Below are 144,179 nucleotides of genomic sequence, written 5' to 3'. Positions count from 1 at the left end.
CTTGATAATTGCTCCTTGCAGATGGTGTGTGATGTGTACTTCAAAAATCTACAGGAAACTGCGAGGCTGAAACTGCCCATGGGGAGATGTTTGTTTGGGAAGTGACTCTGCGCCCTCTAGTGGCGGATGAAAGGGGAGCGTCTCCTATGGGCCAGATGTGGACCACAGCGGAGAGAGCCCGGCTGGGGTTGTCTTAAATCCTATGCGAGAAATCCCGCGGCCTGGCGGGGCCAGGACATCTCAGCAGAAGGAGACGGGAACTGTTCTCCGAGAATCGGAGACCCGGGAGGTAGTTTTGCTCGAGTCTAAGAGAATGGCTGTTGAGAGATGCCTAGTCAGATGGGGAGGGCTCTGAAGGACCCACAAATAACCCCACAGAACCCGTGTGAGCAGGTGGTGTAGGGGACGGGAATGGAGAATAAAACGTTTTTGTTGTTGTTGAGGAAGATTCGCTCTGAGCCAACATCCACTGCCAATCTTGCTCTTTTTGTATGCGAGCCACTGCCACCGCATGGTCGTTGACAAACAAATGGTGTAGGTCCGCGCCCAGGAACTGAACCTCAAGTGGAGCCCGCTGAGGTTAACCACTAGGCCACCCCGGCTGGCCTAAGAACAAAACTTTTCTTATTGCACCCCGTGAGTCTTGATTCTTCTAAATAATGACTCTTTTTTTTTTTTGCTCACTGTAAACGGAAAATTAAATAAGATCATTAAGATTTTTCAGAAAAAAATCATATTCTGAAAAGTTTTTTAATTTCTGAAAGAATGTAAATCCTATTTAACACCCTTTGAACCATATAGAAATTGTTTGTTCACATTTTTGTGCACACTTTCATAGATCCTTTTCCTTTCTTCAGTGGGAAACAGCTCAAGTGTTTCTAATTATAATAGTAATTTATGCTCACTGTAAAAAAATTTACCAAGTACAGAAAAGCCTACATAAAAAATAAAAATCACCTATAATCCCAAGAATCAGTGTTAAATACTGGTAACATCTTGGAACATGTTCTTTCAGACTTCCAAATTCATAATTCTCAGAGTTGGAAAAATATGCTTGGAGATAATGTACACTGGTGTCCCTCTGAAGGAAAGAAGTACCCCTACAGCATCCTGGGTTACAGTGCTGTTGGGCAGCCTCTGTCTGAACACTTCCTGTGACTGCAAGTTCATTATCTCACAATTGCTTCCACACAGGCAGGTGGACTTTGGGCTCAGTCCTTCTCTGTTCAAACTACGGCTCTGCCATTCACTACTTGCGACCTTGGGTAAGCTATTTAACCTCCCCAGCCCTCATTTCTCTCATCTGTAAAATGGGGGTAATAATAGCAGATACTTTATCAGTTTTTGGAGCATGTAATGAGATGATAAACATAATTAGCACCGTGGTCTGGCATACAGTAAACTCTCAATAAATGCTGGCTTTTATAACACTTCTAAGCTGTTGTCCTCGGTCTGCCTTCTGGACTTCTACAAGATAAATTCAACCCCTCTTCCATGTGAGGCCTTCAAGTACCTGAAGATTTCCCTCACGCTGTTTTGTGTCTCCTCTGGATGTCCACAGATTTGTCAGTGTTCTTAAAACACAGCTCCTTGAGTGGGACCCGGTAACCAAGACACATGCTGAGCACTGAAAAGCATGTTGAATTGTTAAGTTCCTCCCATGTTCTGGACACCACTTCTCACCATAGAGTCCTATTGATCTGTTTCCTAGGAACTGCTCCCATCCATTTCTTTCTCTTTTGCAACTGTTCTTGAAATCATATGCAACACTTTACACCCATCTCTATTCATTTGCATTGTTAGACTTAGTCCACTCTTGTTGTGGAACATGATTCTGTCATAAAATGAGATGATAATTCCTTCCCACTCTGTGCTACCTACAACTTTGTGATCACTCCTTCCTTTTCTTTCTTTTTTATTGAGATATAATTGGCATATAACACTACATGAGTTTCAGGTGTATAACATAATGATTCAATATTTACGGATATTGCAAAATGATCACCACAATAAATCTAGTTAACATCCATCGTCATACATAATTATACATTTTTTTTCTTGTGATGAAAACTTTTAAGATCTACTCTCCTAGCAGCTTTCAAATATACAATAGAGTATTTAGTCACTATGCTATGTATTATATCCCCGAGACTCATTTATTTTATAACCCTTTGACCACCTCCACCCATTTCGCTCACCTCCCATCCCCTGCCTCTGGTTCAAAAGGAAGTTTGAACCTTTTGACCCCCTTCATTCATTTCGCCCATCTCCCACCCTCCACCTCTGGCAACCACCAATCTGTTCTTTGTATTTATGAGTTTGGTTTTTGTTTTTGTTGTTTTTAGATTCCACATATAAGTGAGATTATACAGGATTTGTCTTTCTCTGTCTGACTTATTTCACTTAGCATAATGCCCTCAAGGTCCACCCATGTTATTGCAAATGGCAAGATTTCATTCTTTTTTACGGCTGAATCATATTCCATTGTATACATATGCCACGTTTTCTTTATCCATTTCTCCATCAATGGACACTTCCATGTCTTGGCTATTGTAAATAATGCTGCAATGAACATGGGGGTGCATATACCTTTTCGAATTAGTGTTTTTGTTTCCTTTGGATAAATACCCACAAGTGCAATTGCTGGATCATATGGTAGTTCTATTTTTAATTTTTTGAGGAACCTCTTGAACTGTTTTCCACAGTGGGTGCACCATACTCCTTCCTTTCCTTAGTGTCATGAATGGATTCTTTTTTCTTTTTTTTTTTTGAGGAAGATCAGCCCTGAGCTAACATCTGCCAATCCTCCTCTTTTTGCTGAGGAAGACTGGCCCTGGGCTAACATCTGTGCCCATCTTCCTCCACTTTATATGGGACGCTGCCACAGCATGGCTTGACAAGCAGTGTGTCGGTGTGCGCCCGGGATCCGAACTGGCGAACCCTGGGCCGCCGTAGCGGAGTGCGCACACTTAACTGCTTGCACCACCGGGCCGGCCCCAAGAATGGATTCTTTAACAACCTGTTAGATAACTTTCCCAGGATTTGAGGATAAGCTTACAGGTTTTAAATTTCTGGACTCTTCCTCCTCTTAAAAAAAAAAATTAAGAGTATCTGCCTCCATTAAGGCATTATTTCAAACCTCCATTTCAAACTTCTCTGATTATCCAGAGATTATTATTACATGTTTGGCAACCACCAGTAAACTCTTCCAGTACTCTGGGGTGATATTTCTCAGGGACTGATCATTTGGACTTTAAAGCGTAGCTTTCTGACCTCCATCCTCATATTCCAGGGCTTCCAATTCTATTAACAAATCTACCTGCATTCTCCAAGATAAAGACATGAGACAAAATATATATGATATATTTCATTCATGGTTTCCTTATTTAATCATATTTATATTTAGGTGTGAAGAAGCCATTTTATATGTCATATTGTTAGCATATCATGTTTTTAAAAGTATACAGTGGCTTGCTTAAGAGATGGCTTAACAAGTGTAATATGATCATGGTGATAATGACAATAACGATGATGAATTCATGAGAAATATTAAATTGCAACAGTTTAGCTTGCCAGCTTTCTTTTCTCTAGAGCTCCACCCACTTGTTCCTCATGATCTATCTAGCAATAAAAATTTTAAAAATATAACTTTTTGTCCACTGAATAACAAACTAATTTTGCAGAAACTAGATTTAGTAGTCTTAACTGAGCTTGTCTGTACTTCTATAATTTTAGCTTCTAGAAATTAGTGTCATTCTTTTGTGGGGGAAGAGGGAGACTCCCCCTCTGCCCTTTCCCTTAAGGTTCTTATGGCTGGCCAAATAATTAACAAGACAGGTTAGCAGGAGAAAATAATACCAAGTTTAATAACCTGTATACATGGGAGAAACCAGGGACACTGCGTTTCTCAACACAATAGCAGAAATTCTTGTCTTAAATACCATGTGCAGCTAAGGACAAAGGACAATGTTGGGGGTGGGGGGAGTCAGTTACAGGAGATTACCACTAAAGCACACTAAACAGGAGTAAGGTTATTATGCAGATTTAAGGCCTCACTTTCCACATTGATAAGTTTCTAGAAATGAGGTCATCCCCCCTCCTCCCAATACAGAGAGGGAGATACCTTTACAAATAGAGATTTCCCTTATAAATGTCAATGTTTGTCTGGCAACTCCTCACAGGGCCACCCAGAGCATGTGGCCAGAGACAGAACTTCTGATAAGATGGGCTTGTTGGTGCCTTTTCTATTGTAACATCTATTTTACATTATATTACAGCCATCAGATAGAAGATCTGTTCCAAGAAGGAGTTACTATGTCAAATTCTTTAGGCAGTTAGTGGGGGAGTTCAAATGTTCTCAGAGAAAACAATCAAGGTAAAGAGACATATTTCAGGATGGCCAAATCTTGATCTCCCACACTCTCAATTGCATGGATTCGAATTTTCATAATATATCTTGTCTCCTTAATTAAATTAATCTTTAAATATATTCTCAACATTTCCTTATACAAATTCTAATCTATACATTGAAAACAATTAATGTGGACCATCCTTTCTACCTACTCCCTTACGAGAAAAGGAGTATCTCTCTGTTGATTGCATCAATTAGAGTGTAATAAAGCATACTGAATTTCTCAGATCCTACAATGTGTTGATTATAACAGATTGTAAAGGAAAATAATGCATTAAATATATACATTGATTTCCAGTTCATTCTGTCTTTGTGTGCTACCTTACTAAGTTATTTATTTATTTTTTTTGTGAGGAAGATCGGCCCTGAGCTAACATCTGCCAGTCCTCCTCTTTTGCTGAGGAAGACTGGCCCTGGGCTAACATCCGTGCCCATCTTCCTCCACTTTATATGGGACGCCGCCACAGCATGGTTTGACAAGCGGTGCGTCTGTGCGCGCCTGCGATCTGAATGCGGGCCACTGCAGCAGAGCGTGCGCCCTTAACTGCTTGCGCCACCGGGCCGGCCCCTTTACTAACTTATTCTGTGCCACAGATCCTATGGCAGAAAATGCCACTCTCAGCTCTTGAGTTTATATGGTACAGGTACAAGCCACACAAATAGACTAAACCACTCTCTCTCTTCTTTTTCTCCTCCTCCTTTCTCTCTCTCTCTCTCTCTCTCTGTCTCTGTCTCTGTCTCATTCTCTCAGTTCAAATTGTCAACAGGAGACTCTGGCAGGCCCCATTTAAGTGCCCACCCAGTCCAATGATCAACGATGATGCCAGAAGACCCCTTGTGAATTGTGAGGGGTAGCCTGGTAGGGACATTTAACTTGGGAATGGGGCAGACATTCCAGAAACTGTCTGTTATGAGAGCAAAGTGACCTGCACTTTCTTGATGCTCAATATTTTTAATTGAACTGGACCAAGAATAGAACTTTCAAGATTTTAACTAATAATTCCTGCAATGATCTAATTTCGGGGTCAATGTCTTATTGGACAGTTACATAATAGAGATACCAAATAACCAACATTTAGTGCACTTTTACTCATGTCATCATTTTCCCACTCACCATCCCAAGCTGTAACTAAATACTAACACAATGATAGGTGAAAGTCCACGTGTTTTCTCAAAAAAAAAAAAATACCCAGAATTTTGTATGAACAAAAGTAAATTTCTTAGTTCTTGGAAAAGAACAAAAGCCTCAGAGTTTGTTAGGAAACTTGCAAGATTCTTGGCATTCAAATTGCTTTTGTAAAGCAATACTAGGATGAGCCAAGCATAATTGAATCAGGAACATATGGATTAAATTCTCCCTTAAATACACATGGGTATAAAAATGAAGGGGAAGAGAACTTGCCAAATGTGTTACCAAAACAAAACACTTTCAAAATAACTTGAGACGGTCAACAGACCCCAAACACAGCTGTGTTCTCTTATGTCTAAAAATGCATTTTCCCTTCGACGTCTTGATATGGTAATTTAATTTTTGTTGAGTGTCTACAGCACATTAGGCACCTTAGAGAGCTCACCAAGTCTGAAGTAAGGGCTTCTTATTTGCAAACATAGACTCTTAATGAAATGATTAGCATAATTCTCTTCCTGGTTTTCCACATCTATTTGAATAATTGCTTTTTAAATCCTTGTAGCGATAGGCATCGTTGTCAGTCTTGTTTCTGCAATGGATTTTGATGGCCTTAACCCACTCAATGGGAGTCCACTTCTTGGAGAAGGTAACTTTGATTTGGTTTTGACTAGAGAAGTGGTGGATGGTGAGAGAGGCACGCCATGTTAAGAGACAGCCCCCCCGGAAAGAGGAAGAACCAACATCAGTTCTTAGAGACACTGAATTTGCTGTGCTGTTTCTTGCTGTGGCGTGGTGATCTGAGCTTAGTTTATTAGTGTTTCCCTTTTCTTTAACTTTTACTAAGCCTGGAGTTTTCTCAGTTACTCTGGTAACTTTATGAGGTTGAGAATTTTTCCACCATTTCCACACTTGCCTTGTAACACAGTGAATTATAATTTGGGTCATATCATACCTGAGAATTATGTAGCTCTTCTGAGCTTCACATTGGCAATATGTAGCCCACCCAGGCTGAGATTAGCCTTGTTAAAGCAGCCTTCTGGAAGGGGAGTTGCTTACCTTATTTTACTCACTGTGGTCACCAGATTCCTGACGGCAACCAGTAGTCAGGATCTGTCCGGGTCAGACAAATTTCAATAATAATATCTCAGGGTATTCATTAACTCTAGGATTTATAAAGGCAACAAAAGATAGGTTGATCATAACTTATTCTTACATTAAATCATGTAATAACAAGTGATATAATTTCTACTAGACAGGAAACCAGCTGCAATTTCCATATCTAACTGTTTCCAGCAGGCAGTGGGACTATGACATAAATTTCCGTTCTGCCTCACTAGGAGCCGCTGGAAACCCTTAGACAGTATGGCTAAGAGAACAGTTTTTCCTCTAGACCAAAATCCTTTGCCTGAACTTAGAAAAATCTAAGTTCAGCTGATGCTTGTCTGAATGTTCCTTAGTGAATCTGTGCGGGGGGTCTTACTGCCTATGCCATTTCTCAAAAACTGCAGTTGACATGGACTTTATCGGTGATATTCCAATGCTGTCCCAAGAACACTGCTCCCTGTAAAACACTCTACCAAAATGCATTTAAATACTCATCTTACTCTGGGACAGTTTTCTCTTTCCATTGGAGAGGTCCTATCCTCTGGTTGTTTAGAATCTGACTGCTCTGTTTCTGCACAGCCTGCTCTACTCTGCTGGGTTCTGCCCCTCCTAGAGCAATGAAAATTGTGATTACAGGAAGAGTAACTTCTTGAACCGAAAGTAGATTTTTTTCCTGCCTCAACCTTCTCCTTGCTCTACTTTTCACCCTGTGGGGAAGTTCAACTCAATAAATATTTATGAGGTGCCTGTTAGGTCCCAGGCACTGGGCTAGGTGCCAGAGATATAAAGAGGAACAATACATGGTCCCTGCCTTCCAGAAGCATATGACATAAGGGGGAAATTAGAAATGTACAATCAGTACAATGGAGTAGAGGTATGCGGTAGATGCGATGGGCGCACAGAGGAAGGGCACCCAGCCCCCAGTGGGTGGGATGGGTGGGGAGGGAGGGAGTCTTCTAGAGGGAGGTATATAAGTTCTCCTATGGCTGCTGTAACAAATAACCACAAACTTGGTAGCTTAAAGTGATACACATTTATTCTCTTAAAGTTCTGAAGGTCAGAAGTCTGAAACAGCTTTCACTGACTGAAACCAAGGTGTCAGGATGGTATTCCTGGCCTTTGCCAGATTCTAGAGTGGCGCTCTTTGCCTCATGGACCCTGCCTCCATCTCCAGGGACCATCACAGCATCTTCAAATCTCTCACTGCTCCGTCCTCACATCATCTTTTCTCCTGGGGAGTAAAATCTTCTTCTACTTCCCTTTCATGTGATTGCATTTAGTGACCACCCAAATAATCCAGCGTAACCTCCCTATCTCAAGACCCATAACTTAATCACATCTGCAAAGCCTTAGGGCCTGGATGTCTTTGGGGGCCATATTCAGCCTACCACAGGAGGTAATATAAGGAAGCTGGGAAAGAGTATTTCTGACAGAAGGAACAGCATAAGAGGGCGCAGTGGCATGACGCAGCACAGAGTGTGTGGGAACCATTAGTAGTTTAGTATTATTGGAGCATCAAATGTGAGGCAGGTAATGTGTAGGCAGGAGAGAGGGGCCAGCTTGCAGAGAATGACATGTGCCATGCTAAGTCATCTTGGTTTTATTTTGTAGGTTCTAAGGAGTCTTTGAAGGTTTTTAAGTAGGGCAATGATGTGGTCAGGTTAGCAATTTAGAGAGATCATTCTGGAGGATAGATTAAGGCAAGTAGATATATGAGTGAGAGATAATGCGAGTCTGAAATAGGATAGGGATAGGGATGAGAAGATTTACTGAAAAAGAAAGTTCTCCAGGTAAAATCAATAGAAATAGTCACTAATTGGATGGTGCGGTAAGGGAGAGAGAGGAATCTGAGATAATCCCAAGCTTTTTGCCTGGGTAGAGAGTGGCACCATTAAATATGATAAACACAAGAGGAAAAACTCTGTCTAAGCAAGAGAATATTGGCATTTGGTTTGAATTTGTAACATGTGAAGATAACCTGCCAGCGGGATTGGCTTAATGGGCTTATGACCTACGCTCAGGGTCCCACACTTAGAGAAGCCTCATGCTTGTTTCATGCTCTGTTGTCGCCATCTTGAGTGTCTTAATCATTTTTAAATAAGGGGCATCATATTTTTATTTTGCATTGGGTCCTGAAAATTATTTAGTCAGTTCTGCCTGTGGGCTAAGAACTCAGGGTTAGAGCCACTGTCTTCAGGGAAAGTTTTGACCATGGGTTTCCTCAGGCAGAAATGTGGATTCACAGCATTTCCTGGGTAGCACTATCAGCCACACTTATTCCCAGTTAACCACTTTAAGCTGGAAAGTTTGCGCTGTAACAGAAAGTCATATATCCTAAAATAAAGGGCTCTTGAATCAAAACTCAATCGATATAAAAGGCCCTGATTTAGGCTCTCTCTTCTCCACCAGCCTCAGCTCTGAGGATCACGGAAGTTAAATACTGGAGCCTGAAGGCTTTCATGTCAGTAAATTTGGTGAACAGAAGAGCTAATTCTCGGGGAGTCTGTTAATTCCTCTGGACTAAACAAATACTTACGATACCTGCCTAGATGACAGTAGAGCAGAAGCTAACCTTCAGAGGAGAAGAGACCTAGATTGACTTTGGTGTGAACTGGAAAGCTCCTAGAGTTAGGGGAAGTGGTACTTCCCCCTTCTTTCCTTCCACCCTAGCTGCTGGTCTCCTCAGTCCTCCTTACCACGTTCCCTAGTTGGGTGGATCCAGTTTATCTTCCTTTGCAAAGTCAGGCTCTTCCACATTCTCAGAGTAAGTCCTAGCGTATGAGATGCCCCTGCCTTAAAAGGTAGCTGCCTAAATATCTTGCCCCGTTATTGCTTTACCTAGATACCAAAATCGTTTCAGCCTCTTCATTCTGGCTTCCAGATCTCAGGTTCCTGGTTTTAGTTATGATTCCACCTTAATTGGTTTTCTGGACTTAATCCTTTGACTTCTGGACGTGCTCTAGCCCGCTGCACTTTGATGCTCCACTTTGTGGTTTGAGTTAGATGACACTAAGGGGTCAGACACAGACCCATGAGACAGCAGAACGTTCATGTGGTCACCACATTTCAGGTCTCACCTACAGCCTTCCAGGTCCAGAAACTCTATTTTGAGAGTGAACTCAATCTCAAAATTTACAGATGCATAAACAAGAAAGACAACTTATTTAAACATGAGGGGCATGAGAAAGAAGTAACCAATTCCTTTCTAGAGATAGAAATTCTGGCATCATCTGATTCCTTTTGGATATCAAGATATGTAGGACACTAAATTATTTTTAAGAAAGTTGTTTAGAGCAACGAGAGAGAGATTTTCTTTTCTTTTTTTTTTTTTTTGGTGAGGAAGATTGCTCCTGAGCTAACATGTGTTGCCAATCTTCCTCTTTTTGCTTGAGGAAGATTGTCCCTGAGCTAACATCTGTACCAACCTTCCTCTATTTTTTTTTTGTACGTGGGATGCCACCACAGCATGGCCTGATGAGCGGTATGTAGGTCCGCACCTGGGATCCGAACCCACAAACCCTGTGCTGCCAAAGCAGAGCACGCAAACTTAACCACTATGCCACCGGGCCGGCCCTGAGAGAGATTTTCTTGAGGGATAATTTATAGGGGACGTGGCGAAGCTAAAGATCTACCCTTGAACCATATAAGTGTAACTAAAAGTGCGCATCTGCCAGATTCAGGAACTTTCTTCCCTGGATGGTTAGCAGAAACAGTGCAGTGGGTTCCCTAAACCAGTTAGTTTTCCTCTTAGACACATAGGAAAGCTACTTCTCCCACAGTCTTTGCATTTAGGGGGAGCCATGTGACTGGTTCTGGCTAATGGGACAGAAGCAAGAGTGATGTGTGCCACTTCCAAGCCCGGCCCCTAAACCTCCCACTCCCACACTGGCTCTCTCTTCCCATGTCATCCTCTGATGGGATGCAGAGATCCTGTGGTGGAACCACTGTCGGCAAGCCTGGCTTTATGACTGACTATATGCGGACCCACCCCTCACTCTTAATGGACTCTCAAAGTGAGAAGAAAATAAAGCTTGGCTGTGTTTAGTCACTGAGATTTCAAAGTTGTTTGTTATGCAGTTAACCTATCTTCACTAATAAAGAAAATATCAAATAAACTCCAACATTTACCTTTGGGGATCCCCTGTGAAGATTGTAAAAACAATTTCCATTTTATGAATATGCTCTTGTTTTAGATAAAGGAAAATGCAATTGAATCACTTTACACTTTAGCCAGTTTTCCATTTATTTACTACTAATACAGTTGATTAAGATGAAGCTTGTGCTTATTGAGACTACTCTCTAGTCACTCACTGGGAACCTCTGCTCTGGAATCAACTCAGCAATCTGGCCTCTGGAGAATGGGCCAGTTCTCCAGAAAGCTGATCTTATCTAGTAAATGTTTCCATTTTTTTTCAAAATTAAAAAAAATTTTTAAATAACTTCTTTTTGAAATTAAATACAATACATATTTTTTAAGAAATAGAAAATACAAAAACTTCAAAGAAAATAAAAATCATTCATAACTCCACAACCCAACATTTTAGTGATATTCTTTCTCCTTCTATATACATATATGCATATCAATGGATATATTTACAGTCTTGCATTGCTTAACGACAGGGATACGTTCTGAGAAATGCCTTGTTAGGCAATTTTGTTTTGTGTGTGAACATCATAGAATGTACTTACAGAAACCTAGACAGTATTAGTCTGTTATACACCTAGGCTATATGGTACTAATCTTATGTGACCACTGTTGTATATGTGGTGTGTTGTTGACTGAAACGTCATTATGTGGTGTGTGACTGCATATATATATTACATATTTGTACATATATACATATGCACACATATAGTGACTGTGTATTGTGTGTGTGTGTGTATAGTTTTTTTTTTCAAATAAAATGTGTTCTTACTACTCTTTTATAACCTGTTTCCCCACTACTACTACCTTGAACGTTGCATTGTGGATATGTGGATATCTTCCCTTATAGTGAACATAGCTCTATATCATACTTTTTCAAGGCTGAATAATATTTTATTATATGTCTCTGTCATTTATTGAAAAATTTAGTATTTATGGCATAAAAACAGACACATAGATCAATGGAACACAAATGGAGAGCCCAGAAATAAAACCACACATATACAGTCAGTTAATTTATGACAAAGGAGCCAAGAATATACAACAGGGAAAGGACAGTCTCTTCCATAAATGATGTTGGGAAAACTGGACAGCCACATGCAAAAGAATGAAACTGGACCACTATCTCACACCCAAAAATTAACTCAAAATGGATGAAAGACTTGAATGAAGACCTGAAACCATAAAACTCCTAGAAGAACACACAGGTGGTAAGCTCCTGGGCATTGGTCTTGGTGATGATATTTTGGATCTGACACCAAAAGGAAAGGCAACAGAAGCAAAATAAACAAGTGGGACTACATCAAAGTAAAAAGTTTCTGCACAGCAAAGGAAATCATCAACAAAATGGAAAGGCAACCTACGGAATGGGAGAAAATATTTGCAAATCATGTATCTGATAAGGGGTTAATATCCAAAATATATAAAGAACTCATACAACTCAATAGCAAAAAAAAAAACAAATAATCCAATTAAGAAATGGGCAGAGGATCTTAAGAGACATATGTCCAAAGAAGACATACAGATGGCCAACAGGTACATGAAAAGATGCTCAACATCATTAATTACTAGGGAAATGCAAATCAAAACCACAATGAGATATCACCTCACACCTGTTAGAATGGCCATTATCAAAAAGACAAAAAGCAACAAGTGTTGGTGAGGACATGGAGAAAAGGGAACCCTTGTATACTGTTGGAGGGAATGTAAATTGGTGCAGCCACTATGGAAAACAGTATGGAGGTTCCTCTAAAAATTAAAAACAGAACTACTAGGTGATCTAGCAATTCCACTTCTAGGTATTTATACAAAGAAAATGAAAACACTAACTCAAAAAGATATATGCACCCCCATGTTCATTGCAGCATAGTTACAATAGCCAAAATATGAAAACAACCTAAGTTTCCATCGATGAATGAAAGGATAAAGAAAATGTGGTATATATATAGAATGGAATATTATTAAGCCATAAAAAAGAATGAAATCTTGTCATATGCGACAACATGGATGGACTTTGAGGACGTTCTGCTAAGTGAAATAAGTCTGACAGAGAAAGACAAATACTGTATGATTTCACTTATATATGGAATCTAAAAACAACAAAAACAAAAACCCAGCTCACAGATGCAGAGAACAGACTGGTGGTTGCCAGAGGCAGGGAGTTGGGGGTGGGTAAAATGGGTAAAGGAGGTCAAAAGGTACTAATTTCCAGTCATAAAATAAGTCATGGGGATGTAATGTACAGCACAGTGACTATAGTTAGTAATACTGTATCATATATTTGAAAGTTGCTAAGAGAGTAGGTCTTAAAAGCTCTCATCATAAGAAAAAAAATTTTTGTAACTATGTATGGTGATGGGCGTTAACTAGACTTATTGTGTGATCATTTTGCAATATGTACAAACATGGAATCACTATGCTGTGTATCTGAAACTAATACAATGTCATATGTCAATGATGTCAATTAAAAAAAAGAAGCTTGCAATAAATAAATCAATAAATAACACCAAAAAACAGTCCCCAAAACCAATTTAACATTTACACTGTGTTTTTGGTTTGTTTGTTTTTGTTTTGCTATTACAAGAAGCACCTTATACATTCATCTTTGCATAACTGTGGAATTATCTTCTAGTGATAAATTCCTAAAAGTAAGAATGATGTATCAAGGGATATGCTCACTTTATATTTTGATAGATATTGCCAAACTACCTTACAAAAATGTAACAATCTGTAGTGTCACCAATATTTTACAGTATGTTGCTTTTACCATATATTTGCCAACAATAGGTTTTTATCAAAAGTATTTATCATGACAAATCTGATAAGGGAAATGCTATCCTGACTTCATTTGCACTTCTTTGATCTTTAGGGAGATTGAACATATTCTCATATTTTTGTTGGTAAATTTCCTATTCATGTCCTTTGCCCATATTTCTCTTGGTCTGTGTATCTTATTAGCTTGAAAGAGCTCTTTGTACAGAAGAGAGAGCAACCCTTTGTCTCTCATATCTGTTGCAGATATTTTTTAACTTTGTGGGGTTTTTTCCATATTAAAGATGTTATGCAGACAAATATATCTATCGTTTTTCTTGGGCTTCTGGATATCATATAATGCTTTCCACCTCAACTCTGTATTTTCTTCTCATTTTTTTTGTTTTCATGTTTTTACATATAATTTAATTTCTTGGAAGTTTATTCTGGTATAAAGTAAGGATATTAGCTTGGTTTTCCCCAGAAATCATCATTAATTAATGTTATTACCATTTATTGAGTGTTTACTTGGGCCAGGTGCTGTTTTAAGTGCTTCGAATGAAACAGTTCATTCAATCCTCATAACAACCCTATGAGAGAGCAATTATTATTATCTCCATCTTTGATACAAGGAAACTGAGGCAAAATGAGGTTAGTAACCGGCTCTCTTCTAGTAAGAGTAGAGGCCTGATCAAGTCTATATCCAGGGCTCTCTTGGTCTTAATCCCCCCACATCATTCCACCTCTCTAGTGCCAAAGCCAGTTTTCATAAAAATATATACATATCATTCTTTTTCTGATTACAACAGTAATATATTTCAATTATAGAAAATCCAGAAAATAATAAAAAAGCACAAAGACAAAAACTAAAATCATCTTTAATCTCATTACCTGAGATAACCAGTATTAACTTTGGGTGCATTGCACGTCCTTATGGATGTTTTCTTTCATTTGTTTCTATAGATTTTTTCCCCCAGTTTTATTGCAATACAATTGATATACTTCACTGTATAAGTTTAAGGAGCACAGTACAATGGTTTGACTTACATATACTGTATTGAGAAATGATTACTGCAATTAGTTTAGTCAGCATCCATCATCTTATATAGATACAATAAAAAGAAAAATCAAAAAAAGAAAAAAAATTTTTCCCTGCAATGAGAACCCTGCGCATTTACTCTCTTAACAACTTGCATATATATCATACAGCACTACTGACTATAGTCATCATGTTGCACATTCCTTATGGTTCTGGAACACACATGTGTCCATGTATCTACTTAACCATTTATGCTTAATGCTTTATTATGAACATTTCCCCAAACATTGCGTTCATCTATAATATTTATGTTATAAACTATAACTTATAAACTTATAGATTATTGTTATAAATTGTAACTCAAACCAGTGTCTAAAGGTTAGGCATTAAGGTTTTTTCTTTTTAAATTTCTGTTTATAACACTGTGATGAGCACAAATACCCTTGCAGGTACGTTCTTGCACATACATCCCTGATTATGTTCAAAGGTTGAGATTGCTCAACCTAGGGCGAATCTTCCCCTGGCAAAAAAAGACTCCAGATTGTTGACTTCAGTTTGGATGACCCATTTCTTTGGGAAAAAAAAAAAAAAAAGAATCATGCCCAGAAATTGGGGCTTGGATACTAACGTCTTCTGAATACGATATTCCAATAGTAGTAAGGAAGGTTTTTCCTGGTTACGTTGATGGGGAGAAGGAAATGAATTCGGGCAAAAACTAGGAGTCATGGGGGCCTGTGGATTCTGAAAAGTAGAAGATAACAGAGGTGTGAAGACTCTAAGAGGTGGACTGATGGAAATTATGGGGTCTGCTTTGTGGAGGTAAAAAGAGAAAGAAAAAAAAAGATTATGGAGAAATTTCTCTGGGAGAGTTCAAATGGATGGCTAGGTTATATTTACCTGAATCCAAAAGGTTGGATCTTGGACTAAAAGGGAAGAGGAAAGGCTGAATCACTGAGAGAGGTCAAGATCAGAGCAGGAACAGTAACTGGGGGGCTCCCATGCCTAATAGGTTGCACTTACAGGAGAATCTCAAATTTCCTCACACAGCTGGCCAGGGTCTTCATAATTTGGTCCCTGGTTGATTTCCCTCTCATCTCACTGCACTTCAATTGCATCTACGTTTTCAAAGGCTTCCAAATACAACATGTGGTCATGCCTCATTGTCTTTGCATAATTCATTCTCCTGCCTAAAATGCTCTTCCTGTGCTGGCTGTCTGAACATCTAAGCATCCGTCAGGAGTTAACCAAAATATCACTGCCCCTGATACGCCTCCGTGACTGCACCTCCCTCCAGGCATTCTCCTTCTGCTGTGCTTTTGAAATACTGGGTGTGTGGGTCGGTTAATATTTATCACTCTTTATTACATTCTTTCTTTGATATGAGCTCCTCAATGACAGGGAGCACATACTCTTTGAGTATCCAGCCTCTGATATAACACCTGGAAAGCAGTGGGTGTCAATATATTCCCAATAAATGAAGAGGGGAAGGGAACAGGAAGATTCCAGAAGAAAAAGGAGAATATTTTGTGACATGATTTGAGGAAAATTATGATACATACCTTTGAGTTAATTTTCTTTTCCTCTTATTCAAAGTGGTGATAGAAAGAAGTGACTTAAGAAGATTGGCTAACTGGGTGACTCCTGGCTTTGGGAGGGAGGATAGCTCCATTGCTGGCACCTGTGGTACCAACAGCACTGAGAGTCTGGGCATGGCTTCCCTGTGAATACCTTGCCTGAATGCCACAGGCTTTCCCTCCCCAACAAAGGCAGACAGAGTGGACTTCCCAGGAGCAGACCAGCTTGCACATTCCTGAGAAGCAGCCTTGGCATGTAGTGACTAACTCTAGATATAAATCAGTGGTTCTCAACCCGAGGAGATTTTGCTCCTTCCCCCAAGAGATATATGGAAATGTCTGGAGATATTTTTGGTTGTCATAACTAGTGTGTGTGAGGGGTGCACTGACTTCTAGTGGGTAGAGGCCAGGGATGCTGCTAAAAATCGTACAAGGCACAGGACAGCCCCCCACAACAAAGAATTATCTGACCCCAAATGTTAATAATGCTGAGGTTGACAAACCCTGTTATAAATAATGATGTCATGGGAGAGGTTACTAATTCTTAGAAACATCATGCCTGAAACACTCAGCTCTAAAGCAGTGCACCCAGTGACTTGGGATCGAAACACCCTGAAGCATATTTCAGCATCCTCAGGGGATTCTGGGTAGGTGACACTACCACTCCACCATGGCCATAACTGCCCACTGCCCCATTCCCTGTCATTTGGGAGCCTTGCCTTATACTCCACTGAGGAATGATGGGCCATCAAGCCCAGTTTCTCTCAGCTTTCTTCCCCTTTTCCTCCCAGTTTACCTGCAACAGCACCTGCTCCTCCCTCTGCATCCTCAGTCTCCATGGCTACAATCTCCACCTTGAACTAGAGCCCATCCTCTCTGGACTTCACCAAGATCTCGCTCCACCAGTCCTCTCCTCTCTTTATGTTCAACCTCTTCAGAATCTTTGGCTCTTTCCTTTAGTCTATAAATATACATCAGACTCTGCATCCTTTAAAAAAATGAAAGTTTTCTTTATCCAACCCCTCGCAAGTTTTTACCTTCTGTTCTTCCATCCTTTAGTGACCTAATTTATTTCATTTATCTGAATACATATTCTCACTGTAAAAAATTTCCAAAAATGTGAATAAAACTCATATGCCTCTGATTCCCCCATACTAACTAGCAACAAAATAAGCACTAGCAATCAGTTTGGTGTTTCCTTCTAGACCTCTGTCTATATATTTATTCAGCTATATAATATATATTTGCTTTGTGAGGGTTTATCCTCCCACAAATGGCATTATTCTGTGCAGACTGTTCCACAACTGTTTTGTTTTGTTTTTTTCCCATAGATTGACTGTTGTTATCTCAGCACCATCTCCATCCCTTTCTATGCTCTTCCCTGCATTACGGGGGCTGGAAATGAAAAGTACTACCTAATAAAATATTTCTGTTACTGATTTTATAAGTCATGTCATTACTAAATTATGTTAATAACATGTAACTCTAACATACGTACTCTGAAAAAAATCACCACATACATCAATTCGCCTTCTTTTTCCCATATGCACACTTCCTGTTAACTGAATTCTGTCAAAGACACAGAAGGTATTATCCTCCTGCCTCATCAGTACTATATTACTTAGACAGTGGATTCAGCCCCACTATCCACTCCCCCCTGATGAATTTGCAAAGCTTGACAACCTACTGAAAGTCTCAAAAAGAAATGAGTGTGTAGGTGGGACCAGTGGTGGTAAATTCTACGTTGTGGGACATTTTCCTTCTTTTTTATCAGAGGCTTAAATGAACTTCAGAGTTCCTCACATATCCAATCCTCGGCTCAAATCCTTCCCATAGATTCCTATCGCAGAATAAAAGGAAAGTCATTCCAACGGCCTTCAAGGCTCTAGGTAACCTGGCCTCCATGACCCTCCCAGACCTCAGTGCCTACAACTCTCTTCCCTACCCATTCCATTCCTGCCACACATGAATCCTGCCACCCCTCATTAGTCTGAAAATGGAGATCCAACGTCAAATTAATAAATCACAGAGCACTACGATTCTCTTTGTATTGGACAAACTAATGTCCAAATGATAGTAAATGAGTCTTAAATGAGAATTATGAACAAATTATTTGTGAAAATGTTCAAAGTAAACTATAAATAGCAGTGGGAAGATTAAATCAAATACAGTTTTGCTAAAACTTATCACATTTGTCCCAAATTATGATTTAATGAAAAGTAGAAGTCTTTAAGGAGCTGAGAGGTCATAAGAATCCATGACTTGAGACTGTTTCCGAACTTAATTCAAATTGACATGAATAAAAATAAAATTATGTCAACTAAAAATGTATAAAAAGCTACTGAAGGAAAAGTACTGAGATAGAGCATCTACACTTTTGTTCATCTGGGAAATGTGGAATTAACCATAAAGGTAATCCACTTAACTGAATCTTAATTTCAAAATGCTCATTTCAGGGGGGTCAGCCCGGTGGCGTAGTGGATGGGTTTGTGCCTCTGCTTTGGCAGCCGGGGGTTTGCGGGTTCGGATCCTGGGCACAGACCTACACACACATCAAGCCATGCTGTGATGGCGTACCACATATAAAGTGGAGGAGGACTGGCACAGATGTTAGCTCAGGGCCAATCTTCCTCACCAAAAAACAAAAAACAAAAAATACTCATTTCAGGTGTGAGTATTTCATTTATCTGCTTCATTGTGGTATTAAAATGTGGAGACATACAGATTAAAATGATTATTTTAGCAGTGTAAGACTAAATTATTAATATCAATCTATATCTATTAATTTATAAGTTAACCTCAAATTTTCATAGGTGACACAATGTCTTTACTCAAAGTAAAGCACTTCTCTAGTCTAATTTTTATTTGCTGGATACAAGGTATGCTTTTAAGCTGATTTATAGTCTATATATTTTTTATATTCAGCTAGATTCTACTTTTAGCCACAATCAAATATTACTTTGAATTTTCTTTCAAGAAGTTTGAAAAATACTGATCTTTCTGGATACTTACTTCTCTTTCTGCTTTCTCATTTTCATACTGATACATTCTTTCTTTTAAGTGATTACATTCCTCCATAATCTCCTGCATGAGAACTTGTTTTTCACTTTTGGCTTGAAGTCTTTTGACAACATCCTGAAGCGAGTCTTGGATATTAATTACTGTCTTTTCTTTACTATCAGCTTTGTTGAGAGCATCATCCAGTTGATGTCGAAGCAATGTATTTTCACTTTGTGGTTGAGAGAATCTCTCCTCTAAGGATTCCTGCTTTCTGATGTATTTATTCAGTTTACCTTTTTCACTTTCATACATGTGTTCAATTTCCTTCTTTTGACACTGTGTTTGGCTTAGGTCTCTTTGTACACCTTCTAAAACCAAAGTCTTCTCTCCAAGAGCATCTTTTGTGTGATGGAGCTCAATTTCTAGGCTATCGACTTAACTTTCAGCTTTAGAAATTTGTTGAGAAAGAATCTTATTATCATCTTTTAGGTTAGATACAACAGAATTCATTTTGTCTTTTAAACGAAACCATTCATCTCTTGCTCTCTAGAAAGCAAATTCTAGGTCTTTGTTTGATGTCTGACTTTGATCATGATCATGGATAGCAGTAGCCAGTATAGAAGGGTATTATAACTGTGGGCCCTCCAGAACCGGTTCAACTGACCCCATCTCTTACCAACAGAGTGATTAAGAATTGCCTTTCAAACTAGAAAGCTTCTGCACAGCAAAGGAAACCATCAACAAAACGAAAAGACAACCTAACAATTGGGAGAAGATATTTGCAAACCATACATCTGATAAGGGCTTAATCTCCAAAATATATAAAGAACTCATGCATCTCAACAACAAAAAAACTACCAACCCAATTAAAAAATGGGCAAAAGACCTGAACAGACATTTCTCCAAAGAAGATATACAGATGGCCAACGGGCACATGAAAAGATGTTCAAAATCACTAACTATCAGGGAAATGCAAATCAAAACTACAATCAGATATCACCTCACGCCCGTCAGAATGGCTATAATTAACAAGACAGGAAACAACATGTGTTGGAGAGGATGTGGAGAGAAGGGAACTCTCATACACTGCTGGTGGGAGTGCAAACTGGTGCAGCCACTATGGAAAACAGTATGGAGATTCCTCAAAAAATCAAGGATAGAACTACCATATGATCCAGCTATTCCACTGTTGGGTATTTATCCAAAGAACTTGAAAACACCAATTTGCAAAGGTACATGCACCCCTGTGTTCATTGCAGCCTTATTCACGATAACTAAGACTTGGAAGCACACTAAGTGCCCATCAAGGGATGAATGGATAAAGAAGCTGTGGTATATATACACAATGGAATACTTTTCAGCCATAAGAAACAATGAAATCCAGGCATTTGTGACAACATGGATGGACATTGAGGGTATAATGCAAAGTGAAATAAGTCAGAGGGAGAAGGTCAAATACCGTATGATTTCCTTCATTAAGTAGTAGATAATAACAACAATAAAGAAACACATAGGGACAGAGATTGGATTGGTGGTTACCAGAGGGGAAGGGGGGAGGGAGGAGGGTGAATGGGATAATTCAGTACATGTGTGGTGATGGGTTGTAATTGGTATTTTGGTGGTGAACATGATGTAGTCCATGCAGAAATTGAAGTACAATGATGTACACCTGAAATTTTTACAATGTTATAAACCAATGTTACTGCAATAAACAAAAAATTTATATATATAAAAAAAAAAAAGAATTGCCTTTCAGAAAATCTGCAAAGTCATGTAGCCAGAGCATGCACAAAAGAAGAAATCTTAATCTGAAATAACCTGAAATGACTCCTTCCCACGGAACCCAAGGACCGAGACACGACTGGAAGTTGAAAGTCAGACTCTTATCAGAAGCGAGGGGGTCCCTCATTCAGGAAGATCCAGTGTTAAAATTCTTTCCCCACCTCACTAAAAATGTTTAGAACGCTGTCATAAATGTTTAAAACCTTACCACAAATGCTTGAAACCTACCAATCAAAACCTGCCCCGCCAGTTTTCTGTGTGCCAGCCTGTTCTCCTTAACTTCTTAGATTTTGCCCCAAATCCTGAATTGGGGAGACAGATTTGAGGGGACACATCCCCTGTTCTTCCTGCAGATCAAAGTCACAGAATAAAGCTGATCTCTTTTTCCAAAGGCTGATGCTGTAATTAATTGGCTGTTTACATGCATTGGGGAAGAGAACCCCAATTTTGTGAGGTAACAGTATAATTCAACTTCTGTCTCCAGTCTTTCTTTGTTTTGTTTTTCATTCTCCACTTTAGAGTTTACACCATATTCTCAGCTGTCAGAACATTAAGCTGTCCACTATATTGGAATATTGTTTTTGTTAATGTTTCCTCATTCAGTTTTATTGTCTTTTGAAGATCATCATTCTTTTCTTTTGCATTTGCAATTTCCTCATAATATTTCTCTTCCTTTTCCTGGTTCTGGTTTCTTCCTGTGTCTATTTCCAGTCTTAGCATGGCAATTTCATCCTGCAACATGTGGTTTTCATGCAACAGATCTTTTTCTTTCTCACGACTATCAGAAACCTAAGTAAAACAAAGGAGACTTGTAGCTAGCATTCAATAAAATGGCAAATCATGATTTCCTCCGAAATTAAAGAATAGACCTATATGTTTATACAATAAAAAGGTTGCAGTAAGTGGATGTCTCACTGGAAAAAAAAAAGTTGGGTCCAAACCTCAAATGTTATATAAGCATAAATTCCCAAAAGTTCAAAAATTTAATTGAAGACAATGAACCCATGAAAGTAAAAAGGAAACCATGAGAGAATTTTTAAGAATCTCAGAATGGGAAAGGGATTTCTCTGAATTACAAGAAACCCAGAAGACATAAAAGATTCATAAATCTGACGACATTAAAAATTGAGTTTACAGTCTGATATCTAACCTATACGGCTACCCCACCGTAAAAGCCTGAGTTCTGCATACATATGGACAGATTAAATTTCCTAAAATTCTTTTCTCTTGAGAATATTCTATAGATATTCTACTTTTCTAACATTTTTATAGTCAGTCATAAAAACTACAGCTACTGACAACTGATAAATTTGGACATTATACCAAGCATTTCTACATCCATCAGTGAACTCACTGAGTTGTCACCGTTCTGGCACGGAGAGATTAACAATATGAGCAAGATGCCCAATTTCCCCAGGCTTCGGACTCTACTGCTAGTGCTCTTGTGCCAACCACAGCTACTCTCTAGTGGAAATACATACATATAAAAGAAGCCTTATATTTCAGAACACTATGGTACATAAGGTCAAATTGATAGAGCTCTTAGAAATCATGAGATTACTCGCTGCTGCAATCACTTTTATTTCCTCTTCATCATGTTTAAAATAGCAATAAATGTGAAATAGGGGAAAAATACAGTTAACTATTTTACAAGAAATAAAATATTTATCAATAAATTATCACTAAGTATATATTATAGCATATCATTGTTTTGAAAATCTCCTTATACTGAAATAGAATAGTACTTGGAACAAATTGTTACTTTTCTCCAAAGGAGGAGAATGACATCTAAAATATGGTCTCTGAACTGGCTACACTCTTCCTCCTTACTGTCAGTGGGAGTGATAAATGAACCTCTGCATTAATACATCAAGGGGGTGAAATCACTGCCCAAAACTGGAGTATCTTAATAGCAATAGTTTTGAAATTATAGAAAGCTCATTAATTCCCGTGGAACATATTAAAAGCCTCTTCTTTGGATGAGGCCATCGTTAATATCGCTTGACTGTTACAGACAAATGGATTTGAATTAAGAATATTACTTTATTGAATGGATCAAAAATGCCCCCTGCCCCCAACATATATATGCTTTAAAAATCCTCTATACTTTCCATGATTTGTTTTTTGTTTTTATTGGTGAGGAAGACTGGCCCTGAGCTAACATCTGTTGCCAATCTTCCTCTTTTTGCTTAAGGAGGATTGGTCCTGAGCTAACATCCCTGCCAATCTCCCTCTGTTTGTATGTGGGATGCCACCACAGCATGTCTTGATGAGCAGTGTGTAAGTCCGCGCCCTGGATCGGAACCCTTGAACCCTGGGCTGCCGAAGTGGAGCACGTGAATTTAACCACTACACTACCAGGCTGGCCCCAGGTGTTGGTTTTTTAAATATATACACACACAAATACACACACAAACATATTTGAAAATGATTAAAGAAAATACCTCAGTATTCATTTTCTTATAGCCATTTCTATCCTCTTTTGTTTGCAAAGGTAATTGGTCCGAATTCCATCCGGTAATATCCCGGCATTCTGTTCTCGAGCGAGGTGCCTCTGAGTGTCGTTTCGCTCTTCTACAACCTAGAGACACATTTCATTAAGTGTTTGGTCTCATACCACTAAAAAAGTCAAAAGCTTAAAGAGCAGAGCCTTAAAAAAAACCCTTAAGGGCCGGCCCCGTGGCTTAGCGGTTAAGTGCGTGCGCTCCGATGCGGGCTGCCGGGGTTCGGATCCGGGCGCACACCGACGCACTGCTTCTCGGGCCTCATGGCCGCGTCCCACATACAGCGGCTGGAAGAATGTGCAACTATGACTTACAACTGTCGCTTGGGGCTTTAGGGGAAAAAAAAAAAAAAAAAAAAAACGTTAAAAGGAAGTAGCCTTTTTAATAAGCACAACGATCTTTACTCTGCACGAATAACTCAAATTTTAATTTAAATGACAGCTAAATTTGTCATAGAGTAAAAATACAGGTAGATATAGTATTGTAAAATAAAATCTCTTTACAAAACATTCAACTAGTTCCATCACAGTCTCAAGGCAAGTTAGCCTGTATTTTAATGTAACAAAGCCAAAATTAATATTTATGTTAATGATTAAGCTCAATTTATATTCCATTCTTCCATTCAGAAAACACATATAGAGCATCTATTGGATGCCAAGAATTGCAAAAAATTAATAATTTTAGCTATAAATGTCATAGTTCATATTTAGGGTGAGATAACATTTTTAGTTGGTTTTAAACCCAAATAATATATACTAAATCAAAGGGATATTATAAATAATATTGATGAAATAATGTTAGAAGTATGAAATTTTTACCAAAGATTAATTTACATGATTCAAATTATTTCTTCCAGTCCTCAATTCCATGTCTAGTGTTCTAGGAGCGAGTTCAAGTTGTTGTTTCATTTCAACTTCTTTACTATATTGCTCTTCTTTTCTTCTTAACTGTTCCCTAATTTTTTCGTATAACTTATCAGTATCTCTTCCCTTCCCTTCTTCTTGTTTTAAGGTAAATCTGCAGTTAAATATGCTTATCTTAAAATCTGTTTTGTTAGAAAATAAAAAGTTAATTTTATGATCTAGTTCTACACATGTTGGTTTATTATGCTAATGAAATTTCCATGTTCCCCCATTTTTTTCCTTTCTAGGTCTCATGTTCTTAATTTCTCACTTCAGTCTCTTCCACAAGATATATATATTGAAAGGTGGCAATGAAAAAACCTTCTGCTGCTTAGTTTTAGACAATAGTGACTCTGGTAAATATTGCATGAAAGAAATTTTGAAATTATTCAGGAAAGTTAGAGTTGAAAATTCCCCTTTTTTCCACAGAGTCATAATTACTCCTCCATTAGGACAGATCATTTAGTTACTAATTAAAAAGAGAACTTTTTGTTTACAAACAAGCTCATGAGTTCACTAGAAAGAAAATCCCAGCTTCACACACGCTACAGCTCCCCCGACACATGGTCACAGCGTCAGAGGCGTCTGCAGGCGCCGGTCACCCAAGACGAGGCCAGAGAGGCCGCTATCCGGGGCCCTGCACTTTCTGTTCCTTCTTTGCAAGACTTTCAACTTGTTGATTATTATCTACTTTATAAATCATTTTAAAATCCCTTTTGGAACAAGACAGGATCCATACTAATTAAGTAAATAATAAAGAGTAATATGTGTTTTCAGCATGGACCTTTGAATTATTTTTATCCATGTGTGAGAGAGATTTTGAATAAACTAATCAGTAATCACTTTCCATTTTACCTTTTATTCCATGCATAGCTGAAGAATATTTATTTATTTTGTGAGGAAGATCGGCCCTGAGCTAACATCTGCCAATCCTCCTACTCATTTTTTGCTGAGGAAGACTGGCCCTGGGCTAACATCCATGCCCATCTTCCTTCACTTTATACGGAACGCCGCCACAGCATGGCCTGACAAGCGGTGCATCCCTGTGCGCCCAGGATCCGAACCGGTGAACCCCGGGCCGCCGCAGTGGAGCGCGTGCACTTAACCACTTGCGCCACCGGGCCGGCCCCCAGGTGAAGAATAAAATGGCATTAATTTTTAAATTTTTCTGTCTTGAGAAAAACGGTCATTTCACATTCTGGTGGGAATGTAAATTAATATAAACTTTCTTGAGAGCAATTAGAAATATGGATCAAAGACCTTTTTTAAAAGTTCTTACACTTTAACCAAATAATACTATACTGAAGAATTTATTAAAAGTAAATAATCAGAAATGTGGAAACAGATTTACATAAAAGATATTCCTTGCAGCATTAATTACAATACAGAAAAATGAAAAACAATTGAAATTTAATTTGTTAAATAAATAATGAGGTTTCTAAATGGTGGACTTCTATATGGTCATTAAAATGATGATTTGGAAGGATATGAATTAAATTATTAGAAGTAGTCACTGTTAAGAACTTGCTATATTACTTACAAGAATTTCATACGCCACAATACTAAAGAAGTTTTCTCCCGTATAAAATCCCAGAAGGGATTGTAATTTAGCAATTACAAAACTTCTCCTACATTTACTGTAGTATAAAAGTAAAAGTTCAAATATTTCTTTAAAATCAATATGGTCAATACCTCAAAATGCAGACTTCTCGTTCCCATTCCACTTTTTGATGCTCTGAGATTTCATTTCTTTTGTTTCTGACAGCTCCTTTTGTAGTCCACTAACTTTATTTTCCATTTAAAAAATTTTTCCTTTAAGTAATTCATGGTGATTTTTTTTTAAGTTCTGTTAATCTTCCATATGAAAGAACTGCATCATAGATCTTCAATAGGCTAACAGAATCTGCAGCAGGGAGGAAAAAAAACAGAAATAAAATACAGGTATTTTTTTGTGTGTAAAGGACTGTGTATTTTCACATTCCCTCATTCATACATTGAATAAATATACATTGAGTACCTACAACCCAGAAGACATTATACTAAGCTGTAGCTGTACAGACAAAATAGATAAGATCCTTGACTCTTGTTTAGCTTAAAGTCTAGTGGAAGAGAGAGACAAATAAAACATTAATTATAAATTCAGATAGATACTATAAGAAAACAGAGTTTAATGATCACATAACAGAACTTGGTCTAGACTGGGCCCAGGGAACACATCCCTGAGGAAGAGATGGCTACACTGAGAAATGAAGGATGAGCAGGAAGCAATTCAGCACAGGAGGAAGAAGAGCATTCTAGACAGCCTACAGCATGTGCTGAGCTTCTACTGCAATCTGCTTCTAGCCAAGATGGAGTGACAGGTTCTGATTTACCTTCCTACCTGAAACAAGCAAAAAACAAACCAGACAAAATACATTAAAAAGTGATTTTGAAGACAAAGGACTTCAGGCATGAAGGAGAATGATCCCTGAAAACAGATGAAGTTAGCCTAACCAACACCCAGCTCACTGCCTTGAGAGAATGGCCAGGCCACAACACAGGGAGAAGGGACTGAGGTGGAGCCCACCAGACTCCCTGAGCTGAGGTGATGAAGCTGAGAGTCTGGTGAGACCAAGGCCAATAGAGATCACAGGACAGAACACTGGGCAGTAGAGAGCGGAACAGAGAAGGAACCCTGGAGATCTGCAGAGGGCCCCCTGGGTGTTCAGCAGAGTAGTGCACAGTGCACACAGGTGAGGAAACCACCAGGGACCAGGGGGAAAGACCATCTGAAAAGGGTAGAGGAAATAGTGCCTGGTGCTCACACAGCACCAGGAATGGTGGCTATTCCCATTAGCCAGGCTGGAAAGACTCATAATTCACAGGACAATGACTAGAATAGTCAGAAAGGTCATGCCTTGGTAGTGGGGAATAATTAGCCATAGGCTGAGCACTGCTCTGGATGCACCTAATAAATCATAAGAGCAAGACCAGAAAGGATTAACTGTTATATTACAAAAACCAAAATCCAAGTTTTGCCTTTTATTTGTCCATATATGACTCTGCTTATATAAGTATCTAAAAGCACTGCTAATCTAATTACAGTTCTTCATCACTTTACTGTCTATCACTTGCCCCTTAGATTATCTCTTTTATTTGATATACGAATATAGCTGACTATGAAATGAAGTTCAAATCAAGAGGTAAAAGATATATGTTTAGCTACAGTTACTTTTGGTTAAGAGCATAAAGAAATAAAGAATTTCTATTTCCTGGAGACAATTTCAAAAACTCTAATGAATAATGTGATAAAACACTGCAAACCACAGGTCCTGTTATCTTTCTCTCTTAAAGCTTCCATAGTTTTGGGCACAAAGTTCCTTCCACAGCTGTGAGCCATGAATACTTTGGTGATCCTTCCTAACTCCTGCTCTTGACTAATGGGCCCCATCCTATGTTACATCCACGACCCCAGGGAAAAGGTAGGCAGCAACTACAGAAACTGGTTCTCATCTATCCCTGTATCCCAGCAGGATTCAGGGATTTTTCTAAGCACCCTCACAGTCAAGTCAAGAAACCCCTTCCTAATACTCTGCCTGCCTAAGCCAAGAAATCAGCTGGCAGCAAGAACAACGTTAAAAGGAAAGGCAAATGTGCAGACTAGAAGAGCAACAGTAATAATAATACTATAATAACAACGATAGTAACAAAAATTTTACTCTCTTGAATACTTACTATGGACCAAGTACTTTACTTAGATTATTTCATTTGATCCTCCAAAGTGAGATAAGGAGTTGTTCCTCACACTTCCTGAGAGAAAATAGCAATTTAGAGAAATAAAGTAAATACCATAGTCACTCAGTGGCAGGATAGCGTTTGATCCTAGTCTACTCTTAACCACCAAGCCTCAGGGCTCCTCTCAGGAAGGAGGTAGTATAGCATAAAAAATCATAAAATAGAAGCAGATTTTTAGTCCAAGCTCAAAAACTTTTTTCTCAATCTTGATTTCTTTTTTTATCCTACAGCCCTTATATGAAATAAAGAAAAAAGAAGACTGAAGAATTAGTAAATGAATTAAGTTTATACAAGTACAGCTTCAAATCAAACCTACGTCACAAAACTACTCAAACTTGCTCTCTTGTTCCTGGGCTTTTACAGCTTACAGTGATTTGAAAAATCTCTTCTTCCATCAATACAAAACAAGTATTCTGATAATCCTCTAACATTCCTTGTTTAAGTATCATCCCAAAAGAAACTCATGAAGCTGACATCCCTTTCAAACAAATTGCCCACTTATTGTAATACAGATCATCACAAAACTCAAATAAGAAAATATACAGACATTCTATAAAACAAGGGACCATGACTGTGTGGGAGATCAAGATTTGGCCATCCTAAAATACATCCCTTTACCTTGATTGTTTTCTCTGAGGGACATTTGACCTCCCCCACTAACTGCCTAAAATATTTGACATGGTGGCTCCTTCCTGGAACAGATCTATCATGATGGCTGTAAAGATAATGTAGGATAAATGTTACAATAGGAAAGGCACCAACAAGCCCATCTTATCGGAAGTTCTGTCTCTCTGGCCACATTCTCTGGATGGCCCTGCAAGGAGTTGCCAGACAAACATTTACTTTTATAAGGGAAATCTCCATTTGTAAAGGTATCTCCCTCTCTGTTTTGGGAAGAGGGGGGAATGGCCTCATTTCTAGAGGCTTATCAATGTAGAAGGTGAGGCCTTAAATCTGCATAATAACCTTACTCTTGTTTACTGTGCTTTAGTGGTAATCTCCTGTAACTGACTCTCCCCACCCCCAACATCCTCCTTTGTCGTTGGCTGAACATGGTATTTAAGACGAGAATTTCTGCTATTGTGTTGAGAAACGCAGCGTCCCTGCTTTCTCCCATGTATACATGTTATTAAAGTTGGTATTATTTTCTCCTGCTAACCTGTCTTGTTAATTATTTGGCCAGCCATAAGAACCTTAAGGAAAAGGGCAGAGGGGGATTCTCCCTCTTCCCCGGACAACTGTTTCTTCAATGTATTCTCAGAGATTAGTATTTTACTTGGAATCTAATGAACGTTTGTCACCTAAAATTAAAAAAAAAAAGAAACCCACAACACTGACTATTCTATTTTATTTTATTTTTATAATTTATTTATTTTTTCCCCCAAAACCCCAGCAGATAGTTGTATGTCATAGCTGCACATCCTTCTAGTTGCTGTATGTGGGACGCGGCCTCAGCATGGCCGGAGAAGCGGTGCGTCAGTGCGTGCCCGGGATCCGAACCCGGGCCGCCAGCAGCGGAGCGCGCGCACTTAACCACTAAGCCACGGGGCCGGCCCAACACTGACTATTCTAAATGCTATGTAGTATGCTGTATTAGATCCTGGAACAGAAAATGGACCCTAGTGGAAAAACTAGTATTTGGTGAAATTAGATTTTATTTTGTAAAATCTAAATAAAGTCTATAGTTTAAAGTATTGTACCAATGTTAATTCTTAGTTTTGATAAATGTACCATGGTTCTGTAAGTAGTCAGCAGTAGGAGAAGCCAGATGAAGAGTATATAGGAACTCTTTGTACTACCTTTACAACTTTTCTGTAAATCTAAAATTTTTCCAATAAGAAAAGTTACCAAAAAAAAAAAAGAAAACAACTCAGGAAAGAACCTGGCACATAGTAAATGTTAGTCAACGGTACCTATTAGAATTATTAATAGTATTAAAATGGCTTATTTTAATTGGAACAAAAAATATATTAACTTACCATATTTATTTTCAAAGAAGGATTGAGCAGAGACATGAGATGTATGCCAGTGGGAAGAAATGTTTTTGCCTTTACAAAATCCAGGAAGTTGGATCCATCTGTCTAATTTTTAATTCAGATAATTCAAGGTCCCTTAACCTTCAGTACAGGCTACTGAAGTATTATCAAGGTATTTAAAGAGTACTCATCACTTGAAACAATGTGGATTTCAAAAATCTAACAAATGCATTGATTTCCTTTTTCTTTAACATTTAAAAAATAAGTTGGTGCAAATATTTTTATAGTTCTAGTTTTACCGACGTCAGTCACAGGAGGTTTGACAAAGGTTAAAAAATCATATTGCCAATGGTATCACCAGTCCGTGGAGCTTTAAAGCTTCCTTCAGCCCCTAATGCCCATGAACAAAAGCCCATTTGACAAAGAAAGGGTGTGATCTGTGACCGCAGGACATCTCACTCCTCGGGCCTCACTGCTGAGATCCTTCTTTGAACTGAGAGGTTCTATAATTACCCACATCTAACTTCTAATAAATTAGAAGGGAAATTGAACAAAGTCAAAATGTGCGAAAACCAGGCAAGAAGAGGCACTCACCTTGTAACAGGTCTAAACATACTAAAATTGGGTAGGGGTGAGTTATCTTCCTGTTCACATGAACTGATAGGAATACACTAAAGACCAGTAACAATTACAAGCCCCAAACAGCTAAAACTTCAAGTAAGGAGAGCAAAAATAAACAGAATGAGTAATGTATCAACTTCTTACAATGGATGTAAAGTTAGATCCAGGGATTACACAGCTCTGGATTGACATTCAGGGTCTCTCATTTACTAGCTTTGTGAGAAGTCATTCATATTCTTAGAATCCATCTCCTCATTAGTAAAGTGACTAGGAAATATGCCCTGCCTATTTCACAACGAGATAGAATGAGTTAACAGAAGAGATCACGCCTTGCTCATCTACTTATCCTAACATACGCAGTAAGAAAGTTAAAGGCATGATGAAATAAAATACTTAAAAGTGCTTTTTTTTTTTTAAATTTTTTGTTTATTGCAGTAACATTGGTTTATGACATTGTAAAAATTTCAGGTGTACATCATTGTACTTCTATTTCTGCATAGATTACATCATGTTCACCACCAAAATACTAATTACAACTGTAGGATCCCAAAAAGGAAACCCCAACTCCAGTCTCGGGAAGGCGCGGACCCACAGACACAGAAGACCGAGCTTGATGCAAACGCAAGAGGTAAGAGTTTTATTAAGCGGAGCTCCGGGCCGACACGTGTCTCTCGCAGGAGACAGAGGAGTCGACCCCGAACCTTAAAGGGCAAGCTCTTTTATAGGATTGAAGCATAAAGCGGGAAAAAGGTTGTACGGTCTTACATGATTGGCTAATTTAAAACATTTAAACAGTTACATTTTATGGCGCGAATTGCTATGGCGAAGCGTATCAGGTTACACACAGCGTCCCCATCTGGACCCCCTCCACCCCGACCCTCCCCAACTTATCCCTCTGGAGCACTCTCTTGTTCTCAATTCTTCCCCGAACAGTTTAGGGTGGGTCTTTCATGAATAGAGTCAGTCAGGATTGATAAACGTTCCCTCCTATACCAGGAATCCTTAGGGCGTGGAGGTGCCTGTCTCTAAGGTAGTAACTTTTAAATTTTTAATATAATTTACTTCCTTCACAACCCATCACCACACACATGTACCGAATTATCCCTTTCACCCTCCTCCCTCCCCCCTTCCCCTAAAAGTGCTTTTTAAACTTCTAAAAACTATACAGTTTAAGGCGTATTATTATAATGGAAACAAAAGGACTATAGTATTCAAGAGCTACTTTTCAAAAGTTATTTTTAAAATGAAAAACCGAAAAGTCTATTTACAATACATAGACTTCAAAAGGGAAATGCAAATTCTTAACTAAGAAAGAAAATTATTCTCCTTACTGATTGGGTATCAGGTCCTAGGAACATACAGAGAAATAAGGCACATAAAAGCATAGTAATTGTCATACAACATGGTAACTGCTATTACAGAGACATAAAAACAAGTGGTGAGAGAACACAGAACACAGGGCAACCAATTTCCTAAGTAGAATGAGGCTTCATTGAAGTAACAGCTAATTAGCAAAATGCTGGGGGAAGGCTTGGGGAAGAGGGCACACAAAAAGTCATCGAAGGGCCTGGAATGTTTGAGATGTACTAAAAAGTTTAGTGACGGAAGAAGGGACTAGAAAGATGGGCTATGGCCAAATTGTGAAGAGCCTTGTTTGAATTTAATTCTACAGGTAATATGATTAGTTTTGTTTTACAGAAAGAAAATATGAGATAAAGAAGATAAACCGGATGAGAGAAGGCTGATGGAAGAAGAGAAAAATGATATGAGCCTGACCTAAGCCCTGACTAAGAAGGATGGAAATGACAAATCATAGATAACAGACACTTGAAGAAGCCAGTAGAGTAGAGAGATGGAGAGGGAGCAGGGTTCTGATAGATGTGCTGGTTATCAATTGTCTCTTAGCTCCTCTTCATCCCTCTTGTTCCTATGAACATGGATGTGGGCCCTTTATAATAGTCTTCCTTTGCCAGCGGGCACGATGTTAAGCTTCGTCAGTAGAGGGCGCCCGAGAGACACTGCGGGGAAAGAGGTTTTGCTCCTGGTTCTAGTGTGCTCACTCAGCAGGCTCCTGTCTGCAGCACCCAGGGTTTCTCCAGCATCTGGCTCCTGCCACGTGTGCAGCTTCTCCAAAGCCTGGCTCCTGCCGTGCACAGTGGCCAGCAGTACCCAGCAGCTTCCTGTGGCACCACTCCTTCACTGGGCAGCTCTGTAGCAGTTTTTCCAGGAAGACACATCCCCATGAACAGCTTTCCCTGGTACCCTAGATTTCCATCAAGTTCAGCTGGCGTGGCACCAGTGACTTCTCTGCCATTCAGTGAGCCAAGGCCATGCCCTCACCAACAAGGTCAGGACCTCAGCCTGGGGGTGGAGAACTCGTCCTGGGATGCTCTATTTCAGTACTAGGAGGATTAGCTGCTCCTGACATCTGCTAGTCTTAGATGAATTTTAAAGGTTTCTTTACTTATTACTAGCCAGTCCCTAGTTATTCCAATTCCCTGTAAAAATAGGGTTTTTAAAATATTAAACTAGAAAATTATACTGATTTTATATACTAAACTTTCACTGTTGAAATGACTATGTGGTTTCTCTCTCCTGTTTGGACCCAGACTGGTAAAGAGGGGCTGAAACCACTGGAAGATCAAACACACTGGAATGTGGGGGAGGAGCTCAGTTGTGGACGTCTTAATTTTGAGGTCCCTGGAGCCTACCACAGGGGTATTTTAACAAGCCACTAGATAAATTACTTTAAAACTTTAGAGAAACTTTAGGTTAGAGATATATTTGAGAGTTATCAGAATATAAATATATAGAGATGTTACGTGAAGACATGATAATGGGTAACATAACCTGGGAGACTGTGCATAATGAAAATTAGAGTAAGGATAAATACACAGTACACCCAATATTTAAGAGGTTGGCAATAAAAAGGGCCAGCAAAACAGAAAGAGAAAACAATCATCATCCTTGAAGCAGTTTAAGAGAGTATTTTGGGGCTGGCCCGGTGGTGCAAGCGGTTAAGTGCCCACGCTCCGCTGCGGCGGCCCAGCGTTCGCTGGTTCGGATCCCGGGCACGCACCGACGCACCGCTTGGCAAGCCATGCTGTGGCGGCGTCCCATATAAAGTGGAGGAAGATGGGCATGGATGTTAGGCCAGGGCCAGTCTTCCTCAGCAAAAAAAGAGGAGGATGGGCAGATGTTAGCACAGGGCTGATCTTCCTCACAAAAAAAAAAAAAAAAGAGTATTTTGAAAGTAGTGGATGTTCAGCAAGATTAAACGCTAAGGAAAAGCTGAAAAAGATGTGGATTTTTAAAAAGGCTTATATTTAGTACTAAGGAAGTCAACAAAATATAGCAAAATAAGTCTGTATAGCCAAACTATGATGGGATGTAGTGTAAATAAAAGTTTTGCAACTACAGTTATAAGTTCAAAGTACTTTTCCAAGAAGTCTGAAAGCAAAGGGAAAAGAAGTCAGTAGCTTGAAAGAAGTTAAAGGAGGGATTTTTGCTTGCATTGTGGAGTGAAGATTTGGATGAGCAAGACTTTATGAAAGCAAAGTCACCACACAACAAAGGAGGTGAGAGTAGAGACAGGTAGGATGCTCAGGGAGAATGAAATGTTTGTGAAGCAATAACGAGCACTCAGTGAAGACAAGTAATGAGGGTATATCAGAAGTTAAGAACACCAGTTCTGTATTTGAGACCATTAGTCTCAAGCTCAACACTGGCTTCTAGAGTTGAGCTACTTTTCAAGCCCCAAAAATGTCCTTCACTACTGACCTAGCAATTTCACTTGACGAAACAAAGATTTAGCAACACAGAGAGTAAAAATGGTGCTGTTTATAGCAACAAAAAATTGGAAATAATGTCCAATAACGGGACATCATACAATGAACACTTTGAAGTCCTTAGAAATATAGAAAATGTAAGACATAAGTTCATAAGACTATTAAATGAAAAAAGCAGAAACTAAATCAGCATATATAGCATGATCCAATTATTGTAAAACATAAAAGCACAAGAGAAAAAAAAGAGACATGAAATATAAACACAAAAAGGTAACAGCATTGGGGGCTGGCCCCGTTGCGTAGTGGTTAAGTTCACATTCCCTTTCGGTGGCCCAGGCTTTAGGCTTCAGATCCTGGGCATGGGCCTACACACTGCTCATCAAGCCATGTTGTGGTGGCATCCCACATAAAAAGTAGAGGAAGACCGGCACAGACGTTAGCTCAATGACAATCTTCCTCAAGCAAAAAGAGGAAGATTGGCAACAGATGTTAGCTCAGGGCCAATCTTTCTCACCAAAAAAAAAAAAAAAAAAAGTTAACAGCATTATCCCTGGGGAATAGAATCACAGGTAAATTTTATTTTTTCCCCTTACATAACATATCCCAAAATTTCTAAAATGAACATAATTTTGCTGCATGTAGCAATTTTGATGCATGTAGTATTTTCATGAGGAAAGCTCTCTTGGACTATAATTTGGGAGAAGAGTGTAACAACAGTAGAAAGACAATGGATTGCCTACAGAAAGAGGCAATAGGAACGGGGCAGACAGTATAAATGGAAAGTATGAAAAGGACAGAGACAAACTTTTCATCTAATTAAAATTTTATCCTAAGACTGACCCCACAACCCCCCAAAGTGAACTCTTTTCCAACTCCACTGTCCTTTGCCAAAGCCCCTGATATCAGGACTAAGCACATAAGCTATTTATGGGCTGAAGAGGCTTTTGAGAAAGTTAACTACAGATTATAAAGTTTTCTATGAAAAATGTCTTCTGAGCTACAAGCAACGATGTTATTAATGAAGCATCTGAACACAAAGGATCCTAGGTAGGGAATTCTCTTTACTCTAGGCAACACTGATTTTATAATTCTCTGAACGCTGAAAGCACAGTTTCATAGCTCAGACATTTCACTCTCAGGTTCCTCTGCGCTAATCGTTCAATTACAGTGACAGCTCCTATGAGGCAGGAGACGATAACTTCTTCCTGGTCTATCTTCCCTGAGACTTGGGAGGCAGTTTTGGTCAGTTAACTGTGGGTTCACTGCTACTGCTGGAGGAACACAAAAGAGCATCTAAGTGGCATCACAGGAGTAGTAATCCAAAATTGAATACCAAATATACTGCCACATGAAAATTTTTATAGATTAAATGTTAAAGAATAAAACAAAGTAACTTTTCTAGCTGGAATTAGACATCTTTAATTATAAAGGAGATTAAACTGAAGACAGAAATCACCTTGTTCCAAATGCCTAAACACAGAAAGATATTTCACACGTCTACAATGTACTGAATCAAAGAGGCTTTCTCACACAGCCAGGGGAAAAGCTATGACCCCATTGCTGGGAGCCTCAGGCTCAGGAAGCACATCTCCACGTTGGCTTTCAGAAACCGATGCACTGACAGAAAGAGACGCGTGTTTTGGTGACTGGAAGGCATGGATGAGATGACTGAGGAACTGTAACCTAGAAGAAGATAAAAATTGAAACTAAGTAGTGTGTTTTCTAAAGTAAAAACAGAAAAGAATCCTGTTATTGTCAGGATTGGGGTTTCGTAAAAAGTTAAACATATACTGTGCATCAAAACTCTGTATTAAAACTGTGACAGGAAGACGTCAGCTGTGAGAGAAACACTGCTCACGGGCAGCAAAGGGCGGCTGCTCGGTTAGAGCAAGTGCCGACGGCCCCAGGGTTAGAGGCCGGGGAGGCACCTGCCAGCGCGCAGAGACTCGAGAACGCGAAGCCGCCAAACGCCTCTGAACACAGACGAGAAAAAGCGCTCAACGAGGGGAGTCCCCCAACTCCAGGCACACCCCAACCTCCTACACAACGGGAGCTTGGAGCCCGCCCACCGGAAGTGAAGCCGGAGGAAACGCCCCGCCGGAGGCGTGGGTGACGTAAGCGCGCCGACGCAGGTGCCGTTCTTCCGGCGATGGGTGGTGCTGGGGCGGAGGCGGGGCGGAGGCGGGGCGGAGGCGCGGCGGAGGCGCGGCGGAGGCGGGGCGTGGGGCTGGTGGGGGCTCTGGTGTGTAGGTGCGTTCAGACCGAGGGGAGTGAGAGGCTCGAACGAGGGACCCCTCGGTGGGGCCTCGCGCGGCGCTGTGTGACGGGCAGCTGAGCGGCCGGTGGAGGCTTCTCGGGCAGCCAGTGCCCCCGCCGCGCGGCCTCAGCGGGCTTCTCCTCGGTTCCCCGCAGCCAGCGCCGCGGGGGTCCTGGCCCAGGGGCACCTGCTGCCGAGGGACCCGCGCCGCCAGGTGCTCACGATGGGGCTGGTCTTCGCTAATCTGTGGAGCCTCGTCTGTAACCGGGGTGAGGAGGACGGGGCTGCGCGACGGCTCGAATCCGAGCCAGAGGGCCTGGGCACCGAGGGGACAGCCGGAGGCAGGGCTCTCCGTGGACACCGCCGTTCTGAGACGCGGAGGAGGGCTGTGTCCGGGGGTCGGGTGGAAACTGAGCACTTTAGGCCGGGAGAGGGTGCAGGGGAGACGTGATGTGGGGGGAAATGGGGAGTCTGGGAGGAGGCATTTGGTGGCCCAGGATCCAAACCACGAATTTTTAGATTTTAGCGAAGCCAAGCGGAAAGCACCTAATGATACCTGAACTCAAAAAGTTTTAAAAATGTTACATATATAGTGTTTTATCAGCTAACATAGGAAACATTTCCCTCAGACTCCATCTGTTTGTTCATTAGCTCTGTTCTGTTGCCATAAATGTATTTATTGAATATAGAAACAGTAGTCATAGGCTGGTAATTGTAGTAGTCAGATGGCCGGCCCCGGTGGCCTGGTGGTGAAGTTCGGCGCGCTCCGCTTCGGCGCCCCGGGTTCGGTTCCCAGGCGCGGAAAAGAGGAAGATTGGCAACAACTGTTAGCTCAGAGCGAATCTTCCTGCGCAAAAAAACCCCCCCAAAAAACAGTAGTCATAATGTATATATTTTTGATATAAAATATTCACATCATTGGGAAACCGTATTTCAATTAAAGTTACTTTTATAAAATATTTCTGATAAACTTTCCATCACAGTAAGATGTTGCTGATCACCAGCCCCATCCTTTCCTACGTGAAATTTCATTCCAATTAATAACTTTGGAATATTCTTGAAGTTTAGCTGGTATTTATCTTACTTGCTGCTACCATTAATCCCTTTCAAGGAGTCCTGCTAACGGATTCCATTTTTTAAATTTTGTACCTGGATTATTAGTTTCTCACTTTACTGTGAAACATGTTAATCCAAATCAGAGTATTCCTTAAAAAACTATTTTGCAAGATTTGATGAAAGAGCGACTATACGTGACAACTGTACAGCGGGCATATGTGTAAACTGTGTACTAAATTTGTAAATGAAGAAATAATCCCAAAGACAATGGGATATTTACTGACTTGTGGAATGTAAAATTATAGTCTTTTCACACAGCAAAGGCTTCATCGTAACCTGCTCAGTTGTAGAATCATGATTTTTGTAGTCAACCTAGAAAATGCTGGAAATTTTCTTAATAGTTCTATGGTTTTTTTTTTTTTTTATCAAACCCCTTTCAGTTTTTCCTATGCTCTTTCTCTAATGCTCCTTTAAGTTACTGTTACAAAAAGGTCCTGCTAAATGTAGGATGTTTTAGTCATATTGTACTTTAGGACAATGCCACATTTTTAACGTAGTCTGTTATGCATTCCTGTTAAACAAACATTCACTGTCAGCTACACTGAAATGTTCAGCCAGCTTGGTTTAAAGTCATTTGTATAAAACAGAGCTGGCTTCTGCACTATTTATTATTAGTGGTATTAATTGCCATTTTAGGAATGATTCTCATAGTTGAGAATATGTTAAATATTCAGCAGCAGCTCACACTTGTGGAGCATCTTTCTAAGGGGCAGTGCCAGTCACTGATGTTACTTAGTGATCTTCCCATTGTGTCTGTACATCTGAGCACTAGGGGTCCATAGAGAGAGAGAAATGCCTAACCCAACCTCAGGGAAGGGCGTTCAAGAAAGGCTTCTTCAGAGAAGAGGCCTTCTAAAGATCTGACCTGATCCAAGAGCCCTTGCAATCTTGATAAATATGACAAATACTTAGAAGAAATGCCCAATGGAAACCTATGAGAGAAAAAAAAGAAACTATGAGGTAATTGTTTCCAGTTATCCACTTTATATGCCCAAGGCTCAGGAATTTTTGGGTCATTTGAATGAAAGTTAACAAAACAGTTAGATATATTTAATACTACACGAGACAACCTTTAAACTGTGGCTGGGTTTTGGGTGTTTTAATACACCTTATCTAGACAGCAGGTAGGATGAAGCAAGCCTAAGGTTATAAGTAATTTTCTTAAAAAGCTGCCACTTATATCAGCCACTATAGGGAGATGTTTGGTCACTTTTGCGGTTTGGGTGGTGGTCTTGTTTTTATCTGATTTCAGATTTGATTATGAAGTGGTCTTGTCTTGATCTATCGTCATCACAGTTGCTTTGTCTGATGTTGGTGTTCTGTGAGGTTGTTTATGTTCAACAGGAGAACAGCAAGGCCCAGCTGTAAGTGCCCGGCCAGTTCCCAGCTGTCAGAAGCTGGTTTTCTCTTTCTCACCAATCACATCTCTAATGACTTGTATAATATGTGTTCCAATAAATGATAAAAGGTACCCAAATTGTGGAATATGCTCATATTTTTAATCTGCAGAGTGAAGATAATATTCATTTTAGTTTTAGTTTAAAATCATGAAAAGAAAGTAAACATAGTGAAGGTGGACTATCATTTAGAAGAGGTCCAGGCTCAGATCTGAAAGAGGGTTGATTTACCAGATGGTAAGAAGAAAAAGTCGGGTAGGCACTCGGCTCAGTTACGGCACGTGGCGAATGTTATACTTCCCATTCCCTGAGTTCTTAAGGAACTACTACTTAGGAACTCAGGAATGGAAAACATTTTTTATAGCCAAGTTAAATATTGCTAATTTTATTCCTTTTGTTAGATTCACTGATTTTAACATAAAAATGTCTTGCATTCTTTACAAATTAAAACACAAGACCCAAATGAAAATTCCAGACATCTATAGGCATCTCCTTTACTTTATACTCTGCTAACTCCATAAAGAAAAGATCACTTTAGAAACACAAAATATAATCTCATAACACCCCCCTGACTACTTCGTCTGTGAAGTAGAGTCCCCTGACCTGGTGAAACAGCTGGTAGCCTTTTCTGTTTCTTTAACAACCATGCCATCAATCACTTGGCCTGACAACGGTTAGGTTAAAGAAAACCCCCACAGAGCAAATGTTTGGAATTTTTATTGCTAAGGCTCCTTCTATGTGCTTTTGCATTTTACAAATTTACAATAAAAAAACCTATACAATTCTTATTTACCAGCCAAATCATGTCTTCTATTCTGGCATCTCTGAGGGAATCCGGGTCAGGGTCCTGTAGTGGCACAACAGATGGATCAAATCGCTGTGGCTGTTTCAATTGTTCAAGTAATAGGCCAGCGCCCATCATTCCTCTTCTTTAATCTGTGGTTCCTGTTTCAAGAAAACAAATAAGTATGGACAAACATCCTATAATTAGTGTGCCTGTGTACAATTTAAAAGACAAATTGAGTTGTAACTACCATAAATTCCAAAAATAGAAAAATGAGTAAATACCTTTTATTTTCGTGGAATGTACATGCTGTTTTTCTGGGTAGTAAAGTGGGAAAGCAGTAATACGTGGTCACCTGATAAGTGAGTACCTGTTATGGCCTATTTGCTTATCAAGTACTGTGGCTTTGCAAAAGGCCTGAGCTTCATAGTTAGAAACACATGGATTCAAATTGTAGTTCTGCCATATTTCAGCTGTGTGACGTTAAGCAAGTAACTTTACCTGTCTCCACATTGATAAAATACTCATTTAAAATACTCATTTCTAAGGCTTAAATAAATAAGGTGGTATCGTGCCTGGCACATAGTGGGCACTCAATAAGTGGAACATTATTATCAATAACAGCAACAGATTAAAATACAGCTGTATTTATCAGACTCTTCAAAACTGATAGAGTTCCTTAGGCATGTAAAGATGCCTCTCTCTGACCTATACCAATTGGATGATAAAAGTTGTCTCTTGTTGTTGTTTTTAAATATACTAGAACAAATATTAGGGATAAATAAGGCTGCATCAGTTAGTTTAGAGGAACACAGAATCATCTGGCCTTGAGTAAATACTTGCAAGCCACTACTACAAAAGATCCATAATCCTAACTTAAGTCATCATTTCACAGACAAATATTTCTATATTACTGAAGATATATTTTCTTAGGTATATGCCTGAAAACCTGTCATTTATTAACCTGTAGGGAAAAAAAAATTCCATCTCTTCTAGGTATATATTGAGTGTATGTGTATATACACACACATTAAATTGGAGTGAACTCTGAAGTCTTCCTTTCAGCTACAGTGTAATTATCTGAACTTCTGAGTCTAGAAACACCTTTATTTATACATTCCAATTACCTACTAGAATTCTGTGCAGGAAGTTACTGAAGTTAGATGTTCAATGTATCTGAATGAATGTGAGCTTTATTACAGATTTAAGCTTAATCTCAAACATCATGGGTTAAAAACCTACTCATAAGTATAGTTTTAATAAAAACCATAACAGAAAGACAGTACTAGGTAAAGTACAAGAAAGCCTTTTAAATGTTACAGATTTTATATAAGAAATCATAAGAAGTGATAATCCTGAACAATTTTTCCCCCTTGGCTAGTCTTTTTTTTTTTTTTTTTGTGAGGAAGATCAGCCCTGAGCTAACATCTGATGCCAATCCTCCTCTTTTTTCCTGAGGAGGATTGGCCCTGAGCTAACATGCGTGCCCATCTTCCTCTATATGGGACGCCGTCACAGCATGGCTCGGCAAGCATTGTGTCGGTGCGCACCCAGGATCCGAACCGGCAAACGCGGGGCCACCGCAGCGGGGCGCGCGCACTTAACTGCTCGCACCACTGGGCCGGCCCCTGGCTAGTCTTTTGATATGCCAGTTATTAAAGCCTGTTTGGGCTTCGATATGACATGAGAAAAAAATGCTCAATATTTTCCATATCAGAAGAATATAGGACTGGGAGGGAAAAAAGCTTTTTTGGAAACAAAGTTCTGAGTAACTTGAACAAGAACCGCAAGTGAAAGAAACATGTAACAAAAATACCCTGTAGCTCTGTGGCATTTTACCCTAATGGCAAGGAATGAACAAGAGACAAGCTTTGTCAGGAAGTCAGAATTCTCTATGGACAGTCAAAATGGATCTAATTAGAGAAACATTCTTGTTTACTGCAGTATTTGTTTCAGAAGTTTTACTCAACATATTTCTTCATATAACACCCTGTGTTTATCACTGCACTTAAGTTCTGTGATGTATCAGATTACACAGAGAAAACTAAAAGTATTCTTACCTGGGCCTGAAGCTGAAGGTCAGGAAACGTGAGGGCCCAGGCAACTTGTTCTTCATTTTCCAATGTGATGGTGCGTGTAATATAAACCAGCATGCCCCCGGCTTCAGCAGCTTCACTGCCTAAAGAAAAATGTGACAAACTGTGTATCACAAGACCAAATAAACTTTTTTTCTTTTTTTGGTGAGGAAGATTAGCCCTGAGCTAACATCTGTTGCCAATCCTCCTCTCTTTGCTGAGGAAGCTTGGCCCTGGGCTAACATCCGTGCCCATCTTCCCCTACTTTATATGTGGGACGCTGCCACAGCATGGCCTCATAAGCAGTACATGGGTCCACGCCCAGGATTTGAACCTGCAAACTCAGGGCCGCTAAGGTGGAGTGCACACACCTAACCACTATGCCACCAGGCTGGCCCCCCAAATAAACATTTTAAGGGATTTTATATTTATATGATATAGTTATCTATATGATACTTTTCAAGTGTTTGGGATAAATAAAATGATGTTCTTATGACCAGAATTCTTTATCTAATTATTCCAGACTGGATGCATTTCATTATCTTGGAGCTGTTATAGTTCATTTGGACCAAGACTTTCCCAACTACCATCATTCAGTTTCACGGCTTTAGATACCATTTTTTATGCTGAAAACTCACAAATTTACATTTTTAGGCCAGACTTCTTTCTGAATTCCCCACTCATATATTCAAGTGCCTTTTCAATATTTCTACTATCAAATTTGACACATCCCAAACTGAACTCCTGTCTTCCCTCTGAAACCTATTGGAGTATGTCCATCCTTCCAGATGCTCAGGCCCCAAACCTTTGATTGTCCTTTATGCCTCTCTCTCAAGTCCCCATCCGTCAGCAAATCCTCTTGGCCCTTCAAACTATATCCAGTATTTTGTACTGCTCACCACTTCCACTGCTGGCATTCTGGTCCAAGCCTCTTTATCTTTTGCCTGGATTATTGCAACTGTCTCCTACTTAGTCTGCTTGCTTCCCCCCGCACCCTCCCACAATCTGTTCTCAATATGGCAGCCAGAGCAGTACTTTTTTTTTTTTTGAGCAAGATCAGCCCTGAGCTAACATCCAATGCCAATCCTCCTCTTTTTGCGAAGGAAGATTGGCCCTGGGCTAACATCTGTGCCCATCTTCCTCTACTTTATATGGGATTCAGCCACAGCATGGCTTGACAAGCGGTGCACCGGTGTGCGCCCGGGATCCAAACCTGCGAACCCTAGGCCACCAAAGCGGAGCGTGTGCACAAACCGCTGCGCCACTGGGCCGGCCCCAGAGCAGTACTTTTAAGACTTGTCACTTCTCAGCTCAAAACCCTTCCAGTGTCCTCCGTGATCACTTGGAGTCAAAGCCCAAGTCCTTCCAGGGGCTTTCAAGGCCCTACACAAAGCAGGCCCCTGGCTGCCTGCCTGACCTCACCTCGCACACCGTGCTCACTCTGCTTTAGCAACTCCAGCCTCTGCTCTTCTGGAACACGCATGGCACACTCCCACCTCCGGATCTTTGCCCCAGCTTGGAAAGTTCTAATTCTCTGCATTGCTTGCTCCTTCACAGTTTTCTTATCTTTGATTCTATGTCACCTTTCCAGCAATGCCCTCTCTGGCCATCTCATGTAAAATTGCACCTCTTCTGATCCAGCGCTCCTGTCCCCCGTTCCTTTCTTTCGTTTCCTCCACAAGATTAGTGCCTTGAATATACGAAATACCTTCCTCATCTATTTGTTTACTTTCCTGCCCAATTAGAATAGAAACCCCATGAATAGGGCAGGAGTTGTTCACTTTTTCACTACAGTGTTGTCAGCACCCAGAACAGTGTATTACATACAGCAGGTGCTCAGTGAATAATTGTCCAGTAACTCAATGAATCAAGAAATAAGGTGTTACACAAGAATGAATTTGTCCCAAATAACTAAATTTTATCTTTTCAAACTCCCGCATTTTATTTTTAAAATTTTAATGAAAAATCTCTAATATAGATACATAAAATGTATACTTGTGCTTTTTTTTTTTAATAATTTTTTTTTAATTTATTTATTTTTTTCCCCCAAAGCCCCAGTAGATAGTTGTATGTCATAGTTGCACATCCTTCTAGTTGCTGTATGTGGGACGCGGCCTCAGCATGGCTGGAGAAGCCGGGTCCGAACCCGGGCCGCCAGCAGCGGAGAGCACGCACTTAACCGCTAAGCCACGGGGCCGGCCCAACTTGTGCTTTTTTAACCAGAGTATGCTGATCAAAATTTAAACTTTGTTACTGTGAGCCAACTATTGTTTTCAGCACTTTATGTGGATTTTCTCAATGAATCCTTATAACAACCTTGGGTATGGTTACTATCTCCCATTAGGTAGAGTTATTATCCCTGTTTCTCAGATATAGAAACCAGTGTACCTAAAGTCCCTTCTGTAGAGGACCCATGGCTCCACATCAAGATGTGTCTGCTTCTGAAGTCCATGGTCTCCATCAGTTTCTCTGTGTGCCACATGCGTGCTGGCTGTATTCTCAGTTCTCTGTCACATGCTGTCAGCTGTTCTTTATCATTGATATCAATGCATCTACTCCTAAGTATTCTTTTTTAATTTGTTTTTTGCTATGACCTAAAAAGAACAAAAAGCCAGGTGTCGTAAAACAGTGTCTTAATCTTACCCTCAAGTCAAAGTCAAGTTTCAGCTATAAGTAAAGCTTCTTTTTTGCTGCTTGCTATTTTATCTTCCAAGATGTGTTCTTTGAAGACTTGGTAGAAGAAGAAAAGTTAAATAATCCACTACCAGTGCCACCTTTGTGTACGAAAGGAGACACCAGGAGAGACGAATATAAATGTACTCAAGGAAACTTTACAGATTGAATAACTACAGTGTATCCGTTATTGCTGTAGCCTATGAATTTATAATTAGAGGCCTGAGAGAAATTAATGGAGTAATCTTTGATCAAATGCTGTCTATATTCTTTGAAATCCACTGAACCATTTTTGCAAGACTGAGAGAAATCCTCAAATGTTCTGTCTGGGCTTCTTCTGAAACGTAGTGGTGACCAGTTAAATTTGCACAGTTTTTATGGTTCTTTTATATCCTACACTGGACACTGTCACTTCCCATTTTTATTAATGTGTTTGCCTCTATTGGACGTCCCACTTTTAATTTGCAATTGAAGATGATCCAGGAACGCTATTTAAAAAGAGTAATTTATTTTATTTTATTATTATTATTTTTTTATAATTTTATTTATTTCTTTTTTCCCCAAAGCCCCAGTACATAGTTGTATGTCATAGTTGCACATCCTTCTAGTTGCTGTATGTGGGACGTGGCCTCAGCGTGGCCGGAGAAGCGGTGTGTCGGTGCGCGCCCGGGATCCGAACCCGGGCCGCCAGCAGCGGAGCGCGCGCACTTAACCGCTAAGCCACCAGGCCGGCCCTAGAGTAATTTATTTCATATTCAATTCTTTACATCAGTGACTATATGTTAATAATGCAGTGACTTTTTAAAGATAAAGGAGAATGTCTGAAACTTGTTAAATGTCTCAGTGAAGAAATTCTGTTATTGCCTGTAATGAAAGAGTGAGTCAACATAAAGGAAAGCTCCTTATATTTAAAACTAGGTCTTCTCTGTCTTTTCTTATGTGGTAAAATATGCATAATATAAATTTACCATTTTAACCATTTTTAAATGTACAGTTCAGTGGCATTAAATACATTCACATCGTCTTGCAATCATCATCATTATCCATCTCCAGAACTTTTTCATCATCCCAAGCTGAAACTCTGTACCCATTAAACAATAACTCCCCATTCTCCCCTCCCTCTAGTATTTGGTAAGCTATATTCTACTTTCTGTCTCTATGGATTTGCCTATTCTAGTTACCTCATATAAATGGAATTATGCAATATTTGTCCTTTTGAGTCTGGCTTATAACACTTAGCATAATCTTTTCAAAGTTCATCTATGTTGTAGCAGGTATCAGATTTTCGTTTCGTTTCATTTGTAAGGCTGAATCCAATGCCGTTTTATGTATATTCCACATTTTCCTTATCCATTCATTTGTTGATGAACACTGGGTTGTTTCTACATTTTAGTTATTGTGAATAATGCTGCTATGAACACTGCTTTCAGTCTTTTAAACATCTAACAGGGAAGGTCAACGTTCTTTCACAGCAAAGTATCATCACATACTATAGTAAAGAGTTTTAGCTGTATTGCTTGATATGATGTCACTTCCGTCAAAGTCCAAGAACAAGCAATGTTTGGTCTCTGTCCCATTCCACTGCAGGGTGCATCAAGAAGAATTTAGTCAAAAGGTTCCGGTAAGAATGGAGGTTCTCCTATAAAGAGAATTATAAACATATTTGCTATCTGCCCTATTGGTCTAGAATAGAAAACTCCTGGGATAGAAGCAGTTACAAGGAGTTTGAAATCATAATCTGGAATAAAAAGTAAAGAAAAACAATTTCTTCCTGATTTATATTTAATATAGATCTGACTTTGTAAAAAGGTTAAAAATGTGATTATTATAGTTGATGATTATTCTGTTGATGTAGTGCAAACCAAGGCCTAATCAAGCGAGACCCTGTATCCTCAATGTCAGAAACTACAGTTCATCAGAGCTAGGACCCAGAATTAATTCTAGTCATTCTGACAGCTGACACTTCTCTTAGTAATCCCTACTGCAGACAGCCTCAGAAAAAGAGGCACCTGTTAGGTTATAGTCAGACATACTGGTTCTGTGATTCCTCAGTCTCTTTGCTTCTGTGTCCATGAGCAAGGCTGTGTGCTAGAATGAGTCAATAATCCCCTGTGTGGAGGCACAAGTACTCCCAGTGCCTGTTCCCTCTGGCTCAGCACAGAGAGAGTAGGAAAAACACCCAGCTCCTGGTTTCTCTGATAGGGGCTCCACTGCATATCTGATGTCCTGACTTTCCCAGCTGCTGCCTCAAGGTTGGGCTTCCAATGAGCCTCCATCGGGGAGCTAAAGGGGCAAGAAATTAGTAGTCCTCCAGGAGCATGAACAGGCATAGGGGCGTTTCCTATGCCTTTGTGACAATGATGGGTCTTAGCACACCATCAACTACTGGGAGCTACTAAGAACAAGAAGGTGACTTGGACAATCACAAAAAGTTGAGAGACAACCAGGAGTCGAGGCTGGGCTGATTGACAAGCTTCATCTCCTACACAAGACCAGTCTGTCAAGCCTGGAAGAGGTGGCTGTTTTATCTAATATGCAGAAACCAACACAGACAGTGAAGGAAAAATGAAGAAAGAGAGGAATATGTTCCCAACAAAAAAACAAGATAATCTCCAGAAATAGATCTTAGTGAAATAAAGATAAGTGATTTACATGATAGAGAGTTCAAAATAATCATCATGAAGATGCTTGCTGATGTCAGAAGATTAAAGCATGAACAAAATGAGAGTGTAATCAAAGAGACAAAAAAGTACCAAACAGAAATCACAGAGCTGAAGAATTCATACTGAACTGAAAAATTCAATATAGAGGTTCAACAGCAGACCAGTTCAAGCAGAAGAAAGGACTAGTGAACTCAAAAGACAGGGCAATGGAATTCATCCAATCAGAGAAGCAAACAAGAGAAAAGACTGAGAAAGAGTGATGATAGCTTAAGGGACGTATAGCACACCATCAAGCAGAGCAAAACCTATGGGATGGAGCAAAAGTAGTTCTAAGTGGGAAGTTTATAATGAAAGCCAAGGAGAGACTGAGGAAGTGTTCCAGACTGAAGGAGACTAAGAGACGTGACAACTAAGTGCAATCCATGGATCTGAACAGGATCTTTTGCTATAAAGGACACCATAGACAAGTGGTAAAACTTGAAAAGAATATGAGGATTAAATGACAGAATGCATTGGTGTTAATTTTCTGATTGTGTAGGTTGTGTGGTAGTTATGTAGAATGTACTAACTTGTAAGAAATAAACACTAAAGGAATCAGGGATGACAGCATAATGTCAGCAGTTTACTCTCAAATGGTTCAGGGGAAAAAAGTTCTTTACTAAAACTTGGAACTTTTCTCTAATTTATGACTGTTTCCAAAAAGTAAATTAAAAATAAATAAGTAAACAGAAAAGGAGAACAGTCGTAGGCAAATCTTATTTCTCCATGAGGAAAGATCTGTGAATCAGTGTTTAAAATTAAAATTATATAGAATATGGGGCCAGCCCAGTGGCACAAGTGGTTAAGTGCTCCCGCTCCGCTGCAGCGGCCCAGGGTTTGCCAGTTCAGATCCCAGGCGTGCACCGACGCACCACTTGGCAAGCCATGTTGTGGCGACGTCCCATATAAAGTGGAGGAAGATGGGCATGGATGTTAGCCCAGGGCCAGTCTTCCTCAGCAAAAAAAAAGAGGAGGATTGGCAGATGTTAGCACAGGGCTGATCTTCCTCACACAAAAAAATTAAAAAATAAAATAAATAAATAAAATTATATAGAATGTTTAATGGCACTGTAACAATTGTAACACATCCAAACACTGACAATAGCCACAGCAGCAGTTTATCAAATGATGTCTGTCTAAATCTTTAGGTCCATATATAGTGATAAAAATTGAAAAATACAAAAAAGCTATCAGTTAATACCACTAAAGTGTTAACGACAAGTTGGTTATTTGGATGCTGTTTAAACAGCTGGTATGTGGGTAGTTTGAGTACGTAAAACTCAGTAGTGCTGGTTTTCTTCACCAAATCTGCTTAAAAGTTAGTTAGAGGCCAAGAAACATAGTTTAAAATATATAAATTTTCATATATACATATGATACAAAAATACTTTAATGAAGATTTTCAGTAATGAGAAACAAAATGTTATATCAACAGCCTAGTAAATAAATTTTTACTATTTAAAGATCCCGTAATTTTTCTTCAAAACCTGGACATATTCTTGTGATATTTTCAAAACTAGGTCTTGATTTAGATTTGACTCATCAGTAGATTCTAGAGGAGAAGCTCTATAGGGTCCAGATTCAAATTCAGCAGCAGCTGGAAAGAAAAAGAATTACAGTCTTTATCTAAAATACTTTATAGTGGGGCCGGCCCCGTGGCTTAGCGGTTAAGTGCGCGCGCTCCGCTGCTGGCGACCTGGGTTCGGATCCCGGGCGTGCACTGACGCACTGCTTCTCTGGCCATGCTGAGGCCGTGTCCCGCATACAGCAACTAGAAGGATGTGCAGCTATGACATACAACTATCTACTGGGGCTTTGGGGGAAAAATAAATAAAATCTTTAAAAAAAAAAGAAATAGTCTTTAACTTTAAAAAAAAAAAATAAATAAAAAAAAAATAAAATAAAATACTTTATAGTTAACTAAGTATAAGTTGGTAAAAAAAAAAGTTGAGACCTTTATAAGTGTTAAGAAAAATGAAAAATGTCTACATATGACTACACTACAAAATACAAGATGACTATGAACTATAATTTCCCCAGGGCTGCACAGTGAATTAATTGCTATTGTGGCTAAGTTTCAGAACTTCTTGTTTTCTCATTCTTCACTTCTTCTTCAACAACCATGTGCTCAGGTACTGTAACAAGCACTGGAATTACGAGATGAGGATGACACAGTCCACCCCTCAGCAATCGTACACTATAAACTGAAAACAGACAGACAGCCAATTTCCATACAGCCTCCTATATCCCATGACAAGGATGAAATGGGGCACTATTGGAACACACAGAAGGGACATCCCAGGTTTGTGTCAGTGTTGTCAGCTTTTTGGTGGAGGTGATTTGTAAGTTGATACCTGAAGGACAAGGAAAAAGTGTGCCAGATAGAGGGAAGAAGCATACGCAGAGATTGGAGGGAGGAAGAACACTGTGGAATGGTAAGTTGTCTAGTTTGGTGAGATGCTACAGCAAAGCGGCAGAGGAGGGTAAGTAGCAAGAGGTAAGGCTGAATAATTTGGCAAGAACCAAATTGATTTGGGTGTTTTTCTTCCATGCTGAGGAATTTGGAATTTTTCCTGAGGGCGAAAGGTAAGCCATTGACACAGTCAATGACTGGAGAGTTAAATGTCACCCGTCAAGTGACAGCTGCATGAACTGTCTTTGCTTGACTAAGTGTTACTAGATGAGTCTGGTTTATTTGGCCTTATAGCTCTTCCAGAAATGTCAGAAGTTGATGAAGCCCATGTTTTCTAAGAATAGTGTCAGTGTGCAGGTTGACAGTTCCATAGGGATGGCAGAGGTGAAGGAAGGGTATAGCCAGAAATAAAAAGAGATATGTTGACTTACTGAGATTTTTAAAAAGCTGTGAAACATGATGAATAAATGAGGAATGAGTATATTCTTCATTATGAATGTTGATACTTTCACGTTTTTCATTAGCTATGTATAAGAAAAAATATTTAACATAGTATCTATTATCCAAACAAGGGAAAGGGATACCATTTACTATTGACAATTTATTTCAGAAATCATTGATTACTAAAGTTAGTTTATAAATTTTGGCAACCTACCTTCTTCTAGTTCTGTAATTACATTTTTTTCCAACTCCTGGTGCATCTGAAATAAATCAAATATTATTTATAATGTTTAAGTTAAACAAAAGACATTATCATGGGAATGATATATAGCTTATGAAATGTGGCCTTTAAATAACACTTTGAGAGACTAGACCTAACTTGGAGATTGGTTAAATAGAAAAATAATCACATGAATAAAATAAAATAAATTCCTACTTATCATAATTTTAGATAATAGAGAACATATATATGTAATGCTATTTAGGTTAATCTGAGAAAAAGTACAATTAATATTGGTGCACAGAATATACATAACTTCAGAAGGGTGATGTTTGATCATAACATAACAGAACTTGGTCTAGAATGGGCCCAGGGAAGACTTCCCTGAGGAAGTGATGGATACACTGAGAAATGAAGGATGGGCAGGAAGCAGTTCAGCACAGGAGGAAGAAGAGCATTCTAGACAGCCTATAGCATGTGCCGAGGCTCTATTGCAATCTCCTTCTAGCCAAGATGGAGTCACAGGTTCTGATTTACCTTCCTACCTGAAACAAGGAAAAACAAAACAGACAAAATACATTAAAAAGTGATTTTGAAGACAAAGGACTTCAGGCAATGAAGGACAATGATCCCTGAAAACAGATGAAGTTAGCCTAACGAACGCCCAGCTCACTGCCTTGAGAGAATGGCCAGGCCACAACACAGGGAGAAGGGACTGAGGTGGGGCCCACCAGACTCCCCGAGCTGAGGTGACGAAGCTGAGAGTCTGCCGACACCAAGGCCAATAGAGATCACAGGTCAGAACACTGGGCAGTAGAGAGCAGAACAGAGAAAGAGCACTACAGATCTGCAGAGGGCCCCCTGGGTGTTCAGCAGAGTAGTGCACAGTGCACACAGGTGAGGAAACCACCAGGGACCAGGGGGAAAGACCATCTGAAAAGGGTAGAGGAAATAGCGCCTGGTGCTCACACAGCACCAGGAATGGTGGCTATTCCCATTAGCCAGGCTGGAAAGACTCATAATTCACAGGACAATGACTAGAATAGTCAGAAAGGTTGTGCCTTAGTGGTGGGGAATAATTAGCCATAGGCTGAGCACTGCTCTGGATGCACCTAACAGATCATAAGAGCAAGACCAGAAAGGATCAAATTGTTTATAAGTAACTTAACTGTATCCCCAAACAAAGCTCAAAGAAATACATAGAGGCATGGAAGCTATTTTTAAAAAAACAAATAGCACTTATAGAGATGCAAATGATAATGTCAGAGATGAAAAATACACTGGATGGGAATAAAGGCATATTAGTTATCACAAAATAAAAGGTTAGTAAGTTTGACATCAGTAAACTGTGAGAAAATTTTAAATGGCTAATACACAATTCCCCAAAGAGGCAAGGGAGAAAGAGAGAAGAAAATATTTGAAGAAAAAATGGCCAAAAACATTCTAAACTTAATGAAAACTATAATCCCACACACCCGGGAAGAATCCTGTTAGGAGAGAAGAAATGGAAGTAAACTACTGTAATTTTCTTATACTATATATGATGTGGTATAATATTACTTGAAGGTGACTGTGATAATTTAAAGTCATATCCTATAAACACTAAAGCAACCACTAAATAGCAAAACAGAGGCATTATAGCTAATAGACCAAAAAAATAAATAAAACTAAATCATAAAAATTACTTGAATCTAAAAGAAGGCAGCAAAAGAAGAAAAGAGGAACAAAGACAAGACAAGACAAATAGAAATCAAACAGTACCATGACAGATTCAAACCTACTATATCAATAATCATATTAAATGAAAATAGTCTAGAAAAATATTCAAATATTTGGAAACTAAATAATGCATATCCAAATAACCCCTGGGCCACAGAGGTAGTGAAAAGAGAAATTAGAAAGTATTTTGAACTGAATGAAAATGAAAACATATCAGAATCTGTGGAATGCTGCTACAGTAGTGCTGACATGGAAATTTATAGCACTGAATTCTGCATTATAAAAGAAGAAAGATCTCAATTCACTGACCTTGGCTTCCACCTTAAGAAACTAGAAAAACAAGAGCAAATTAAACCCAAAGCAAGCAGAAAAAGGAAATAATAAACATCAAAGATGACATAAGAAAACAGAAAAACAATAGGGAAAAGTCAGTGAAACCAAATGCTTTCAGGAGATCATTAAAAGTGATAAATCTCTAGCCAGGCTGATAAGGAAAAAAAGAGAGAAGGCAAAAATTACCAATATCAGAAATGATTAATGTGACATTACCAAAGATTCTACAGATATTGAAATAATAACAGAGTAATATTAGGAACTTTATGTAAATAAATTTACAACTCAGGTGAAATGGGTAAATTCTCTGAAATACAGAAATTACCAAAGCTTAGTCAAGAATGACAGATAAGGGAGCTGGCCCCATGGCTTGGCGGTTAAGTGCGCGCGCTCCCCTACTGGCAGCCTGGGTTCAGATCCCGGGCGCGCACCGACGCACAGCTTCTCCGGCCATGCTGAGGCTGTGTCCCACATACAGCAACTAGAAGGATGTGCAACTATGACATACAAATATCTACTGGGGGGTTTTGGGGGGGAAAAAAAAAGGAGGAGGATTGGCAATGGATGTTAGCTCAGAGCCGGTCTTCCTCAGCAAAAAGCGGAGGATTAGCACGGATGTTAGCTCAGGGCTGATCTTCCTCACACACACACACACACACACAAAAGAATGACAGATAAGCTAAATAGCCCTATATCTATAAAAGAAACTAAAGTCCTAGTTAAAAATCTTCCACAAAGAAAATTCCAGGCCCAAATGGCTACACTAGTGAATTCTACCAAACATTTTAGAAAGACATAATACCAATTCTACACAAACTCTCCCCCAAAAATGAAGGGGAGAAATATGTCCCAACTCTAAGGCTAGCATTACCCTGAAACCAAAACCAGACAAAGATATTACAAGAAAGAAAACTACATCATGAGCATGGAGGTAAAAACTCTAAACAAAACATTAGCAATCAAATACAACCACATATTAAAAGGATAATTCATCATGACCAAATGAGGTTTATCCCAGGAATGCAGAGTTGTTTTAACATTCAAAAATCAAGTATTATATTAGCAAACTAAAAAAGAAAAACCATACAATCATATCAATAGATTAAAAAACAGCACTTGACAGAATTCAATATCTGTTCCTGAAAAAAACTTTCAGCAAACTAGGAATACGAGGGAACTTCTTGAATATGATGAAGACGATCTATGACCACTCTACAGCTAACATGCTATGTAATGGATGCTTTCCCCACAAGATCAGGAACAAGACAGGAATGACTTCTTTTACTCCTTCTATTCAGCACTACACTAGGGGTTCTAGCCAGTGCAATCAAGCAAGATAAAGAAACAAAAGGCATCCAGATGGGAAAGGCATCCAGATGTCTTATTAGCAGACAGCATGATCACATAAAAAGAGGCAGCAAAACTCCATGCTGTGGACCAGTTGCTTGTTTTGATAAATAAAATTTTACCAAAATACAGCCACGTCCATTAATTTATCTATTGTCTATAGCTACTGTCACGGTACAATGGCAGAGCTGATGAGTTGTGACAGAGAATGTATTGGCCACAAGTCGTAAATATTTACTATCTTTAGTAAGATAGTAGTTTAAGAAAGAAAAAATTTGACAACTTTTGGTCGTGTAGAAAATCTGATGGAATCTACAAAAAAGCTACTAGGATTATGAGTTCAGCAAGATTGGAGGATACAGAATCAATATACAAAAATCAACTGTATTTCTATATATTAGCAATGAACAATCAGAAATTAAAATTTAAAATATACTATTTATAAATGCATTGAAAAATAAGAAACATGAGTACTTTCATAAAATCTGGAAAAACCTATACACTAAAAACTACAAAATATTACTGAGAAAATTAAAGAAGATCTATATCAATGGAGAGTTCAGGGGTTGAAAATTCAATATTGTTAAGAAGTCAATTCTCCCCAAACTAATCTGTAGATTCAACATAATCCACACCTAATTTCTAGAAGACCATCAGACTTTTTTTTTTAAAGAAATTGACAAGTTGATTCTAAAATTCATGTGGAAATGCAAAGGATCTAGAATAGCAAAATAACCCTGAAAAAGAAAATTGAAAATTGCAGGACTAACACCACTGGATTTCAAGTATGATTATAAACTTATAGTAAGTAAAACAGCATGACATTGGTGTAAAGATGGTCAAATAGATCGATGGGAAAGAACAGAGTACAGAAATAAACCCATATGTACATGGTCAACTGATTTTGACAAAGGCACAATGCCATGAAGTGGAGAAAATACAGCCTTTTTGATAAATGGTGCTGAAACAATTGGATATCCATATGCAAAAGAATAAACTTGGATAGGTTTATCATATGTAAAGTATAATGCATCATATGTAAAAAAGAACACAAAATGGATCAGCTCTAAATGTAAGACCTAAAACTATAAAACTTCTAAAAGAAAGCATAGAAGAAAATCTTTGAGCTTGTGTTAGGCAAAGATTTCTTAGAGGTGAACACCAGAAGCAAAATCCATAAAAGAACAAATGGATAAATTAAGCTTCATCAAAAAGGAAAACTTCTCTTCCAAAGACATTGTTAAGAGAACGAAAAGACAAGCCACAGACTGGGAAAAAATCCTTGCACAAAATATAGCTGATAAAGGAATTGTATGTGGAATACATAAAGAATTCTCAAAATCCAACAAAGAAGATTCTAAAACAAACACCTAATTTTTAAAATGGGAAAAGAATCAGACAGACAATTCAAAGAAGATAGATGGCAGATAAGCACATGAAAAGATGATCAACATTATTAGTTATCAGCAAAACGCATATTACAACCATAATGATATATATCCTGCACACCCATCAGAATAACTAAGATTTAAAAAACTGACAATACTAAGTGTTCGTGAAGATGTGGAGAAGTTGGAACTCCCATACACTGCCGGTGATGGAAATGATAAAACTACTTCAGAAAACAATTTGGCAGTTTCTTTTTTTTTTTTTGTGAGGAAGATCAGCCCTGAGCTAATATCCATGCTAATCCTCCTCTTTTTGCTGAGGAAGACCAGCTCTGAGCTAACATCTATTGCCAATCCTCCTCCTTTTTGTTTTCCCCCAAAGCCCTAGTAGATAGTTGTACGTCATAGTTGCACATCCTTCTAGTTGTTGTATGTGGGACGCGGCCTCAGCACGGCCGGAGAAGCGGTGCGTCGGTGCGCGCCCAGGATCCGAACCCAGGCCACCGGTAGCGGAGCCCACGCACTTAACCACTAAGCCATGGGGCCAGCCCGGCAGTTTCTTAATAAGGAAATATAAAGGAGCATGAGGAGACATTTAGGGGAGATGGATGTGTTAACCATCTGGATTGTGGAAATGGTTTCATGTGTGTATATACAGTCATGTTTTCCTGCAGGACCTGGTCCCGGAAGTGAAGCTGTTGGGATAAAGGGATGACATATTTGATATTTTCAAACATGCTGCTCAATTACCCTTCCAAAAAGATTTACCAATTCATCCACCAACAGTGTATGAGAATGCCTTTTTCCTCCCATTTGCCAACTCTGGGTGTTATTTTTTTAATAAAATATTTATCATTACGACTGCAAAAAATGACATCTGATTGTTAATTTGCATTTTCCTGATTGCCAGGCAAGAGTGAATATCCCTAGTAAAAATATAAAACTTCTAAATGATGACTATTAGCTCAAATTAGAATTTGTTGCAAAGGAAAATGACAATTACCTACTTTTAAACCCTGCCATAGGCTTACCTATGAGAATCTTCCCTCTCCGTAACAGGGAATTGCTGGTTATCAGTTTTTCCACTCCTTGTTGAGTTAATCCACCCTCAGCAGCAGCGGCAGCATCTGTGTTTTCTGATGCTTCCATTTCACTGCTTCTCTGCTGCGGCTTTTCTTCGTCAACCTTTCATGAAAGTTTGATAAGAGGGATAATTACTCCTTTATTCATTAAAAAGAACTCTTCTTGTTTTCATTAATGTTATCATTTGACTGCTAGTTTAATTGTCATGATTTTAATCAATAAAAATATTTTTGTGCTTACTTTTTGTTTTATCATTACAGGTCATTGACATTTTTGTAAATTCTGTTTAATTTCTGTTTGAGGAAAAGTAGCAGAATCTTCCAAAATTTCAAAAATTGCTACAAATGTATACATTTGTGTTTCTGCATAAAACATCAATTCAAGATGTTACAAAAAGGCTCCTTTTTAAAATGTAATCTTAAAAGGAAAAGTTTTAAATTGTAGAAGAGAAATACTTATCTGATTATAGAATTATGAAGCATTTTTAACCACCAATATGATGTAAGAAAGAAATATAAAACCCTATTTTAAAATTCACATGGTTTTCTCATTCCCCTGTGAACAGCAAACTAATAGCTCTAATTTCCTATCTACACTATACAGGACGATAGTTAAAGATCAGAGAAAGGATCTAGTATTAAAAAATTAATAAAACTATGATTTTCCAAGTTGAAGATGTAAAAGTCTTCAAATACATCCCAATATTCATGTGCAGAAAGAAGAAAGGGACCACAGCTTCAAGTCCCCAGGATCTCTGAGTTTGGGATGTGAAAGAATTCACATGTGAGGTATATCAATGATGAATAGTAAAGGTCATAAAATTTCCTGAGACTAATGTGAAATATACCCCTTGCTGGAGATATTTTAAAAAGTAAAAAATCATCATCCAGAAATAATTCTGTACACTCTCTTGGCAATTTTTCCTTCCTTATGATTCTAGAATAACAAGTATATTAGGAAAAAAATCATAAATTGTGATTTCATTCATTTAATGTACACATATATGTCCATTACATGCAGATATTATTAGGAAAAGATAAATCAGAATAAATACGTCAGAAAAATAATTTCTACTTTTTTTTCTTTGAGTATGGCAACTTAAAATTTAATGGATAGAGATTAAGAACTTCATTTACATAATAACAAATTTTAATTTTCATTGATAAAAGACTAAATAAAATGTTCATTTCCTCTCTCTATTCTTAAAAAGATTTAAAACACCTACCAAGATTATACCAAACAGTAAGATATGTTAGTTAAGTAAGTTAAGTACATACCAAACAGTAAGTTAGAAACCACAAGAAACAAAAGGACCAGAAATTCAGTTCATAATAAATTTGGTAAGGCCTAAAACAGATTTCACTTTGCATTATCTACGAAAACAGCTTTTGCTAGATTAAATATGAGATATCACTTTACTAAACTTAAAGGTAAGAATAAAGAAAAAAAGAAGCAACTTCAAATTAAAACTTTGATACCACCCCCCAAAAAATAGTAAAGAATAAATTTTCTTTCAATTCTTCATAAAAATCAGCTATAAGTCATTCAGAAGAGTCTAAGCATTTTTTTCATGACCTGGCTTTGTATTCTTAATTTACCCTTAAAAGAATTTCTACCATATCTTATAATACAGGGAATTCCTGCTCTCACTTCACTCTGCTATTTCCGTGGTGTTTTTATAATAATCTCTCTCGTCTTGACTCTCTTATTCAATCTTTATATTCATCTTGCCTGTCTGAAATGAATTCTTCCCCTTCATCTCCCTCTTCATCTTCATATTCGTCTAGCTGTTCTTTCCAGTTGCTTTCTAATTCTTTCCTTCCATAATGACGTACCTGAGAATTTTTACTCCCACCAACCTTTATAATCTCAATCCTGTACATATATCTCTCTTGTTATTACATTTGTTTTCTACTATGATCATGATGACTTCCATTTCTTTCTAAGACCCTTTCATCATTATAAGGATCAGGGGATGGTATGTGGAAAAGCATGGGAAAAAAGTTTAAAAAATAAAAACTTACCTATGTAAGACCAAGGACTGCTAAAGATTTCAGAGACACATAATACAAATGGCATCTACATATAATGTATATGTATATGTGTTATGCAAATGTAGAATACAAATGGCAGAATGAAAGTCAGAGTTGAAGAAACAAGTGCATTATAAAGATAAAATTATGATAATTTAATGAAAATAGAAAATGAAGCTGCCTACGAAAATTAGTATCCTAAAACACTTTACGTTATTTAACCAACTCTAGACATGTTAATTTTCATACATACTTGACTTCTGATCTGACCTAATTTCTTCTTTAAATCCTGTGTCTCTTCTTGTAAACTAGTACAATATCGTGCTGTAACCTCCAGTGAAGCTTCTGACATGGATTGCTTCTTTAGGGTATCAGCCAGTTCTTGTTGAAGTTGTCTCACAACTACCTAAGAAGACATTTCTGTTGCTGATTTTATAAGTCACGTCATTATTAAATTATGTTAATAATATATAACTCTAACATATGTACTCTGAAAAATATCACCACATACATCAATTTGCCTTCTTTTCCTCATATGGTCACTTCCCGTTAACTGAATTTGGTCAACGACACAGAAGGTGTCATCTTCCTGCCTCATCAGTATTATGTTACTTAGACAGTGGATTCAGTCCCACTATCCACTCCCCCCTGATGAATCTGCAAAGCTTGACAACCTACTGAAAGTCTCAAAAAGAAATGAGTGTGTAGGTGGGACCAGTGGTAAATTCTACATTGTGGAACAGTTTCCCTCTTTTTCATCAGAGGCTTAAATGAACTTCAGAGTTGCTCGTATGTTCAATCCTCTGCTCAAATCCTTCCCATAGATTCCTACCTCAGAATAAAAGGGAAGTCATTCCAATGGCCTTCAAGGCTCGAGGTAACCTGGCCTCCACCTCCCTCCCTGGCATCAGCACCTGCAAATCTCTCTCCTGCACACTCCATTCCTGCCACACATGAATCCTACCACCTCTCATTAGTCTGAAAATGGAGATCCAATGCCAAATTAATAGATCACAGAGCACTACACTTCTCTTTGTATTGGGCAAACTGATGTCCAAATGATAGTAATTGAGCCTTGGAATGAGAATTATGAGGAAATTATTTGTGAAAATGTTCAAAGTAAATTATAAATAGCAGTAGGAAGATTAAATCAAATATAGTTTTGCTAAAACTCACATTTGTCCCAAATTATGATTTAATGAAAAGTAGATGCCTTGAAAGAGTTGAGAGGTCATAAGAATATGTGATTTGAAAGTGAAATATTTCCAAATTTAATTCAAATTGACATGAATAAAAATAAAATTATACCAACTAAAAATATATAAAAAGCTATCGAAGGAAAAGTACTGAACTGCAGCATCTACACTTCAGTTCATCTGGGAAATCTGGAATCAACTGTCAAGGTAATTCACTTAATTGAATCCTAACTTCAAAACACTTATTTTAGGTATGAGCATTTCATTCATCTGCTTCATCATGGTATTAAAATGTGGTGACATACAGGGCCAGCCCCGTGGCTTGGCGGTTAAGTGCATGCTCCACTGCTGGCGGCCTGGGTTCGGATTCGGGGCGCGCACCGACGCACCGCTTCTCCAGCCACGCTGAGGCCGAGTCCCACATACAGCAACTAGAAGGATGTGCAGCTATGACATACAACTATCTACTGGGCCTTTGGGGGAAAATAAAAAAAAAAAAATGTGATGACATACAGATTAAAATGATTATTTTACCAGTGTAAGACTAAATTACTAATATCAGTCTGTATCTATTAATGAATTACAACTTAACCTCTTAAAATTTCATAGGCGACACAATGTTTTTACTCAAAGTAAAACACCTCTCTAGTCTAATTTTTATTTGCTGGATACAAGGTATGCTTCTAAGCTGATTTATAGTCTATATATTTTTTATATTCAACTAGATTCCACATTTAGCCATAATCAAACATTACTTTGGATTTTCTTTCAGGAAGTTTGAAAAATATTGACCTTTCAGGATACTTACTGCTATTTCTGCTTTCTCATTTTCATACTGATACATTCTTTCTTTTAAATGATTACATTCATCCATTATCTCCTGCATAAGATCTTGTTTTTCACTTTTGGCTTGAAGGTTTTTGACAATATCCTGAAACTGGTCTTGGATACTAATCACTGTCTTGTCTCTGCTATCAGCTTTGTTGTGAGCATCATCCAGTTGCTGTCGAAGCAACATATTTTCACTTTGTGTTTGAGATAATCTCTCCTCTAAGGATTCCTTCTTTCCGATGTATTTATGCACTTTACCTTGTTCACTTTGATACGTGTGTTCAATTTCCTTCTTTTAACACTGTGTTTGGTTTCGGTCGCTTTGTACACCTTCTAAAACCAGTTTTTTTTTTTGTCTGAGAACATCTCTTGTTTGATGGATCTCAATTTCTATGCTATTTACTTTCAGCTTTAGAAAGTTGTTGAGAAAGAATCTCATTATTATCTTTTAGGTTAGACACATCAGAATTCGTGCTGTCCTATAAATGAAACCACTCATCTCTTGCTCTCTGGAAAGCAAGTTGTAGGTCTTTTTTTGATGTCTGGCTTTGATCATGATCGTGGATAGCAGTAGCCAGTCTGGAATGGTATGAGTCAACTTCTGTCTCCAGTCTGTCTGTCTTTGGTTTTTCATTCTCCGATTTAGAGTTTACACTGTATTCTAGGCTGTCAGAATATTATTAAGCTGCCCACTATACTGGAATATTGTATTTATTAAATATTGTATTAATATTTTTGTAAATATTATTGTATTTATTAAATATTGTTTAATGTTTCCTCATTCAGTTTTATTGCTTTTGAAGATCATCATTCTTTTCTTTTACACTTTCAATGTCCTCAAATATTTCTCTTCCTTTTCCTGGTTCTGATTTCTTATTGTGTCTATTTCCAGCCTCAGCATTGCAATTTCATCCTGCAACATGTGGTTTTTATGCAACAGATCTTCTTTTCCACGACTATGACAAACCTAAGTAACACAAAGGAGACTTGTAGCTAGCATTAAATAAAATGAAAAATCATGATTTCCTCTGAAATTAAAAAATAACCTATATGTTTATACGATAAAAAAGTTGCAATAAGTGGGTATCCAACTGGAAAAAAATAAAGTTGTATCCAAACCTCAAACATTATAGAAGCATAAATTCCCCAAAGTTCAAAAATATAACTGAAGATAATGAATCCATGAAAGTAAAAAAGAAACCATGAACGAATTTTTAAGAATCTCAGCATGGGCAAGGCCTTTCTCTGAATTACAACAAACCCAGAAGGCATAAAATAAAAGATTAAATAAAATCTGAATACATTAAAAATTGAGTTTATAGTCTGAGATCTAACCTATACAGCTACCCCCCAGTAAGAGCCTTAGCTCTGCATACATTTGGACAGATTAAATTTCCTAAAATACTTTTTGCTTGAGACTATTCCATAGATAGTCTACTTTTCTGACATTTTTATAGTCACTTATAAGAATTACATCTACTGATACCTGATAAATCTAGGCTCTGTACTAAGCACTTCTACAGATACACACTCTTAACAGAATGATTTAGAAAACACAGTGGAATCCCTTTGCAATATGGATTTTGAGAAAGAGAATTTAAATTTCTAAATTTCTACAATTTCTAACATTCTTTTAGTCCAAATACAGAACCAAGGATAGAAATGGAGAAAAAACTCTCTCCTAACAACTATGTCATACCAAAATAAAAAGTGTCCAACAAAAAACAAAACTATATGATACATGCTGTATAGTTTTGGAAATGAAAGGCACCAGGGGGGTTCTGTGATTATTACAATAAGTACCTGGATCCATTAAAGATTTCCTTTAGGCGTGAGTGTTATAAACACCATGTTAGTACGATTTAAAAGTCACAGTGAAAATCCTCATCCCTGACCACATCTCCTATTTCCTCCACTGTGGGAAAGCTTCTCCCATTGTAATCTTCCTGTCTCTATATATCTTCCAGCCCGTTCTCTCCTTCAGCCTCCACCTTCAGGATTTACCAAAGTAAAAACAACTCAGCTAGTCATAGTTCTATAAAATGGTCTGCTCTGACCAACTTTCCATTACAAACATAAACGATGATAGGTAGACTCTGCTAAATTTTAAGAGTAAATACTACACAAAACTCAACTCAGAGCAGGAAAATTAATTTCACGAGAGAGCACTTTACCTTGGTGTCAAAATCTGTCTTCATCATCCAATGTAGGCCATGAATCATCGACACCAGATTTGTTGGAAAGCCTTTAGAGCAAAAATGTACAACAAAAACAAGTGAGTTCATTGCTTTTAAAAAAACAAGAACAATAAATAGAGTGAAAGGTTGGCTATCTATATATTAAACGAAGTTTCTTGATATAATTAAAATTTGGCCTCTGTTTTAACAAAGCTTTTAGTTATCTATTCCTGCCTCCACCTCTGCCCATCTATGAAATACCCAATGAAAGACTCAATCTAAGTTCCCTTAACAAAGAGTGACAGCCAATATAAGGGCAGAGCTTGAGAATAACTGGTTTTCACCAAAAGTCCTGCAGGCTGAACTGAAAATCCAATTGATCGCTGACATAACTTTTCCTACCTGAATGAGAACAAACCTCATGACCTAAAACAAGGCAGAACAATAGACTGTCCCTTCTCCATTGTCTGCCCCTGGTTCAAAGACTGATCTGGGTCAGTCAAAAATGGCAGTCTTGGCTCTTCAGCATGGAAAGCACTTATTATGGCAACTCTATTCCTTCCCTTTACCCAATAACAGTACAGGGAGTTCCCTGAAATGTTTGAGTTAAATGTATAAAATCAAAGAACTAATTTAAATGTTGTTAGTGGGAATACTATTCTTACAGAGATTAAAACATTAAATATTATAAAGTCCAATTAGTTTTTCTATACAGGTCCTCCTCATTTAGGTCCACATAAACCAGCAAGCCGTTAAAAACCTTCACAGGCACCCAGATGCCCAAGGAGGGAGACTGTTGTAAACACAGAGTCCTGGCAGTGGTGCCTCTATGTCCCTGTACTGTCTACATATCTTTCTTCCTATGGCTTCCCACTCCCAGATCACTCTTCTGCAGGGCTCCATGACAGTCCTCCATCTTTAAATCTTCAGACTCTGAAGGCACAGACTCCTGAAACAAGGATGGGCTCAAATGACCAAAGTAGGAGCTATCTATTTCCCTGCTCCTGGAAAACAAACTAAATGGAGTCTCAGTCGTCTGCTCCCAACATAGGCACGTTACGGACTACCCAACTGAAGCCCCATTACTGATCTGACAGCCAGTCCTACCCCTGCCCTACCCTACGTGGACATGAAAAGGACATCAGGGAACTGGGAAAAGAAGTGGAGATGAGGAGACACCTGCCTTGGGCCATAGATCTATGTAGCTCAGCAATCTCCAGTCCCCTAGGACTCAAGGGGATTGAAGCCACCCTCTGTAAGTTGGGGTGGAGGTAGATAACACCACATTCCTATTTGCTATAAAAAGGATCTTCCCAGTGACTCAAGTTATTTTAATATCTTTCAATAGAAACCTTGACCTTTGCTAGTTCTTCCAATTAAACAAACAAAAAAGCAACCTGTTCAGAATTCCCTTGAATCCTCTTCCCAGACAACTCCCAACATTCTGTGTCCATCATTCCATAATTTATCTTTATCTAACTTGTTCTAAACCTCAATATTCTGATCTCTTTTCTCTTATCTGATCTCTAGTCTCTTTACTGAATCCTTTATTCCTTTCCCAACCCAGTGTTTTTCCTCTTGAAACTTGGCCTCCCCTGCTAATTCCATTTTTATCCTCTTCCATTGCATTCGTTAGAACCACTCCCTGCCTTTCTATTATTAAAACACTCACCTACAGGATGATAAAAAAGGAAGAGTACTGGGCTTAGAAACCTAAATTTAAATCTCATTTCTGCCACTTACTATGTTCAAATAAATTACTATAATCTCCTTGAGTTTCAAATTCTCCATGTGAACAACCACTTAGCCAGGACGTTAAACATGGGTGTAGTACTAGAGGGTGTTTTGATTAAGGAATCTCTAAGATTCCTTAAAATCCTGAAATTCTATGTGCTTTTGATTCTGTCTACAGAAAAATGGAGAATACTGGCAGAAGTGGAAAAAATAATAGAATGAAAGAAACATTAAGAAAAGCAAAGAAGAAGGTAAAAAAGTCAAGAAAAGATTATAGAAAAGTAATGAAAGAAGAAAAAAGATTCTTGGAAAAAAGAAAAAACTTCACACAACTAGGCAAGGGTACTAGCCTGAAGGGAAAACCAGACTGGAAACTCAGTAACTACAGAAGTCAATTAGAAATATCTTCTAAATAGACACTGAATTTAAGTAACATAATGTGGTCTACATGTAGATATTCTTCACTTACAGAAAAATAATTCAACTCAAGAAGAGTAGATACCATTATACCTAAGACTTGCCTGATTAGGTCTTGCTTATGTGAAACCTATGGTTCTGCGGCCATAGCTTACCTCTGATGGTAAAAACAAGGTACTAGTTACTACAACGAGTGTCAAATATATTAGGAAAAACACTTGGACTAAGCGAGTTTCTTAGGGAAAGTCTAAATCAGAGTTAACACATGACTAAGTCTGACTTTCTGGGTTGATCTGACTGGGATCTGTATCTTGATCCCGGTGCTGCACAGGTACCTATCAATCTATGCTGAGGGACAAGAGAATGGATTTGGGAGCCAGGCAGGCTAATGGGTCAGCCCCTTGTTAACTATGGAATCATGGGTCAATTAATCAGCCTCCCTGAACCACAGTTGCCTAATTAATGAAAATTAGGCTATAACAGCACAGCTACATTGCAAAGCTGTTGTGATGACTCTATGAGACATCAAATGTCAAGCACGTGACACAGTGTCTAGCCCAGAGTAGAACACTCAATAAATGCTAGTTGCTTTTCTCTGCATTTCCCTAGTTAACATATAATTTTTAAAAGTCCATAAAATCCTATCTGCTTCAAGAGTCTTCTTCAGACCTCTCATCCATTATTAAAGAAAAAAGTAAAATATATTTTAAATCAACAATACTTTAAATCAACCAAGGAAACAAAAGCTTCCTTTCTCTCCCAGTCTCTTACGTGGTTTCCTTCCATCCATCCTCTATATGAGGGGTCAGCAAATGACAGCCCACAGGCCAAACCCAACCTGCCACCTGTTTTGTAAATCAAGTGTTACTGGGGCACAGTCACGCCTATTCACTTATGTGTTGTCATGAATGCTATCATACTGCAATGGCAGCATTGAGTAGATATGACACAGACCACATGGCCTAAAATATTCACTCTCTGGCTCTTTGCAGAAAAAGCTTGCTGATGCGTACTTCATCCCATAACCAGAGCGCCCTAATGCTCAAATCTAATCTTGTTACTCTTCTGCTCAAAATTCTCCAGTGAATCCCTGCAGCAAATACAGCTGGCTCCGTCCCCAATAGCCATTCCTTATTCTTCATTTTTGTTGGAGAACCACAACTTTTATTAGGATATTTATTGTCCCAATACACAAAGAAGGTGGCCTCTCCCCAGCTCAAAGAGAAATGATTATTATAAGTTAATCACAGTACTTACATTTCCTTTACCAGTGACCCGTTTAGAATGAGCACGTGATGTATCCCAGTCAGTAAAATGTTAGGGAAGTCTACTGCAAGCTTCTGAGTTTTCCTCCTGTTTAAATGAATCATGTAAAGAAAAGCAGCTCCTCCAGCCTTTGGATGTTGTCGTATGGAAATATGACGCTTGGCTAATTAGGAGACCAGGAAAGGAGACACAAAACACTGCCAACCTCACAGCTGAAAGGGACAACAACTGGGATCCTGACGACAACTCTGAACCACCAAAGCAATCCTAGTTCCTATTATGTTAGTCACTGTTAGTTAGGTCACCTATTATTTGCAGCTAAAAGCATTCTAACTGATAAATTTCCCAAGGCGTACAGGATAAGATCTACTCCTTTCTCCACTACGAAAAAGGCTTTCATGAGCTTGCGCCTCTTCCCAACCATTCCCACAGCACACTTTCTGCACCAGCAAAATTGAACTGCTCATCAATCCTGCAGAGTTCACTCGTACATCTTAGCCTTTGCACTGCTGTTCCTTCTGCCAACCATGTAATCTGGATAGGTGTTCCTCCTGCCAAACATCGTCCCTCTGCCTCTTTACCTAGCAATTAAATCCTACCCACTTTTTAAAAATTCGAATTCCTCAGCATGGACTTAAAGTGTCTGGCACATATTAATCACCAACAAAACATAATAAATAATGACAATTATGAGCTCCTCGTGGGCTCTGGCACATAGTAAGTACTAAATAAAGTGTAATAAATAATAAAAGTTACAATGATAATAACAAGCTCCTAGAGGGCGGGGACTGTGTTTTCAAAATGTTTGTATTCTGCAACATCAGAATAATGCTTAGTACTTAAAAGACACGTGATAGTTATTTGTGAAGTGGAAGAATTAATAAGTGAATAAAAATGTTTTCTTTAAGAATTCTGTTTTAAAAAAACAAAAATTAACAAGGAACAACTCTATTCTATGATGAGCACCTTCAAGACCAAACCCTGTCTGTTCCATCTTTGTGTCTCCTGTAACTGGCAAAACCAAGTTCTACAGAAGTTCTTGTATAAAGGCCTACCGAGTTCAAGGTGTCCTCATACAGCTCAGAGTGTACCGGGCGCTGGGTGCCACATCCAGGGAGCACAGCAGCGTGTTTGTTACTGTGAAACATTTTTGTACTTCTATTATAATTTGTGGAGTCCAGAGTTGGGCTATTTGAATATTTATTATGATAATCTTTTGATTAATGGTAACAGAACATCTTGTTCTAACAAAATTACAGTGTCATGACAATTACCCAATAAATGGAAGAAAACATCTTGTTCTAATAAAGTCAACACATCTCAATCTGTTTTGACTTATAGGAGTGAAGTTGATAATAGAGAGACCTAGTCGGTATAACACTATGTAAAATAACCTCTGCTTCTCAACGAGGCATTACTTTTCTGACTTCTGTACTATGAGTAGGTATCTTTAAAAAATTTCTCTTGTTGGTGTTGCTGCACACTGGCTAAGTTTTGCAGTTCTTATTCTTTGCCATTTATTTATAGTACCAAGAAGGCATCGTTGAGTTCCCGGTTTTAAAGATAGTTACTTTTTTAGTGAGATAAATCGCCATGTAATAACTGATAATCATTTCCTAAATGTAATCCATTTGTTGTAAAAATTAAATAAAAGATTCGTTTTTTAACAAGTCCAATTTTTTATAATCTGATTATAGAGAAAACATACAACACACTAACTTAAAAATCTTTTTTTTAGGGCCGGCCCCGTGGCTTAGCAGTTGAGTGTGTGCGCTCCTCTGCTGGCGGCCCCGGTTCGGATCCCGGGCGTGCACTGACGCACCGCTTCTCCGGCCATGCTGAGGCCGCGTCCCACATACAGCAACTAGAAGGATGTGCAGCCATGACATACAACTATCTACTGGGGCTTTGGGGAAAAAATAAATAAACAAAATTATAAAAAAAAAAAAAAAATCTTTTTTTTATTTACACAAAGGTATCATATAAGATTTTAGGGGCCATGATTAAATAATTGAATTTCTTTTCAGATAATACTGCCTCAGATTTTAAATTATCTACAATTAACTTCTTAAATAATTCTGAATACTGGACTGTTAAAAAAGAAACTAAGAAAAAATACACATGTAATTTACACATTGGACTTTTTCATTGCTCTTTCACTATGAAAACTTCCTTACTCTTCCTTTCTTTATCTGTGGTAGAACCACCCAGAGTAATTCACTATCAGAAGTCTTACCTGGATTGCTATTTTGAGAAATATTTTTGGTCTCTTTTCTGCTTTATATTCAGAAATTAGTTGGTGATTGCTATGTATAAAAAAGTAATAAATAATATTACTATTTTAACGCTGATATGAAAAACATTTACCAAATATATTAAATCCTTAGAGTATTTCAGACAGTATCAGAACTATAATGATCCCATATACTTCAAATTTGTAAGTTATACACATTTTTTATTAAGCACGTAATTAAAGAAGAAAAAAAGTAAGGGGAAGCAGTCCTGAATTGAGGGCAGTATAGCTCAGTAAAGTAACTAGAGTTTTCTTCACGTAACGGAAAGTGTCTTAAAGTCAGAAGAAGTTCTAGCTCCATAACCAACAGCTGTTTGTTCCTGACAAGCCACTTCTTTTTGCCTCAAAGACTTTATAAAACAGGGCTCTTATTGCCATATTTCACAAGGTTAGCAGGAGGATTTAACGAGATAATATACTAAAAAAAATGCTCGTAGAAATAGTGAAACAGTGGAATGATTTGTTCTCGAACTTTATTGCTGGAATTATGTGGGAATTCCAAATAAAAACTAATGTGTGGGGGCCGGCCCGGTGGTGTAGTGGTTAAGTGCTCGGGCTCTGCTTCGGCGGCCCGGGGTTCGCAGCTTCAGATCCGGGCCGGGCACCGACGCACAACTTGTCAAGCCATGCTGTGGCGGCGTCCCATATAAAGTAGAGGAAGATGGGCACAGATGTTAGCCCAGGGCCAATCTTCCTCGGCAAAAAGAGGAGGATTGGCATCAGATGTTAACTCAGGGCTGGTCTTCCTCACAAAAGAAAAACAACTAAAAATACCAATGTGTGTTTTTTCATGGGTTCTAACATTCAAATGTTGCAGTTTTCAGATGTTAATTTTGGTTATTAGCTGTTCTTACTTTGTGGTTTGTAATTCAGGACATCTCAGCTATTATATAATTCGTAACTAAATTTATTTATAAGTATATGACCTAGTGAAATTAGATAACATAATTGTCCTCTATTGTAGTTAATCATACCAAGGGCAGAAAACTCATAAAAGTCAAGACCTGGCTTGGACTACAACTATTCCTTCTTTACCTACTCAAACTCTGAACCAGCATCTTTATTAGAATGATGCTTAATCTCCATGATCATCTGCAATTGACTTAGAAGACATAACCCTACTTTTATATACATGGATACTGATGACTCACAGATGGGGTTTAGCTCTCCTAATGCCAACTAACCTACTTTAGATTCTGAGTTTTCTGTTCAACAGCTTCCTTGCGAGGCAGAATCTTAAAATACTTTGCAAGTTGAGGTAGATATAAGTCACTTGGGAGATTTTCATTATTATGGAAAACAGACCACTTGAGGGGCCAACCTTAATTATAGGATCTCTGGCAAGTTGGCACCCACTACTCTGGGAAGGACAATATAGGACCTTCCATGAGCTAAGAAAGGGTGCTCCACCTCTCGAGCCAGCTCTGATGGCCTAGCAGTTAAAGATCAGCGTGTTCTGCTTTGGTGGCCCAGGTTCAGTTCCTGGGCACGGAACCACATCACTCGTCTGTCAGTAGCCATATTGTGGCAGTGGCTCATGTGGAAGAACTAGAAGGACTTACAACTAGAATATACAACTATGTACTGGGGCTTTGGGGAGGAAATAAAGGGGGGTGCTCATCAGGATATAAAGCAGTCTTGGGGTTCAGATCTGGTAACAAAGGAGAAAGGAAAGTCTGATTTCTTCTTGCAGCATTACCTGAACTTCTCTGACAGCTTAGAATGGTCCCAACTAACATCTGCTAGCAGAAAAGTCAAACAAGAGCCTCCTAGGGTAACTCATCCTGAAGGTCTGGGCTAAGATGTGGGCTGCACATAGGGTTTTTGAGTGTGGGGGGAAGGGTGTGTGTGGCTAAACTCAAGAGGCCCAGTTGCCAGAACACAGTGCTGGTGCTTTGGTACAGTGGCTGAGCATACAAGCATATGCATTTTAACTAAAAAAAAAGTTGTAACTTTGGAGTCTAAGTGTGTATCACCATGAAGACTGAAGGATCTCGATCAGCAAGGACGCCCTGGGAGCAAAGGTCAATCATGACCAGACCTGCAGGACCAGTTTCAATAGCAACACTGCAGCAATAGAATCAAGGGAAACAATAGAATGATTAGAATGTCCTTTTTCCCCCTCCATCTGACTCGTGAAAGAGGATTGTCTTCCTTGGCCTTAGGGAACCCCTTAGGTTCTTGGAAAATTCAGGGAGGAGAGTGTAGGAGATAGCCTCCAGGAAAAAGTAGAGTATTTTCTGCTAAACTGAACATTTCAAGACCCAAATAACAAGTTAGAAAAATCACAGATGTGACACAATCTGTACCACATGCATAGGGGTTATACTTGGAATGAAATGAATTAACATTAGGATCCCTGAGGATAAAAGTCTTCAAAGTCCTGAGATCTAGAATCCCATTGCTACTTCTAAGTAGTGTAGCCTTTTGCTTGGTTTCTGGCTGACAATGTGGACTAACTCATTGCCATTCCAAAACTGCCTGAAGCTGACTATGAAATCACACCTGTTACATAAGAAGGAACAGTTAAATTATTTTCAACTTCATTATTTTAATCCATCATTGACGGAAACGTCGTTATGCAGCATGACTGTATAATTGTAAGTCAGTCCTCTTCTTATTAATTTAATCTTTCTGACTTGAATGATTGTTACCACTCTAGAACAATACCTAGATTTAAAAAAAAGAAGAGAGAATGAACTACTGTACCGTTTCATCTCATGAACTGCATGTGTATTTGCTTCTTTCTTTACTAAAAATGCCATTTCCTCTTTGTTTTCACTCACAGCAAGTAGAAGTGGTGTGAGGTCAGCCTTTAGAACAGCAGGAACAATGTATAATTTACAAAATGACAGATTTCTAAACTGAATTTGAAAACTTATAAAAGATCCTCTGAACTTAAACATCTGCTGTAGAGAGTACAGACAAAACAGCCCCTTCCTCCTCGCCCCGCTGTGCTGTCACACGCTGCTCCTTCTCTTTAAAACGCCCTCCTCCACCTCTTCCCCAGATTAACTGCACGGTCATTCTCCCAAACTCACTTCCAATTTTCACTGGTTCCAAGAATCTTTGCTTCTATCACAGTATTCATCACGCACACTGTAGTTATCTTATTGATCCCCATCTAAACCAAGAGCTTCCTGAGGGCCAGGGCTACTCTTTAGCTCTCTATCTCCAAACTCTAAAACATAGCGGTGAATGCTTTAAGTATTTTTATTGAATTAATAACCTAAATGATTACCTCTGGAGCAGTGTTTCTTAAATTATCTTCCACAGAATATGTACTTTACCAGAAGTTAAGTGCCTCAATAGAAAGATTCCATGATTGTCTATGTTAGAGAAATATTACAAAACTATGCATTATATATCTGGTACTAAAGAAATCTGTTTAAATTTGCTTACTCCCTGTTTGACGATACTTTTTTGTGGCAACATTAACATTTGAGAAATTAGTTTCAGGGATAAGTTTTGAGAGCTTTCCAATAAGGGTGAAGGTTTTCTCCAGGTGTGCAAATGTGCTCGACTCTCTTCTGTCAACGCTGTCAGGAGCCCAGATGTCAACAGCAGGCCCTCCTGCTCACCACGGGCCACTGAGGACATGGGACCTGAAGGAAGAGAGGCTTCAGATGAACTGTGACTGCTTACACTACATGGTCTACGGGCTTTCTCCTATTATGACAGATTTTTACTTAGCTGTTAGAAAGCTCAATGTGAAATTTTATTCTCAATTATAAATGATAACCCTGGGACCCTATTGCATATCTACTTTTTAAATCTGTTTTTATTCTGATTTCCATTTTAATTGCTACTTAAAGTTATTTTATATTTTAGGCAAAATATAAATCAGAAATAAAAATATAATGGCTCATCAATAAAAAGTCTAATACTGATCTATATGGGTTATTTTTAGCATAATGAAAGCTAATAAATCACTTGTATTTTTCAGGAACAATGCTGAGAAGAAAGGTAATATTGTCTACAATATGCATAACCAATCCAACTATAGCCACGATTATACACATAAGGCTTATAGACATTCTGATGGGAATATGATTATTTATAGCACATGAGAAGAAAAAGTTTTTTAAAAAAACAACATAAATTCTAACTTGGAAAATTCAATCTTATTCTTAAGAGATTAATATAAAATATGAAATATATATATTATAAACTAATATAGGTTGTCTTGAAAATGTTGAAATCTTTATTAAAATATACTATACGACAGGACTTGGAAACTCATATGGTTATGGAGGCAGAGTAGGTGAACCGAGTCAGGTGGGGACAGCAGCAAACTGGAGAACAGGGGCCTCGTATAAGAGGGGCAGTCTCTGCACAGCCTCCCAGGCAGCAGTATGGGCTCCGGGGCACCAGATGCGGTTCTTGAGGAGAAGCTTGAAATCCAGATTTCTGCATGCGTCTCCTCAATTTCAAATGTTGACTCAATTTCCGGAGGCAAACTAAATGTATCCAGGGGCCATATTTAGTCTGTAGCCCACTCGTGTTTTAGTATTTGCCGTGTTTCCAAATGGTTGTGTATAAAGCAAATATTTGTAGGGAAAAATCTTTCCTTTCTCTAGTATCATTTGTTTTACGAAATATTGAGCCCCAACAAGCAATAAAAGTTGCTATTAAGACGCATAACACCCACCTCGAGAATTTTTCCAATACTTACTACAACTACAATCTATTTGTATTTAATTCTCCCAGATTATTGATCAAATGGATCATTAGTTCACAGGACAGCTGAAACTAAATTATGAAAACAATTCCCACCTGTACTGTTACTAACTTCATGGTTTTTGATGTTTAAACATGCCTTCCTGTTACGGCAGGGCTCCATGAACGTAACAGACATGCTGAGACAGCCTATCACACAGCTTCAGGAAAAGAAGGCTCAGGATTTACCATTTCTGCAATCAGGAAAACCCTGCTTGTAATAAACATGTTGACCTCATGCCCTGAATGACAATAAAGATGCAAAATCCTTAAAGAATAGGACTCTACTTATTAAGACAACCTATAAAAAAATTTCTAAAGACTCTCTGAGTGCCAGTGAATGACTAATGGATGGCAGGAAAAAGGTGGTATTCTTTTTTTTTTTTTTTTTGATCAGCCCTGAGCTAACATCCATGCCAATCCTCCTCTTTTCGCTGAGGAAGACTGGCCGTGGGCTAACATCCGTGCCTATCTTCCTCTACTTTATATGGGACGCCGCCACAGCATGGCCTGACAAGCGGTAAGTTGGTGCGTAACAGGGATCTGGACCCGGGGCCACCAGAATCGGAGGGCACGCACTTAACCGCTACGCCACAGGGCCGGCCCCAAAAGGTGTTATTCTTTAAGCCAATAGATATCACCGATAATTTTCCTTTTAACTTCTCAAACACAGAGGTAGAGACAGATGAAAGTCAGGCTAATATTGTTGGAAAGGAGAGAATGGAAGGAAGCAGCACCCATCAAACTCCAACTCTTCTAGAGATTTCTTAGGTTTCTGAGATCTGTGAATTTATATATTGCACTTATCCATTCAGTAGTTCTTAACTAGGAGTTGTATCAGAATCTCACGGAAATATTTCTAAATAGACATGTCCAGGCCTTGTTAGATTTACTCAATCAAAAAATCAGGGGAAAGCCTGGCCTGTCCATGTTTTTAAACTTCCTGGGTGATTCTGATTCATCAGCACAATTCAAGCTGAGAACTCGTGCAACAGACAATCCCCAGTCTCATCTCTCACCTACGTGGCAAATTCCCTCCATCGTTTGAGGATTTGGCACAAAAAGAAAAGCGTTAAGAGAGAAGAATCACTTACCAAAACTGCATTTAATCTTCCTGGGTAGGGCCAGAACAGGGACTAGTAAACTCAAAATGCAACTTGATTTCCTTATTTATAAACTCCTTACTTCCCAGCAAGACATTCTAGATTTGAGAGCAGAGTTTAGACTCCTGTCTAAGTGGCTGTTTCTGCCAGAATCAGATAATATGTCAGTTAATTATCCGTTCTTCCCTCTTGTTTCCCACTTCCTCACCACCTGTTCACTGCCAATCTGGTTTCCTCCGAGTCCTCCTAAGATTGATCTGCAGGCAAGGTTACAACTCATGCATTCTTTCCCAAACTAAGAATTATTATCCCTGAAAATTGAAGAGCACTTTGCCTAAGCATATAAACTGAAGAAAACAAATGAAAACAAAAAACCTCTTCTCATTATTTCCCCTCTTTTGCCAAATTTCCATATTGGCCTGCAGATTTGTGACGGCTCTCGCCTTTTCCCGTTTTCCCCTCTCAAGCCTTGGCCGATGAGAGATAAGTCATGTGGACCGATTTCTGGGACCCCTCTCCCTGGTCTAACAGGTAAATCGAGCAAGCAAACTGCACAGGCTCTAAGTCAGTACAATAGAAATCCACGCAGGACCGTGAAGCAGCAGTACCGTGAAGCAGCCAGGCTGGCCGTGTCCAGCCTGTGTCAAGACGACCGTGCAACCCACATCTCGGGACTGAAGGTGCGGCTGGGCAGATCCACAGCAGGGAGAGATAAAGGGATACCTCGCTCTCACGCTTCCCAGCTGCATTTCTTAGAGATTGAGGGAGTAATTAACGACCCTGGTCCTTGCCTCCCTCCACACATAGAAAACATCAGCATCTCTGAACCTGTTTGATGTACAACCAAGGAATTCTTGTTTGTTACCTTCAATGTATAATCTAGAAAAAAGCCCAGATGTTCTCTAGCCCTTTTTATTTAACACATATGAAATCTAGTTATTCAACACTCTGTTGAACTGTTTTCCTGGGGTTTGAACTCCTCCATGCTGATTATTAAATACACTCCTTCACTAATATCACCTAGACTCTTTATTTCAGTTGACAAATGCATTATGGGGAAAGAGGACTAAAATAACAAAACAACGAAGAATTTTTTTGAGCCAGCCCTGATGGCCTAGTGGTTAAAGTTAGGCACTCTCCACTTTGGCAGCCCAGGTTTGGTTGCTGGTCATGGAACCACACCACTCCGAACCACATCACTTGCAAACACATCACTTGTCTGTCAGTAGCCATGCTGTGGTGGCGGCTCACAGAGAAGAACTAGAACTTACAACTAGAATATACAACTACGTAGTAGGGCTTTGGGGAGGAAAAAAAAAAAGAGGAAGATTGACAACAGATGTTAGCTCAGGGCAAATCTCTCCCAGCAAAAAAAAAAAAAAAAAAAAGAATTTTTTTAAAAAGTAATTCTTACTTTGATTTTCAAGAAACTTTAAGCCAAAGGAAACAAAGGATTCAAATGAATAGGGATATCTCATTTTATTAAATATTTAGATTTATGGACTGTATAAAAATCATATATTTCCAACAATTAATTTTGTATTCAATGCTATTATAAATTTTCAAAAAGGCAAGTAAAGGTTATCTTTTACAATTTCCTACCTTCAGAAATGCTTTTGTTTGAAAGAAGGGAGAGAAAGCATCAATTGAGATTAGGTCCTAGTATTTTCATTTTAAATTTCTCAATTTGCTCAGACCGGGCAAAATGAAGTTTTTTTTTTTTTTTATTGTGAGGAAGATTAGCCCTGAGCTAACATCCATTGTCAATCCTCCTCTTTTTGCTGAGGAAGACTGGCCCTGGGCTAAAATCCACGCCCATCTTCCTCTACTTTATATGGGACGCCGCCACAGCATGGCTTGGTAAGTGGTGCATAGGTCTGTGGCCGGGATCCGAACTTGCAAACCCTGGGCCACCGTGGCCCAGGGCGCAAACTTAACCACTACACTACTGGGCCCCATGACATGAAGTTTTTAAGGATGAAAGGGTGCTGAAAGAGAGGAGAATATCCCCACTACATTATAGGTATTCAGGGTATCTTTGATGAATAAATGGATTGAAAGAATGGATACAGTTGGAGAACTCAATATTTTTAAAGAAAACTTTTATAACGTAAAGCAATATTTCTGCAATAGTAATCATTTATATTTGCTATCTTTGATTTTTTATTTTCATAAGAGGGATACGACTAAAATTCTATAAACTTTACAATAGTAGTAATCATCACTTATATTTACTATTTTTTTATTTTCATAAAGACACAGCTAAAAATAAAAGGATTAATCTATAAACATTTACATATCATATGCATATGTAATAAAGCTACATATAATAAAAAACATATGCATATAATTAAATATATACATAATAAAATCTACAAGCACAGATTAAAAGATTCCCTTTACTCCTGAAGAGACTAAAAGTTATTAGAAAAATACCAATCCTCAAAAAAGTAAAAAAAAATAGAAAGTGAGAAATTATTTTCATCTGTGCAAGATTCACATTCCTGCACTTCCCCAGGATTATTTCACTAATAATAAACTTTTACTAGGATTTTTATAAGCGTTCATTGTAGAAATCACAGATGTAAAAAAAAGGAAAGAAAAATTCATTTATAATACAAATGCTCAGAAATAACAAATTTTATCACATTTTATACATATTTTTGGCTAACAGAAGACCATACTCTGTTTGTGTGTATGTATAATCAAACTGATTTTTTTCTCTCACTTAATGATCTACCAGAGTACATCTCTGCATGTTAACATCTGTATCTATGCTGCCTTCAACCCCTACATAGTCTTCTGGCCTATGGATGCAAGGCAATTTATTCCTAAAATCCATTATATGAGTTCTTGTTAATACTTTGCTATTGTAAACAATGCCGAGAAAAACTCATTGTATGTTATATATCTCTATTTCCTTTTTTTTTTTAAAAGATTTTATTTATTTATTTTTTTTCCCCAAAGCCCCAGTAGATAGTTGTATGTCATAGTTGCACATCCTTCTAGTTGCTGTATGTGGGACACGGCCTCAGCATGGCCGGAGAAGCGGTGCGTCCCTGCGCGCCCGGATCCGAACCTGGGCCGCCAGCAGCGGAGCGCTCGCACTTAACTGCTAAGCCACAGGGCCAGCTCTATATTTCTATTTCCTAAAGATAGTTTACTATAAATAGAATTGATAGGTAAAGGGAATATATATTTTTTAAAATGTGGTACATATCACCAAATTGCCTGTTTGAAAATTCAAAAGCAACTTAAACTTTAAGCAACTGTATAAGTACCCTTGCTCCTCGCCCTCACAACCTTTGTATATAGAAAATGGTATTTCATTCCTCCTTTAAATGAAATTCCTTTTCTTACCAGGAACACTAACTATTATTTCCTACGTCCGTTGGTCACTTGTAGACATGAAAAAAAGTACTTGGCCCAATTTCAAATTAGATGGTTTTTATTCTTTTTGATTTCAAAGAACTCTGTAAAACGAAGGTATATTTTTCAACTGATATAAATATGTTGTAAATATTTTGCAGGTACATTGTCTTTTATTTTATTAATATTATTTTCTGATACACAGAGGGTTGTAATGTTTTATGTTGAAAAATCAAACTTAAGAATTCTTGCTTTTAAAGTCATTCTTAGGAAGGTCTTTGTCAACATAAAAAATGTATGAATAGGCATTTGTGTTTTCTTCTAGTACTTTTCTCGTTTTGTATATTTAACATTTTTAATCTATATTCCATCTGGAACTTATTTTCTGAGATAAAAATCTAGCTAGTTTTCTCCAAATAGTTAGCAACTCTTTCTCCAGCATTTATGAATAATTCATCTTTTCCTACTAATATGAAATGTCACCAATATCAAGTTCTAAAGTCTTACATATATGTATTTGGCTGTTTGGACATTTTATATTCTGTTCCATTTATTTATCTGTCTTTTCAGCTGTTAGTAAACAAGTAATATGTGAAAATTTACAGCACACTGGGTATCTAGAAGGGCAAATCTCTGTCTACTATAGAAAATTTTTCTTTCTTTTTTTTTTTTTTGTGAGGAAGATCAGCCCTGAGCTAACATCCGTGCTAATCCTCCTCTTTTTGCTGAGGAAGACCAGCTCTGAGCTAACATCTATTGCCAATCCTTCCTCCTTTTTTTCCCCCCCAAAGCCCCAGTAGATAGTTGTATGTCATAGTTGCACATCCTGCCAGTTGCTGTATGTGGGATGCTGCCTCAGCATGGCCGGAGAAGCAGTGCATCAGTGCCCTCTGGGATCTGAACCCAGGCCGCCAGTATCGGAGTGCGAGCACTTAACCGCTAAGCCACGGGGCCAGCCCCCAAAATTTTCCTAATTTCATCACAACAATGAAAGACAGCAGGTGTAACTCAAAACTTTTAAAACCATATTTTTATTTGGTTGATGTAAAATTGTTAAATATAGGAAAAGCACACATTTTGGGAAAAGGAGTCTTCCTATTCAGGAACACAGTCATCTTCCCACTTCAAAGTTTCTTCATAAGGTCCCTCAGTAAAGAACATATATACAGAGATGTACACTGACACAGAATGAATGTTGGATTTTATCTGAAGAATTTTTAACCTAGATGTTGATCTATTATGGGAATTATTTTTCTTATTATGCACTTTTCTAGAATATATAATATTATGGTATAAAAATGTGCCCATTAGAAATAAAACGCTGTATTTACTTGATTTCATTTCTATTATTATTGATATTTAGCTAAATCGCTTTAAAATTGTCAGTCAAGTGCTCTATAAGGGGAATTATGAGTGGGTCCCAAACCAGCTCAAGTGTTTGTTTCTGCTGCTCATAAAGTCGGCCTGGGCCCTAGACCCCACGAAGGTTTCCAGGAGTCAGGTGCTCCAGGGTCTCGGAGGGGAGACAGCTGAGCGCCCTTGGTGACAGGAGGGCTGGGCTCCCCCAGGCTGCGCCGGAAGGTGAGCACTTCTCCCAGGTCTGCCCGCCTCCTCCAGGCCGGCGCTGCACTGGCCTCGAAGTTGTATTTCCTGGTCCTCTTATCCCTGTCATTTAAAACATTTTTTCCACTCAGTAAAATCCGCTGCACTTTGGCAACATTGCCCACACTGGCAGCTTTGTGTATCTTTCCGAGATCTGTGTCTCGGATGTGGTACCTGGACCATGAGTTGACTCTAATCTCACGCCGGATGCGGCCATCCCTCCTCCGGCTGGTGGAGGAGCCCAGGGCGACTCATCCTTCCGACGCCCGAAGCAGACAATCTTTCTCATTGTGTTTCAGAGACAGTTCGCCTCCCTCTTGGCTTTTCACTGCATCCTAAGCACAAATCTACTACCACCAATGAGCCAGCCCTGTCGCCCCACAACATTCCAGTAACGAAGGTCCAGGGTTTGTAATCTTTCAGCCCAAACTAACTGTCTGCAGCCTATTAATGCAGGAAACACGTGCGTGTGAGTGCCTGAAGGGCTCCGCGAAATTGAGGGGAGGCAACAACTGAACTGTTTTCAAGGTTTCACCCATCGTGGCAATATGTGTCATCCAGTGCAAACTTGGGAAAAACCAATGCACATTCTCCAGATGAAATGAAAGGCATTTCCACATGCCTCTTAACCTTCCCCTTTTGCCCAATCTTACCTATTTACATCTTCTTTACTTTTAGTTTCTGCTTTTATTTTCCCCCAATTAAATCCTTAATCAATCCAAGATTTATTTTGAAGCATAGTGTAACATTTAACTTTTTAAAAAATGGCTATTCACTCGCCCCAAACAATCCACCTTTTCTCACCTCGTTTAAAATATTGATAACTAAACTCTTAATCTCAAGTTCCTGCTGGATGTGCAATAAGTCAATCATTAAGACATCAGTGCTTGGAGACAGAGAAAGGTTTATTCCACTTGGCCAAACTGAGAAAGCAGGAGGATAGGTTCTCTCAAATCCACCCTAACAAGAGAAGAAAGCAGGAGGTTTTATAGAGCTAAGGGGCTTGGGAGGAGGAGTTTCAGAGAAACAAGGGGTAATCTGTGTTTCTTTCACTCCAGATAAGCCTTTGGGCAATCTGACTTCTGGGTGTCAACAGAACCTGGGGACTGGTTGTCTGGTGATCCTTGAAGGCATTCTTTTTCTTCTGTCAAACAAGCTCATAAATCCTTGTGACCCTGAGTCACCCATCAGGTTAAACAAGAAAACAACAAATTGACAAGATCAACTCCTTTTCATCTATGTCTGTGTTGGGAACAAGGTTGAAAGGTAATCTTATTGAATATTTACAGTAACCCTCAGGTACCCAGCTTCAATACCACTTTATCTTACATTAAATCCTCAGGCACGTTTTTTCTCTTTCTGGGTTTTCCATTCTGTTGCATTGAACGGCCTGCTTCTTCCTGCATCCCTACTCTACCATTTTAACTTCTTTTTATGTCCCTCATTCGCTTTTGGTAGTTCTTTTCCTTTATGTAAATCTTGCATGCTTCTTAGAATTTGTAATGAGTATGTTTTGATGTCTGTGTATTCCAGAGTGAAGGACTTTTTTTAAGCTATAATTTTGTAACAGGAGAAAAAGTTGACAGTTTCTGGCAGATATTTAGGGAAGGCACAAACTAGGTGGTAAAGATTTCACTAGAAAGATGTAATATTGAAGAATGGTATGATGCAGATGAAAAAAAATCAAGTAAAATGCACACAAGATGGGCTATTTTTATTGAAAGGTAAGATAATTGCTAAAAATTTTAACAACATATAGTGTAGCTACTTTTTCCTCAAATCTATTAGCCAAATTTATCAGTATTTAGCTAACTACAGGGACATCTAAGTTATTTGTTTCCTCTGAATATTCTCTCTGTTCCTTTGCTTTATCTAACAAATCTACTCCCCACTCTTATCAGACTGACCTTCTGTAATCTAATCATCTCCATTATTATGAAGCCTCTGGGCTCTACACTTGTCCCATATTCTTTAGGATCTTCCAAACTTAAAATCTAAATAATCAGCTTTATAGTCTAAAAAACAGCTTTCTATTAGCTGCTCTCTCAGCCAAAACATCACAAAAGCATGTTGATTTCACTATATCAGTATTTCTTGAACCCACCCACTTTTGTTTCTCAGTTTCTACTTTCACCACTCTAATCCAAGCATCCATTATACCATGACTGGATTACCACAGTACTAACTGACTTTACTCTTACACATTCCTTTACCCTAATCTCTATTAGACACTGCAGTCAAAAAGACGTGTGTCTGGCTTATTCTGTATTCTCAGCACTTGCACACTGCTAGGCACGAGCAAATAATACCCTTTGTTGAATAAATATGTCAGAGAGGGAAAGCAATAGAGAGTCAATAATCAATATCCCCCATTCCAATACCCATTATGGTTTTGCAGCTAAAGCAGAATTGAATATTTATGGTCACAGATATAAACTGTTCTTAGCCTATGGCTGTAACAGCACAGGGAACATAGTCAACAATATTGCAATAACTTTGTATGATGACAGATGGTAACTAGTCTTATCAGGGTGATCATTTTGTAATGTAAATAAATGTCAAATCACTATGTTGTACACCTGAAACTAATACAATATTGTATGTCAACTACACTTGAATCATAAAAATAACAATTAAAAAACAAATAAATAAAATACAAATATACATAGAACTCAATTTTAAAAATATATCTTTAAACCAGCCAACACAATTTGAATGAATGCCGTACTTTACAGCCAACCTGTTGTAATATGATCAGTTCCAAATATGAGCTCCTCGGCCACTCTTCCTCCCATACTAACATCCGTTTGTGCCAGCAGCTGAGCTCTAGTCTCATTCCATCTGTCATTCTCAGGCAGCAGGGACACATAGACAACTGAAAAACAAAGACAAACCTCAGACACAGGTTGGAAACACTTATATTAATAAGCAGAATGATCACGGGTCTCTCACCACCTGACAACACCCAGATGCTGAAAGCTCAAGGGCATTCAGCAGAGACGGTCGTCAGTGACTTATGACAAAACTAGCAATTGACAAAATAAGGAAAATTCTCTACACAGCAAAAGTGCATTTTATAAATGAGGTAGATAATGCTGCAATAGTACTGTTTTATCTCTAGTTGCACAAAAATGTTTAAAATGTCTATAATTAGAAAGATATGAGAATGAAACTTGTACTCAACGAAAAAAATCTTAGAAAAATTATTGAACACTGTGATATATAATTTCTTTTTGGTGGGAAAAGAACAATTACATATATAAGAATTATACGTTGCTGTCATTCCTGAATTAAATTTCATAATGTAAATATACAGAATCTGAAATATTTTTTAAACATTCTTTATTAGCAGATAAATTTCACAAGTATGTCTGATTTCAAGATAGTTGAGAATGTTAAAAAAAGTATCAATAAACTTAGGAAGCAGCTGAATTTTCATCTTTTTTTTTGTGTGTGTGTGAGGAAGACCGGCCCTGAGCTAACATCCGTGCCAATCTTCCTCCACTCTGTATGGGACGCTGCCACAGCATGGCCTGACAAGCGGTGTGTCGGTGCGTGCCCGGGATATGAACCCTGGCCGCCAGCAGCGGAGCACACGCACCCAACTGCTAAGCCACAGGGCCGGCCCCTGAATTTTCTTTTTAAATGTTTCATTGGCAACTTCCTACTTAAGCTTCTGGGGAGTGTTATTTGAAAGAAAAGAAAAGAAAAGAAAAAAGAAAGAAAGAAAGAAAAGAAAAAACTGTAAGATGCTTACATGTCCAAGTGTTGGCCCTCATGGCATGATTGTAGCTTTGTTGATAGGCATTGCATCTTTAGTGTAATATGCAATAATAACATGACCAGACTCATGATACTCTGTGATGGTTTTGTTATCAGTTTCCACACTTCTATGTTCAAGGCCCCAAGGACAAAATTTTAATTAAGTAAAATTCTCCTTTAGGAAGGTATATTTAAATGAATGAAACCCATTTGCCTTAAAGTCATTCTTAGAGTAACGTGATTAAATATTATTATTAAATATTTTAAGCAGAGTAAAAGTTTAAAAAATGAGTAGAATTCACCCTACAACACATAAACCACAACAATTTGTCAACTGAAAACCAAAATTGTAAGAGTTATCATCTGAATCCTTATATTAACAGGGAAAGCTTAATTCTATTTCTAGAAAATAAACTTCCAATTTAACAGGAATGTTATAATCAATCTGTTTTGAAGACAACTGAGGATTTAAAATCAAAATTAAATACTAAATCTAAGTAAAATTAACTGTTCTTTTTATCAGCAATATCAGACAAGATGAAACACATGGGCCCCACCCCCACCCCCAAGTGGCGTAATTGTAAATGAGCATAAGTCAGGCCATCTTGTTATGCTAAATGGCCCCAGGCCCTCCTCTGTGTGACTACTCACTGCTCTGCATGTTCTCTAAAAAAATTCACATGCTCTCCTGGTTTATGACCTCCACTTACATATGTCCTCCCCTATAGCTTGATAGGTTAAAACTTTGTTCTATGAGTTTCTCTCAAGGAACAGGTTGACCACAAGCAAGAAACACATCTACAAGGTATCCATCACAGCTGACAGAAGAATGGAACAATGTGATGCCTGGAGCCCATCATGCCTGGAGACTAACATCCCTGGACCACCTTCTTACTGCCCATTTTCCCTATTTAACTGCCTCAAGATTCTGTAATGCTTGAAGACAGTTTTTTGAGACATTAGTCTGCCATCTTCCTGATTATGCTGGCTAATTGAATTAAAACTTCCTTTCTCAATCCCTAACTCATTGTGACTAATTGGCTCAGATCACGGCAAGCAGAGCAAGCCCATTGCTCGGTATCATAATCATATAAGCTATAATATATTTTTTCTGTAAGAGGATAAATTGTGTTGCTATTTATGAGTATATATTTTCATGTTCCTATACCTTCTTTTTATAACCTTTCTCTCAAAAAGAAGCATTTATTCTCTAATATAATTAATAGCATAAGAAAAAAAGAAAAAAACCCTATCCATTAGAATTTCATCTTTGGAAAACTAGTTCCTTCATGGTAACCATTTCTTTTCCATCAACAGCAGCCTTTAATGCAGTTTGGTTCATAAGATTCTCCAACTCTGCTCCAGAAAAGCCAACAGTACCTTGAGCTATGATTTCTGGATCAACACCTATGTAGATAGAACACAATATTAAAATTCTAAAACTAGCTCTTCACAAAGAACTCACATTCTAAAAAGAAAAAGAAAACCGCTATCCTGAACTATAATTTAAAATATTTATTTTAATGAAACTAAAAAAATAAACTTACATTACTGAATTCTAAGGGAAAAAAGCCAAAACTGCCATTAAATATGCCATTGGGACAAGTCACAAAAGTTCTTAAACTTCCATAACTGTGGAAAAAAAAAAAAGAAATGTAAAGTTGCCAGACATGATTTACAAACTTTCATTATGACCTATATCATTACTAGCCTAACCATGAATTGAAAAAGCATGCTCATAGACAACATTTTCTTTTCTGAATTTCACCTTGAAATACTTTTGACATAAAAGCTCCCCTTATTATAGGAAATATATTTTGTTTTATGAACTGATTCAGCCATCTTTGAAAATACTGGAGCTTTAATAGCTGCTTTCATTACTCACATGAGTCCATAATATTTCCATGTGTTTTGTTTTCCAGTTTGCTTTCCCCTCTTTCAGCCCCAAAGTGACTATATCACGAGGTACAGTGTTCATGATATACAGGTGCTTTTTCTATTATTTTATATTTTACATTCATCTTAAAAAACACATACATATATTCATCATCAAGTATTATCTATCTGAATACTCTAAAGAAAACTTTGTTTAGAATCAGGATTCAAAAAGATAGAATCTTCTGGATACATGCTAATTAAGGAATGGACTTTTTAAAAATGACATATAACTGGAGGGAAAAAAGGACATATAAAGGAACTGGTCTTTTAAGACATTTATCAAATAAGGACCACAAACAGGGTGGATTGATATATTGCCATTTTTTAGAGATAATGATGTTTGTACTATGGAATTAAGACTTACACTGGTCAAACTTGATTTTATTGAGATACCATTTCAAAATTTCTGTTTGACCTTTTACATCTGGCCTTGGAACTGTAACTTGCATGTCAAAATGACCAGGATGTATTAAGGCACTAAAAGGAGAACAGAAAAAGAAAATATAAATTCATAAGCTGACTATGAGGAAGGTCAAGTTAAACAGGATGGACACACTAAGGAGAGGATGGAAAGACAATGGCAACCAGAGGGTAGATGGAGTTTGAACATAAATGATCTGATAGCTCCTTGTAAAACATGGCTCATATAACAGTTTCAATAACCAGAAGGCAGAACAAAGGTTCATATAAATATATTTGTGCATCTAGAGAGCACACATCCCTCAGAAACAAACACGCACAAGTCAGTCAGTCGAGAACAAATAATCCTATAGCAGTGGACTATGAGAGCTACACACCCATCTTAACTGCCGAAATATAGAATGTTAAAGTAGAGTCTTAGGCAAAGACAAACTATTAGATGAAATGAAAATATGAATAACTTCTATAATAAAATCAACAAAACTTTAATACTATAGTAAATTTTATTTTAAAAACGTTCTCCTCCTCTTGAAAATTTTTGTGATACAAGTTGTCACAAGATTCTTTTAACAGTTTTATTGAGACAGAATTCACAGATCACAGAATTTAAAGTGAATAAGTCAGTAGTTTTTAATATATTCAGAGTTGTGCAACCATTACCACAATCTAATTTTAGAATATTTTCACCCCCCCAAAAAGAAACCCCATATCCACCGGCAGTCACTCCCCATTCTCCCTGGCCTCTGGCAATCACTAATCTACTTTCTGGCACTGAGGATTTGCTTATTCTCGACATTCCATATAAATGGAATAATATGTGATGTTTTGTGATGGACTTCTCTCTTTTAGCCCAATGTGTTTAAAGTTCATCCATGTTTTAGCAGGTATCAGTATTTTACAAAAATTTTCTTTTAATACATACTTGTCTAACGCTTCTGGGAAGTTTGTGGCTCCTACGATAACTCTTTCATTAGATTTAAACCTATTTTTTTTAAAGTAGATTTTCACCAAAAGTTAAAACATATGCACACATGTGCACACATTCTATATGCACACATATAGAAACGCTCTACATAAAACTGTTTTATCATTAATCTTAACAACAGCAAAAAAAAGGGATTGATCTTTTCTATGCCCAAAATGATAAGGCATCTCTAATTGTTTTTTAAAAAGAGCAGATGTTCAGCCAATGCACTTCAATAAAACTGCTAGTAATAAATCCCCAAATCATCTGTGATTACACACCTCCACAGTAGGTGTCCTGCTTAGGAAGGGATGATGACACAGAAAGCTTGGTTACCTGCTTATTTTTGAAAAATTATTTTCAAATTTACCAATTCAAATTATTTGCTCCTAGACTTCCTATTTGTTTCCAGAATGTCTTGTATGACTTAAAGAAATGTTTCTGCTTCTTTCAAAGCAACCCCACCTCTTGCTTTTTATATTATGAAAACAGATGCAAGCTTTGTAATCTCCCACAACACTTAAAGCTAGTCACAGATTATGTGCGAACCAGCGTACTCTCCCCTTTACAGCTCCAAATAGACCACTAGTCTCAGCTGGAATCACTGCTTTCCCGTCATAAATATGACACAATAAATGAGAAAAGGTGTAAATATCACCAACGAAGAGTTGATACATCAATTATCCCATTAGTAATGGAAACAATACAATACTGAGAAAAGCTTGTCTTGACTTCTTGCATGAGGAATTATTCTGTCCCCTTTAAATATGATAGTTTTCATATCTCTAGAATGTTTCACAAAATACCACTATATTCCAGAGACAGAGGAAGATTCCATTACCCATCCATTTCAGCAAGAAGTTGGTTTATAGTCTCCCTTGAATATGGATGCATTGGAGAGTCAATTCACTTCCCACCAACAGAATCTAATTTATCAATAAATATAACACAAGGAGCATTTGCTTTTGCTTCCTCTACCAAAACAGAAAAGATTCAAATAAGTTTAATGAAATTAACACTTCTTGAATAAAACCACAAATATTAAAAACCTGTAAGATAATCAAAAGTCAGCAAAAGACGTTCATTAGGGAGAAAATATACAAAAGTTTATATTTTAGGGATTAAATCTTCCAAACTTCTTTTGTCATGACCACTAACAAACAATGTCAGTACACCACAGCATGCAATTCTGTACTGATTTTAGTGATTGTCCTTTGGCTTTTGTTAGGAACTGAATCATTTATAATCTAGCAGTAATTGCTTATGATGAAAACAACCTCATAATTAATCACAAATTAATGTTATCACTTAAACACAGACTCCCTTATCATTAATATATAGTAATTCCACATAATTTGCCCTTGAAACTTACACCCAGGCCCAAAAAGTTTTGCATTTGAAAATTGCTAGGTGATTCTTTTTGTTTATATCAAGTGCTACTGAGACATTTACTAGAATTTTGAATGTAACAGTCCCTGCTAACTGGAGGAAGCACTATTTATTTAAAATGTAAGAAGTTAAACATGGTTTTGTTGGGATATGTAAGATTTTGCATAACTGAAAGTGAAGGTTAGGAGAAAACCATTTCTGTGTACATTTTTCTCTACTTCTTTCACTGAAACAAAGAGAAAGCCAAGTTAATTTCCAATTAAAGTCATGGTTTTCAAAGAGGATACCTTGATAGTCTAATCATTATTTAAAATTATTTGGTATATTGTGTCACTTTAGGTGGAGGAAGCTAAACAAGAATTACAGGAAGTTGTTGAATACTTTAAAAATCCATAAAAACTTACTACGCTTGGAGGTAATCTTCCAAAAGGGAAGATATCTTCCTTTTACCATACTTGACATGAAAAAATACTGAAATATATTATTAATTTATTTTTTATCAGATTTAACTGATTAAAGTTTAGTTCTTAATTGTTCTTTTATAAATAAGTAAATAAGTGCTCATTCTGAACATAGCGTTCTATAAACTTTTTTTTGTTAATTTAAAATTTTGATATAATTTCAAACTTTAACTCTCTCCATAGTTTTAACCAAGACTACGCAATTTTTTACCACTTTGTCTGATTTGTTCATTCACTTTCTTTACATACATTTTTTTTAACTATCTTAGAGTAAATTATAGATATTCTGCTCCCTCACCTCTATATACCTCATTGTGTATTTCCTAGGAATAAGGATATTCTCTTTACATAACTCCAGTACAGTTATCGAAATCAATTAAAATTTATGTTGAACTACGTTTTCTCTATAATTTGATTCTGAAGTATCCTGACTTTTTTTTGTGTGTGTGTGTGAGGAAGATCAGCCCTGAGCTAACATCCATGCCAATCCTCCTCTTTTTGCTGAGGAAGACTGGCCCTGGGCTAACATCTGTGCCCATCTTCCTCCACTTCATATGGGACGCTGCCACAGCATGGCCTGACAAGCAGTGCGCGCCCAGTCGGAACTGGGCTGCCAGCAGCGGAGCGCGCGCACTTAACCGCTACGCCACAGGGCCGGCCCCCTGACTTCTTTAAAGGCTCAATTTTGCTTATTTGGCTTTATAAATACAAACCACACTTACCTTAAATGACTTACTTTGAAAATGTATTCAGTATAGAATTGCATGCAGTACTCTTTTAAGAAAAGCTTCTAAATAGACATTAAAGAGTGAGATTATTAAATACTATTTATTGTACACTATCAACACTGATGCCATGTCGCTTTTGATGAGGGAAAGAAATGCTTTTTTGGCAAAGGTTCAAAATTTTCAGTATCCTCTATGTACTTGGCCTTCAGAGTGGAAACAGGTGCAGGGCCATTGGTATCGATGCTGGGGCCAGCTCACACAGTGTCCTAAGAGGCAATTGCATGCATCTCTTCCCAACTCCATGGTCACGCTGGTAGCTTAAAACCGACCACAGTGGGAGTATTTACACTACGGAAATCAGCAAACACCATAAACCAGGGTTATTTTTCCCAGAAAGTGAGTTGTTCAATATGTACCAGTGCACCACCATTGCAGGCAGAAGATGACTGGGCACTGCACGCAGCAGAATAGAGAACAGAAGAGTGGATTGGAGAGCAACGCCTGTGTCCTCTATCAGAGGGCAACATGCGAATATCTGAGAATATTCCTAGCCTCTGCCATGAAGGCTAGGAACTATCATCTCATTAATTTTCACATACTACATGAAAGAGCAGTAACAATAATAGACATTTGCATTGCCCTATAGTATCCACACAGTATCCGGAAAAAACTTCTAAAGTCAACTCATTTCTAAGTTGATAAGAGAAAAAAATTGTTTGTATTTTAGAATTCTAACTACATTTCTACCAAGTCGACAGTTCTCCTGACTTCTGCGTCTTCCAGGCAGAAGGGTAAACTCCTTCTCATTCCATCAAACAGCTCTCCTTTCTCTTTCCCGCTCTCTCTCATGCTCTCATTGTCTGATGCCTTACAGTACCAAGACTACGGTAAACTGATCTTTCCAAGGAGAAGAAGGAGAATGAATTTTGTCATTTGCTTTTCTTTTTAGAAGTACTATGTGCTTTACACTCCAGAAATATTTTACACAGAGATCAATCCTTCCTAAGCCAAGGGTTTCCTTCTCTCCTTTTCTATCAGATGTTAAGATGATACAGAAATAAACTTTCTTAAAACCACACATGTGCATAACTTTCATAACAACCCAAATAAACCCTATTTTTTAACTAAGCTTATCACTCGCTTCTTTTTCTGTTTGTTTCTCCCCCATGCCCTTTTTAAAACAGCCTTATTGAGGCATAATTTATATACCATAAAATGCACCCATTTTAAATGCAATGATTTTTAGTAAATTTAAAGAACTGTGCAACCATCACCACAATCTGATTTTCAATTATTTCCATCACTGCACAGAAATTCCTCATGCCTATTTACGGTCAATCTCTGTTTCCAGCTCCAACCCCAGGCAACCACTGATCTACCTTTTTTCTCTATAAATTTGCCGTTTCTAGACATGTCCTATAAATAGAATCACACCATATATGGTGTCTTGTGTGTCTTCTTCACTTAAAATAATAATGTTTTGGGGGTTCATCCATGTTGTAGCATGGACCAGTAGTTCATTCCTCTCATTGAACAGTACTTGACTGTATGGATAGACCATATTGTGTTCATATGTTCACCAGGGGATGGACATTTGGGTAGTTCCTCCCTTTTGGCTCTATGAACTACGCTGCTATGAATTTTCATGTTCGAGCATTGGTGTGGACACGTTTTAATTTTCTTGGGTAGGTACCTAGCAGTGGAGTTGCTGGGTTTTGTAGTAAGTTTAACTTAAGAGACTACCAAACTGTTTTCCAAAGAGGCCAAACCATTTGACATTCCCACCTGTCATGTATGAAGGTTCCAGTTTCCCCATATCCTCACCAGCCAAGTGAAATTTTAAATGATTAAATTTCAATATGTGGCCATGAGAAATCTGGGGACAAACCACCTACTCATACCCTTTCGGAAATGTCTTTAGGACACACGTGAGCCCTGGAACATGGAAGGAGAAAGAACATCTATAGTCTAAAGCCTCCTCCAAGTCCCCCTTCCTGCTAGAAATAGGTACTGCTCTACACCAGTTTCCCACCTGGGGCCTAGGACCCAACCCTCCCCGTCTAAACTTGACTTTGAAGGGAAAAGGACTCAAGGCCCAGAGTGATTCTGTCCGCCTCGTCCTAGATACCCACCCCTGAGATCTTGTGCACCCATCCAACTGGGATACTAGAATATCTAGGCTCTGGGAATCATTTGCTAGAAAAGAGAACAATCTGGATCTGCCTGAGTGATGGACCCCTCTGGTGGGCCTCAGAACAGTTTCTTTTCTACTAGCTGAAAATTTCTACTACTAGCCATATGCATGGCTATATGGAAGCAATAATTGTAGTTGCTGAGAGGAGCTGCTTATATTTTATGCCTAATGTCATTACTCTTAATAAAATTATCACTAATTAACAATCAGATTAACTTTTTTGTGTGTGTGTGAGGAAGATCAGCCCTGAGCTAACATCCACGCTAATCCTCCTTTTTGCTGAGGAAGACCAGCTCTGAGCTAACATCTATTGCCAATCCTCCTCCTTTGTTTCCCCAAAGCCCCAGTAGATAGTTGTATGTCATAGTTGCACAGCCTTCTAGTTGCTGTATGTGGGACGCGGCCTCAGCATGGCCAGAGAAGCGGTGCGTCGGTGCGCGCCCGGGATCTGAACCCGGGCCACCAGTAGCGGAGTGCGCGCACTTAACCGCTAAGCCACGGGGCCGGCCCCAGATTAACTTTTATCCAAGTCTTATTTAAATATTGTACTGAGTTTTGGTCTCATAGAGTCAGATACCATAGCTGGTTCTTCTTGTAACATGGTCATCCACTCACAACTTGACATTTATGGAATTGCCCTTAAAGAGACAACAAGCATTCCATAAATGTAATGAGATTTAAAAAGAAAGAAATAAAGGAGCCAATATCAGTGATAATTTTCTGAAAATTTCTGAATGTTCTATCTAGAGTAAACTGAAAACACAGCCTGTGATATACAAATGGAAGTCCTTTAACATCTTGCCTCTTGTTTTTAATGTAGATGATAATTAGGTAGAAATAGGTCTGGTGGCACCCGCCACAGTCACTTGTTATAAGAGATTTAATAACTACAAAATACAATTTGAAGTACCCCCCCAGGGATCTGTTTTCCTCCATCTCATATCTCTTTGGAGGCGAATTTTAGTGCACAGTGTATGACACACAGAATGCACAGCTTCTGAAAGCAAAGAATTCAGACAATATCAACAAGAACATTCAAATATGATTTTTCTGCTTGAAACTTATAAAATGTCATTTTATACCATTGTTTTCACTTACAGACAATGAGTATTATTCCAAAACTATTTTATTGGTTGAACAAAAAATAATTTGTGTTGTTTTATTTAAAAAATATATTCCTGCTTTTATTAGGGATAATAAGGTACTTCTCCATCTATTTTTTTATGTCAATTAAAAATCTAATCCTACAGGTAATCAGTAAGCACCTCCCCACCTCTGGGCTCACCGCAGGTATACAATCTGCCCTCCTGGTCATTATATGCTGCTTATTATAAAATCGTAGTCTTTTAGGGTTAGAATGAACCTCTTCACATGTATTTTAATGAATGAAGCAACTGAGGCCCAGAGGGATTGAGTGACCTATCCAGTCACTACAAATAATAATTCAGAATCAGAAGTACCAGGTTCAAGTTCTAGCATCACCACTCACTATGTAACCTTGAACAATTTAAAACTCATGATCCTCAATTTCCTTATTTGTAAAATTGGAATAGTATTATATTATTCATTGGATTTTAGTGAGGAACAACATGACAGACTGTAGAAATGTAATTATTTACATAATGACATAAAATATTAGCACAAATCTTCTGAAGTTCATCAAATAACAGATTTTTCACATGTTGTACTAAGACTAGCTGTGTATTTACTCTGACAGTTGTGAATGATGGAGGGTGTGACAGGAGATTTAACAGATTCCTTTCTGCTTCTCGTTTACCTAAAGCAAATACAATCTGAAAGAAGAAAAAGACAAGTTAATGTTTCAGTTTCATTATATGAATTAAAAATATTAAGCAGAATATGCATATATATTTGTTCCAACTAAGGAAACATCTTTCAGCAATTGTTCAGTTCCATTTCATTTTTCTGTATTGTTTATGTATTAATAACACTAAGGGAATGGTAATACTTCACAGGGTTCTTGGGTTTAACTGTGGTAATAAACACCTAACAAAGTGCCCAACATAAAGGGCTTAAAAACACACTGCCTCAACTTCAAAGCATTATTTTGAACATATCAACATCTCTACTATGTTTATTCACATAAATTCGGGATTTCATTCTACTTATTTATAATGCACTAGTTGGTACATCGCTTATGTACAACCGTTTAATTGCTAACCTCATATCCTAGAGCATATTGGTTATAGTCTTTCAAAACATCGATATTTGAAGATTAAGTAACATTGATACTGTCATCCAAAGATCCCCCATGACATCAGCTTTTTAATAAGGTATTATTAAATGTAACAAATAGAAATCGTCCAAAAGAAGATAGGTGGCAAAGATACCTGTCAGAAATGAAGTTAGAAAGACTCAACCAACCCCTGCAATTAACTGAAGCTTTTTGAGACACATATTTCCCCATTTCTTGTCATCTTTGACTGTATCCTGCCTCACAGACCACTTGCCAGCCTAATAATCCGCCAGCCTAAAAGTATTAGTACTTTCTCAAGGTTTAGTCTTTTTTTTAACTGAAGATTCCTTCTCTTTTGATACTTTGTAGAAAGGGATGGCTTTTCTTTTTGTAAAATCATATAGTTAGTGGGTTTGAGGCACAGGTAGTGTCAAAGAAAGACATTTGGATCTTCTTTCATAAAACAATGTTCACCATTTTAAAACCTGCTGGCAAAAATTTGCTGAATGTCTCTATTTCTCTTAATATACTCTTTATATTTTAAGTCCTTTGAAATCAAGAGAAGCTAGTTTCTCTTTCCATACTGTCTAGTCCCTTAACATAATCTTTGGAAATAAAATGTAGAAATCAAATCTAAAAGTCATGGCTTCAGTAACATCTTCAAAAGTGAATAACATTTAAGCATCTTTACTTTGAATAGAAAACCAAAGATTTGGAAAACACACAGCTGTGGGGAGGTAGGATGGCGAAGTGGAAAGAGCAAGGCTTGGCCATCAGACAACCAACATGCAGTGAGGACTTCCGTGCTGGGCGCTGCCAAGAGCACACGGGATGGACACTTGTTGAGGTCTTACTATGTGCCAGAACAATGCCAGTTGCTTTCACTTATGGTTAATACCCTAACACAAGGTAAGTCTTTTTAACCATCTTCAATTTTCACAGAGAAGGAAATCAAGGTTAAGTGATGTCAAGTAATTTACTCAGAGCAGTGAGATGCAATGCAAGGGCTTGGGATTCCAAATCTGTACCTTTTTTCATTGTGCCTGAGCTCTTCAGCTTCAGATTTCAGTACTGCTGCTTGAGAGCAGCGTCAATTTGGGTCAGTTATATGACTCTTTGGACCCTAAGTTCTTTCACTTTTTAAATGGGGAGGAAATCTCTACCAAAAAAGATTGGGCAGATTAAGACGTAAAGGTCTGCACATCACCCAACACCACTGGTGGCATTTAAGATTAATTAATTTAATCTTAACTATATTAAGATTATATATATAAAATTAATTCAACCCAACAAATTATAGTTTCCCTCCCACCTGAGCACAGAGCCAGCGCTCTAAGGGTACCAGTGTATCTTCTCTAAGGGGCTTACATTCTCTAGGTCAAGGGTCTTTTCTTGCACAGCCTTCTAACCCCTTCAGTGCTTTGCCTATTGCCAGGCACATAACCACTCCCCACCCCTCTTCTTTCCCATTCCTAAGGCGCACCTCCTTGACCTCTTATCTCGGAAAGCACGCATAAAATACCTGCGGAAACATACTGGCATTTTTTACACTGGGAAAGGCGAGCAGTAAGAAGCAACAGCTGTAAAGATTAGGTTTCCTTTTAGACTTTTTCTATTTCTCTAGAGTGTGTAAATATTGGAATTTTTGCCAATATCATCTAACACGTTTATCTGACTCAGCTCCTTATTCATAAAGCCCGCTTTAAGATAATTTTCAACCTCAAGTCTCAAAGATATTTTAGGGAAAATAGACATTTTTCCTATCGCTTAGTTCTCCTCCAAGGGAAATGCTGGAAAACGATGGTTTTCTCTTGCCGAATTACAGGGAGCGTCTCGACAATGAATAACCACCCACAACGCGCAGGCGCCCCGGGTGCCCGGGACACTCGCCCCGCTCTGCTCGGCCGAGCTCAACCCGGACACACGGAGGCTCGTCCAGGCTCCCTCAGCGCAGCCACTCGGAGCGCCCTCCTCCCTCCACAGCCGTCCTCGGTCCTCCCGTGGGGACGCTCCCGGTTGTCACCGTGAGGGATGCCGCTCGTGCTGCCCGGAGCAACAACAAAAAGCCTGAGGAGTGAATCTGTTGTGAACTGGATATAGACCTGGAAACCAGGCTGGCACCAGCTTGGTTGCATTCTCCCTCAAGGCCTCATTTCCAACTCGCCCGCCATTTTCTCTGCAGACAGCTACTTCCGCTTGCGTCACTTCCGGCAATGTAGCCCACCCCCTTCCTCCCCAGCCCCTAATCCACAGCCACAGACTGCCCCTGCCTCAAATCTCCAGGGTCCCTGAGCTCCGTGGATGGCACATCCACATGCAGTGGGCCTAGGGGCGCTTTAAGGAGGGAGGGCTGGCTGCACCGGTGAGTGAACAGATCAAGCTCCTGGGCAGGGAGGGCTGGGCACAGGGGAAATGGGGAAATGGTGTGGGTTGAGTGGAAGACTGCTGGCCTGAGGTAGGTGAGAGGTCCAGTTACCTGCCAAGTGCCCTCCAAAGAAGGATGAAGCCACAGTTTGTTTGGACATTTCAGCCACCATTCATGAAATTCAATTCATGAAATTACCTTACTCCTCTCTGGCATACAGATCTGACTTCAGTTGCAACTGAACTTATTCGAATTTTTGAAAGGTGGGTTAATGATGTATTAATATTGTCAACTTAAAAAGCAAAATTGCCTCTTATTTTACCCTCAAAATAAGTTTACTTGGGATTAGCCAAAAGAATTGCAACTGGGGATGTGCATGCTATGGTGAACTCTAGGCAAATCGAGAAAACAAAGGAGGGGAGTTGATTTTATAGAGAAAAAGGAGGAGTAGAGAGGTCTGTTCTAAATGAAAGTCCATTAGGGGAGAGTAACAGTTCAAGGTGGCAAAGGCTTCTCATTGGCTGAGCTGTAGCATTTCTTACTGGCTGGGCTGATGCCTGGTGGGGAGAGAAATCTTCCTTCAGTAGTATAGTTTTACTTCCTATTAAAGATGCAAGCATCCCTCTCATCCTGTTTGGTGTACTTGATGGTGTATCATAGAGCATAAAAGCTTTTCCTACAGGTCTTGCCAACTCCGATTTAATTGAGGTTTCTCTTATTCATTTCACAATATCCATGAATGTTCAGGTAACACTTAGAAACCCACAGATAGTATTTACAATTAGGTGAATGAAACTAAAAGTTACGTGTATTATAGCTGATTTATACTTTAAAGCTCAGGAGACCCTTGGCATAATCTTTTTGTGCTACAGGTGAGGAAAAAGATTCAAAGGGAGATGGTACCTGATGAAAAGTCACTGTGCCATTTTATGATTGAATAGGAAACTAAAAATAATTCTCCTGTGAAAGGAAAGTCTCTTCAATAAATGGTGTTGGGAAAACTGGACAGCCACATGCAAAAGAATGAAAGTGGACCATCTGCTATCGCCATTCACAAAAATTAACTCAAAATGGATCAAAGACTTGAAGATGAGACCTGAAACTATAAAACTCATAGAAGAAAATATAGGTAACAGACTATTTGACATTGGTCATAAAGGAATCTTTTCGGATGACATGCCTACCCAGACTAGGGAAACTAAGGAAAAAATAAACAAGTGGGACTTTATCAGGTTAAAGAGCTTCTATAAGACAAACAAAACCAGAATCAAGATGAACAGACAAGCCACCAGCTGGGAGAGAATATTTGCAAAACATACATCTGACATGGGGTTGATCTCCATAATATATAAAGAACTCACACAACTGAACAACAAAAAAACAAACAACCCCATCAAAAAATGGGCAGAGGAAATGAACATAAAGAAGATATACAGATGGCCAATAGGCACATGAAAAGATGTTCAACATCATTAATCATCAGGGAAATGCAAATCAAAACAACACTAAGATACCACCTCACGCCTGTTAGAATGGCTATAATCACCAAGACAAAAAACAACAAATGTTGGAGAGGATGTGGAGAAACAGGAACCCTCATACACAGCTGGTGGGAATGCAAACTGGTGCAGCCTCTATGGAAAATGGTATGGAGATTCCTCAAAGAATTAAAAATAGAGATGCCCTATGACCCACCCATCCCACTACTGGGAATCTATCCAATGAACCTGAAATCAACAATCCAAAGAGGCTTATGCACCCCTGTGTTCATTGCAGCATTATTCACCATAGCCAAGAAGTGGAAGCAACCTAAGTGTTCCTCGACTGATGATTGGATCAAGAAAATATGATATATATATACAATGGAATAGTATTCAGCCATAAAAAAAGACAAAATCGTCCCATTTGCAACAACATGGATGGGGCTGGAGGGTATTATGTTAAGTGAAGTAAGCCAGAAGGAGAAAGACAAACACCATATGATCTCACTCATATGTGGAATATAAACCAACACATGGACAGAGAAAACTGTATTGTGGTTACCAGGGGCAATGGGGGTGGGGGGTGGGCACAAGGGGTGAAGGGAGTCATATATATGGTGATGGACAAACAAAAACTTACAACCCAAAATTTCACAATGTTAAAAACTATTAAAACAGCAATAAAAAAATAATAATAATTCTCCTGTCTCCTTGACTTAGTGTTTTTTGAAGCACACCATGGTCATTAACACATAACTGTAGGAAAAGGTTTTTTTCTTGTCTTTTTCTCTTGAATTCTCACACAGACGTTTTAATAAGTCTAATAGCTACTTTAAAAAATATTTTAACTTTTAGGCATTATGCCAGACAACAATCCTGAAAGGTGGTTATCATTTTCTCTTTTACACATGACTAAAACAAGGCTCCCAGAGCTGAAATAACACTCCATGGCCTCACAATTAGTGAAAAGGTTGTGATAAAGACCATCCCACCTGGTTTCTAAAGCCAATATGTACTCTTTCCACCATGGCATATTTCTTCAATAAGTTCATGGGATTCTTCTGTGGCTAAATCATCTGAAAGTGATTAGGAAAATATCTAGACCAGGCATTTCCAAAGTAATTTTTGCAGCCTCAACATTGTGGTGACCATAGCACCAATAATGGTTGGATTGTGTATTTAGGAGATAAGAGAGAGGAAGGAATATGTGGAACTAGATTGTAAACTCAGAGGGTAGAGACTTTATCTCACCACTGCACACCCAGTGCCTAGCACATAATAGACACTTGAATATTGAGTGACTAGATGAACAGATGGATGGACATCTGTGTGAACTAGAGAAAGAAAATTCGGATAAAGCATATATTTGCTGCAAATTAATTTATTATTTCAGCACATATGAACAGTGGCTAGACATTATTGTAGTGACGGTTATGTTGATAAAGAGGTCTCCTGGTGTCCTAAGGTTGGGCCCAAGAAAAGCATATTACAAATCTGAAGTTGGCATAGTAAATACATATTATCTAAGCAAAGAAAGACCCCTATAGCAATACACCTATGTGAGGGTCATCTAGGCTTGTGTTCTCCATGGGGTAATATGGCCCCCAATGGGGGGAGCAAAACAATTTTAGATATAATGTTAAATCTCAGTTTGTGGTGCTCTAAAGCTTAACTTTACCAAAAAACAAAAACAAAAACACCTATTTATCAATATTTAATTTCATGAAGAAGGCATGAGGGGATTAGGAAAAAAAACTCTAGAAAGGCTGGAAATCTATCCATCTCAACTCATCTTGAGACTGACCAACTAGACTAAAGTCACAGTGAACATTATCTTAAAATTTAGGAGAGTTGTTTTGGGGTTTCTTTAATGAGAAAGTTGTGTTCCTAGTTGGCAGAACGCGCTGTCCCTGGACTCTTGGTTCAAGACACACATGCAATTTATCTTAGTTAACTGAGTAATGAATTGAATTCAGTTCCAGCTTCAGCCAGTTCTGCCAAGTATTATTTGAAGTTAGTTTATAATAGTTCCTTCTATAGATTAGATGAAGTTTTTTTTAGTTCTCTAGTTGATTGACTTTTTTTCCCTTGAATTTCAATTTCTTTGTTTTGCTCTAAGTACAGCACTTGTATGTTTTTCTCAAAATTTGTTGAACTGGAGAGAAAGATTACTGGCATTCTTTTGTAGTGAAAGGAGGTTATTTCCAATTAACAGTTCAGAAAATGTTATTGTCTTAATGATGGCATTATCATGTTCCTTTTTTCATGACTTTTTTTCTTATTTCATGAATTCAAAATATACTTATATTCACGTAGTAACATTCCATAGAACAGTGTTCCCTCCTGTGGATCAAGGGCTACACTGAAATTAGTTTTAAGTTTTTAAAAGGACTTTTTAAGAAAAAACTCCCAAAAGTGTTATATTTTAAGTGCTACATTTGAAAAGTATATTACTCAGAATTCTCTAGTTTGATTAAATTCTTGACAGGTATTCCTACTACAATTTATATATCTGATACAAATGTACAATATAAATCAAAGTGTATTTTTTCTAACAGATCAATAATTTTGGTACATCAGCATGATTTCTGTTTGGATAATCCACAACTGTATTCCATTAATCAATCATATTCATTTTTCAGTTGTGACTAGTTTTATTTCCTTCTAGTTAGAAAAATTTAAAATTTCTAAATCTGCAAATAAATCTTTTTAATGTAAAAAAATATTTTAAAAATATTACAGCAGTCCTGTTTTCAGGTAAATTGTTTGTAGAAAAGATGATAAAAGTAAATTCACACAAACATTCTTCAACATAAAAGTTTCAGACATTTTGAAAGGGTAGAACCAATAAAAATATCAACAGCTCTGCTCAAATATATCCATTCCACTTAATTAAAAGTGAAAGAATAATTCAAATTTACTGTCTCTAAAGTATTACTAGGCCATCATAAAAATATTTAAGAAATATATAGTTTTTTCTTCAAAGCTCTGAAAAAAATGCTTTTTTTCCCCCCAGAAACTGTTTCTAAGAAATCTGAAAGCCAGGAAAAGGTAGAATGTGGTTTATATCTGTTTATGACAAACAATTGAAGAAGCCAAGTTACAGAATCTAAAGTTTGTTTTTTGTTTTTTAATAATGAAACTAGGACTAGAAATGTTCCTTAAGTCACTATTTACACAAACACAAAATCATTTCTATATAGTCATGAGCCACATAAGGACATTTCAGTTAACGATGGACTGCATAAATGACAGTGGTCCCACAAAGGTAGTGCCAGATAGCCTAGGTGTGTAGTAGGCTACACCATCTAGGTTTGTGTAGGTACACTCTGTGATGTTCACACAATGACGAAATCACCTAATGATGCATGTCTCAGAACGTATCCCTGTCGTTAAGCGGCATATGACTATAGTGCAAGAGAACCTGACCTAGTTTTTGTTCCTGCCAATATAAATACCTGATGGACTAAGCACAGAAGATGGATGAACGACAGGGTATGGTATCCTGAACTAGAAAAACATCGCTCTGCCTCTTCTTCTGGTGAGTTACTTGGGCCCATAAAACCTCTATAGAAGCTCAAGGACTGTCCTTTGTCCAGATAAAGACAATAGGTGAAAATTTCTCCCTATGTATTGAAAATAGACATGCTACTGGATCTTTCCTGGATGACAAACCAGGACAATAGTGCAATCAAACTCTGTTTTATTCCATAGATGGCATCTTCAAACCTATCACAGAGATTAAAAGTGATCTAGCACAGAGGTTGGCCAAATCACCAAATGTCTTAGATGGTTCATAGGCCATCTTTGGACAATTTGGGGAATCTCAGCTGCTCCCTGATTAGACTGCCCAATACTCCAAACTATATATGGGTGGACCAGAAATCTGAACTAACTTGACCAGGTGACAAAACCAAGCTTTACAGCTGCCCAAGCCAGACTGCAGGCCTCCTACATCAGCTATTTTGTAACCTGTTCTGCTCTTACAAACTGACAGGAGTCCATGGAAAATAGAGATGTTTGAGTACTAGCATTACTAATAGAAAAGGTGATAGATTGCCTCAGATCTGGGATGTTACAGATTCCACTCTGACCTTATCTTTAAATCACAGTGAATTTTTTATCTTATGTGGTGACAAGATATATAAAGGGTTCCCACCTAAATGGTCAGGACAATGTGGACTTGGATACCTCGCTCATTCTGTCATCAATACTCCACCTTAAATGTCAGCCAAATTACAAACCTGGGCTCCTTTGTTCATAAAGTTGTGCCATATAAACATTTTGGATGAGAAGTGATAGAAAACCCGTTGTGTATCACCACTCCAAGTTCTTTTCAGTGTAGAAGACCATATTCCCAAGCTTTGGAACTTATGAAATGGAAAGAGCCATCTTATATCTTCCCACAGTAACAGAACAAGAGTTCAACTCCACTGTGCAAACTGGAAATATGCCAGTCAGAAGTTAACAGCTTAGCCTCTGCTGTACTCCAAAATCGTCTGCCCTAGATACACTGACTGCCCAGCAAGGAGGATCACGTGTGATCATTGGTGAAAAATGTTGCTTCTGTGTAAACAAACAGGACAAGTAGTGTATAACTTAGATGTGTTAAAAAAGAAGATTAGAGGCCAGCCCAGTGGTATAGTGGTTAAGTTCATGTGCTCTGCTTCAGTGGCCCAGGGTCCGCAGGTTCGGATCCCGGGCGTGCACCGATGCACCACTTGTCAATCCATGCTGTGGTGGTGTCCCATATAAAGTAGAGAAAGATAGGCATGGATGTTAGCCCAGGGCCAATCTTCCTCAGAAAAAACAGGAGGATTGGCATTGGATGTTAGCTCAGGGCTAATCTTCCTCACAAACAAAAAAAAAAAAAAGAAGAAGAAGATTAACTCTTTCCATTAGATAAATGAAGCAGAGCCACATCATTGGACTGATCTATTCCCAGCGTGGGAGACTGGTTTAATGGGTTGTGGGGAAATGTGTTTTGGTTTGTTCTTTTCTGTTTGTTCATCCTCATTGTAATCTATGTTCTTTTCTCCCTTTGCAGAACTCTTACCACTCAGCTACTAACCCGATCATTCTCTCCACAGCCACCAGCTCAGCTTTTAATATGTAAAACTGCCAGGAATGTTTCAGAGGAGGAAACTGATGGGGATCAGGGCAGACTACTCCAAAATATGCCAAGTGACATATTGATTTTTTGAATTAATGTTACTTGAGAAACAACCAGTGCAAGAAGGACACTCTGACCCTCCTTTCTGTCCCCCGGAAAGCAGGAAATAAATCTCCCATATAAAAGGTACCCTCCCTGCACCAGGAGGTAGAGAGACATCCTTATTCCCAGAGATAGGAAATTCAAGGCAGAGAAGCCTATGTAAACAAACTCTGCTTAGTTTCTTCACTAATTAGTACCCAAGACTAAGTTTCTTTGTCTTGTCAGCTCTTCATGAATTTATTGTTTCTTTGTCTAAAAGGTATATAAACAGCCTGCTTTGGTCACTTCTTGGGTTGCATATCTATGAGACTTCTGTAGGTACTAAATTAAATTTGTTTTTTTTCCTCCTGTTACTCTGTCTTGTGTCAACTTAATTATTAGACCAGCCAAAAGAACCAAGAGGGATAGGGGGAAATTTTCCCCTCCCCAACAAGGGCCAGCAGAACTGCTTGAAACTGCCTGACTTCAGGCAGTCCCTCTGAAAACAGGGACTGAACTGACCTCAATTATTTGGACTGAACTGGGGGGAGGATTGCACTAAACCTTCCCAGACAGTGGGAGGTGGGAGGCCATGCTGGGACCCTGTCCACTCTGTTGCCTGACTAATCTATGTCCAGCACTGAGTCCCTAACAATTGGACACTCTATTTCCAGAGGAGTCATGTGTGTCCTCTGGGATTTTTGTGTTGTATGTGGGAAAGGTAGGTAGTAATTTCACTCTCTACTGAAATACTGTGATTTACACCTAGGATCAGTTATCAGAAACACTCAAATGCTGAAGAAAACACTGCTTTAGTGCACATAGCTCCCAGACATGGATGCTGTAGGTGGTTTTACAACGAGAGATGTTCCATTAGAACGGCAGTATCAAATTTGTCCCTGGGTTTTGCTGAAGTGAACAGTGACCTCACTTCAGCCTGAGGGGCATTCAGGTGAGTTTCAACTCACTGCCTAGTGTTGCATGGATAACAGAGTTTGCCATAAATTTTTTCCTTGCAGGCCAAGGCAAAGTCCATGCAAATTGTTAGCATAGCCAGCTGTACTTGGGTATCTGTGCTGGGCCAGGTAGAAAAGGTTAATACAGAAACATAGGGAGGAAGCCACCTGGCTTTCCAAGATAGACCCTAACAGTTTTGGGGATTCACGTAGATGCCTGAATCCAACATCTTGGGGTGTTCAGCTAGACCAATGCTACAGGTTCATTTCTTCCTATTGCTCAGGGTCCTGCTGATCAAAGCTCTCATTAAATGCTGCCTAAGACAAGCCAAAGGAATTTGGTGACCACCAATGCCAATTTCAGTCTGGCAGAGTAGAGTGGCTGATGTTATGGCTTATACTTAGTGATAAATAAATGAAAAACAACAGGATATATTGGAGAATATGAAGAAGCCATTTGGTTTAAAACTAATTCAGCATGAGCTTGTTTTTCCAGAATGGCCTGATGTGGCCTGTTGTGCATGCATTGTATACCTGCTTTAAACATTTATGATGTCCTAAAGACAAGAATGATGCCCTTAAAGATAGGGATCTAGCTTCCCCCCATGTCAGCATCTCCTTAAGGATAAGAATTTCCTCCTGGAAACTGAGGATTAATTACCGACCTGCTGTGCTCACCTTGTGACCACTGATCTGCTTTGCTAGCAAAGCAATCTCAGGACTGTTGTAAAAGGGATAGTCCTGTCATATGTGATGTACACTCTTTGTTCCAAGATGGTATATAGCCAATCTGTACACCCCACTTCCCATCACCCCAAATGGCATGACCTGAATCTACTTATGAGGAAACATCACACAAATCCAACCTGAGAGAAAGTCTACAAAATAACTGACCCATGCTATTCAAAATGTAAATGTCATGGAAACCAAAGGAAGACTAAAGAACTTTCCAAGATTAAAGGAGACTAAGAGATTCCTGGGGAGATGGTGGCACAGGAGGACTCTGAACTCACCTCCTTCCATGACTTAACGAATTTACAGCTACTCTTGGAGCAATTACCCTTGAGAGAGAACTGAAAACTGAATAAAAAGAGCCCCCATGAAGGAACAGTGCTGACTGAGGTGGAAGAGGCAGAAATTCCCTTCTGGAGAGGAAAAAGCCACATTCTAGCTGTGGTGCTTCATAGCCAGGAGCAATCTTAAGGTATGAAGGTTTTCCTGGAGGGGTGGGTGATCTGAGCAGGAGAGATTTGCCAAAATAAGCAGCTTTTGAACTCAGCACAACCGAGATGAGTATCATAATATCCGGCTTTGCTGGCTATTAACAACAACTGGGAATACCCCCAGAAAAGCTATGGGACATAAGGGATTTAATCCAGCTCAGTCAGGGCAGGCAGCTTGCCCTAAGGACTGGCCCAAGCACCAGCAAGCCCTCAGGGAACTTGTGAGCCCACATAGGCAGGGTGTGTGGGACCTCTGCAGCAGGGCAAGCAGGTCTGCCTTTATGGGACAGGGCATGTGTGAGGGGCAGCGTGTGCACAAGGGGTGGGCCTGCATTGCCAGAGTGTATGGAAACTCTGCAGCAGGGCAAGTGGGTCCACTTCAGTGGGTCAGGGCATGCCCACGGGACAGGACTGTGTGGATGGGGTGTGTGGGCCTGCGGGCAGTGGGGTTTGTCAGCTGCAGCAGACTTGTGCTTCTCAAACAGCCAATAAGGGGCTGGCCCCACCTTCCAACAGCTGGATGCAGCTGCAGCTGGGGCCAGACCCACCTACCTGCACTCCTGAGAGAGTTGACAATAGCCTTGCAGGCCAAAGGCCTAGGGCAATTATAAGCCCCCGAGCCTAGCAACGAGACATGCTGGGGGCCTACTCACTTAACAGAAAAACTGCAACAGGAATGTGCTATTAGACCTGGCAGCCAACTGGGCTGGGGCTCAACTTGCCCAATAAAGTGACTGAAGGGACCATAGCAGCCACACAGAGCTGAGCACTACAACCAGCTGGCCAGGGGGACAGCCTAGCCTCCCAGTGAACCTGCAGCAAGAATAACCCTGCCACAACAGAAGGATACATGTAGCCCACAGGGGACACCCCTGGAACATTTGGAACTGGTGATGAGAGGGAAGCAGACTGCTGGGCCTCATATGGCATCTCTTACATAAGGCCACCTCTTCAAGATCAAGAGACATTGCTGACCTACCTAATATGTAGATATAAGCACAGAGAAAGGGGCAAAATGAGGAGACAAAGGAATATGTTCTAAACAAGGAACAGGACAAATCCTTAGAAAAAGAACTAAACAAAACAGAGATAAACAACCTACATGATAAAGAGTACAAACTAACAATCATAAGGATGCTCACTGATCTTGGGAGAAGAAAGGATGAATTCAGTGAGAACTTCAACAAAGAATTGGAAAATATAAAAAAGAATCAATCAGAAATGAAGAATACAATAATGGAAATGAAAAATTCACTAGAGGGACTCAATAGCAGAGTAGATGATACAGAAGAACAGATCAGTAGATCAGTGAGCTGGACAAAAGACTATAGATAGTCTGAAAAGACGAGAGAAAAAAGAATTTAAAAGAATGAGGACAGTCTAAGGGACCTCTGAGACAACATCAAGCATACTAACATCTGTAATTTGGGTGTTCCAGAAGGAGAAGAGAGAGACAAAGGGGCAGAGAATCTATTTGAAGAAATAATAGCTGAAAACTTTCCTAACCTAAGGAAGGAAACAGACATCCAGGTACAGCAAGCACAGAGAGCACCAAACGAGATAAACCCAAAGAGGCCCACACCAAGACACATCATAATTACAACATCAAGAATTAAAGGTAAAGAGAGAGTCATAGACACTGCAAGAGAAAGGCAACAAGTTACATACAAAGGAACTCCATAAGGATATCAGCTAACTTCTCAGCAGAAACTTTACAGGCTGTAAGGGAGTGGCATGATATATTTAAAGTGCTAAAAGGAAAAAACCTACAGCCAAGAATACTCAACCCATCAAGGTTATCATGCAGAATGGAAGGAGAGATAAAGAGTTTCCCAGACAAACCAAAACTAAAGTTTATCACCAAGAAGCCAGCCTTACAAGAAATGCTAGAGGGACTTATTTAAGTGGAAAAGAAAAGACCACAAATAGGAACAAGAAAATTATCAGAAAAAAGGAAAAAAAAACCCAGTAAAATCACTGGTAAAGGCAAATATACAGTAAAGGTAGCAGATCAACCACCTATGAAGATAATATGAAGGTCAAAAGACAAAAGTACTAAAAATATCTATTTCCATGATAAGACGGTAACAGATACACACATACAAAAAGAAGTTAAATATGACATCAAAAACATAAAATGTGAAAGGAGGGGAGTACAAGTGTAGAGCTTTTAGCAAGAGGTCAAACTTAAGAGACCATCAACCTAATATAGATTGCTATATATGCAGGTTATTATATATGAGCTTTATGGTAACCACAAAGCAGAAACCTGTAATAAATACACAAAAAATTAAGAGAAGGGAACCCAAACATAATAACAAAGAAAGCCCTCAAACCACAAGGGAAGAGAGCAAGGAAGAAGAAAGGAATGGAGAAGAACTACTAAAACACCCAGAATAAAATTAACAAAATGGCAGTAAGTACATTCTTATCAATAGCTACTTTAAATATCAATGGACTAAATGCTCCAATCAAAAGGCATAGAGTAGCTGATTGGATAAAAAAACAAGACCCACATATATGCTGCATACAAGAGAAACTTCATACCTAGAGTCACTCACAAACTGAACGCAAAGTGAAGGAAAAAGATACTGCATGCAAATGGCAATGAAAAGAAAGCTGAGGTAACAATACTTCTATCACACAAAATAGACTTTAAAACAAAAACTGTAATGAGAGACATAGAAGGGCACTACATAATGATCAAGGCAACAATCCAACAAGAGGATATAACACTTGTAAATATCTATGCACCCAACATAGGAACACCTAAATATATAAAGCAATTATTAACAGACATAAAGGGAGAAATAGCAAAACAATAATAGTAGGGGGCTTTAACACTCCACTTACACCAATGGATATATCATCCAAACAGAAGATCAATAAGGAAACACTGGCCTTAAATGACACATTAGACTAGATGGACTTAGTAGATATATACAGAACATTCCATCCAAAAACCACAGAACACACATTCTTTTTGAATGTACGTGGAATATTCTCCAAGACTGACCACATATTAGGCCACAAAACAAGTCTCAATAAATTTAAGAAGATTGAAATAATACCAAGCATCTTTTCTGACCACAACTGTATGAAACTAGAAATCCACTGCAGGAAGAAAATCAGAAAAGCCACAAAAATGTGGAGATTAAACAAAATGCTACTGAACAAAGATTGTGTCAATGGAGAAATCAAAAAATACCTGGAGACGAATGAAAATGAAAAAACAACATGCCAAAATTTATAGGATACAGCAAAAGCGGTTCTAAGAGGGAAGTTTATAGCAATACAGGGCTACCTCAACAAACAAAAAAAATCTCAAATAAACGATCTAACAGTGCACCTAAAGGAACTGGAAAAAGAAGAACAAACAAAGCCCAAAAACAATAGATGGAAGGAAATAATAAAAGTCGGAACAGAAATAAATGAAATAGAGACTTAAAATAATAGGAAAAAATCAATGAAAAAAAGAGCTGGTTCTTTGAAAAGATAAACAAAATTGACAAACCTTTAGCTAGACTCACCAAGAAAAAAAGAGAGAAGGCTCAAACAAATAAAATAAGAAATGAAAGAGGAGAAATTACAACAGACATCTCAAAAATACAAAAGATTATAAGAGAATACTACAAAAAGCTATATGCCAACTAACTGGGAAATCTCAAAGAAATGGATAAATTCTTAGACTCATACAACCTTCCAAAACTGAATCAAGAAGAAATAAAGAATTTAAATAGACCAATCACCAGTAAGGAGATCAAAACAGTAATCAAAAACCTCCAAAAAAATAAAAGTCCTGAACCAGACAGCTTCCCTGGTGAATTCTACCAAACATTCACAAAAGACTTAATACCTATCCTTCTCAAACTCTTCCAAAAAATTGAAGAGGAGCAGAAGCTTCCTAACTCATTCTACAAAGACAACATTAGCTTGATACCAAAACCAGACAAGGACAACACAAAAAAAGAAAATTACAGGCCAGTATCACTGATGAACATCAATGCAAAAATCCTCAACAAAATACTAACAACTCAAATACAACAATATATCAAAAAGATCATACACTGTGATCAAGTGGGTGGGATTTATTCCAGGGATGCAGGGATGGTTCAACATGTGCAAGTCAATCAACCTGATAGACTACATTAACAAAATGGAGACTAAAAATCACATGATCATCTCAATAGACATAGAGAAAGCATTTGACAAGATACAGCATTCATTTATGATAAAAACTCTGAATAAAATGGGTATAGAAGGAAAATGTTTCAACATAATAAAGGCCATATATGACAAACCCACAGCTAATATCATTATTAATGGAAAAAAAAAAAGAAAACTATCCCTCTAAGAACAGGAGTCAGACAAGGATGCCCACTATCACCATTCCTGTTTAATATAGTATTGGAAGTCCTAGCCAGAGCAATCAAGCAAGAAAAAGAAATAAAAGGGATCCAAATGGGAAAGGAAGAAGTGAAACTGTCAATATTTGCAGATGACATGATTTTATATATAGAAAACCCTAAAGAATTCACCAAAATATTTTAGAAATAATAAATGAATACAGTAAAGTTACAGGATACAAAATCAACACACAAAAATCAATTCTTGTTCTATACACTAACAATGAAGTAGCAGAAATAGAAATTAAGAATACAATCCCATTTACAATTGCAACAAAAAGAATAAAATACCTAGGAATAAATTTAACCAAAGACGTGCAAGACCTGTACACTGAAAACTACAAAACATTGTTGAAAGAAATTGAAGAAGACACAAAGAAATGGAAAGATATTCTGTGCTCTTGGATTGGAAGAATTAACATAGTTAAATTGTCCACACTTCCTAAAGCAGTCTACAGATTCAATGCAATCTCTATTAAAGTTCCAATGACATTTTTCATGGAAATAGAACAAAGAATCCTAAAATTTATATGGAACAACAAAAGACTCCAAATAGCCAAAGGAATCCTGAGAAAAAGGAACAAAGCTGGAGGTATCACACTCCCTGACTTCAAAATACACTACAAACCTACAGTAATAAAAACAGCATGGTACTGGCACAAAAACAGATATATGGATCAATGGAACAGAATCGAGAGCCCAGAAATAAACCCACACATCTATGGACAGCTAATTTTCCACAAGGGAGCCAAGAATATACAATGGAGAAAGGAAAGTCTCTTCACTAAATGGTGTTGGGAAAACTGGACAGCCACATGCAAATGAACGAAAGTAGACCATTATCTTACACCAGACACAAAAATTAACTCCAAATGGATTAAAGACTTGAATATAAGACCTGAAACCATAAAACTTCTAGGAGAAAACATAGGCAGTATGCACTTTGACATCCATCTTAGCAGCATATTTTCAAGTACCATGTCTGATCGAGCAAGGGAAACAATAGAAAAAACAAACAAATGGACTACATCAAACTGAATACCTTCTGCACAGCAAAGGAAATCATCAACAAAAGGAAAAGACAACCTAAGAATTGGGACAAGATATTTGCAAACTGTAAATCTGATAAGGGGTTAATATCCAATATATAAAGAATTCATACATCTCAACAACAAAACTAACAAGCCAATTAAAAAATGGGCAAATGATCTGAACAGACATTTTTCCAAAGAAAGCCAACAGGTACATGAAAAGATGTTCAACATCACTAATTATCAGGGAAATGCAAATCAAAACTACAATGAAATATCACCTCACTCCTGTCAGAATGGCTATAATTAATAAGACAGGAAACAACAAGTGTTGGTGAGGATGTGGAGAGAAGGGGACTTTCATCCACTGCTGGTGGGAGTGCAAACTGCTGTAGCCACTATGGAAAACAGTATGGAGATTCCTCAAAAAATTAACAATAGAACTACCATATGATCCAGCTATTCCACTGCTGGGTATTTATCCAAAGAACATGAAAACACAAATGGGTTGAGACACATGCAACCTTATGTTCATTGCAGCATTATTCACAATAGCCAAGACTTGGAAGCAACCTAGGTGGCCATCAAGGGTGAACGGATAAAGAAGATTTGGTATATATACACAACAGAATACAACTCAGCCACTAAAAATGATGAAATCTGGCCATTTGTGACAACATGGCTGGACATTGAATGTATTATGCTAAGAGAAATAAGTGAGGAAGAAAATCAAATATCATATGAATTGAATTGAACTCATGAATTGAAGATAACAACAACAACAAACACAAAGAGACAGAGATTGGATTGGTGGTTACCAGAGGGGAAGGAGAAGGGGAGGAGGGCAAAAGGGGTGATTAGGACATGTATATGGTGATGGATTGTAATTAGTCTTCGGGTGGTGAACATGATGTAATCTACACAGAAATTGAAATATGATATACACCTGAAATTTGTATAATGTTATAAACCAATATTACTGCAATAAAAAACAATGTTATGAACTACTGACAAACTGAAATCAAGTAGAAAGTAAGCCAAAGCATCTCAAAGTATATCTTTGGTTATTAGGCAATAATATTTCATTTCTAAAATTGAATCTAAATGCGGCTTTTCAAGAAATTTAAAATGTGTTAGTTACATTTACTGAAAAAAGTTAATGATAGGTATCTCTTGAAAATGAGAGATCCAGGGACTTTAAGAAAACTGTAAAATTTCTGTCTCCTTTATTAGCATAATAATTATGACTTTCTCTTAGTGTGCATTAGTCAATCAAACAACTCAGAATTTCACCAAATTAAAAACAAGAATTATATAAGAAATCTGAAACCCAAGGAAAAAAGGTAATATAACTCACCTTGGTATAGTAAGTCTTCATGCTGTTATTTGAAGGCCGTGGCCTGGAGAAAGGAATCACCGTGTTTTCTCCTAGAGTAAGATTCTATTGAGCACTAAACTGCTATTATGATTTCCAACACAAGGTCGCTCCAGGCCTGGCCTCATAGTAAGCGTGGTGAGTAAACATCTGTTCTGCTGTTTCTCCCAGAGAAGTTTGGTTCTGATCTCTGCTAGCTTCTCATTAGTCCTGTGAAGGTTGCAAAAGACAAATATTTAGTATTTCAGGTTTCCCTAAATGACTTCTTTTTTTTTAAGTTGCCATAATAGTAAATGGAATTGCCATTAAACAGTGTTTTAACATTGAAAATGTCAGAGGAGACCTACTATATAAAATTATAGGTTTACACTTGTTCTAAAGATATACATATGTTCCTAGGGGGATTCCTAACAAGGGATTCAAAGGAGGGAGAGGAGAGAAATGGCCATAAATGATGTAAATGGCTTAACAGGTAACCCCTGTTGTCTTCCAGAATGACCTCTCTTACAGGATCCTTGAGGATGCCATTAGACATACTTAGATTGAGTAAACCAGTTTAGAAATTTAGAAAAACCATCCCTCAAAGACATCTGCAAGTGTTTGCTTTCACCACCTTTGTACATTTCCCTCATTACCTCAGAGAAATGAAGCATTTGGCAATGAAGAGTAATTTAGAGCAACAACCTCTAGCGGAGAATGAGACAGCCAAGTTGGGCAATTAGCTCTCTATATTGTTACCAAGGCACTGGAGATGGGATCTGCCCTTTCGGTCTTCCACACCCCCCTCAGGCGGCCCCAGTATTATTTTTAGCCATTTTGTGAATTACACCACCCTTCACTCCTTGCTAATCTTTCCCTATTTCACTGGATGCCTTTATATAAAGAATAGTTTGTCTCAAGGCGCCCTCTAGCGATAATATAAAGGGAAAGATCCCAATCAAGAAAGTTAATTCACCAAGCACCAGAAAGTACCAAGAGCAGTAGGACTTGACCCTTTGGGTTTAAGTTGTAATCTTCCAAAATATAGTTAAATTCGTTAATATTTCCATTTAGGGGAATTCTGACAAGAAATTTTATTATAATATTTCTGTCTAAATTATGAAGCTTCAAAAACACTTAGCTTAAAGACTAGTAAATCAGGTTAACTCTATGAAAATATTAAGGGAGAAAAAATAAAGTCATGTAAAACCAGAAAAAGAGGGAGAGATGCAAACTGTCCTGGACTAACATGTTAAAGGTAAGTTCATTTACTAACATAATTTTCAAAAATTATACCATCTAGTTAGCTTTCACTTCCTACTAATGTCATGAACCTGGCTTGATAAAAACTATATTTTAGAGGCAAATTAATAAGCTAAATTTATTTTCTATGATTCTATGTTTCGATTTGTTTATTTTATTTGCCAATGATTTTCTAACTTTTAAATCTTCTAGATAGAGTTGCTTATATTTTTCCAATGTTTTATTAGAATCTTGTTGAGAAATTTTCATTTTGGAGAATTCAGATTCCAGATCTTTAATTCTGAGTTCCATTTGACTTCTTATTGAAGCATTATTATTCTCTCTTAACTGCTCTAAGTTTTCTTGAGCTGCTGCTTGTGTCTAAGGCAAATTAAAAGGAAACATCTTTAAAATAATTATAACCTGAGTAATTACAGTACATTTGTTACCTTTAGTTTTGAGGCAATGATTCAGAGAGCAATTTTAAACGTGAAAAAAAAACTCCATTAAAATATTTATCATCAATGTCAACTGAATTGAATCTGAATTATAAAAATAAAGTTGAATCACTCATATCAGTATTTATGCAATCTGATAATTCAAAGAATAATAGAATCCATTTAAAATTTTAAGAATTGAACAATATAACTTAAGAATAATTACAGTCTGGTAGAATTTTTAAATCAATGTTTTCTTTTGCTCCTTATAGTCTTGTTTTATACCAACTGGTCTTAAAAATAAAATGATTCTCTACTGAGAATCATTCTGAAAGAGCAATTTAGTGATGATAATGATGGAAACAAATATTTAAAGGGAAAAATAAATGCCACCTTCCTTCCAGAAATCTACAAAACAAAGTGCTGTAAGGGAAGTAGAACCTGTACACTGCAAACTATAGGACATTGCCGAAAGAAATCAAAGAAGACACAAAGAAAAGCAAAGATGTTCCATGCTCTTGGATTGGAAGAATTAACATGGTTAAAATGTCCATACTTCCTAAAGCAGTCTACAGATTCAATGCAATCCCTATGAAAGTTCCAACGACATTTTTCACAGAAATAGAACAAAGAATCCTAAAATTTATATGAAACAACAAAAGATTCTGAATAGCCAAAGGAATCCTGAGAAAAAACAACAAAGCTGGAGGTATCACAATCCCTGACTTCAAAATATACTAGAAAGCTGTAGTAATCAAAATAGCATGATGCTGGCATAAAAACAGACACACGGATCAATGAAACAGAATCAAGAGCCCAGAAATAAACCCACACGTCTTTGGACAGCTAATTTTTGACAAGGGAGCCAAGAACGTACAACGGAGAAAGGAAAGTCTCTTCAAAAAATAGCGTTGGGAAACTGGACAGCCAAGTGCAAAAGAATGAAAGTAGACCATATCTTACACCATACACAAAAATTTACTCAAAATGGATTAAAGACTTGAATGTAAGAACTGAAACCATAAAACTTCTAGGAGAAAACATAGGCAGTATGCTCTTCGACATTGGCCTTAGCAGCATCTTTTTGAATATCATGTCTGACCAGGCAAGGGAAACAATAGAAAAAATAAACAAATAGGACTACATCAAACTAAAACCTTCTGCACAGCAAAGGAAACCATCAACAAAACTAAAAGACAACATAACAATTGGGAGAAGATATTTGCAAACTATATATCTGATAAGAGGTTAATATCCAAAATATATAAAGAACTCATACATCTGAACAACAAAGAAACAAACAACCCAATTAAAAAATGTGCAGGGGCTGGCCCCGTGGAGTAGTGGTTGAGTTCAGCATGTTTCACTTTGGTGGCCCAGGTTCATGGGTTCAGATCTGGGGTGTGGACCTATACCACTTGTTTGTTAGCCATGCCGTGGTGGTGACCTACATGCAAAATGGAGGAGAACTGGCACAGATGTTAGCTCAGGGCTGACCTTCCTCAAGCAAAAAATGAGGAAGATTGGGAGTGGATGTTAGCTCAGGGAGAATCTTCTTCAGGAAAAAAAAAAAAAGAGTGCAAAGGATCTGAACACACATTTTTCCAAAGAAGATATACAGATAGCCAACAGGCAGATGAAAAGATGTTCAATGTCACTAATTATTAGGGAAGTAGAAACCAAAACTACAATGAGATATCACTTCATGCACATCAGAATGGCTATAATAAACAAGACAAGAAAGAACAAGTGTGGAGAGGATGTGGAGAAAAGGGAACTCGCATACATTGCTGGTGGGAATGCAAAATGGTGCAGCCACTAAGGAAAATAGTATAGAGATTCCTCAAAAAATTAAGACTAGAACTACCATGTGATCCAAGTATTCCATGGCTGGGGTATTTATCCAAAGAACATGAAAACACGAATGCATAAAGGTATATACACCCCTATGTTCATTGCGGCATTATTCACAATAGCCAAGATTTGGAAACATCCTAAGTGTCCATCAAACGATGAATGGATAAAGAAGATGTGGTATATATGTACAATGGAATACTACTCAGCTATAAAGAAAAAGACAAAATTGTGCCATTTGCGACAATATGGAGGGGCCTTGAGGGTATTATGCTAAGTCAAATAAGTCAAGTGGAGAAAGTCATATACCGTATGATCTCCCTCATAAGTAAAAGATAAAAACAACTGAGGCTGGTCCCATGGCCTAGTGGTTAAGTTTGGCGTGCTCCGCTTTGGTGGCCCAGGTTCGGTTCCCAGGTGCAGACCTACACCACTCTTTGGCAGCCATGCCGTAGTAGCAACCCACATACAAAACAGAGGAGGATTGGCACAGATGTTAGCTCAGGGTGAATCTTCCTCAAACAAAAAGAGGAAGATTGGCAACAGATGTCAGCTCAGGGAAAATCTCTCTCTGCGTAAAACAAAACAAAACAAAACCAACAATGACAATAACAAACAAACACATGATACAGAGATTAGACTGGTGGTTACCAGAGGGGAAGGGGGGAGGGAGCAGGGTGAAAGGAGTGTCAGGGCACACGTGTACAGTGATGGATGGCAATTAGTCTTAGGGTGGTGAACATGATGTAATCTACACAGAAATCGAAATATAATGATGTACATCTGAAATTTACATAATGTTACAAACCAATGTTACCTCAATAGAAAAAAAAGTAAAAAAAAAAAAAAAAGAATGAAGCTGCTATGAACATTACTGTAAAAAAAAAAAAAAAACCAAAGTAGAGGAAACGCAGACACGGTATATGTCCAAGATGTATTTTGCAGTCAAATGAATTAAAGCACATTACAGATCAGTAAACTACCCTGGAAAAATAGATTGACTTCTTTTAATTTTTCTACTATATCCTTTCTTGCCCTTTCTTCAATCTCCTGTTTACACTGTTCTACTTGACTGTTCCACCGTGTTCATTTCTATATGACTTCTGAGGTTTACTACTTCTCTTTCCAACTTCTCTTTACTCTTCTCTAGTTTTTCACATTTCTTTTGTAGTGCTTTCATAGATAATAATTCCTGTCGAAGATCTTGATTTTTCTGCATCTAGATGTACACATTTTGGAGATGCAGTTTCCAGTTTTGCCGTAAGATCATCAATCTGCATGAACAAAATAATATAATTTGGTAATAAAGGAAGCAGACTGAGAATAGTCTAACTCAAAACCACTGTCAAATTGTGAAATAAAGAGTTGCAATAAAATGTTATCCATACTGTTGTAGAGTCTTAGAACGTGGAACCTTGAATTACTCAGAAAATCAAGAAAAAAATTAAAACCACCAAGAGTCACAAAAATATATCCTTTATTGTCATCATCTCTGCCACACAACATTTGCACTTGATTTTATACTCTTTTATTTTTCTATGTTTGTTTCACATCTTTCCTCCATAAAATCACTATCAGTCACCTATTAGTAGAAAGTCTCATCCCTTCCCCCCATCTTAACTCTCTCTAATTTTTAAAGAAATTTTTGGGATATGATATTGACGTTATTTAGGCATAAATAAATGCCTTCCAAAATAAGACTTTGAAAATAAGACTCTAAATAATGAATCTTGTAAATATGGATTCTAATGTCATAAGCCTTTTTCTGAACTACAGATGTTTTATGCTAATTTGAATTGTATTCCAAGCACAAATGATGCTCAAGGTTAGGGAGAAATCACATCTCCAAGTATAAAAGTTTAGTGAGATGATCCACAAATTTTTTGAACAAAAAATGCCTTAATTCAATAGTGTTATCTTGTAATCCTTTGTTACTTTCCACAAAATAAGAGAACATACTAAACAATAAAAACAACAATACAAAAACTTGCTGGAATTTCAGTGATACAAGTTGGGAAGAACTACTTTCCTTTAGATATAATGATTATTTGGTAAGACAAGGTGAGTGGATGTGGTGGTTTTAAAACATGTATACAAATTCTTTGACACTTCTCCCATGAAATTCCCTCCCCCTAAATATATGCTGGCCTCAGTAATTGGTCTCTAGTGAATAGAATATGGTGGAACTGCTGTGACTTCTAAGGCTAGGTTAGAAAATATGATGCAGCTTCCACCTGACTTTCTCTCTCTAGGGAGGTTCTCCCTGAGAACCCAGCCACCACGTTGTGAAGAAGCCCGGGCCACATGGTGAGTCCTCATGGAGGTGTTCCAGCTGAGACCACCCCAGCTAACGTCCCAACCAAAAGCCAGCTTCAGCTGCCAGACATATGCATGAACCAGCCTTCAGATGACTCTAGACCTCAGCTTCAAGTCAGCCCAGCTAATGTCAAGTGGAGAAGAAATGGTCTGGCCCTACTGAGCCCTGCCTAACTGCAGATCTGTGAACAAAATAAAGGCTATTTTCAGCCACTAGGCCTTGAGGTGGTTTATTATGCAGCAATAAATAACTGGCACAGATACTGATATTAAAAAATGGGGTTCTGCCATTAAAAAGAAAGAACTAAAACATGGAGTGCCTTTGAACCAGGAGACAGGTGGACTCTGAAAGGATGTAGAGGAGAGTAAGAATGAAAACCAAGAGACTCTTAGTGGAAGCCTGATGGCCCTTGAAGAGGCTGACAGCAATGGCTTCTAGGCAAGTGAAGAAAATGACACTGAAACCTGGAGGAAAGGGGACTCTTGCTACGAAGCAGCTGAAAGTAAAACTGACAAGAGAGCTAAGCTAAAGAAAGACCATTAAATATAAAGGAACCAGGGCTCACTCAGTTCAAATATCTGTCCCCCATTTACAGCCTCTCCGCATGCCCAATTGTCAAATAATGCTAAAATAGAGAAACAGCTTCTGGGCTAAGATCAAATCTAGAGCGCTGCCAGGAAAACATAGTCTAAGGATGAAGCCAAGCCTGTAAAACCCTTTGTTAAGATGTTGGAAAGGTTTAAGGTGGTGCCTCAAATTCCTTTAAGGATCATACCAGTATAAGAATTTTAAATTTTAAAGGCATTGTCCTACAACAGATGCACAGGAAGCCCCAGGTGGAGATCTTATCTCAAAAAGATTTGTGAGAGTGGCTTTTCTAATGGCATGAACTCCAATAAAATTCATAGGGAACTCAAAGTTGTTAAGAGAATTTTAGTAGCAAAAACACTGCTTGCTATCTTGGACTAAAAGAGACCATGACAGTACATAATGAAGAGGCCTTTGGGTCTTAGAAGTTCTACAGGGAGGAAGCAGGCTGAGAAAACTACTCAGCTGCAAACACAGGTCATTTCTTATGAAAAGGACACAACAAAGAGCCCAGAGGGTACAGCCAAGGGCCGTGGAGAACCCTTCCCATGGCTAGGACTAAGTTCGACTCAAAGAACTGGCAGCATGCATGGGGCTGTCTTTCAGAATTGCTATGGACTAGTGTGCCTCCCATTTTCCATTTCTGAATGGGAGAGCCTGCAGCAGTTTACCAGAACGCTGGGTGTGTGGGTGGTGGATAACTTGTCTCTTTATTTCTCAAGTCTTCGTATTGAGAGGAATTTACTCAAGGGACTATATGCTAGGAACCACAACCCAGGCACCTCATCCCCCTCTTCATCTGATTAAGACAGTAAGATTTTGGACTCTAGCCTGACCCTGATGCCATAATAATTAAGTCTTGTGGGGGCAGTATTGGGTAGAGATGAGTGTATTTTTCACGTGGGAGGAATGACAACAATTGTGGCCAGTGGATAGACTATGCTGGTTTTTAAATGTATCCATAAGTTTTTTAATATTCATTCCATAAAAAAGATAGAATATGGGCCAGCCTTAGTGACTTTCTCCTAATGAACAGAATATGGTGAAAATGATGCTGTGTGAATTCCAAGGCTAGGTTAGAAAAGGCAATACAGATTCTGCTTGGCTCTGTATCTCAGGCTGCTTAATCTCAGAACCCAGCCCCCGCGCTGTGAGGAAGCTCAGGCCACAAAGAGAGCCTAGGTGTTCCCGTGTAGGTGTTCCAGCTGCCCGCCCCAACGAAAGTTCCAGCTGATGCCAGCATCAACAAGCAGATGTGTGAGTGAACAAACCTTCAAATGATTCCAGCCCCCAGCTTTCGAGTTGCCCCAACTGAAGCTGAGGGGAACAGACACAAGCTGTCCTGGTCACTCTTTTCCTAACTATAGATCTGTGAACAAAATAAATGTTGTTTGTTTAAGCCACTAAACTTTGGGGAGTTTGTTAGGGAAAAACAGGATAAGCAGAAAAGTGGATTACAAAAAGAGATAAGAAACATAACTTATACAGTAGTAATTAGTCTCCTATGGATTAGGATCTAATAAATGTTGAGATTAATTTATTAATGACAAACAATGTTAATGAGAAGCAGATAACTAGAAGAAAGACCAAAGAACTATTGAGGAGGAAGTTTCTCTAGGGTTCCTTCCCTTCAATTACAATTCCTTACAAATAGGCAGGTATGTCTCTTTAGAATTGCCCCTCAAGTCTGGGGATAAGGAAGACTGGTAAGCAAGGAGATATATGATTTGAAGTATAATAGTTGAAAAACAACTAGAAATAGTTGAATAACCAAAATCAGACCTTTACCTGATTTCTTTTTTTATTAAATTTTTTGTTTATTGCAGTAACATTGGTTTATAACATTGTATAAATTTCAGGTGTACATCATTATACTTCTATTTCTGCATAGATTACATCATGTTCACCACCCAAATACTAATTACAACCCATCACCACACACATGTGCCGAAATATCCCTTTCGCCCTCCTCCCTCCCCCCTTCCCCTCTGGTAACCACCAATCCAATCTCTGTCTCTATGTGTTTGTTTATTGTTGTTGTTATCTACTACTTAGTGAAGGAAATCATATGGTATTTGACCTTCTCCCTCTGACTTATTTCACTTTGCATAATACCCTCAATGTCCATCCATGTTGTCACAAACGGCTGGATTTCATCATTTCTTATGGCTGAGTAGCACTAACAACCCAATTAAAAAATGGGCAAAAGACCTAAACAGACATTTCTCCAAAGAAGATATACAGATGGCCAACAGGCACATGAAAAGATGAGCTTCATCTGATTTCAATGAACTGATACTCTATAAGAAATAGGCAGCTTTGATTATTTATTAATCAATCAATCAATCAATTAATCAATCAATCTTCATTTTCCTTTCCTCAATGAGGAAATAAAGAAAACATTATGGAATCATTTTTAATCTTTCCAGTAGTAAAATAAATGTAGTGTCCTTTGGCACTATTTACATTAAATACAATTTCTCCTTTGTGTTACTTCAAGCTTGTTTGCATGGGGAGGTAAGACCATCTCATCTTTATGTTGTACAATGCCTCTCTATATCACACAAACTGACTTTGAAGTTTTGAAATTCAAGTTTTGAAATTTTGAAAGTTACTAATCTGACTATCAGTTACAATCTGATAAATCAATTGAATACTCCCTGATTTTTAACAGCTGTACTCTTGAAAATTTTTCTTTGGATGGGATGAAATATTTATTCCATTAACAATGTATTGAACTATAAAGTACAGCTATGCCTCTCTTTCTATTTAAGTAAAAAAAGGTAAATATATGGAACTGTGGTTTCTGAGAATGTAGAATCTGTGCCAAGAACAGGCTCAGCACCAGTATTATTCACAAGAACCAGGTCAAAAGAGGATCTAATTGTGAATTGCAAGATGATGGATTAGCGAGATTTCCAAAGAGGAAAGCTGGCAGCTCAGATTTAATCCTCTCATTCCTAGATGGTGAAATCTAAGGATGAGTCTATGAATTACAATGTGTTAAACATAATAAAGTAAATAGCAGATCCTGTGACCAAGATTTGATGGAAATGGGAGTGAAGTGGGAGGCACTGGGTGAAGACTAAAAGTTTGAAGGGAGAAAATAAAAGGAATGGACTTTATTTTTGTAGGCCTACTTCCCACCATGTCACGCACTCAGCAAGGCCTAAGCTGGCCACAGTCTCCTTCAAGAAGCAAAAAATCTCCTCAGGAGTAGAGTTAAAGACATTCTACTACACTGACTTTTTATTACAACATAAAATAACTGGTAATATGCAAGATGACTAGGAAAGTGTTCTCATAAAATTTGCTTTAGTACTGACATGATGATGGACATATAGATCAATGAATTAGAATTGAGAATCCAAAAATAAACCCTCACATTTATGGCCAATTGATTTTCAACAAGGGTGCCAAACAATTAAACGGGACAAGAATAGTCTTTTGTTTTTTGTGAGGAAGATCGGCCCTGAGCTAACATCCATGCCAATCCTCCTCTTTTTGCTGAGGAAGATTGGCCCTGAGCTAACATCCGTGCCCACCTACCTCCACTTTATATGGGACACCGCCACAGCATGGCTTGACAAGCAGTGTGTCAGTGCACGCCTGGGATCCGAACCAGCGAACTCTGGGCTGCAGAAGCGGAGCACAGGCACTTAACTGCTGCACCACTGGGCCAGCCCCAAGAATAGTCTTTTTAACAAATGGTACTGGGACAACTGAATATCCACATGCAAAAGACTAAAATTAGACTCTACCTCATACCATGCATAATAATTAACTCAAAATATAAGAGCTAAAACTATAAAACTCTTAGAAGAAAACATAGCTGTATATCTTTGTGACTGGATCTGGCAATTGTTTCTTAGATATGACACCAAAAGACAAAAATAGACTAATTGGACTTCATCAAAATTAAAAACTTTTGTGCATCAAAGGACACCATGAAGAAAGTGAAAGGAAGGCTAATGAATGAGAAAAAATATTTGAAAATCCTATATCTGATAAGGGATTTGTGTGTAGGATATATAAAGAACTCTTAAAATTCAATAATAAAAAGATAATCTAATTTAAAAATGGGCAAAGGAATTGAATAGACTGTTCTTCAAAGAAGATAGATAAATGGATAATAAGCACATGAAAAGATGCTCAACATCATTAGTCATCAGAAAAATACAAATCAAAACCACAGTGAAATACTACTTCACACCCACTAGGGTGGCTATAATCAAAAAGTTAGGTAATAATAAGTGTTGGTGAGAATGCAGAGAAATTGGAACTCTCATACACTGCAGATGAAAATGTAAAATGGTACAGTCACTTTGGAAGACAGTCTGGCAGTTCCTTAAAAGGTTAAACATAGAGTTACCATATGATCCAGCAATTTCATTCATAAGTATATTCCCAAGAGAAATGAAAACATATGTTCACAGAAACTTGGACATGAATGTTAATAGCAGCACTTTTAACAATAGCCAAAAAGTAGAAACAACCCAAAGGTCCATCAACTGAGGAATGGATAAATAAAACGTGGTATGTCCATACAATGGAATATTATTCAGCAATAAAAAGAAATGAAGTACTGATACATGCTACAAGATAGATGTACTTTGAAAACATTATGCTAAACAAAAGAAGACCATCATGAAGGACCACATATTGTGTGATTCCATTGACATGAAATGTCCAGAATAGGCGAATCTATAGAGACAGAGAGTAGAGCAGTGGTTCCCTACAGCAGAGAAGAGTGGGGAAGGGGAAACTGGCACAGGGTGATGGCTAAAGGGTGCAGAGTTTCTTTTTAGGGTGATGAAAATGTTCTAAAATGGATTGTAGTGATGACTGCATAGCACTTCGAATATTCTACAAACCACTGAATTGTACACTTAAATGAGTGAATTTCATCATATCTCAATAAAGCTGTTACCAAAAAAAATTGATTTGGTGCCAGTGCTTTGGCATCGTGTAACAGTGTGCTGCTCAGCTTTAGATCACTAGCAGGGGTTCAAGACACAGGACAGTCAACAGCATGCCCTTTTCATAGAGAAATGATACAGAAAAAAGCTGTCTTTTTCACCAGTATCAAGTCTACAGAATTAATTTAAAAATCTGTATTTCACTGCTCAAAGCATTGAGTGATTTATATTTCCCAAAATTAAGTGACTTTTAGGTCCCAAAACTGATAAAATATTGTGTTATGTTTTAGCACATTAATCTGAATTCCTAGTTCAATTTGATTGGTTTTTAAATCTCCGTGGAGACTAATCTCTCATTTTCATATTCATTTAACTTCCTTCTTGTCATTTTTTTTGTGTATGAGAGGAATACCAGCCCTGAGCTAACGTCTATTGCCAATCCTCCTCCTTTTTCTCCCCAAAGCCCCAGGAGATAGTTGTATGTCATAGTTGCACATCCTTCTAGTTGCTGTATGTGGGACGCTGCCTCAGCATGGCTGGACAAGCAGTGCGTCGGTGTGCCTGGGATCCGAACCCGGGCCACCAGTAGCAGAGCGCACGCACTTAACCGCTAAGCCACGGGGCCAGCCCCACTTCTTGTCATTTTTAAGAGTTTCTTAAATCTGCAGAAATGTACAAAATGAGTAAGTCAAGTTCTTTGAGTAAATATTTAATAATTATTTGCACAGATATTATATTCTATTGTATAAAATAAACAAATCTATAAACTATGATCCTCTCTCATTTGTTCCAATCTAATGTTGTTTAAAATCATAGTAAATTATAATCTTAGGTAAATAATATGAAGAAAATTTTTATAGCATATAAGGTAGATAAAGGGTTAAAATTATAACTATGTAGAGTTCTTATAAGTTATTATTAATAACTGTTTTTAGTATGTTAATATAAGACATTAACCTATTACTAAATATTAGCTATAAATCAGAGATCAGTATCCAAGTTGAAGAAGAAAAGCATACTTATGTATGAATGTTTTGAAAAGACACAAAAATACATTTTGGTACCTACTGACCACATTCTGCAAGAAGAAAAGAAAGTCACACAAAAAACAACAAGAAGATCATTCAAAACAGAAAGAGAAACAGGAAAGAAAAATCTTTGAAGTCTAAGCTGAAAGAAAAGGGAAACAGGTTGAGCTTTAGAAGAAAGGAAATCAGCAGAGAGATAATGTGTCAGCCTCGTCAAGACGTTTTAAGAAGAGATCTAGAGAGCTTGGTTTGCACAATGTTAACAAAACGAAAGGGATGCAAAACAATGTAGAGAAAGACAGTTAAATGAGAGGAAAATGTTGACTGGACCCACAGAACAAACTTAAATACTCAGCAAATAAACAGAAAGGAAGCCATGTAGAGGCTTCACAGACACTGGGAAATATTCCATTTATTTATTTATTTATTTATTTTTCTTTAAGTCATCCATATATTTTTGCATTAATGATATATTTTATAACTAAAAAAAGCATAAAGTATATGTCAAATCAAGATAATTTTTGATTTTGTTAAACAATAACATATTTATTTAATATTTATTATCATAACTGATATAATTCTCATACTACACTGCTTATCTGCTTTATAAATATTCAGGTTATTTTCTGTACTGCTTTCAATTGTACTTTTCCCATGATCTTATGTCTTCTCAGCACATCTTACGGCCTCTATATGTCGATCCTGGGCTTCTGGCAGCTAAAATAGAGAAAAAAACTTTTACCTCCTGATAATCTAGTACCAATCTGCGATCACCTGTGTTTGTAACTAAAATTTTATCCAAACTCAGCCACACTGTTTCATCTGCACGTTGTTTATGGCTACTTTTGTGCTGTAACAGCAGAGCTGAGTTGTTACAGCAGAGACCTTATGGCCACAAAGCCTATAATATGCACTCTCTGGCCCTTTACAGAATAGCTTACCAACCTCTCCTCTAGTACTAAAACACGTTATTCATGTTTTTAAGTTGTATTTTATCAGATAAATACATGTGGGAGACCAAAATTGGCCACCCTGAAATATGTCTCTTTACCTTATTTTCCCTGATGAGATACATTTGACCTCCCCCAAACTGCCTGAAGAATTTAACATAGAAGACCTGTTTCAGAAAGGAGCCACTATCATATGATGACTGTAATTTAATGTAAAATAGATGTTACAATAGGAAAGGCACCAACAAGCTCATCTTATCAAAAATTCTGTCTCTCCCAGGCCACATTCTCTAGGTGGCCCTGCAAAGGGTTATCAGACAAATATTTACATATAAGAGAAATCTTATATGTAATCAATGTTATATCAAACAACATATAAGGGAAATCTCCATTTGTAAAGATATCTCCCTCTCTGTACTGGGAAGAGGAGGGGATGACCTCATCTCTAGAAACTTATCAGTGTGGAAGGTGAGGCCTTAAATCTACATAATAACCTTATTCTTGTTTACTGTGCTTTTCTAGTAATCTCCCATAACTGACTCCCCCCACCTCCAACATCCTCCTTTGTCTACCTGAATATGCTATTTAAGGTGAAAACCTTCACCATTTGTCGAGAAAGTCAGTTTCCCTGGTTTCTCCTATGTATACATGTTATTAAACTTGGTATTATTTTCTCCTGCTAACCTGTCTGTTAATTATTTGGCCAGCCATAAGAACCTTAAGGGAAAGGGCAGAGGGGATTCTCCCTCTTCCCCAACATACGCAGATTTATATATTGGTCAAATGAGGAAAGAGGAAATTACCTTATGGTAAACATTTATATGTTTGTAGTCTAAGCACCACATCAGCTTTAATTTTAAACATTCAAATATGTGAACGACCATGGCTATTCCAGTGATTATAAAAGTTAACCTGCTGTTTTCAGTGACAACCAGGTATTTCATGGAATAGTTTGAGAGGTAGTATCTACACAGGAGCCAGGATGCCTGGGTCTGAATCCCAGCTCTACCAGTTATTAGCTGTGTGGCCTTGAGAAAATTAAATTTTCTGTGTCTCAGTTTCATCATCTGTAAAATGGAGACAATAATAGTATCTACCTCACTAGGATATTGGGAAGATTAAATTAGGGAATATACATAAAGTACTTAGAAGAGTACATGGCACATAGTCAGCTCTAAGTGTTTGCAATTAGCATTATTGTTGCTATATTTTATGTTCTAACAAAATTTGATATTTTAGGCAGATGGCACGCCAATGGAAGTGGTCTCCTATTCAAGTTACACTGAAATCATTCTTCATACCACTGAAAGTGGCAGCAAGTGGGGAGCATGAGGCCCAGAATATATCCTCAGTACTTCAAAAACTTTCATCAATTCCACTAGCCAACAGTACTTTTTTCTGCTTATAATAACTTATAACTACCTCCCTCTCTGTACCACTCAGTGGGCAATGATCAGGGACTACAAGGTGAAGAGCAGCTCCTGGATTGAGTAGTACATAACATACATGACTGTCAGAGTCAGGGTACAGCCACTGATGTGGAAAGAATGATGCTATTGCTAAATCAAAGTTCCAGCATCAATTCACTCCCAGCAACTGTTTATGTGGGGCTGCTTTAGTAAGTACTCTGATGAGTAGGTTAAGGTTATGTGGTCTGGCATATCAGAAAAGCTGTCCTCAGAGCTTTGTAGTTGGTAAAGTGCCATAAGCCTGTAAATCTCAGTTCTGGCTGCATAATGAAGGAAGGCAAGTCTAGACTTTTTTCATAGCAAGAGGAAAAAAAATGAGCATTTAATTGAACAATTCTCCTCTATTAGATTAAGAGTTTTCAATTTTATATTCAATTACTTAAAATACATTGAGAATAAAAGCTTTATTATATCAAGGTCTCCAAGAAGAAATTATTGGTATGGTATGAAGTACTTAATTTTATCCTAACAACTGTTAAGCTAAAATATTTTCAATTTATACAAGGATAAGTGCTGTGCATATCAAATATTATTCTCTCTTAGACAAATTTATACTTAGACAAGATCATCTCTCATGAAAAAAATAAAAACAATGTAAAATTAAGAACTAAACTGTTCTGCACAGACTAGATGACAAATATTGGAGAGAGTAAGATCAGTGAGAGAAGAGTCAAGAAAGCTTCATGGAGAATGAAAGATTGTGACTAATTCTGAATAATGTGCGATTAGGCAAGAGGACTAGAAACTGAACGCAGCCCAATTAACTCAGAAGATGAAATCCAATGGCAGAGAAATAAAATCATATGTCCACAAAACAACTCATAAATGAATGTTCACAACAGCATTATTAACAGCCAAAAAGTAGAAACAACCCAAAGGTCCATCATCTGATGAATGGATAAGTGGTTTAGCCACACAATGGAGTATCGTTGGACAACAAAAAGAAATGCAAGTACTGATATGTGCTATAACACGGATGAACCTTGAAAACGTTAAGTGAAAGGAGCTAGTCACAAAGGACCACATGTTGTGTGATTCCATTGAATATGAAATACCCAGAATAGGCAAATCTATAAAGATGGAAAGTAGATTGGTGGTTGCCTGGGGCTGGGAGAGATGGGGAGCTGGGGGTGACAGCTAAGGGATGTGGGGTTTCCTCTTTGGAGTGAGGAAAATGTTCTAAAATTAACTGTGGTAACAGTTGTACAACTCTCTGAATATACTAAGAGATCTGAACTGTACATTTTAAATGGGTGAATTATATGACATATGAATTATATCTCAAAGTTTTTTAAAAAATCCAGTGGCAGGATCAAGATAATTTTCTTAGTTCTCTATTTTGGGTGTACATATTATACATGATCTGACTATTTCCATGCTTTTACAATATATCTAAAATGAAAAGAAAATGAAGGAAATTCCTGACTTCAACTGGTTTGTTAATGACCTTTCGGTACAAGTTATCTGAAATCCACGAGATAAATATACACAGATTGTATATCCATTCACAAAAGTGAAGATGAGAAAAAAGACAATTTTCTGGAACATTTCATTAAAAATTATCCTCTGATTTTATCTGGCTTGCCTCATCATGATAATAGAGAGAATCACTAAAAAATATTGTTTAGTAGAAAAAAAAGTCTCTCAACTTCTGTGAAGAATGATGTATAATTCTCAACTTTCCTAAGGGTAAATATTATAAGAAAAAAATATATAATATGAATGGCAGAATGAAAGTCAGAATTTAACAAAATAGTGCATTATAAAGATGATAAAATTATGTTAATTATAATGAAAATACAGAAGAAAGCTGCCCACAAAAATTAGTAGCCTAAAACACTCTCTATTATTTAACCAGCTCTAGATTAACGGTTGACGTTAAATTTCATCCATACTTGACTTCTTATTTGACCTAATTTCTTCTTTAAATCCTGTGTCTCATCTTCTAAATACCATATGTAACCTCCAGTGAAGCCTCTGACAGAGATTGCTTTTTTAGGGTTTCACCTAGTTTTTGTTGCAGGTGTCTCGCAAATACTTCCCAGGCTCCCTGCCAGCGTGTTTCCAGTCCAGCTTCCATTCATGCCTGGCCCTCGCTTGAGATTTGGAAGGTGGAAGAGAAGCTGAGGCCGTTATTGCTTCAGAAACAGGGCAGGTTAGCAGGCTTCCATGGACGGCAAATGCAGCTTCTAGACATGACACGGTTTCTGGGCATCCTCCTGTGAATCACCTGTTTGGGGGTTGCAGGCGGCTGAGATCATCGCTGGCATTTTCCTGTGATTCCTGAACTCCCTGATTTCCCAAGTCCTAGTACTGCCTTTCCTGACTTTGGCTTCTCTAGTCCTTTCTATGGCTGTGTGAGCCCTGAATTAAATGTTTTCCAGTTTAAGCAACCTGAATGATGTCTGTTTTCCTGACTGAACCCTGACTGTTAGAGTATTTTGTCCAGAAATGGTTTTAGGAAACAGACTCACAAGGATGGGGCTCTAGGATTAGGTATTTGATCCGGTTACATTCGAGGCTTTAGGATGAGGTATTTGATCTGGTTATATTTGAAGGCTGTGGAAAATGGAATACTGATAGTCCATGGCTTGGAACAGCAAGCACTTTTAAAAATCATCACCTGAAGTTATTTGGAATGAAAAGCGTACTAGAAAGGAGACTTTGGGAGACCAAGTGGCTGCTGCAATACAATGCTGTGATAGAAACCAAGACTAAAAGCATTGCAAGTGGGCTGGTTGCTTTGACTGCCCTGCAAAGTAAACGAAAGGAAATGGTGAGCTCAGCGCTTGGAATTGTCAACCAAGTGGTGGTCAGAGGACCAAAGAGCTTCTATGACTGCCCTAAGGAGCCTCTGGTCTTTTGTAGCTGTCAGGCCAGTGTGTGAAAACCAGGCCCAATGTCTGAGCCTAGAGAATGCAAAATTACAACCTACATTTAATTCACAGCTTCTCTGCGTCTTTTTTATGCTCAAGTTAGGGAACCGATTTGGAAAGAGTGAGATGCTAGTGATAACAAAGAATCTGAACAGGGTGGACCCCACTTGAGGAAAAGTATCCCTTTCCTCAGTCTGAAGAGAAACTTCCTGTTCCCTGAAGACTTTACAATGGCCTCATCTGAAATAATTTTCTTACAAGGATGATGCCACAATATCCTTGAAACCTACTCTCCCACCTCTTATGACCTCCAGACTCATAACTAGAGTCAGATCCCAGCAAACTTTGGAGGGCAAGTACAAACAATAATCACAGAGAAGGACACTGAACGAATCAGGCCTCGCCAACATATATCCATGGAAACCTGGGGTAAACGTGTAGGAATGAATTCTAACAGTGTTTGGGCACAGAGCGTTCATCAGATTCATTTCTCTTTGTCCATCTTCACAGCCTGACTACATTTCCCAGCTACTTTACAATTAAATGTGGCCATGTGATGGAATTTTGGCCAATGAAATATGAGCAGAAGTGAGAAGGGTCACTTCTAGGACTGGCCCATAAAAAGGTCCCTCAGAGGATTCCTCTGTTTTCCTCCATCTGTTGGCTAGATATAAATGCCCCAGGAGACCTTAGAAACTATGGGTGAAAGATGAGAGAGTCTCTGTCATCCTGAGGTCCCGAATGACTGCATGGAACAGATATGCCCTCTCCTTTGTTGCTCACTGTATTTCATATGAGGAAAAAAAAACTTCCATTGTTAAGCCACTGAGATTTTGGTGTTTGCCTATAACAGAATTTAGCATTTCCTTAACTAACATATTCACTTACAAATGTATCTTGGAGATCTTTTCTAGCCAGTACGAAGAGATTTACCTCATTCTTTTTAACTACTACATAATGTTCCACAATATAGGCATAACATAATGTACATTACTATTTTTCTGTTTTCAGTTTTTTGGTATTAAAATATCGCAATTAGGGCTGGCCCCGTGGCCAAATGGTTAAAGCTCTGCGCACTCCGCTTTGGCCACCCAGGTTCACAGGTTTGGATCCTGGGCACAGACCTACTCCACTTGTCAGCTATGCTGTGGAGGCATCCCACATACCAAGTAGAGGAGGATGGGCACGGATGTTAGCTCAGGGCCAATCTTCCTCACAATAAATAAATAAATAAATAAATAAAACAAAACAAAAATGTTGCAATTAACACCTTTGTGCATGCTTGTTTGTAAACATGTATTTCTGAATTATCTTAAACTGATGTAAAGAATTGGAATTGCTTAGACAAACAGTAGATTCATGTTAATTTTCTGTTGATACTGCCACTTTGCCTTCTAAAATATCTGTATAATCTATTCTACCACTAGCAGTGCATAAGAGTAACTGGTTCCCTGGCTCCTTGCCAACTTCAGTAACAGGAATAATGTTTTGAAAATATTAAGCTAATATTTTTTTCTTTAAATTTCTTCCTTAAATCATATTCTCTTAAAGACTTCCACCTCTAAGGCTGATGCATGAGGCTTAATGCCCTAGGAAAGGAAGGCAGGTACACTGGAAGTAAGAAATTGATCAATTCTGAATCTCACATCTGGCTTCTCTGAATCAGAAGCAAGTCTCTGAAGGCAAAAGAGTTCCTTTAAATCCTATTAATAGGTTAAGAACAAAGCCTAGAAAGCTACATTATCAGTTAGCATTTGCTGCATGACAAACCTACTCCAAAACTTAGTAGTTTCAAACAACAAGCATTTATTTGCTCTTGATTCTATAGGTTGGTGATTGAGTGGGCCTCAGCTAGGATGGCTTGCCTCTGCTCCGTGGGCTCCCGGATGCATTAGACCCTGGCTAGGAAAGCTGGGTTGGCTGAGGGTCCCTCCATGCGCTCTCACCTTCTAAGAGGCTAGGTCAATCTTTTCTCACAGTGGCAGAAGAGTTCCTAGAAGCAAGAGAGGACAAGCCCCAATGCCTAGGCACTTCTGAAGCCTATGCTTTCGTCCTTTTGCTATTGTCCTCTTGGCCAAAGTTGCACGGCCTAACTCAGATTTAAGAGGTGGAGAGATAGACCCCTCCTCTTGATGGGAGGAGCTGCAAGGACACATATGAAAATCAGCATGCCTACCTTAAATGTCCTTTCATATGCCTCTAGCCCATACTTCCTGGTCTCCAATTTTTCAGTCTTTTTCTTTCAGGATTTTGACCAGCCAGTCAGGCTATTCCTCACTGCCCATGAGCTCATATAAATTCTTGCTTTGGGCTACTTTTCTTTCTACATAAAGTGGATGATCAGGTGATGACTCAAAGTTCTACCCATTGGAAAGAGTTTTCCCTCAACACTCTCTTTGAAGGTTACCCTTGTGTGACTATAACGCATTTGCTATCCATTTTAAGCTTGCACCTACATAACAAGCCAATCCAATTCAATCTATATATAAATGAAATTCAGGCTTTTCCCCCCTCTTTCAGCATCTCTTTCTTTGCCCTATATGGCCAAATGAGCAACTTGAAGGAGATATGCTTCTGTGATGGGGAGAAGGGGATCCTGGTCTAACTTCTCATGCGTCTTAGTGGTTCTGCTCAGACTCAGTCACTGATACAGCATTTCCATCTTATTATGGACTGCTGCTGAGATCCCTTGACTTTGTGATTGGGGGGTTCAAGACAGCCTAGCTCATAATGAGCAGTTTCAGATGCATGGCCACTTGATGCTCCATGGTAAATAAAGCATTCTGCCTCTATTGGGGCCCAGTAACACACCAGGAATTATTTCTAGAAAGACAAAACAGCTATTCCTCTGGAGCTTGCCATAAACTCTATACAGCATCTTTTCCCACCACTGACCCTTTCAACAACACAGGGTCTGCCATATCGAATGATCCAAATGGCAGGACTGCTTGTAGCGCAGCCTGGACCTGATGCAGAATCTTTTTCTGTTGCAGAGTTCACTCGAAGCTGCCAGCATTTCAGATCACTCAGTACGTGACCAGGAGCCCTGTGCCTTGGTGTGGAATGTGAAGACATCTACCAGGGGTAGTACGTTCTTCTTTGTGGTAAGAGACGCAAGATGCCACAATTTGTCTTTTAATCTGGAGGGGATGTACTGGTGCACCCCAACCCCTGGACACCCAAAATCTTCACTCAAGTGGCAGGTCTGTGAATCTTCATAGAGATTATCTCCTACCCTAGGGAATGCATGTGTCTTACCAAGGCCTTCTGCTACTAGCACCTCTTGTTCATCCTGTCCAGTCAGCAGATGTCATCAATGTAATAGATCAGTTTTGTGTTCTACAGGATGTCCTGGTGATCCAGATCTCTTCTGATTACATTATGACAGTCAGTAAGTAGGTTAAATTAGCTGTAGGGAAAAACTGTAAATGTATGATCCATTCCACATAATTGCAAACTGTTTCAGATCCTCTTTTCTGATTGGGATAGAAAAGAAGGCATTTGCCAAATCAATGGCTGCATAACATGTACCTGAGGCCATGCTAATCTTCTCTAGTCAAAGATACCATGCCCTGCAGGGCAGCTGCAACTGAGGCTACCATTTGGCAGAGCTTGTCACAGTCCACAGTCATTCTCCAGGATCTCTCCAATTTCTGCAGGGGCCAGCTTGGTAAATTAACTAGAGATATCATAGGAGCCACCACAGCCAAATGCTTAAGATCCTTAAGGTGGCGCTAATCTCTGCGATCCTCCCTAGAATGCTATATTGTTTTCGTTTCACTGTCTTGACCAGGAGGTTAGGATACATTCTGGGGACTTTCATGTGACCGTCCCTGGTATGGTGGTTATTACTCCACAGGCCAAGAATGCAATGTGGAGCTTACCCTAACTGCTAAGTATGTCAATCCCTATTACACAGTTGAAAGCAGGGGAAATAATCACTGGGTGCATCTGCCATTTATGCCCTGGTCTCTGTGTGCCCCCACTCTATTGAGGGATCATGATAAAGCTATGGGTCCCAAGTATCTATGTCTATTTTTGTGTATAGTGTAAGATAATGGTCTACTTTTATTCTTTTGCACATGGCTGTCCAGTTTTCCCAACACCATTTACTGGGGAGACTTTTCTTCCTCTGTTGTATATTCTTTGCTCTCTTGTCGAAAATTAGCAGTCCATAGATGTGTGGGTTTATTTCTTGGCTCTTGATTCTGTTCCATTGATCTGTGTGTCTGTTTTTGTGCCAGGTCCATGCTGTTTCAGTTACTATAGCTTTGCAGTGTATTTTGAAATCAGGGATGTGATATGTCCAGCTTTGATCTTTTTTCTCAGGATTCCTTTGGCTATTTGAAGTCTTTTGCTGTTCCATATAAATTTTAGGATTCTTTGTTCTATTTCTGTGAAAAACATCATTGAAACTTTGATAGGGATTGCATTGAATCTGGAGATTGCTTTAGAAAGTATGGACATTTTAACTATGTTAATTCTTCCAATCCAAGAGCACAGAATTCTTTCCATTTCTTTGTGTCTTCTTCAATTTCTTTCAACAATGTTTTATAGCTTTCAGTGTACAGGTTTTTCACCTCTTTGGTTAAATTTATTCCTAGGTATTTCATTCTTTTTGTTGTGATTGTAAATGGGACTGTATTCTTAATTTCTCTTTCTGCTACTTCATTGTTAGTGTATAGAAATGCAACTGATTTTTGTATTTTGACTTTGTATCCCGTAACTTTACTGTATTCATTTATTATTTCTATAAGTTTTTTGACAGATTCTTTAGGTATTTCTCTATATAAATCAAGTCATCTGCAAATAGTGACAGTTTCACTTCTTCCTTTCCAGTATGGATCTCTTTTATTTCTTTTTCTTGCCTCATTGCTCTGGCTAGGACTTCTAACAGTATGTTAAATAGCAGTGGTGAAAGTGGGCATCCTTGTCTGGTGCCTGTTCTTAGAATGACAGTTTTCAGTTTTTCTCCATTGAGAATGATATTAGCTGTGGGTTTGTCATACATGGTCTTTATTATGTTGAGGTTCTTTCTTTCTATATCCATTTTATTCAGAGTTTTTATCATAATTGAATGCTGTATCTTGTCAAATGCTTTCTCTACATCTATTGAGATGATCTTGTGAGTTTTACTCCTCATTTTGTTAATGTGGTGTATCAAGTTGATTGATTTGTGGGTGTTGAACCAGCCCTGCATTCCTGGAATAAATCCACTTGATTTTGGTGTATGATCTTTTTAATGTGTTGTTGTACTCGATTTGCTGGTATTTTGTTGAGGATTTTTGCATTGATGTTCATCAGTGATATTGGCCTGTAATTTTCTTTTTTTTGTGTTGTCCTTGTCCTTTTGGTATCAGGCTAATGTTGGCTTTGTAGAATGAGTTAGGAAGCTTCCCCTCCTCTTCAATTTTTTTGGAAGAGTTTGAGAAGGATTGGTATTAAGTCTTCTGTGAATGTTTGGTAGAATTCACCAGTGAAGCTGTCTGGTCCTGGACTTTTTTTGCGGGGAGGTTTTTGATTACTGTTTTGATCTCCTTACTGGTGATTGGTCTATTTAAATTCTCTATTTCTTCTTGATTCAGTTTTGGAAGGTTGTATGATTCTAAGAGTTTATCCATTTCTCCTAGATTATCCAATTTGTTGGTGTATAGATTTTTGTAGTATTCTCTTATAATCTTTTGTATTTCTGAGGTGTCTGTTGTAATTTCCCCTCTTTCATTTCTGATTTTATTTATTTGAGCCTTTTCTCTTTTTTCCTTGGTGAGTCTAGCTAAAGATTTGTCAATTTGGTTCATCTTTTCAAGAAACCAGCTCTTAGTTTCATTGATTTTTTTCTATTTTTTTAAGTTTCTATTTCATTTATTTCTGCTCTTCTTTTCATTATTTCTTTCCTTCTACTAAGTTTGGGCTTTGTTCTTCTTTTGCCAGTTCCTTTAGGTGCACTGTTAGATTGTTTATTTGAGATTTTTCTCGTTTGTTGAGGTAGGCCTGTATTGCTATAAACTTCCCTTTTAGAACCACTTGTAGCCCATAAATTTTGGCATGTGGTATTTTCATTTTCATTTGTCTCCAGGTATTTTTTGATTTCTCCTTTGATTTCTTATATGATCCGATCATTGTTCAGTAGCATTTTGTTTATCTCCACATTTTTGTGGCTTTTCTGATTTTCTTCCTGCAGCCGATTTCTAGTTTCATACAGTTGTGGTCAGAAAAGATGCTTGGTATTATTTCAATCTTCTTAAATTTTTTGAGACTTGTTTTGTGGCCTAATATGTGGTCAATCTTGGACAATGTTCCATGTGCATTCAAAAAGAATGTGTCTTCTGTGGTTTTTGGATGGAATGTTCTGTATATATCCACTAAGTCCATCTGTCATTTAAGGCCAATGTTTCCTTAATGATCTTCTGTTTGGATGATATATCCATTGGTGTAAGTGCAGTGTTATAGTCCCCTATTATTATTGTGTTGCTATCTATTTCTCCTTTTATGTCTGTTAATAATTGCTTTATATATAGCTGCTCCTATGTTGGGTGCATAGATATTTACACGTGTTATATCCTCTTGTTGGATTGTTCCCTTGATCATTATGTAGTGCCCTTCTTTGTCTCTTTTACAATTTTTGTTTCAAAGTCTATTTTTTCAGATAGAAGTATTGTTACCCCAGCTTTCTTTCCATTGCCATTTGCATGGAGTATCTTTTTCCATCCCTTCACATTCAGTTTGTGAGTGCCTTTAGGACTGAAGTGTGTCTCTTGTATGCAGCATATACATGGGTCTTTTTTTTAATCCAGTCAGCCACTGTATGCCTTTTGATTGGAGCATTTAGCCCATTGACATTTAAAATAGCTATTGATAACAATGTACATATGTACAAATGTAATTTGTACAAATGTACAAATGTCGTTTTGTTACTTTTGTTTCTGGGAGTTTTAGTAGGTCTTCTCTGTTCCTTTCTTCTTCTCTTTCTCTCTCCCCTATGGTTTGATGGTTTTCTTTAGTATTACTTTTGGGTTCTTTTGTCTTAATTTTTTGTGTATTTATTATAGATGTCTGGTTTGTTATTACTGTGAGGTTCATATATAATAACCTACATATATAGCAATCTATATAAAGTTGATGGTCTCCTGAGTTTGACCTCTTGCTAAAAGCTCTACTCTTTTACTCTCCTCCTCTCACATTTTATGTTTTTGATATCATATTTAACCTCTTTTTTGTACAAGTGTATCCATTATCCTCTTATCATGGAAATAGATAATTTAGCACTTTTGTCTTTGGAGCTTCATATTCACTTCATAGGTGGTTGATCTGGTGACTGTTACTGTATATTTATCTTTACCAATGATTTTATTGGGTTTTTTTTTTTTGATAATTTTCTTCTTCCTATTTCCGGTCTTTTCTTTTCCAGTTAAATAAGTCCCTTTAGCATTTCTTGTAAGACCGGTTTATTGGTGATCAACTCCTTTAGTTTCTGCTTGTCCGGAAAACTCTTTATTTCTTCTTCCATTCTGAATGATAACCTGCTGGGTAGAGTATTCTTGGCTGTAGATTTTTTCCTTTCAGCACTTTAGATATATCATGCCACTCCCTTCTAGCCTGTAAGATTTCTGCTGAGAAGTCAACTGATAGCCTTATGGGATTTCCTTTGTATGTAACTTGTTGCCTTTCTCTTGCAGCTTTTAGGATTCTCTCTTTATCTTTAATTCTTGACGTTTTAATTATAAAGTGTCTTGGTGTGGGCCTCTTTGGGTTTATCTTGTTTGGTGCTCTCTGTGCTTCCTGTACCTGGATGTCTGTTTCCTTCCTTAGGTTAGGAAAGTTTTCAGCTATTGTTTCTTCAAATAGATTCTCTGTCCCTCTGTCTCTCTCTTTTCCTTCTGGGATGGCTATAATACAGATGTTTGTACACTTGATGTTGTCCCAGAGGTCCCTTAGACTGTCCTTATTCTTTTAAATTCTTTTTTCTTGTATCTGTTCAGCTTGGGTGATTTCCTCTATTCTTTTATCCAGGTCACTGCTCTGTTCTTCTGTATCATCTACTCTGCTATTGAGTCCCTCTAGTGAATTTTTCATTTCCATTATTGTATTCTTCATTTCTGATTGGTTATTTTTTATATTTTCCAATTCTTTGTTGAAGTTCTTACTGATTTCATCCATTCTTCTCCCAAGTTCAGTGAGCATCCTTATGACAATTAGTTTGTACTCTTTATCAGTAGATTGTTTATCTCTGTTTCATTTAGTTCTTTTTCTGAGGATTTGTCCTTATTTGGAATGTATTCCTTTGTCTCCCCATTTTGCCTCTTTCTTTGTGCTTATATCTATGTATTAGGTAGATCAGCAATATCTCCCAATCTTGGAGAGGTGGCCTTACATAACAGATGCCATATGAGGCCCAGTAGTGTGTCTTCCTCTCATCACCAGTTCCAAATGTTCCAGGAGTGACCCCTGGGTGGGCTACCTGTCCTTCTGTTGTGGCAGGGTTGCTCTTGCTGCAGATGCTTGGGGAGGCTAGGCTATCCCTTTGGATGGCTGGTTGTAATACTCAGCTGTGTGTGGCTGCTATGGTCCTTTCAGTCACTTTATTATGTGTGGGGAGCCCCAGCCCAGTTGGCTGTAAGATCTAATAGCACATTCCTGTTTCAGTTTTTGTGTTAAGTGAGTAGGCCCCCAGCATGGCTGGTTGCTAGGCTCAGGGGCTTACAATTGCTGTAGGCCTCCAGCCTGCAAAGCTGTTGTCAGCTCTCTCAGGAGTGCAGCTGAGTGGGGCTGGCCTCAGGCTTGGGAGCACCCAGTTGTTTCAGGCATTGGAAGATGGGGCCCATCCCCTATGTGCTGTTTGAGAAGCACAAGTCTGCTGCAGCTGACAAGCCCCACCGCCCCCAGTGCCACACACACCATTGACACAGTCATGCCCTGTGGGCATGCCCCAACCCACTGAAGTGGGCACACTTGCCCTGCTGCAAAAGGCCCACACACCCAGCCTATGCAGGCCCACTAGTTGCCCAAGGGCCAGCGGCCTGCCCTGGCTGAGCTGGATTAAATCAGTGCTCTAGTAGGTGGGGCAGATCCCTGTGCTAACAGCCCAGTGGAAGAACTCCAATGGCATATGCCAGCATCTGTGTCAGCACGCCTGTACTAAGTCACAATAATGGCTGCCGCAAATGTCTCAGTCCCTGGGGAGGTGGTCCCAGACTAGAAATGTCTCACCTCTCACCAAGATCTGTCCGGAGCCTATCAAGTGAGTTTCTTTTTGCCAAAGGAACGTGCACCTTTCTTTCTGGTGATTTTAAGGTTGCTTTCTGAAACAGGTGAATTTGTGTGTAGACCCTTTAAAAGCAGGCTTTTTTTCCTTCTTATGTCTGATAGCTTTTCTGGGGGTATTCCCCGTTGTTGTTAGTAGCCAGCAAAGCCAGATATTATGACACTCATCTTGGTTGTGCTGAGTCCAAAAGCACTTATTGTGGTAAATCTCTCCTGCTCAGACCCCCCACTCCTCCAGGAAAGGCGTTGTACCTTAAGATTGTTCTTGGCCATGAGCACCATGGCTAGAAGGTGGCTTTTTCCTCTCCAGAAAGGATTTCTGCCTCTTCTGCCTCAGTCAGCACAGTCCCTTGTTGTGGGGGTTCTTTTTATCCAATTTTCATTTCTCTCTCAGGGGTAAATGTTCCAAGAGTAGTTGTAAATTTGCTGTGTCCATGGGAGGAGGTGAGTTCAGAGTCTGCCTGCTCCACCATCTTGACACCAGATCGCTAATCTTTCCTTTTCTATGAATTGCATAAACACTTCCTTTGCCTGTTCTTAGTTGGGTAGTATTCCTTTTTCTTATTAATTCAGTAATATTAATGTAAGTTACATTAATCAATATAATTATTAAAATAATTATAATTAACATTAAAATATATTTATATTAGGTAATATATTGATGATGTCAATAATATGTTGGTATTTAATACACTGTAATGTTATTAATAACTTAACATAATGTATAAGCAATCTATATGTTGTTAATGAATAAAGTATGGATTATTTAATGATGATTATGTGATTATGTATAATACATAATGTGATTCACATTAACGAATTGTATTAATATTTACATAAATATAAATTGATACTTTTAATAATATAATTATATTATTTTACTTAATATAACTAATAACACATTAATATGTTACTTTAAATAGAATTATATTGACATATTATTAACATATTAATATCATGAATATGAATTGATTTTATGTTGCATAAGTTGCTAAACTTCTTTCAACTGAAGTCAATGTTCATTGCTTTTATTTACCTAACTTCTCAGTATTTGAATAAACCCCTTATGATCTGGCTTCTAACTCTAATACCCTACTGAAACTCCTCTCGCTCAAGTCTTAAGTGATCTTCAAAAGTTAAATCCAAAGATTTGTTTTTAATCATGATTTGACTTATTTGCAACATTTTGCACTTCCTGAAACTCCCTTCTTTCTAGGCTTCCAGCACATGCTCTCCTGGTTCTCTTCCTACATCTCTGACAATTATTCATCTGTCTCTCTTGCTCTCCACTATGGACAGTGGACATCTTAAATACTTGACTTTCAGCTTCCCTTGAAGCTAGAGGTCAGTGGCAAGATTTTGTTAATGAGACATTAAGTGACAGTTTGCTGGGAAGTGTCTGGGCAAGTTTTTGCTTTCTGAATAGAAGAGACAGATACAGCTAATGATAACCCTTCCCCTTTCTTCCTGCCTTGGGCAACTGGCAGAACCCCCACATTGCTCCTGACTTGTGCAAATAAGGACAGTGGTTGGAAGGGCCAAGTGAACATGTTTTGAGTTTTTCCTCCCTGCTAAAATTGTAAACAGAAAGCAACAGCACATCCATGAAGAATTATAGGAGTTGGTGCCTTCTTAAAATTTTGAAAGATGAAGAGGTGTTGTTTCTGTTAAATCCCCATTAAATGCAGCAGTGGAGCCTTTGCCGACGAGAGATAGATCTTGGAAGATGACAGTGGATTATCCTAAGCTTAATTAGTTAGTGACTCTAATTAGACCTGCTCTTCTGGATACGATCTCTTTACTGTAGCAAGTCAGCACAGACGCAGGAAGCTGGTATGTTGCTGTCAGTCAGGAAAATGCTTTTTTCCCCCTCTGACTCAATAAGCAGAGAAATCTGGAAACAGTATGCTTCTGCCTGTCAGGGACAGCAGGATATTTTTACTATCTCACCTCATTTCCTCCCTGGCCTTAGTCAAGGGAGACTTCTGGGAACTTAATATTCTTACTATCTAGACAACATCCTACTTGTCTGCTATTTTGATGACATTTATATGGATGGGACCTGATGAACTAGAATTAGCAAGTTCCTTGGATGCCCAACTAAGATATATGCCTGCTAAAGTGTGGGAGATAAATTTCATAAAAATATGACCCCTACCCTTAAGAAAGAGGCAAAACACTTGATTGGACTTTGCGGATTTTAGAGGCTACTGCCTCAGTCCATTTGGGCTGATATAACACAATACCAGAGACTGGGTAGCTTAGGCTCTGCCCTCATGACCTAATCACCTCTCAAAGGCCCCACCTTCTAGTACCATCATCTTTGAGTGTTAGGATTTCAACATATGAGTTCCGGGAGGACAGCAACATTTAGACCACAGCAGATACCTATATCACATTTAGATGTCTTTCTGTAGTGCATATACTGTATGAACTAAAAGATTGCCATCTTTTAGTGGGGCCCAGAACAAGAGAAGTCTGTATGGATCCTGAAGCCAACCATGATTGGAGAATAGGTTTTAGAGCAGTTATGCTGTACTATGTTAGTAACAATTTTCATTTTCAGAAACAGCTCTTGGCTTGCTACTGAACCCTGGTAGAAGCTGAAAGCCTGACCATGAGTCATGAGGTGATTATGTGACTGTACTACCCATGACAAAAGTGTTTTTTTCTGATTCATTTCTCCATACAGTTGAGGTGCCCAGAGGCATTCCATTATCAGGTGGAAGTATCAGATACCTAATCCTGACCAAGCAGGTCTTGCAGATACAAATGAATTGCATGAATATGTCGCTTATATTCCCAGCAGATCTTCTCCTATCCACTGCTACTTCAATCTCCAAACACCTATGGCCTCGTGGGGAGCTTATTATATCTAGTTGACTGATGGGAATTTTGAACCTGGATTACAGATGGGTATGCATAGTATGCTAGCACCAACTGGAAGAGGACTGATGTAACGTTACAATCTCACTGTAGGATTTTGGTATAGACTCAGAACTGACCATCAATATATGGCACTGGTTTCCATAGACTGAATGTTTGTGTCCCCCAAAATTCATATATTGAAACCTAATTTCCAAAGTGATGGTATTTGGAGGTGGGGTCTTTGGAAGGTGATTAGGTCATGAGAGTGGAACCCTTATAAATGGGATTATTGCCTTTATAAAAGACACCCCAAAGTGCTCCCTTGCCCCTTCCACCAGGTGAGTACACGGTCATCTATGAACCAGCAAGTGGGCTCTCACCAGACACCAAATCTGCTGCCACCTTGATCTTGGACTTCCCAGCTTCCAGAACTGTGAGAAATAAATGTTTGTTGTATCAGCCACTCAACATATGGTATTTTGCTATAGCAGCCCAAGAAGACTAAAACACTCTTCCCAAAGCCAGAAGGTAGTCAACCCTCATCATGCATGGATTCCCTTTTTACTAGTTTGCCTACTCACTAAAATTTATTTGTAACCACAATACTGATATACCAACAGCACTTTTGCTGTCATCTGAGGACATGCCCAGTTGCCCGTGCACATGTTGCCAGCTGAGGTTGAGCAAGACGACACTCGCCTTCTTGTTTCAGCTCTCAAACTGAACAAGTGTCCTTTTTGTGACCTATTTAGTGCCACATTTTTCACATTTCTGTGCTTTTGCTGGTGATTTCACTGTGTGAAATGGCCCCCAAGCATAGTACTGAAGTGCCATCTAGTGTTCTTAAAGGCAAGAAGGCTGTGATGTGCCTTACGGAGAAAATGTGTGTGTTAAATAAGCTTCGTCCAGGCATGAGTTACAGTGCTGTGTCTGTGTGCTCGATGTCAAGGAATTAAGAATATGGCATACCCAGAAAAAGGAAGAGGAAATTCGTGAATCTGTACGTCAGGCCACTGCAGAAAGTGCTAAAGTAACATGTACAGTGTGTGATGAGGCTATGGAAAAGATGGAAAAGGGGCTAAATTTGTGGATTTAGAGACGATGACCAATAAAAAAAAAGAAGTGTAGTGGACACCATTGTTGTGAGGCTGAAACCCGAAGAAATTTACGGTCACATTACCCAAGGTCAAGAAGCCATTAAACTCTTCTGGGCTAGTGCCGGCGCACACGTTACAAAAGGCAACACAGCATGAAAACTGTAAAACTTGTAGGCAAGGCAGGTTCTGCAGGTCAGGAGGCTGTCGAAGAATTTTTTAAATGCCCGCTAAGTGTGTTACAAGGATGTTGACGAATGAACCTAGAGTACACAGTGGTGTTTTGGTTGATGAAAATGCTGTGACCAGAAGCTCGCAGGAACCCTACCCCGTATTTCCCCTTGGAATTAGCTCCTTCAGCATTAGTGGAGACGTTATAGAACATCTCTTCTGTGAATCATGTGAATCAGCTGTATGTGAATTGGAGAATCAAGAGATGGAAGTGAGAATAGCAGCTCCATTTTTATACCTAAAGACCTCCTCAATATTTTTGTTACAATCTGCATGATTCTGGGCTCTGCTGAAAAGGAGTCAAACACCCAAGGAATGAATTTTTCTGCCAGGGGTTACAATGATAGTCTCTCAAATATTTTTAAAATACTTTATCAGTCACTGCTATGTATTCATACCAGAGTGTGTGTGTGTGGGGCGGGGGGTGGGCTGTAAAGGGATGGAGGTAAGGAGTTTCCCATGAACCCATGATGCCATCTACAGTGCTGGTCACCACCATTCCTTTTTAACCTACTCTGAACTCATTTTCATGCCCATTACTCCACTGCAAATGCTCCTCAACTTCACTAATGCCCTCCATATTGCCAAACTCAATGAATGTGTCTCTGATCTCAAATTTCTCTAATTCTCAGCAGCTTTTGACTTAGCTCACCACTATCCTCTTTTTGAAACTTTCTTCTCTCCAATTCTACGACATTATTCTCACTCGACTTTTTCTCCATGTTACTAGTCTTTCCTTTTAAGTCTCCTTTACTAAGTTCTCCTTCTCTACTCAATCACTAAAATATGATCCTCCTCAAAACTTGGTTCTGGGCGTTCTTCTCTTCACCATCTTCTGTATCTAAATATTCTCATCCACTCCAATATCTTCACAAACAATTTATGTCACAAATCCTAAATTAATATTGTCAGCTCTGATCTCTCCCTCTAGCTCCAAAGTCTCATATCCAACTGCACACTTGACATCTCCACTTGGCTATCTCACAGATATCTCAAAGTCCATATACTCAAAACAGGAGTCCTGATTGTCACCTCAAAGTTCTGGTCTCCTCCCCAATCCCGTTCCTGGTTCTCTCCCTATGTTAACAAATGGTAACACATTCGGAAACCAAAATTAGAAATCTAGAAGTTATTCTTGAGTCTTCCCTTTTGCTCATCCTCTGCCTCCAATTCAATCCTTCAGCAGATTCTGCTTCCAAATACATTTCAATTCCATCTACTTCTCTCCATGTCTACTCTTCTGGGTGCTCACCATAAAGCAGGTGGGAGTAGAAGAGCATTATGACAGGTTCAGGCTTTCATGATCCCAGGTTTGTGAGCCTAGAGGAAAGAGAGAGCTTCTCTCTCCCAGCATCAACATACAAAATCCCAGAGAAGAAGTGGTCAGGTTTGGGTCGTTTGCCAATCATTTTGATTAGGGAGATGTAATATCACAGTCCTTCAGACTTTGCTTCTGTGTCCAACCCCGTGGTCATGGATCCAAGGTTTGTGATCGGAAATCCCCTAAAATCACATTTAGGAGAAAGGGCAGTTCTCCAAAGGTTTGGTGGTGCTGTTACCAGAAAAAGAGCAAAAGGATGCCAGACAAAGAAAAACAATACTGTGAAGAGTGGAAGCTAGTGACAAGGAGCATCACCTCCCTTGTGTGTGCTTTGCTGTCCTGGGTACATTTCCCAGGCAGACCAGGACACTTGACAGAATTGGCTCTTAAATGAACTGTTATCATTATAATGCCTACAAGCTTTGAAGATTTCCTGTAATAGGTATTGCATAGAACTTGTAAGTAAAATGGAGC

General features: G+C 38.4%; 3 pseudogenes; all 3 read right to left on the bottom strand.

Annotated features, from left to right (window-relative positions):
• Positions 1 to 19,099: 19,099 nt before the first annotated feature.
• On the bottom strand, positions 19,100 to 43,668 carry LOC147912954 (ankyrin repeat domain-containing protein 26-like; annotated as a pseudogene).
• Positions 43,669 to 48,957: 5,289 nt separating this feature from the next.
• Positions 48,958 to 122,995, bottom strand: LOC147912952 (ankyrin repeat domain-containing protein 26-like; annotated as a pseudogene).
• Positions 60,428 to 61,429, bottom strand: LOC147912953 (ankyrin repeat domain-containing protein 26-like; annotated as a pseudogene).
• Positions 122,996 to 144,179: the final 21,184 nt, after the last annotated feature.

The sequence above is a fragment of the Ceratotherium simum genome, chromosome 32, assembly GCF_057802395.1.
Source record: "Ceratotherium simum simum isolate JZ-2026a chromosome 32, ASM5780239v1, whole genome shotgun sequence".
NCBI classification, from domain to species: Eukaryota; Metazoa; Chordata; class Mammalia; order Perissodactyla; family Rhinocerotidae; genus Ceratotherium; species Ceratotherium simum.
This window is presented reverse-complemented; position numbering and strand designations above follow the sequence as displayed.